This window comes from Aegilops tauschii, chromosome 6 (genome assembly GCF_002575655.3).
Source record: "Aegilops tauschii subsp. strangulata cultivar AL8/78 chromosome 6, Aet v6.0, whole genome shotgun sequence".
NCBI lineage: Eukaryota > Viridiplantae > Streptophyta > Magnoliopsida > Poales > Poaceae > Aegilops > Aegilops tauschii.
In genome coordinates this window covers 206501833-206646011 of record NC_053040.3, presented here as the reverse complement: position 1 = coordinate 206646011, position 144179 = coordinate 206501833, and the positions used below count along the sequence as shown (strand labels likewise).

The window sequence follows — 144179 nt, the reverse complement described above, 5'->3', positions numbered from 1 at the left end:
GCTCATATTGGGCTCTGGCTTCTGAAATATGCTCTGCTGTTCATTTTGATGAAGCTGCCAGCCTGGTTCAAACAACTCACCAGGAGTGGGCAGGTAAGTAAGCTCGATGATGTCTTTAGCTTTGGCTTCGTGATGTACATCGCCTGTCATCCACTCAAGGATCCAGGTCTTCGGATCCCTGTTGTAGCCTCGAATATGAAGTGTAGCATAGAACTGTAGCAGAAGCTCTTCATTCCAATGCTCCTTATCAGTCACAAATTGGAGCAGCCCAACATCTTTGAAGCAGTCAAGAGCCTCTCAAGGCAAGGCAGCCCAGCAATGGCATCACAATCCAGACGCTTATGAGGAAGAATCTTGTCTTCATTGTATAGAATGCAAGAGTAATAGCTTCGTTGATGATGGCTCCAGAACCTGTCTGAGGTGATCTTTGGCTTCTTGTAGGGGTTCTTGGCGCTGTCGAAGAATGTGTTGTGCTTTTGAAGCTTAGAACACTGAAGGAGCCCTGGGTAGGTGCAGCACTTGGAAGCCTTGGCAATCTTGGCTTCGGCTTCTGGGTTTGAGGCCTCTGCTCAACTGGTGGAGGAATGGCTACGTCAGAAGTGGTTGGCTGCACATTGTCTTCAGGGGCAGCATTGACTTCAGGCTCCACATTGTCTTTAGCCATGACATCGTTATTGGCTTCAGTGGTGATGGTGGTGGCAGCCTCATTAGCTTCAACATCCATGGCTTCAAGGACAGGGGGTCAGGCACAATCACATCTCCCTCTGCTTGCACAACAGTTTCACTGGCAGGGGGAATGACTTCTCTTTCTTCTTCTTTCTCTTCATCGGCTGATGCAGCCGGAATGCCTTCAGCCAGCTTGGCTTCAGATTCATGCGCAGACGCAGAAGGGATGGCGTCAGAGAACACTTGACGTGCTACTGAGTTGGTGCGTTGCACATCCTCTTCTGGAATGCTCGACATGGAGACCTTCGGCCTGAGGCCTTTGCGAAGCCTTCGAAATGAGGGCGACGTCGTTGGTGAAGAGGTGGTCTTCTCCATGTCTTCAAGAGTTACTTCTGGGGACTCAAGCACCGGAGTGGTGACATGAGCTGGTGGAGTGCGGGGAATCACTTCATGCAGGGGGTGTTCGGGTGTTGCTCTTCCCAAAACTCATCTTGAGTAAATGGCGTCGTGGGACCGCCAATACTGATAAGTTCACTGCTCGTCAGAGCAGGCGATGATACATGTTTGGGCTCGAGCTGAGGAAGGACTTCATCATCTTCAACACAATCCTCATGACCAATGTCTTCAGCTGTGTTGGAGTCAGCAGCTGGAATCTCTTTAGTTTCTGGAGCCTCTGAGGAAGCAGGCTCATGGACAACGAGACGGCACCGCGATTGGTGGAAGCAGGTAGAACAACAGAAATTGGTTCAACATTCAGCGGCTCTTGGGCAGCAGCATGCTCTTTTCTTGAAGACTTTGGACCTTTGTCTTCAACCTCTTCTTGGATGGAGCAACATCAGTGGTGTCTTGATCCTTCCTGTTCCTGGCTTCAGCCTCAGCTTTCCGTGTCTTCTTTTGCTTCGAAGCTGCTGAAGGGACCTTTGGCTTCGAGCAGTCATGCTGGTAGGGAAGACTATGCTTGGTCGGTCCTGCCATGGAGCCTCCGGTTCAGCTTCCGCAGACTTCTTTTTCTTCTTGGCAGCAAGCTTGGGGTCAATGCCAGGACGCCCAAGTGCCTTTCTCTTTTCAGCCTCATTGTGTGCTTGAACACACTTCTGCGCATAATACTTCATGCGCTCATGGGAGCCTTTGGCTTCTTCACGCTTCTGGTTGAACTGGGCCTTAAGGTCAATCATCATTTTCTTGAAGTTTTGCACATCAGCAACATTGAGCTTGGCCATGTGCTTCTTGAACTGAGCCTTCTCATAGTCGATCTTGTTCTTCAGCTCAACAATTTTCTAAGCAATGGCGAGCTCGTTGGCTATGGCTCCTTGAAATGTGACGCTGATGTCCACGGGCAGCTGCAGATCATCAATGTTGATGCTTTGGTCTTCAAACCATTCATTAATGAAGTTATTGAGTATATCTTCATCAAACAGAGGCAGATCTTGGAAGATCTCGACCTCTTGTTTGCTCTTGATGAACATCTCCAGAGCATCATCTGCGAGATCTTCATCACTTGACAGATCAATAGTGTTTTCCTCATTGCATAGAATGGCGGCAGGAGTAAGGTCATGCCCAGAAACTTTCTTGGGCTTCTTGGTCTTCTTGGAGACGCATGATAGATCTTTAGACTGCATACTGGATTCAGGAGGTGCAGTTTTCAATGGCTTCACAGTAGAAGCTTTTGGAGCAATAGAGGGCTTGGAAGCTTTTGGCTTCTTTTTCTGCTTCGGGGGATCAGGAGCATCCTCAGAGTCTACATCATCAGCAGACTGATCAACTGTGGCCCGCTATGCTACAATATGGGAGAGAAGCCCGAAGGCATTGAAGGGGCCAATGACATTGGGATTGGTGTCACGAGTGCCATCAGGTCTTGGGGCAGACGGACCTGGGTTGAAGTTGAGTCTGAATGCTTTCTTGTTCTTAGTAGCAAACTCTTTGGCAAACAGATAGTTGCGCTTGAACAGATCATCGGCACGACACCATCGAAGAGATGATGGGTCGGCATCTTCAGGCTGAGGACCGCGAACCATGCAAGGATAGAAGCCTTTAGCAATGGCTTCAGGCTTCGACTAAGCTTGCAGCTTCTTGTAAAGAATATCGCCCCATGGGCGCTTGATAGCATTCTTCTCAGCATACTCAGGAGTTATGAAGTTATACTTGAACCATTGCTCTGCCCAATATCTTCGGATCCACTGGATTCTGGACTTGCGTTGATTGTAAGTTTCTTCCGGATCACATTTGTATACTTCATATAGATCTGGGGGCCGATCCAAGGCAGTATTGCCACGGCGTTGCCTGCCACCTTTCCTTGCAGATTTGTCAGTGGCCATTGTATTCTGACTGAAAGGCTTCAATACAGTGAATGGCTTCAGACGACTGGTCAGGCAAGAACTAGCTTCAGGAGATTCAATATGATGTTGTAAGAATTTTGCAAATGAATGGAGACTATGAGAACCAAGGGATTCTCCCACGGACATGTACCTGTGACAACATTAGAGATGCGAGGGAAGGGGAAGAGGTCATATGCATTCTCAGAAAATTTTGAAGATAAATCAGTTCGAAGACATTGACCTCATAGTGCGAAGACATTCACTTATTTGAAGTGAGTTGGTTCCAGATTTGTGCGAATCCATGAATAAGTACAAGTGAGGAATCTAACTAGTTGTGATGCATAAGTGAATATACTTGCAAGTTATGAGATGCAGAAATAGAAAGATCCAGATTTGGACGTTTAGAAACCACTTTTGGTAGATGTTGACAGATTCAATGGATCAAACAGACGGTAAAAGGTGGGTTTTATTTACCGCTCGAAGAACTGCTGGCAAAGAGGATGCTGATACGTCTCCAATGTATCTATAATTTTTTATTGTTCCATGCCATTATATTATATGTTTTGGATGTTTTATATGCATTAATATGCTATTTTATATGATTTTTGGGACTAACCTATTAACCTAGAGCCCAGTGCTAGTTCCTGTTTTTTCCTTGTTTTAGAGTTCCGCAGAAAAGGAATACCAAACGGAGTCCAAACGGAATAAAACTTTCGCGATGATTTTTCTTGGACCAGAAGACACCCAGGAGACTTGGAGTGCAAGTCAGAAGAGCCACGAGGTGGCCACAAGGGTGGAGCGCGCGCCCAGGGGGTAGGGCGCGCCCCCCGACCTTGTGGGCCCCTCAGTGACCACTGACCTAGATCTTCCTCCTATATATACTCTTATACCCCCAAAAACTTCCAGGGGAGCCACAAAACCACTTTTCCACCACCGTAACCTTCTGTACCCGTGAGATCCCATCTAGGGGCCATTTCTGGCGTCCTGCCAGAGGGGGATTCGATCACGGAGGGCTTCTACATCAACACCATTGCCTCTCTGATGAAGCGTGAGTAGTTTAACACATACCTTCGGGTCCATAGCTAGTAGCTAGATGGCTTCTTCTCTCTCTTTGATTCTCAATACAAAGTTCTCCTCGATGTTCTTGAAGATCTATTCGATGCCATACTCTTTTGCGGTGTGTTTGCCGAGATCCGATGAATTATGGATTTGTGATCAGCTTATCTATGAATATTATTTGAATCTTCTCTAAATTCTTATATGCATGATTTGATATCTTTGCAAGTCTCTCTGAACTATCGATTTGGTTTGGCCAACTAGACTGGTTTTTTCTTGCAATGGGAGAAGTGCTTAGCTTCGGGTTCAATCTTGCGGTGTCCTTTCCCGGGGACAGTAGGGGCAGCAAGGCACGTATTGTATTATTGCCATCGAGGATAAAAAGATGGGTTTTTCATCATAATGCTTGAGTTAATTCCTCTACATCATGTCATCTTGCTTAATGTGTTACTCCGTTCTTTATGAACTTAATACTCTAGATGCATGCTGGATAGCGGTCGATGTGTGGAGTAATAGTAGTAGATGCAGAATCATTTCGGTCTACTTGACACGGACGTGATGCCTATATTCATGATCATTGCCTTAGATATCGTCATAACTTTGCGCTTTTCTATCAATTGCTCGGCATTAATTTGTTCACCCACCGTAATAAATTCTATCTTGAGAGAAGCGTCTAGTGAAACCTATGGCCCCGAGTCTATTTTCCATCATATAAGATTCCGATCTACACTTTTAGTTTCCTATTTACTTTCTTTGCAGTCTTTTACTTTCCGTTCGATAAACCAAAAATACCAAAAATATTACTTTACCGTTTATCCATCTCTATCAGATCTCACTTTGCAAATAACCGTGAAGGGATTGACAATGCTGGTAGAGTCACAGAGCAGTTGTTTGATATTGTGTTTAGTCTTTGGGGCAATTGTGGTCCTAATTGGCGTAGAGAAGAGTTAAATTTTTACAAGGAAGAAGATGCCCAATGGACCTTAGTGGGCAGACATGGTAGGCCTGTCAGAAACGACGGCGATCGCCGGATTATTCCGGCTCCGGCGAGTAATGGACGGTCGGCTTTTCAGCGTCTCTCTATGGCCATTAATGCGGAGAGTGATCAGGGGTCTCCCGACAATTATTTGGGTCATCAAGTGTTAGTTACTGTGCCGGAAGCAGTCAACCCAATCGTTACTCCGCATAATGACGTGGGCGCTACGAGGCGGCATTTGGTCTGTTTCTTGTGTGGATAACAAGGCCATTTTGCGCGTTTTTGTCCCAAACCTAGACTCACTGGGCTTTGGCCTTTCTTTCGTTTTGCCACTTTCCAAAGCCCACCTGCCGAGGCTTGGGCCCTTGGAGAGGTGGAAAGCTGGTTTCAGCCCACAGACGTGCCATTACATTTCAGGAAGGCCACATCATTTAAGGAGCTGGTGTCCGGATATTTTACTAATTTTCAGCCAAGACCGCAGGCGGACTCCTCGCATTCTGCCTCTTCCCATAACTCTACTCCTTCCTCGTCTTGCTCGCCAGCTCCTCACCAAACCCCAGCGACGGTCGCCGTTGTGGCAATGGTGAACATCTCGATCGATCCGGAACCGTTCGTCCCAAATGGCTTCCAAATACAGCACATTGAAGGGAGAAACGAGGTGGCTCGTGTGATTCTTCCTCGCCGTCAAAGGAGGCACGAGGACTGGGCCATCGCCACAATCCAGCCGCTCCCCGATGAGGTACATTTTTAGAACGTTCAAGCAGTCCTACAGGAGTACTTTGAGCTAGATCCACAAGTAGGTGTTCTGGACATCCAGCCTTGCCCGTTCGGCGAACCGTATGTGTATTTAGACCATGTTAGAGACAGAGATAGATTGGTTTCACAGAGTCCGCATGTGTTTGGTGATGTGTTCATTACTTTTGTGAAACATGATGAGGGTAGAAATTGGAGAAGACTTCACTTTAACCGGGTGGTTTGGCTTCTTTTTGTTGGGGTGCCTTTTGATCACTGTAATTCAGAAGATGTTGCTACTGCTATTGCTAAGTGGGGTAAGATTATCAGTTGGGAGAAAGAGGAGGCTAGAAAAGGAAAGATCCTAGTTAAATCAAGAGTGACAAATCTTGTTCACATTCCCAAGAGCATCAGGTGGTCTGAGGGTGAGCAGTTTGAAGGAGAATCATGGACATCTTCTGTGGAGGTTCTTCTGGAGGATGTGTTGGGGGGAGGTCCAGCATATGAAGATCCTTTTCCTCCACCACATGTGGACCCACATCCAATCCCGCAGAATGCTAATGACTTCCCTGGCTTCAATCCTCCTGTCAATCAGATGGCACAGGACGATGATGAGGATGAGGAATGGGATTAGTGGGAGGAAAATCATTGGGCTTTCCCTCAGCCAGCAATCTCCAACCAGTGGCTGCATTTCAAGAAGAGTTACAGATGGGGGGAGGATGGTGTCCCCAACAGTAGCATTACAACCACTGTTTCTCTTTCTGAGGAGGATTTTTCAAACAATTTAGTGCTGCCTGCTGCTCATAATATAGAGGAGGTCAATCAGATTGCTCTGGTGCCAATGCCACAACCCTTGGGTTTAGGTGTTGGTCTTATAAATATTCTCCAGGCCTATCCCCCTGATTCTGAAGATTTGGGTGCTCTAAACCCTCCTTCTGAACCTGAAGTTAACCAGGGTGTGGGTCCCTTAGAGAATGATGCTGGTCAAGATGTGGGGCTTGCTCAACCAAATCAAGTGAATGATAGTATTTCAGTTCCAGTTGTTAGTGCTTCTACTGCTACTGAGAAGGAGCTTGCAGAAACTGAGAACCTTGTGGGCCAGTCCACATAGATGAACCTGGATGGGGAGAGCTCAAAGCAGAGCACTGATGCTACCAAACCTATCCATTCAGAACACCAAGTGGGAAAAGGTATGGCACAGAATGAGGCAGATGTTTCCTTTTTTAATCTTCATGAAATTGCTAAAAATCATGCTCTGCCTATAATTGATGGCTCTCATTTGATTTGTGAAGAGGGTTTGGACTTATGGGTGAAACATTTTGCTGAAGCTGATCAGACCACTGGAAACAACTTTGAAGCTGCTATTCCTATGAGTTGGTTTAATTTTATTATAAACTTAATCCTCACTCCAGATAAATTTGAATGGACACTTAAATTATTGAAGTCCTAATTCTGGCAAATTATCACAGCAAATTGTGAATCAGAGGAATGCTTTATCTTTCACATACCTGTTTGCTGCAACACCTCTCAAGCACCTGTATGTAAAATTGTGCAGGGAGGCAATGACAAAGAAAATGACGGTATTAGTCCAGCTGCACATTCCTCCCGTCTGTGGGCAGCCCTTTGAAGCTGGCCTCTCCAAATGTCATTCTACTGCCTTTGGGAGAAGCTACATCTAGAAAGAGGAGAGATAAGGGGCCACTCGTGGAAACTAAGGTAAGAAGGAGTGACAGAATTAGGGAAGAAAATAAAGGTTTCAGAAGGAATTCATGTAATAATACTACATGTCTTCCATGCAATGCTATGCCCCCAATTATTAACCCCAAAGTGGTTCAGAATCTTACTAGTAAATTTTGCAAGGTCTCTGAGGAAGAACTGCATGGAAAGCTGAGCAAAAAGCCAAAGAAGAAGGACCAAGGGGAGATGGCTGAGGTTTCCAAGGCCATGGAATGCAATAAACCAGATGATAGTTCATAATGATGCAGTGTCTGAATCAATATCCAAGTACTATGGGTGTGTCAGTGTTCCTTAGCAGTGTTGTGTGTCTGTTCTGTGTGTTGGGCTCTTGGACCTGCTTGCTTTTGTTACATCTGGGGTTACTAAGTTATTGTAAGTTGTACTGGTGGCAAAGACCTCTTCATACTGCTTCTGGCAGAACTTTTGCAGTTGCTTTGATGCTTATATATATGCCTGTGTGGATCTATCTGTGGTTTGTTGTGGTGATTTTAATCCTTGGGGATCAAGAGCTGGAGCTTGGTCATATGTCTATTAGTTGGTTTATTAATGAATAACAACAGAACATGGAATATTCTGAACTGGAACATTAGAGGGGTTAATGGAAAAGAGAAATGGCTACCACTTCAACAGAAAATTGAGGAAAGTGATGCTAGCATAATTTGCTTGCAAGAAACAAAGAGGGAATCTTTTGATTTAAATTTCATAAAGAATTTTTGCCCCCAGAGAATAAATTATTTCAGATTCCTGCCCTCAGTGGGGGCATCAGGAGGTTTGCTCACAGCATGGAATGGTAATCTCTTCTTTGGAGAACTTTTGTTCCAAAACAGATTCTCCCTCTCCATCAAATTCACTTGTAAAACCACCACACAGTCTTGGATCTTAACTAATATTTATGGGCCTTGCAACCAGGAAGACAAAGATGAATTCATTTCTTGGTTTTCTAATATTGTTATGCCTGATGATGTGGATTGGATTGTGATGGGTGATTTCAATTTCATAAGAAAACTAGATGATAGAAATAAACCTGGAGGAGATGTTAACCAAATGCTTCTCTTTAATGAAGCAATTAGCAATCTGGGTCTTTTAGAAATACCTCTCAAAGGTAGGCAATACAGCTGGAGTAAGATGCAGCACAATCCCCTTTTGGAAAAGCTTGACTAGTTCTTCACTTTTGCTTCTTGGATGACATCATATCATGATACCACTGCTCTACCTCTTGCTAGACCAATTTCAGATCACTTGCCTTGCATGATCAAGATTGGTACAACCATCCCCAAATCAAAGACCTTCAGATTTGAAAATTATTGGTTGAAACATGACGATTTCAAAGATGTGGTGAGGAAAGCTTGGGGCTCTACTGTCAGAGGTTCGGACATAGCCAAAACAATCACTGCTAAATTCAAGGTACTAAGAAGAGACATTAAAATCTGGGCAAAAAATTTATCCTGCTTGAAACAGCAAATTGCAGAGTTCAATGAATGCATTTTTCTCCTAGATTTTATTGAAGAATTCAGATTCTTAAGTTCTTTTGAGTGGAATTGCAGACAGCTGCTTAAAGAAACACTTCTGAATCTTCTGCAGAACCAACAAATTTATTGGAAGCAGAGTTAAAGGAGTGAAATTTGGGGATGAGAATACAAAGTTTTTCCACACTAAAGCAACAATCAATCATAGGCATAACAATATTGCTATTCTGCTCAATGAGGACACTATGGAGATTTCAGATCATGCAGATAAAGCTGCAATTCTATGGGATTCTTTCAAGAAGAGATTGGGCCATTCTGAGGGTCATAAAATGTTTTTTGACCTTCCTCACCTATATGACAACAATGTTAATCCTCAAATTTTCCAAGATTTAGAGATTCCTTTCAGTGATGAGGAAATAAATGATGTGGTCAAGAACTTGCCATCAGATAAATCACCAGGGCCAGATGGTTTTAACAATGAGTTTCTGAAATCTTGTTGGGATATTATAGGACATGATGTCAGGCAGCTCATCCATGCTTTTCATGCAGGATCAGTGGATATTGAAAGTATTAACTCTTCTTTCATTACTCTCATTCCAAAGAAAGAAGTCCCAAGATGCCCAAATGATTTCAGACCAATTTCCCTACTAAATGGAGTTTTAAAAATAATCACAAAATTGCTGGCCAATAGACTACAAAAGATTATCTTACAATTGATTCACATCAACCAATATGGGTTTCTTAAAGGCAGAGTTATTCAGGATTGCTTAGCTTGGTCTTTTGAATACTTGCATCAGTGCTACAAATCAAAGAAGGAAATATTGATTTTAAAGCTAGATTTTGAGAAAGCATTTGACACAATTGAACATCAAGCTATCATTGACATTCTAAGAGCAAAAGGTTTTGGGGAGAAGTGGATCTCATGGATCCAAATGCTTTTCAAATCTGCTTCCTCATCTGTGCTTCTTAATGGTGTGCCTGGAAAAAAGTTTTACTGTAGGAGAGGGGTGAGACAAGGTGATCCATTATCACCCCTCTTGTTTGTGCTAGCTGCTGATCTTCTACAGTCTATTCTAAACAAGGCCATGTCACAAGGACTCATTACATCACCTCTGCAAGTCCAAAGCAATCCTGATTTCCCTATGGTGCAGTATGCTGATGACACCCTGGTTTTAATTCAAGCAGACACTAGACAACTGCTTTGTCTTAAGGCACTTCTCAACACCTTTGCTTCTGCTACTGGGCTGAAAGTTAACTACCAAAAGTCTGCATTGATTCCTCTGAATATTTCAGAAGGCAGAGTTCACTTATTTTCTGGCCTCCTCAACTGTTCTAGAGGTAGTCTACCTTTCACATATCTTGGTATGCCTCTAGGATTATATAAACCATCCGTGGAGCAATGCTTGCCTTTGATTGACAGAATTGCAAAAAAGATAGCAGGGCTAGCTATTTTCATGACAACTGCAGGAAGAATCCTCTTGGTTAAATCAGTGATGGCTTCCATGACCATTTTCTTCATGACATGTATAGATGTTCCTATTACAATCAAGCAACAAGTCATTAAATACTTAAGGCATTGTTTGTGGAGAGGATCTGATTTGGAAGACAAAAGACCTGCATCTGTTGCTTGCACCTCTATGTGCAGACCTAAAGATCAAGGGGGTCTTGGAGTCAAGGATATCTTTCTACACAATAAAACTCTCCTACTCAAGAATTTACACAAATTCTACAATAGACATGACATTCCTTGGGTGAACCTTGTTTGGGAGACACATTATTCTGATGGTCAATTACCAGGAATGCAGCAAATAGGATCCTTCTGGTGAAAAGGAATTACATAGCTCCTCAATGACTATAAATCAATAGCAAGATGCAATGTGGGAGATGGAAAATCTGCATTCTTTTGGACTGATCTTTGGGCTGACTCAACCATGGAGAGAAAATTCCCACACTTATATTCTTTTGCTATGGATCAGCATATGACAATACACAAGGTGATTTCAACTGAGTTTTTGGAGGACCTCTTTCATTTACCTCTCTCCACTCAAGCGTACACTGAGTTCCTGCAAATTGAGGATATTTGTATCTCTCTCAGACATTCTGAGTTCCTCACCTATATAGATACATGGAGTTACATTTGGGGCACTGTCGTGGAATTGTCACGGCAGATGTCCTTGGGCTAGGACTTAGTCGTGGAGCCATCGCAACTAGGAAGCTTGAAGGGGTTATGCGGGACAAGGAACACGAGGGTTTATACTGGTTCGGCCCCTTACGGTGAAGGTAAAAGCCTACGTCCAGTTCGAGGTGTTATTGATTAGGGTTACGATTGCCAGGGAGCTAAACCGGTATCCCGGCTCTCGGAGAGATTGCTGTCGTCCTTGAACCGCTGCCGGGTCCTCCCTTTATATTGGGAGGCTGACGCCCAGCAGCCCTTAGAGTCCCGGCCGGCTCATAAGAGTGTCCGGCTCGGACTCTAAAACAATACTTGCCTTACACTACAAGTCTACTATAACAATGATTGTAACTACGGGCTTTAAGTCATATCCGGGTCTCAGCCCATCTCTGGCCCATTATCCTGAAACTTAGCTCCGGGCTTCTGGTAATGATCCTTGGAGTAACCCGGCCCTCCTGGCGGGTGACCCCCAGGTCTATATCCTCAACATTAGGCCCCAGATTGACTTGAGCCGGCTCGTGTCAATCTTCAGCTCCGCAGTCAGAAAAAATCTCCGGCTTATCATTCATGTGAAGGTCATAACCCGGAGTGACGTCATCCTCTGGACTCCGGGTAATCCGCCGTGACGTCATCCTCCATTAAGTCTGTTTTTTACTCCGCCAGATCCGCAACGGATCTTTGCCTTTACTGTCCTTCCGAGAATCGAGGCGCCGTGAGGGGGAGATAACCACGCCGTGGCCTCCTCAAATCCCGCGCCCACTTATGACTCGGCCTTATAAATAGGCCGGCCCGGCACTCTCTTCTTCACACTCTCCTTCTTCTTCCTCGCACTGCCGTTCCTCTGCCCGAGCTTCTGCCGCCGCCACCACCGTCGCACCCCTGGTCTTCCTCAACCCGGCCGCTGCATCAACCTGACTCGGACCAGATAACGTCGGCGACCTCCGCTCTTCTCCAGCTCCGGTGAGTCCCCTCTGCCTTACTAGCATAGATCTAGGACAGAGTTCATCTGTGTTCTTCATGTTCATCACCGTTACCGCAAGTTTCGGTAACCCCTGTAGCCACTGCCCCCGTTGATCCTTAGGCTTGTGTAGAACCACCGCGGTAGATATCTGAGGTTCATTTCTTCTGCAAGAACACCTCTTTTTACTGCATAAGGACTGGGTTCCATCTCAAGAACCTCCCCTGCTTCTGTTTTTTAGGTCTAGAAAACTTTCTCTGCTCCGACTACTTTGATCCAAAAAAGTTACTGTAATATGTGAAATCTGTTTACCACACTTAGTAAAAACTGCAGTCCTTGAATCTTGGCGGCTTATATTTCCGACTTAGAGAAAACACGCGCCGTAGAACTTTCCGGTTTAAAGAGAATCATGCTCTGTAGTATCTTCCGACTTAACCGCAGTAAGCCGTAGACGACCAACTTATCCTGAAAGCCCCGACGGCTTAGATAACCCACCGTATCAATACATACCATTAGTCCCCTTCATAAGCCGTCATTGTAACTTGAATGATAAACTCCGGCTTATAATTAACCCGGACACTTTTCTCTTCCTCGTAGACCACCAACCGTCACCATGCCTCCCAAGGCTCCCATCACTTGCAACTGGATGAAATCCAGCGTCACCGAAGAGACCCTGGCCAACTTCGTTAAGTCCGGATATCTGCCTAAGAAGGAAGTGATGTCCTACCGTGCCCCTGACCCGTCCGAAGAAAGGCCACAGCCGAGAGACGGGGAGGTAGTGATCTTTGCCGACCATATGAGCCGGGGCTTCGCACCGCCCGGCTCAAAATTCTTCCGGGACGTGCTCAACTCCTTTGATCTTCGGCCTCAGGATATAGGACCCAATTCCATATCCAACATCTGCAACTTCCAAGCTTTTTGTGAAGTATATCTTGGAGAAGAGCCGAGTCTGCTGCTCTTCAGAGAGCTGTTCTATTTGAACCGCCAAACCGAGTGCGCAAACGGTCCAAGTCTAGAGTTAGGCGGCATCTCCATCCAACGGCGCAGGGATTGTCTGTTCCCTTACGCAGAACCGCCAAGTCACCCCAAGGACTGGAACATGACTTGGTTCTACTGCCAAGACACGTCCCCGGCTGATGAGAGCCCGCTGCCCGGCTTTCACCCAACGCGCCTGGAGCCAACTCATCCATTATCCGACAAGCTGACTGCCGCAGAACGCCAGCCTCTGCTTCCAACGATCAACAAGATCAAAGCCCTGCTAGGCAATGGTCTGAACGGAATTGACCTGGTCCGGGTCTGGATCTCATGGCGGGTGATCCCCTTGAGCCGCCGCCCCGGCTTAATGTGTGAGTACACCGGGCGAAAGGATGACCCGCAGAGGCACAGTCGCAATGATCTTCCAGAAGACGTTGCTGAAGAAGAGACCAAGGCTCTTTTAAACGAGAGCCTGGCAGACTGTGGAAGAACCGGGCTAGCCCCGTTCTGCAAGACCAATCCAGCCCCAGCGGTAAGCCGCTGACTTTAACCTTTCCATTTTGTTTTACCTGTCATCTTACTAAGAACTCATTACTGTATTTCTCAGGCTGATGATAAATTCTGGCGGGTCAAGTATGACCACGAGGCGGCCAAGAAGGCCAGGAAGGCGAAGAAAGCCGCCAAGAGAGCCGCCCCTCGCAAAAAGGGAAACAGACCCACTACTTCGGAGCTGCTGCAATTAAGCGATAGCTCCGAGTCAGAGGTAACCCTTAAATCTTTTAAATTCTTGCAGTATATGTTGTCTGATGCTGTCCGCCTTATCAACACTTGCTTATTGACAGGATGACACCGGCGCCAGTAACCCGGTGGTCGAAGAGGTAACATCACTTTCCTCCGGCTCGGAGCCTTTACCACAGCTGAAAGTCCGAAGGGTAACCCGGAAAGTAAGCTTTTCCCATCGATTAGCTCACCAAGACCCTCAATTTCTTTTGAAGCAGCAGGTTCACGAGAGCCGGCGTCACACCCGGGCCCGCAAGGACACTGACCTCTCCACTGGGTTACCCGACGCAACGAGGAAACGCCGCACTGAGGTTTTTTCTCACCTGTACCCTTTTCATCCGTTGGCGGGTGTCATCCGTCAGCCACTCAACTCTTCTGACTCCAATTACCAGGAGACCTCCCCCTCCTCGGGTGACTCCATGCAGTCAAGTCTGCCAGCCTTCAAGACTGCCCCCGGGTAATAACAATCTCCTTACATTATCTGTCTGTACTTACCCTTTGTATGCCTAACACTTCTGCCTTTTCAGTGCCCAGGCAAAGCTCACCAAAAGAGTAAAGAAGACCAGGTCAGCCGGAGTGCCCGACTTGCCTGAGCCGACTCCGGCTTATAATTAACCCGGACACTTGCCAGTCGCCTCCGCCCCTGAAGCCACCATTCCCATGGATACGGCGCCTGAAGCCCCTGCCCCGACCACCAAGACAACGACCGAAGCGTTAGCTAACCCGGAGGCCTCCGGCTCAGCCCCACCAGCTAACGACCCGGACGTGGTAATTACCCGGACTTGAGCCGGGGAGGCCAACCGCGCTGGCCAAATGCTCCGCGAGGGGGGAGTTGCTGCAACCCCACCGGGTGAATCTGGATCTCTCCAGCTACACCGACTTAAGTATTGGAGAACTCGTCTCAGGCTACATCAGCCAGGTTCACAAGAGCCGGGACGCCGAGATCGCCATGGTCAATCAGATCCAACAAAAATCTGAGGTAACCTTCTGCTGTTCTCTTACTTTCCGCATAGTGATCCTTGCCATTCTAGCCCCCAAGTCTAGGACTTATACTTGAATATGTTGTAGACTTTAGATTCCGGCTTACTGAACTGAGCCGGCCGTACATAGATAGATACGTTCAATATGCATTAGCCCCCAAGTGCCAAGTGTCTTTGCTTGGAAAGCGCTTGGGACTTTATAGAATGACTGTTAATAACCCGGAAATATATGCAGGCTGTTGGCAAGAAATTAGAGTCGGACCTGGCGGATCTCAAGAGCCGGCTGAAGGCACAAGAGATGGAGACCCGGAAGGCAAATGCCAAGTTTGTCTCCAGCATCGCCGCTCAGGAGAAATTGAAGACTGAATTCGACGCTGGGCGGAAGGCCTGGGCTGAGGAGAAAGCTGCACTGGTGACCCGGGCAGAACAGGCGGAGAAGGCCCTCACTGAAAAGACCGCTGAGCTCTCCGGTCTAAAGCGCCAAGTGTCCCAAATGGTAGCTGCCATCTTCGGTAAGTTGCCTCACCGGCTTTCATTCAAGTTGGAATGTTTACATCTCTTAACTCATCCTTATCACCGGGTCATCTGATGTTGTTAAACAGGTTCCAGAAGCGCCAACTTGAACCAGAGCGTGGTCACCAAGTTAAAGGCCGTGTACACCCTAGTGGAACAGCTCTACACCGGGTCACAGCGGGCTTTAGCTGTGGTGGCCCTGTCAAATGAAGTGCCGACTCATCTGGCTGAAGTCCTGCGCCGGCTCGCAGTTCTGCCGCAGCGGATCCAGGAGCTACGACGAGCATCCACGAGATCCGGAGCAATCGCCGCACTGAGCCGGGCCAAAGCCTTCTTGCCGGAGCTAGACCCGGCAGATATCGCCCTGGGTTACCCCAGCCTGAAAGAAGACGGCTCAGCGTTCGACCAGAAGGACTTCGCGGCTTGTGTGAAGGCTGTGCGCCCGGTGGCCACCATCATCGGGAACGACACCGATTTAACCAAGTATCAGCCGGGATACAACGCGGAGAATCAGAGGATTCCAACCCCTCGCTATGAAGCTATCAATCTGATTCCCCCGGCTCGCCAGCACACCTTCGCCCCGGAGATTAACCCGGACGGGTTAATTGACGAAGAAGCTCAGTTCGAAGCTCTCAGCGGCATCATCTGGAAGTCGTCGACCTTCGAAGCCTTGGGATCAGCCGAAGCAGAAGATGAGCCGGGGACTTCAACTCAGCAGGCGTCATAAACCGGCTAGCGGCTCACCAAACAACGCCCCATCCTTGAAACTTTGAAAGATTTTTGTAATAGAGTAGGTGCAACAATTGATCTCTGCCGTGCCATTGTGCACGTAATGAATGCTGAAATCCTTTGAAGTCATTCTTTTGATGCTCCTCCGGGTCGTAATTATCCCTTTGTCCTTCTCAACCTTAAAAAGTGCCTTTAAATATCTGCATAGAAAGGCAAATTACAAGTCGCAAAGCGGCTTACCGCCCTGAGAATCAGGTGTTTGAGATGGATAACCCGGGAGACGAACCAAAAAAGATTGGTCCTTCACTATATTCGAACATAGCTGTGATGACACACTTAACAGCCTGTAAGCATACTTCCGGGTTAAATAACCCGGGTAGCACGGTTGGTACCTTAACTCGAATTTATTTGTCTTGATGACATCCATGATGCTCAACTAACAAGATAAACCAAAATTAAGCCCGCAAGTGAAACCCGGCAGTACATACTTTGACATGATCAAAGCAAGTTTGTGGTAAAATATAAAAACTTAAGGGCTTCCGGTTCGAATACGACCAGAAACTCGGTCCAAAGGGGTTAAGCTAAGATTCGGATACGATCAGATAGCCCCCAGTGGGTTTGGCGATGCCAATCAAGAGGGTATCGACAGCTATGTTCTCTTTGGTTCGAATACGACCCATGTTTGAACAGGAAGCCCCCAAGTGATTCTGAAAATTTGTTTAACGACGCTGATTCGAATACGATCCACGACGGTTCTCAGAGGGGTTACACTATGATTCAAATATGACCAGAGGCAACTTCCCAATGACTCGGCACTTTGCCAATCAAATGGGTATCGACAGCTATGTTCTCTTTGGTTCGAATACGACCCATGTGTGAACAGGAAGCCCCCAAGCGACTTTACTGCTTACAGCTAGATTCGAAGATGATCATAAGCCGGATCTGCTGTAAGTCAGCATGTAACAACACACATTTTTGGAAGAGAGCAAAGGACAGAGGTCCTGCTTTATTGCTTTATCATAATATATACATGGCTGAGATAAATATGTACATCACAAGAGTCGGAAGCTCAAGTGTAGTAAGGCCGAAGCTGAGCTATGTTCCACGGCCGACGGGTCTCCTCCTCAGATTTACGCGAGTCCTTATGCTCCCGGATATCAATGAGGTAATATGACCCGTTGTGCAAGTTCTTACTGACCACAAAAGGCCCTTCCCAAGGTGGGGATAACTTGTGTGCATCTGTTTGATCCTGGATGAGCCGGAGCACCAGGTCGCCCTCCTGGAAGACCCGGGACTTGACCCGGCGGCTATGATAACGGCGCAGGTCTTGTTGGTAAATCGCTGAACGGGCGGCTGCCACATCACGCTGTTCGTCCAGCAAGTCCAGAGCATCTTGGCGCGCCTGTTCATTATCCGTCTCAACATAAGCCGCCACACGAGGTGAATCATGACGGATGTCGCTGGGGAGAACTGCTTCTGCTCCATAAACCATGAAGAAAGGCGTGAAGCCTGTAGACCTGTTGGGAGTAGTGTTGATGCTCCATAAAACGGAGGGCAACTCCTCCACCCAACAACCTGGCGTCCGTTGCAAAGGGACCAAGAGCCGGGGTTTAATGCCCTTCAGAATCTCCTGGTTAGCTCTCTCAGCTTGACCATTGGATTGGGGGTGTGCCACTGAAGAGACATCAAGCCGGATATGCTCTCTTTGACAAAACTCCTCCATAGCGCCTTTGGACAGATTAGTGCCATTGTCTGTTATGATGCTGTGTGGAAAGCCGAAGCGGAAGATCACCTTTTTCATAAATTGAACCACCGTGGCTGCATCACACTTGCTAACTGGCTCAGCTTCCACCCACTTCGTGAATTTGTCCACGGCCACCAAGAGGTGGGTCTTCTTATCCTTGGACCGTTTAAAAGGCCCAACCATATCAAGCCCCCAGACCGCAAAGGGCCAAGTGATCGGGATCATCCTCAATTCCTGAGCCGGCACATGAGCCCGTCGGGAGAACCTTTGGCAGCCATCACATTTACTGACCAAGTCCTCTGCATCAGCGTGAGCCGTCAGCAAATAAAAACCATGACGGAAAGCCTTGGCCACAAGAGATTTTGAACCGGCATGATGGCCACAATCCCCTTCATGGATCTCACGCAAGATCTCTTGACCTTCCTCAGGGGAGATACAACGCTGGAACGCCCCTGAAACACTGCGATGATGCAACTCGCCATCGATAACAATCATTGACTTAGCCCGCCGGGTTATTTGCCTGGCCAGATTTTCATCCTCAGGCAACTCTCCCCGGGTTATATAAGCCAGATATGGCATTGTCCAGTCTGGTATGATATGAAGAGCCGCCACCAGTCGTGCCTCCGGGTCAGGGATAGCCAAGTCCTCCTCTGTAGGCAACTTAACCGAAGGGTTATATAGGACATCCAGGAAAGTGTTAGGCGGCACCGGCTTTCGCTGAGAGCCGAGCCGGCTTAAAGCATCAGCCGCCTCATTCTTCCTGCGGTCAATGTGCTCCACTTGATATCCCTGAAAGTGCCCGGCAATGGCATCAACCTTGCGGCGATAAGCCGCCATTAGAGGATCCTTAGAATCCCAGGTGCCTGATACTTGTTGAGCCACCAAGTCTGAGTCACCAAAACACCTCAGCCGGCTTAAGCTCATCTCCTTAGCCACCCGAAGACCGTGGAGCAAAGCCTCGTACTCAGCCGCATTATTAGTGCAAGGAAACATCAACCGTAGCACATAATGGAACTTGTCACCTTTAGGGGAAGCCAAGACCACACCAGCCCCCGAGCCCTCCAGCTGCCTGGACCCATCAAAGTGAATAGTCCAATAAGTGTTATCCGGCTTTTGCTCGGGTACTTGTGACTCTGTCCAATCATTGATGAAATCTATCAAGGCCTGAGACTTAACAGCAGTGCGTGGCACATATTTGAGGTCATGAGGTCCAAGTTCTATAGCCCACTTAGCAATTCTCCCTGTAGCCTCTCTGTTCTGGATAATATCACCGAGAGGGGCGGAACTGACCACAGTGATGGGATGACCTTGAAAGTAATGCTTAAGCTTTCGGCTCGCCATAAACACCCCATATACGAGCTTCTGCCAATGCGGATACCGCTGCTTAGACTCATTGAGCACCTCACTGACATAATAAACCGGCCGCTGAACCGGATGCTCCTTACCCGCCTCCTTGCGCTCCACCACAATAGCCACGCTGACGGCTCATGCGTTTGCCGCTACATACAGTAGCAAGGGCTCCTTATCAACCGGAGCAGCAAGGACGGGGGGCTCTGCCAGTTGCTTTTTCAAATCCTCGAAGGCGGTATTAGCTGCATCATTCCAGACAAAGTTATCAGTTTTCTTCATCAATTGATATAAGGGCATAGCCTTCTCACCCAAACGGCTTATAAACCGGCTTAACGCAGCGATGCGACCCGCCAAACGCTGAACGTCATTTATACATGCCGGCTTAGCTAGAGAAGTGATAGCTTTGATCTTCTCTGGGTTAGCCTCAATGCCCCTGTCAGAAACCAAGAAGCCCAGTAGTTTGCCTGCAGGAACACCAAAAACACATTTGGCCGGGTTAAGCATCATCTTATAGACCCGGAGATTGTCGAAGGTTTCCCTTAAGTCATCTATCAGGGTTTCCTCCTTGATGGATTTAACCACAATGTCGTCCACGTAAGCGTGAACATTGCGCCCGATCTGCTTATGAAGGCAATTCTGCACACAACGCTGGTAAGTCGCCTGTGCACACTTGAGTCCAAAGGGCATAGACACATAGCAGAAGGCTCCAAAGGGAGTGATGAACGCCGTCTTCTCCTGGTCCTTAACTGCCATCTTAATCTGATGATACCCGGAATAAGCATCCAAGAAACTTAAGCGTGCACAACCTGCCGTGGCGTCAATGATTTGATCGATACGGGGGAGAGCAAAAGGATCAGCCGGACACGCCTTGTTCAAGTCCGTGTAGTCCACACACATCCGCCAGGTGCCGTTCTTTTTAAGTACAAGCACCGGGTTAGCCAACCACTCTGGGTGAAAAACCTCAACGATGAACCCGGCCGCCAAAAGCCGAGCCACTTCTTCACCAATAGCCTTCCGCCTCTCTTCGTTAAACCGTCGAAGGAACTGTCTGACCGGCTTAAATTTTGGATCCACGTTGAGAGTGTGCTCAGCGAGTTCTCTAGGTACACCTGGCATGTCAGAAGGTTTCCATGCAAAGATGTCCCTATTCCCACGGATGAACTCGATGAGCACGCCTTCCTATTTCGGGTCCAGATTTGCACTGATGCTGAACTGCTGAGACGAGTCACCTGGAACAAAATCAACAAGTTTAGTCTCATCGGCTGATTTAAACTTCATTGCTGGTTCATTCTCCGTGGTTGGCTTTTTCAGAGAGGTCATATCTGTTGGGTCAACATTGTCTTTATAAAATTTCAACTCTTCTGTGGCACAAACAGACTCTGCATAAGCCGCGTCACCTTCCTCACACTCCAGAGCCACTTTCCGGTTGCCGTGAACTGTAATGGTCCCATTGTGACCCGGCATCTTGAGCTGTAAGTACACATAACACGGCCGTGCCATGAACTTGGCGTAAGCCGGCCGGCCGAATATAGCATGGTATGGACTTCTTATCTTGACCACCTCAAAGGTCAACTTCTCCACCCTGTAGTTGTTTTCATCACCAAAAGCCACTTCCAATTCGATCTTGCCGACTGGATAAGCCGACTTACCGGGTACCACCCCATGGAAGATAGTATTTGACTGGCTGAGGTTCTTATCAACTAGCCCCATACGACGGAAAGTCTCATAATAGAGGATGTTGATGCTGCTGCCTCCATCCATGAGTACCTTTGTGAACTTATAGCCTCCCACCTGAGGAGCCACTACTAAGGCCAGGTGGCCCGGGTTATCCACCCGGGGAGGGTGATCCTCCCTACTCCACACTATGGGCTGCTCCGACCACCATAAGTAGCGTGGAACCGCCGGCTCAACAGCATTAACAGCCCTCTTGTGAAGCTTCTCGTCTCGTTTGCACAAACTAGTGGTGAACACGTGATACTGTCCGCCGCTAAGTTGCTTCGGGTTGGTCTGATAGCCCCCCTGTTGCTGTTGATGACCCTGACCAGACTGTTGATTGAAGCCCCCTTGACCGTTCTGAGGACCGGAATTTAACCCGCCACCCGGGCCATGAAAGCCGCCAGTGCCGGAGCCGCCTGCGCCTGGGCCGCCGCCCGGGCCATTGTAGTTTTTAAAGGCCTTCATGATAGCACAATCCTTCCACAGATGAGTCGCTGGCTTCTCTCTAGAGCCGTGTCTCGGACAAGGTTCATTCAACAGCTGCTCCAGAGAAGGTCCTGACCCGCCGCCTCGGGGAGGGGGCCTCCCCTTGCGTCGCTGGTTGTTGCTTTGGGTGTTGGCTACGAACTCCAGGCTGCCATCGGCCTTGCGCTTGCCTCCTCCTTGATTCCCCGGGTTAAACTGAGGGCCCTTGCCATTGCCGTTCTTCTTTCCCTTCCCTGTCCTTTCATCATCTGAAGGGGGATCCTTGGTACCATCGGAATCAGCGTATTTGACAAGAGCCGCCATTAGTGTACCCATATCCGTGCAGTCACGTTTAAGCCGCCCAAGCTTCATCTTTAGGGGCACAAAACGACAGTTCTGTTCTAACATCAAGACTGCAGAGCCGGCGTCCATCTTATCTGACGAATGTATGATCTCCTTGACCCGGCGAACCCAATGGGTCGTGGACTCACCCTCCTGCTGCTTACAGTTAGTCAAATCCACAATTGACATAGACTGCCTACAGGTATCCTTGAAGTTTTGAATGAACCGGGCCTTCAGCTCAGTCCAAGACCCAATGGAGTTCGGTGGCAGCCCTTTTAACCACGTGCGGGCAGTTCCATCTAACATCATGGTGAAATATTTGGCCATGGCCGCCTCGCTGACCTCCAGCAGTTCCATAGCCATCTCATAACTCTCAATCCAGGCCGCAGGCTGTAAGTCAGCTGTATAGTTAGGCACCATCCTAGGGCCCTTGAAATCCTTAGGTAAACGTTCATTACGGATGGCCGGCACCAAACAAGGGACACCCCCGGTCCTGGTAGAAATACCCACATCAACGGACGCCGTTGGATAAGCCGGGGGGGTCTGATAAGCCGTCAATTGCGGCACCTGCTCCGCCTCTTGCCGTGCTTGGTCTGCGGCGTAGAAGGTTCCAACATGAGCCGGGCCATGGCGTCGGACATTACTTGAGCCGGTCGCCGAGACCATGTGCCGGCTGTAGCTCGGGCTCTGGCCTGGGCGAGGAGTTGAGTGGATCCTGTCCCGGCTGTAGGAGTACGCCTCTTGCTGCGCTAGGGCCGTCTGCAGGAGTTCCTTGACCCAGCGGGTTTCCACGGCTGCCGGAGAATTGCCGTCAACGGGAAGAGCCGCCAGTCGTGCTGCCGCAGCTACCATGTTCTCCAGCGGGTTATCGTAATGACCCGGGGGTATTGGCACATACTGAGGCGGGGCAGGGGGCGCCTGGGGAGGCCCCATTACTAATGGCTGAATAAGGGGTCCCGACCCGGGCGCAATGACCCCTGGTGGGTTACTGGATCCCGCACCCGGCGTGTTGAATAGATTGCGCGGATCGTAAACCGGCGGGAGTCGAGACTGGGCCTTCTGATGCCTCCTTCTCATGACCTCGTTGGCCGCGTTCTGATCCATCGTGAGTTGGAAGGACTGCGCCTGAATCAACTGAGTCCGGGCGTCGAGAGTCGCCTGCTCCGCCGCCAGCCTGATCCCTTCTGCTGCAAGATCCTCTTTTGCTTTCATCAGATCCAATTTTAACTGTGCCACCTCCGCGTCATGCTGGGCTTGATCTGCCGGGTCAACCGTGGCAGTTAACAGGGCCGTCATCTTATCTGTGAGATCCATCAGCATCTGAGCCGGGGAAGGCTCCGGGTTTTCTGATCCGGTAGCGGGGTTCTGAACAGGCTGCGCACCAACCATAAAAACTCCGACCTGACTTGGCGGCTCAAAAAGGTCCGAAATACTGTTGCCATCGGAATAACTCATGAGCCTGCCATCTTGAAGTTGGTACAACGAGTTTGACTCATCAGCGGCCGACTCGCCGTCAGAGCCGGCGGCCGCCTCATCCCCAGACCCAGACGGATCGGAGGGCCTTACATGGATGCATCCCACAAAAGCGCGTTTTAAGGCAGGCCGGGCCCGGGCGGGTCGTGCGCGCTGAGCCGTTTCGATGAGATCGGCGCAGAGACCCGGCTCGGGGCCCGGCTCACCAACCTTGCCAATGAAAACATGAATTCCGCCAAAGGGGACCCGGTACCCGTACTCCACTGAGCCGGCGTCGGGGCCCCAATCCGCGTCGTCGATGTAGAGCCTGCCGCGACGACTCTTGGTCATCCGGCCCACAGCGTATCCCTTGAGCCCTTCGAAGCTGCCCTTCAAGAACTCAAATCCACCGTGCGCTGGCCCCACGGTGGGCGCCAACTGTCGTGGAATTGTCACGGCAGATGTCCTTGGGCTAGGACTTAGTCGTGGAGCCATCGCAACTAGGAAGCTTGAAGGGGTTATGCGGGACAAGGAACACGAGGGTTTATACTGGTTCGGCCCCTTACGGTGAAGGTAAAAGCCTACATCCAGTTCGAGGTGTTATTGATTAGGGTTACGATTGCCAGGGAGCTAAACCGCTATCCCGGCTCTCGGAGAGATTGCTGTCGTCCTTGAACCGCTGCCGGGTCCTCCCTTTATATTGGGAGGCTGACGCCCAGCAGCCCTTAGAGTCCCGGCCGGCTCATAAGAGTGTCCGGCTCGGACTCTAAAACAATACTTGCCTTACACTACAAGTCTACTATAACAATGATTGTAACTACGGGCTTTAAGTCATATCCGGGTCTCAGCCCATCTCTGGCCCATTATCCTGAAACTTAGCTCCGGGCTTCTGGTAATGATCCTTGGAGTAACCTGGCCCTCCTGGCGGGTGACCCCCAGGTCTATATCCTCAACAGGCACTGATAATTACAATTCAGCAAACGCACACAAAGCAATGGCTGGGCACAGAGCAACTCCACCTCATTTCAAATGGATTTGGAAATCTTCTTGTCAACCTAAACATAAGATGTTCTTTGGATGCTCCTACATGATAGGCTAAACACAAGAAATCTTCTTAAGAGGAAGACCATGGTCTTAGAAAACTATAACTGTGCAGTGGCTACTTGTGCTTCAGAGGAAACACTTCATCACTTATTCTGGGGTTGCCCATTTGCCAAAATGTGCTGGAACTACATTTGTCCAACTAGAACTCAAAATCTGTCTGTACTTGAGGCCTTTCAAGATCTGAAGGACAAGCTGCAACTCCCTTTCTTTATGGAAATCATAATCCTGGGGTCCTAGGCCATCTGGATAACCAGAAACAACAAAATATTTGAGAACATTACACCTTCATTCCAAGGTTGGAAGAATATCTATCTTGAAGAATTAAAATGGCTAAGTTACAGGATGAAACAGAAGCATGTTGATGTTTTCAGAGCTTGGTTGGAGGCTCTGGTGTAATTTTTTCTTTTCTTTTATTCTTTTCTTTTTTCTTCTTTTTCTTTTTCTTCTTTTTGTTTTTTCTGTCCTTTTAGAGCTTCCCCCAAGCTCTAGTTGGATTTTTCTGTATTGAGACTATTTTATTAATAAAATTAAGCAGTCGGGTGTTTTGCCCTACAATACATAGTCAAAAAAAGGGATTGACAACCCCTTTGTCGCGTTGGGTGCAAGTTGGTCTTTGTTTGTGCAGGTATTCGGTGACTTGCGTGTTGTCTCCTACTGGATTGATACCTTGGTTCTCAAAATTGAGGGAAATACTTACTCTACCTTGTTGCATCACCCTTTCCTCTTCATGGGAAAAACCAACGCAAGCTCAAGAGGTAGCAGGAAGAATTTCTGGTGCCGTTGCCGGGGAGATCTACGCCAAGTCAAGACATTCCAAGTACCCATCATAAACTCTCATCCCTCGCATTACATTATTTGCCATTCGTCTCTCATTTTCCTCTCCCCCGCTTCTAAAACAATTTTCGAAAAGATTAGCCTTTTCTTCGCCCCTCTTCCGTTCGTCTTCTTTCGACCATGTCTGAAACTGGGGAGGTTATTGTTGAAAAGGATAGTAGTAAAGATGGGGGAAACCTTGATGCTTTTGCGAATTCTAATCCGCATGAAGAATCTACTATCTTGCATGCAAAAAAATCTGCATTGGTAGCGGAAATATTATTGGGAAAGGGGTTATTCAAGATTTCTTTACTTGTGCTGGTGCACTCCCCACCTTGGATGGATCTATTCTTCATAAGACCAGTAGCCTTGCGGATGCCATATATCTTCTTATAGTTGAGCTTGAAATACAATTCGTTCATATGCATCCTTCCATACAAAGGATCTTTTTAGAGTTTTCAAATATTGAGCATTCTTCCGTTAAGCGTGCCGCCACTATATTTCTAGCTCATGAGTTTAGATTTATTACGAAAGAAGCTAGTGAAATTTTTGTGCATTATAAAGTAGATGGTGGTCGTCCTCCCATAGAGGGAATTCTTTTTAACCAAGAGGACATAATGCGTTTACGATCCCTAGATCATGTTGCTTATAATGAAAATTTAAGAAAGAGAGTCCCTACCGATGTTTTAGTTGATAAGATTTCTGAGCTTAATGACAATTTTGCTATACAAAGCAATGGATTGGGTTTCTCTCTTGGACACAAACTCATGACTTTATGCCAAAAGAATGCTTATAATGATGAGTTGGTCATACAATATGAAGGGCCGAAGGAGGAACCAATTCCTCCTGAAATCGATCTTGGGGATTCTTATCCTATTAAATTTAGCCATTTTGATTACTTTTGCTTACCACAAAGAAAACTTGCTGCTGAACGCAAGGAGTACGAGATGAGTTTTCGGTATCTAACTTATCATTATTACGATTAAACTTAAATCTATTCATGTTTTATGCCTAGCTAAGGGCGTTAAACAATAGCGCTTGTTGGGAGGCAACTCAATTTTATTTTATGTTTTTGCCTTTTGGCTCCTGTTTTGCTTTGAATAATTCATCTAGCCTCTGGTTAGATGTGGTTTTGTGTTTTAACTAGTGTTTGTGCCAAGTAAGACTTTTGGGATAGCTTACGGTAATAGTTGATTTGATCTTGCTGAAAAACAGAAACTTTGCGCTCAGTCCCAGAATTGTTTAAAATCACAGAAGCGTGATAAAATCCTGAATTTTTACCAATAGATTGATATACAAATTGCCCCTGCTTTACTGCTTTTCAGAATTTGTTGAGTTACAGAAGTATGTGAACTATCCAGATTGCTACAAACTGTTCTATTTTTGACACATTCTGTTTTTCGCGTGTTGTTTGCTTATTTTGATGCATCTATGGCTAGTATCGGGGGGGTATGAACCATGGAAAAGTTGGAATACAGTAGATATTACACCAATATAAATAAAGAATGAGTTCATAACAGTATCAAAGGTGGTGATTTATTTTCTTATACTAACGGAGCTTATTAGATTTTCTGTTGAGTTTTGTGTTGTGAAGTTTTCAAGTTTTGGGTAAGGATTTGATGGACTATGGAATAAGGAGTGGCAAGAGCCTAAGCTTGGGGACGCCCAAGGCACCCCAAGGTAATATTCAAGGATGTCAAAGAGCCTAAGATTGGGGATGCCTCGGTAAGGCATCCCCTCTTTCGTCTTCGTCTATCGGTAACTTTACTTGAGGCTATATTTTTATTCACCACATCATATGTGTTTTGCTTGGAGCGTCTTTTATGATTTGAGTCTTTGCTTTTTAGTTTGCCACAATCATCCTTGCTGTGCACACCGTTTGAGAGAGACACGCATGAATCGTGATTTATTAGAATACTCTATGTGCTTCACTTATATCTTTTGAGCTAGGCAAAATTGCTCTAGTGCTTCACTTATATCTTTTTAGAGCACGGCGGTGGCTTTATTTTATAGAAATTGATGAACTCTCGCACTGCACTTATATTTTTTTTGAGAGTCTCTATACAGCATGGTAATTTGCTTTGGTTATAAAATTAGTCCTAATATGATAGGCATCCAAGAGGGATATAATAAAAACTTTCATATAAAGTGCATTGAATACTATGAGAAGTTTGATGCCTTATGATTGTTTTGAGATATGAAGATGGTGATATTAGAGTCATGCTAGTGAGTAATTGTGAATTTGAGAAATATTTGTGTTAAAGTTTGTTAGTCCTGTAGCATGCACGTATGCTGAACCGTTATGTGATGAAGTGAGAGCATGATTTATTTATTGATTGTCTTCTTTATGAGTGGCAGTCGGGGACGAGCGATGGTCTTTTCCTACCAATCTATCCCCCTAGGAGCATGCGCGTAGTACTTTATTTTGATAACTAATATATTTTTGCAATAAGTATGTGAGTTCCTTATGACTAATGTTGAGTCCATGGATTATGCGCACTCTCACCTCTCCACCATTGCTAGCCTCTCTTGTACCGCGCAATTTTCGCCGGTACCATAAACCCACCACATATCCTTCCTCAAAACAGCCACCATACCTACCTATTATGGCATTTCCATAGCCATTCCGAGATATATTGCCATGCAACTTTTCCACCGTTCCATTTATTATGACACACATCATCATTGTCATATTGCTTTGCATGATCATGTAGTTGACATCGTATTTGTGGCAAAGCCACCGTTCATCATTTTTTATACATGTCACTCTTGATTCATTGCACATCCCGGTATACCGCCAGTGGATATCTTGTTCTAGCATCGAGTTGTAATTTTTGAGTTGTAAGTAAATAAAAGTGTGATGATCTTCATTATTAGAGCATTGTCCCATGTGAGGAAAGGATGATGGTGTTGGGGAAACGTAGTAATTTCAAAAAAAATTCTACGCACACGCAATATCATGGTGATGCATAGCAACGAGAGGGCAGAGTGTCATCCACGTACCCTCATAGACCGTAAGCGGAAGCGTTATGACAACGCGGTTGATGTAGTTGTACGTCTTCACGATCGACCGATCCTAGTACCGAACGTACGACACCTCCGCGATCTACACACGTTCAGCTCGGTGACGTCCCACGAACTCACAATCCAGTAGAGCTTCGAGGGCTACCGACGCAGGGCTTCGCCTAAGCACCGCTACGATATGACCGAGGTGGATTATGGTGGAGGGGGGCACCGCACACGGCTAAGAGATCAATGATCAACTTGTGTGTCTATGGGGTGCCCCCTCCCCCGTATATAAACGAGTGGAGGAGGGGGAGGAGTCCGGCCTCCTAGGCGCGCCCCATGGGGAGTCCTACTCCCACCGGGAGTAGGACTCCACCCCTTCCAAGAGTAGGAGAAGGAGGGAAGGAAGGAGGAGAGAGGGGGGAGGAAAAAGGGGGGCGCCGCCCCCCCTTCCTTGTCCAATTCGGACTAGAGGGGGAGGGTGTGCGCGGCCTGCCTAGGCCACCCCTTCCTCTCTCCACCAAGGCCCATGAGGCCCATTACACTCCCCGGGGGGTTCCGATAACCCCCCGGTACTCCGGTATTCGTCCAAACTCACTCAGAACCCTTCCGAAGTCCAAACATAGTCATCCAATATATCGATCTTTATGTCTCGACCATTTCGAGACTCCTCGTCATGTCCATGATCATATCCGGGACTCTAAACTACCTTCGGTTCATCAAAACACATAAACTCATATTACCGATCGTCACCGAACGTTAAGCGTGCGGACCCTACGGGTTCAAGAACTATGTAGACATGACCAAGACATGTCTCCGTTCAATAACCAATAGCGGAACCTGGATGCTCATATTGGTTCCTACATATTCTACGAAGATCTTTATCGGTCAAACCTCATAACAACATATGTTGTTCCCTTTGTCATCGGTATGTTACTTGCCCGAGATTCGATCGTCGGTATCTCAATACCTAGTTCAATCTCGTTACCGGCAAGTCTCTTTATTCATTATGTAATGCATCATCCCGCAACTAACTCATTAGTTACATTGCTTGCAAGGATTATAGTGGTGTGAATTACCAAGAGGGCCCAGAGATACCTCTCCGACAATCGGAGTGACAAATCCTAATCTTGATCTATGCCAACTCAACAAGTACCATCGGAGACACCTGTAGAGCACCTTTATAATCACCCAGTTACGTTGTGATGTTTGGTAGCACACAAAGTGTTCCTCTGGTATTCGGGAGTTGCATAATCTCATAGTCATAGAAACATGTATAAGTCATGAAGAAAGCAATAGCAATATACTAAACAATCAAATGCTAAGCTCACGGAATGGGTCAAGTCAATCACATCATTCTCTAATGATGTGATCCCGTTAATCAAATGACAACTCATGTCTATGGCTAGGAAACTTAACCATCCTTGATTCAACAAGCTAGTCAAGTAGAGGCATACTAGTGACACTTTGTTTGTCTATGTATTCACACATGTACTAAGTTTCCGGTTAATACAATTCTAGCATGAATAATAAACATTTACCATGATATAAGGAAATATAAATAACAACTTTATTATTGCCTCTAGGGCATATTTCCTTCAGATGGAGACTATGATTCCCCCACAAGTCGGGATGAGACTCCGGACGAAAAAAAGGAGGCCAAAAAAATGAAAGAAGGCCCAACCAAAAAAGAGAAAAGAGAGAAGGGAAAATGTTACTATCCTTTTACCACACTTGTGCTTCAAAGTAGCACCATGATCTTCATGATAGAGAGTCTCCTGTGATATCACTTTCATATACTAGTGGGAATTTTTTGTTATAGAACTTGGCTTGTATATTCCAATGATGGGCTTCCTCAAATTGCCCTAGGTCTTCATGAGCAAGCGAGTTGCATGCACACCCACTTAGTTTTCTCTTTGAGCTTTGATAAACTTATAGCTCTAGTGCATCTGTTGCATGGCAATCCCTACTCACTCACATTGATATCTATTAATGGGCATCTCCATAGCCTGTTGATACGCCTAGTTGATGTGATACTATCTCCCTCTTTTTGTCTTCTCCACAACCACCTTCTATTCCACCTATAGTGTTATGTCCATGGCTCACGCTCATGTAGTGCATGAAAATTGAAAAAAAAATAGAACATCAAAAGTATGAAACAATTGCTTGGCTTGTCATCGGGGTTGTGCTTCCTACATCTCCAACGTATCTATAATTTTTGATTGTCCCATGCTATTATATTATCTGTTTTGGATGTTTTATATGCATTAATATGATATTTTATATGATTTTTGGGACTAACCTATTAACCTAGAGCCCAGTGCCAGTTCTTGTTTTTTTTCTTCCTTTAAAGTTTCGCAGAAAAGGAATACCAAATGGAGTCCAAATGGAATAAAACTTTTGTGATGATTTTTCTTGGACCAGAAGACACACAGGAGACTCGGAGTGCAAGTCAGAAGAGCCACGAGACGGCCACAAGGGTGGAGGATGCGCCCAGGAGGGTAGGGCGTGCCCCCGACCTTGAGGGCCCCTTGGTGACCCCTTGACCTAGATCTTCCTCCTATATATAATCTTATACCCCAAAAACTTCCAGGGGAGCCACGAAACCACTTTTCCACCGCCGCAACCTTGTTTACCCGTGAGCTCCCATCTAGGGGCCTTTTTCGGCGTCCTGCCGGGGGGGATTCGATCACGGAGGGCTTCTACATCAACACCATTGCCTCTCCTATGAAGCGTGAGAGTTTACCATAGACCTTCGGGTCCATAGCTAGTAGCTAGATGGCTTCTTCTCTCTTTGATTCTCAATAGAAAGTTCTCCTCGATGTTCTTGGAGATCTATTCGATGTAATACTCTTTTGCGGTGTGTTTGCCGAGATTCGATGAATTGTGGATTTATGATCAGCTTATCTATGAATATTATTTGAATCTTCTCTGAATTCTTATATGCATGATTTGATATCTTTGCAAGTCTCTTCGAACTATCGATTTGGTTTGGCCAACTAGATTGGTTTTTCTTGCAATGGGAGAAGTGCTTAGCTTTGGGTTCAATCTTGCGGTGTCCTTTCCCAGTGATAGTAGGGGCAGCAAGGCACGTATTGTATTGTTGCCATCGAGGATAAAAAGATGGGGTTTTCATCATAATGCTTGAGTTAATTCCTCTACATCATGTCATCTTGCTTAATGCGTTACTCCATTCTTTATGAACTTAATACTCTAGATGCATGCTGGATAGCGGTCGATGTGTGGAGTAATAGTTGTAGATGCAGAATCGTTTCATTCTACTTGACACAGACATGATGCCTATATTCATGATCATTGCCTTCGATATCGTCATAACTTTGCGCTTTTCTATTAATTGCTCGGCAGTAATTTGTTCACCCACCGTAATAATTTCTATCTTGAGAGAAGCCTCTAGTGAAACCTATGGCCACCGGGTCTATTTTCCATCATATAAGTTTCCGATCTACACTTTTAGTTTCCTATTTAATTTCTTTGCAATCTTTTACTTTCCGTTCCATAAACCAAAAATACCAAAAATATTACTTTACCGTTTATCCATATTTTTCAGATCTCACTTTGCAAATAACCATGAAGGGATTGACAACCCCTTTGTCGCGTTGGGTGCAAGTTGGTGTTTGTTTGTGCAGGTATTCGGTGACTTGTGCATTGTCTCCTACTGGATTGATACCATGGTTCTCAAAACTGAGGGAAATACTTACTCTACTTTGCTGCATCACCCTTTTCTCTTCAAGGGAAAAACCAACGCAAGCTCAAGAGGTAGCAGATGCCGAGCACTTCAATCTATGGCACCCTAACTTGGCGGCGGAAGACACCTACGGCGGCGGCGGAGAAAACGAGGTCCGCGGCAGGTATGAAGATAGCGTCAAAGAAGTTGTGGCAGCTAAGCGCTTCGTCTCCGGCGTCGACTGGAGCTAGCAGTGGCGCTAGGGTTTGAGCGAGTTGGTGAGGTGGGAGAGGAGATAAGGACCGTGCGGGTTGAGTATTTGTAAGGTGAGGGGCGGCACAGCGCAATTACACAGGTGCCCCTGGCGGTTCACATCTGGTGGACACGTGGCATGCATGCAACTTATTGAGAGTTGAGCCATGTTCCCACGCACGCCTGGTTTGTCAGGTGGTCGTTCCGGCTTCTCCGGTTTTTAGGAAAAAGAGATAAGGCATTAGAACCAGTTTTAAATGTGTGTCTTTGTATCTTCAACTGACAAGGACACAGTGAAGATATTTGACACGTGTCAACAGGATGCATATGAAGAGACAAAGAATTTGAGGAAGAAGCACAGAGGGGGTTAGGGTCCGATCACATTCACTTAGTTCAGAAAGAGGCAAGTTTGAAAACATAGCTATAAGTGAATGTTGTAGGGGAAGGACACACACACACACACACCACCACCACCAAACCAACATTGTGAAGATAAACTTTGAAGTCAAACCAGTGTTGAAGACAAACCAAATATGAAGATAATGCAATCATGACGCCAAATCAAAATCTTCAAGAAAGTTTGGTGGTGGCGTTACCCACCATATAGGAAGTATTAGACCCAGACACGGCGCACAATTATCGTTGCACTCCGAAGTCAAATTCCACGTTAATGTGTTCACACTTAGGGGGTAAGTCTTCATGAATTGAAGATATATGTTACTTCGTGTGTTGCACATCTAAGTCATCCATATGCATAAGCGTTAGGATGTATGTCCATTCACCAGACATTTGAGGATTCTAAGATATTTAGCTCACACCGCAGCTTGCAAAACTTTTTCTCATCCAATGGCTTTGTGAAGATATCTGCCAATTGCTCTTCAGTTTTGATGTGAATGATATAATTGTCTTCCTTCAGCACATGATCCCTGAGAAAATGATGACGGATTTGAATGTGCTTTATCTTCGAGTGCTAAGATGGATTGTGAGCAATCTTGATGGTGCTTTCATTGTCGCAGTAAAGTGGCACATGCTTCATGTTGATGTCATAGTCCTTGAGAGTTTGCTTCATCCAGAGAAGTTGAGCGCAGCAAGATCCAGCAGCAATGTATTCAGATTCAGTAGTGGAGAGTGATACACAATTCCGCTTCTTTGAAGACCAACAGACAAGAGATCGTCCAAGAAAGTGACATGTACCTGATGTGGACTTGCGATCAACATTTTCACCAGCATAATCAACATCTGAGAATCCAACTAGATCAAACTCTGAGCCCTTTGGATACAATAATCCTAGTGTTGGGGTGTGCGCCAAATATCGAAGAATTCGCTTCACTACTAGGTGATGCGATTCCTTGGGTGTCGCTTGGAATCGGGCACACGCTAAGCATTATATCAGTCCTAGATGCACATAAGTACAGCAAAGAACCAATCATGGAGCAGTATACCTTTCGATCGAACTCTTTACCATTGTCACTGGGGCCCAGTTGGCCTTTGGTTGGCATTGGCGTCGTGTACCCTTTGCAGTCTTGCATTCCAAACTTCTTCAGGCAATCTTTGAGGTACTTCTCTTGTGAAATGAAGATGTCATTTCTTTGCTGATGGATTTGAAGACCAAGGAAGAACTTCTGCTCACCCATCATGGACATCTGATATTGCTCTTGCATCATATGCCCAAACTCATCACTGTATCCCTTATCAGTGCAGCCAAAGATAATGTCATCCACATAGATTTGGCATACAAACAGTTCATCGTCATATGTCTTCATGAAGAGAGTGGAATCTAGAGAACCAGGTTTGAAGCCTTTGCTCTTCAGGAAGTCTTTGAGCGTGTCATACCAAGCGCAAGGTGCTTGTTTGAAGCCATACAGTGCCTTGTTGAGCTTGTATACCATGTCAGCACGCTTTGGATCTTCAAAACCAGGTGGTTGTGCAACATACACTTCTTTGACTTTGTCGTTGAGGAAGGCAATCTTTACATCCATTTGGTACAGAAGAATGTTGTTGTGTGGTTGGCATAAGCTAGCAATATGCGAATGGCTTCAAGCCTAGCCAGAGGAGCAAAGGTTTCGTCGAAGTCAATTCCTTCCACTTGCGCGTAACCTTGGGCAATGAGACAAGCCTTGTCTCTAACAACTTGACCATGCTCATCTTGTTTGTTGCGATAGATCCATTTGGTGCCGATGATGTTGTGCTTGCGAGGATCAGGACGCTTTACTAGCTCCCATACATTGTTCAGCTCAAACTGTTGAAGCTCTTCTTGCATGGCTTGAATCCATTTAGGTTCCATGAAGTCTTCATCCACTTTCTTGGGTTCAGATATAGAGACAAATGCAAAGTGCCCACAGAAATTTGCTAGTTGTGTTGCTCTTGAACGAGTGAGTGGACCAGGTGCATTGATACTATCAATTATCTTCTCAATCTGGACTTCATTTGCAACCCGAGGATGTACTGGACGAAGATTTTTCCCTTGCTGTTCATTGTCTTCATCCTCGGCATTGGCTTCAGGTTGATCATTGTCTTCATGTTGATTAGGTGCAGAAATGATGATTTCCTCTTCAGCATGTTCCTCTGTAGGTATGATTTCTCTAGTACCCATTAGCTTGATAGATTCACTTGGTGTAGCTTCATCTAGCACATTTGGCGGGTGCTCTGTTTGCGAGCCATTAGTCTCATCGAACAGCACATCCACAGCTTCAACCACTTTATAGTGAAAGAGGTTGAAGACTCTGTAGATGTGCGAATCCTTTCCTTAGCCAAGCATAAAACCCTCATGTGCTTTTGGTGCAAATTTTGAAGTGTGATGTGGATCCTTGATCCAGCACCTAGCACCAAAGACCTTGAAATAGCTGACATTTGGCTTCTTACCAGTCAGGAGCTCATAGGATGTCTTCTTGAGGAATTTATGAAGATAAACACGGTTGATGATGTGGCAAGCAGTATCAATGGCTTTAGGCCAGAACTTCCTTGGAGTCTTGTACTCATTGAGCATCGTACGTGCCATCTCAATGAGGGTTCTGTTCTTGCGCTCCATGATGCCATTCTGCTGAGGTGTGTATGGAGCAGAGAACTCATGTGTGATGCCCAATGTATCTAGATAAGTGTCGAGGCCGGTGTTCTTGAATTCTGTGTCGTTGTCACTCTGATGTGCTTGATCTTGATGCCATAGTTGGTCATGGCAAGATTGGCGAATCGTCTGAAGACATCCTGCACTTCAGTCTTGTAGAGAATTATGTGCACCCATGTGTATCTTGAGTAATCATCAACAATAATGAAACCATAGAGACATGCAGTGGTAGTAAGGGTAGAGCAATGAGTAGGGCCAAATAAGTCCATGTGAAGCAGCTCGAAGGGTCGTGCTGTAGTCATGATTGTCTTCGAGGGATGCTTGGCCCTTGTCATCTTCCCAGCTTCACAAGCACCACATAGATGATCCTTCTTGAACTTGACGCCCTCGATGCCAATGATATGCTTCTTCTTGACTAGAGTGTGCAAGTTCCTCATGCCCGCATGTCGATGCCAAAGCCAACACTTTGAAGCTTTTGCTAGAAGACATACGACAAGCTGTGGTCCTGTAGAGAAATCTACCATATACATATTGTCTCTTATACCCTTCGAAGACTAGAGATTTGTCAGATTCCATAAGCACAAGGCAACAATATTTTCCAAATATCACAATCATGTTCAGATCACAAAGCATTGAGACAGACATTAAGTTGAAACCAGGGGATTCAACAAGCATCACTTTATCCATGTGCTGATCCTTTGAGATTGCAACTCTACCTAGGCCCAATACCTTGCTTTTACCAGTGTCAGCGAATGTGATGTGACTCTTGTCAGACGGACGTAGGGTTGAATCCATAAGAAGATTTTGATCACCAGTCATGTGGCTAGTGCATCCACTGTCCATAATCCATTCAGTAGTCTTCGAAGCCGTACCCTACAGTGCAGTTAGGGGGGTAGGCTTCACGAAGAGAAGTGTGAAGCGCAAACATTTGACGAACAAGCATACTATCAAAGCTCAGATCCTTGTTAGGGAATATAGGATGTTTGTCAAGAAACCCTAGGATGAAATACATAGTAAGACCATTCTGGCACTTTATCTCGCGTCCAACAAGATGTTTTAGGTCCCCAGCATTAGAGCCAGAAGCCTTTGATTTCCGGCTGGAGACCTTTCCCAGCAAAAGAAAGTTAATTCTTCTTAACCACCCACATCTTCAGGGGTGGCTTAGAAGCAATGAGTCTAAGTGCGGCATCTGAGAACTTTGGCTTTGGAGCCCTAGCAAATAGCCTTGCGGGTGGTGAATAATACTCATAAGAATATGCAGAAACGTTCTTTGTTTTATGAACATAGCGGTTTGAAGAAACACGCTCATATTCATAAGTCTGAGTATGGTTTCCCTGCAAAACATTGGCGTTAGGGTGACCTTGTCAGTTCCTCTGTCTGTATGAAGCCTTTGGACCATATGAAGCCTTTGGTCTAGGGTTTGTCTTCTTCCCAGGAGGTGTCTGATACGTCCATTTTGCATCATGCTTTTATATCGATATTTATCGCATTATGGGCCGTTATTACACGTTATGTCACAATACTCATGCCTATTCTCTCTTATTTTACAAGGTTTACATAAGGAGGGAGAATGCCGGCAGCTGGAATTCTGGGCTAGAAAAGGAGCAAATATTAGAGACCTATTCTGCACAACTCCGAAAATCCTGAAACTCCACGAAAGTTATTTTGGAAATAATAAAAAATACTGAGCGGAAGAAATACGTCAGGGGGCCACCACCTGTCCACGAGGGTGGGGCGCGCCCTACCCCCCCAGGGCGCGCCCCCTGCCTCATGGGCCCCCTGTTGGCTCTCCGGTGGCCATCTTCTGTTATATGAAGTCTTTCGTCGAGGAAAAAATCATAAGCAACCTTTCGGGACGAGACTCCGCCGCCACGAGGCGGAACCTTGGCGGAACCAATCTAGGGCTCCGGCAAAGCTATTCTGCCGGGGACACTTCCCTCCGGGAGGGGGAAATCATCGCCATCGTCATCACCAACGCTCCTCTCATCGGGAGAGGGCAATCTCCATCAACATCTTCACCAGCACCATCTCCTCTCAAAACCCTAGTTCATCTCTTGTATCCAATTCTTGTCTCCAAGTCCGGGATTGGTACTAGTAGGTTGCTAGTAGTGTTGATTACTCCTTGTAGTTGATACTAGTTGTTTTATTTGGTGGAATATCATATGTTTAGATCCTATATGCATATTAATACCCCTCTGATTATGAACATGAATATGCTTTGTGAGTAGTTACGTTTGTTCTTGAGGACATGGGAGAAGTCTTGCTATTATTAGTCATGTGAATTTGGTATTCGTTCGATATTTTGATGAGATGTATGTTGTCTATCCTCTAGTGGTGTTATGTGAACGTCAACTACATAACACTTCACCATTATTTGGGCCTAGAGGAAGGCATTGGGAAGTAATAAGTAGATGATGGGTTGCTAGAGGGACAGAAGCTTAAACCCTAGTTTATGCATTGCTTCGTAAGGGGCTGATTTGGATCCATATGTTTCATGCTATGGTTAGGTTTACCTTAATACTTTTGTTGTAGTTGCGGATGCTTGCAATAGAGGTTAATCATAAGTGGGATGCTTTTCCAAGTAAGGGCAGTACCCAAGCACCGGTCCACCCACATATCAAATTATCAAAGTACCGAACGCGAATCATATGAACGTGATGAAAACTAGCTTGACGATAATTCCCATGTGTCCTCGGGAGCGCTTTTCTCTATATAAGAGTTTGTCCAGGCTTGTCCTTTGCTACAAAAAGGATTGGGCCACCTTGCTGCACTTTATTTACTTTTGTTACTTGTTGTTCGTTACAAATTATCTTATCACAAAACTATCTGTTACCACTTATTTCAGTACTTGCAGAGAATACCTTGCTGAAAACCGCTTATCATTTCCTTCTGCTCCTCGTTGGGTTCGACACTCTTACTTATCGAAAGGACTAAGATAGATCCCCTATACTTGTGGGTCATCAAGACTCTTTTCTGGCGCCGTTGCCGGGGAGTGAAGCGCCTTTGGTAGGTGGAATTTGGTAAGGAAAATTTATATAGTGTGCTGAAATTTACTGTCACTTGTTACTATGGAAAGTAATCCTCTGAGGGGCTTGTTCGGGGTATCTTCACCCCGACCAGTAGAGCAAAGAGTTGCTCCTCAACCTACTGAACCTACTGAAAATGTAAATGTTCCCTTTGAAGTTCCTTCGGGTATGTTACAAAAACTGCTAGCTAATCCTTTTGCAGGAGATGGAACAAAGCATCCTGATGAGCACCTAATATATGTGGATGAAGTTTGTGGATTATTTAAGCTTGCAGGTATACCTGGTGATGTTATTAAGAAGAAGGTCTTCCATTTATCTTTGAAGGGAGATGCATCGACATGGTATAGGCTATGTGATGATACGGGATCATGGAACTACAAACGATTGAAATTGGAATTTCATCAGAAGTTTTATCCTATGCATCTTGTTCATCGTGATCGCAATTATATATATAATTTTTGGCCTCGCGAAGGAGAAATCATCGCTCAAGCTTGGGGGAGGCTTAAATCAATGTTATATTCATGCCCCAATCATGAGCTCCCAAGAGAAATAATTATTCAAAGTTTTTATGCTCGGCTTTCTGATAACAATCGCACCATGCTCGATACTTCTTGTGCTGGCTCTTTTATGATGGAGACTATTGAATTCAAATGGAATTTATTGGATAGAATTAAATGCAACTCTGAAGATTGGGATCTCGACGAAGGTAAGGAGTCAGGTATGACACCTAAGTTTGATTGTGTTAAATCTTTTATGGATACCGATGTTTTCGGTAAATTTAGCACTAAATATGGACTTGACTCTGAGATAGTAGCTTCTTTCTGTGAATCTTTTGCTACTTATGTTGATCTCCCCAAGGAGAAGTGGTTTAAATATCATCCTCCCATAGAAGTAAAAGTAGCTACACCTACTAAAGTTGAAGAAAAGACTATCACTTATAATGATCCTGTTGTTCCTACTTCTTATGTTGAGAAGCCACCTTTCCCTGTTAGGATAAAGGATCATGCTAAAGCTTCAACTGTGGTTCGTAAAAGCAATATTAGAACTTATACACCTCCTGAGCAAATTAAAGTTGAACCTAATATTGCTATTGTTAAGGATCTCTTGGCTGATAATATTGATGGGCATGTTATTTATTTCTGCGGTGAAACTGCTAGAATTGTCAAACCTTGTGCTAAAGATAAACATAGATCTGTAGTAGGCATGCCTGTTATTTCTGTTAAAATAGGAGACCATTGTTATCATGGCTTATGCGATATGGGTGCCAGTACTAGTGCTATACCTTTTGACTTATACAAAGAAATTATGCATGATATTGCACCTGTTGAGTTAGAAGATATTGATGTCATAATTGAACTTGCCAATAGAGATACTATTTCACCAATGGGAATTGTTAGAGATGTTGAAGTCTTGTGTGGGAAAACTAAATATCCTGCTGATTTTGTTGTTCTTGGTTCCCCACAAGATAGCTTTTGTCCCATTATATTTGGTAGACCCTTCTTGAACACCGTTAATGCTAGGATAGACTGCGAAAAGGATGTTGTTACTATTGGTTTGGGTGATATGTCTCATGAGTTTAATTTCTCTAAATTTAGTAGACAACACCGTGAAGAGGAATTACCTAGTAAGGATGAAATTATTGGTCTTGCTTCTATTGCCGTACCTCCTAGTGATCCTTTAGAACAATATTTGCTAGACCATGAAAATGATATGTTTATGAATGAAAGAAGGGAAATAGATGAAGTGTTCTTTAAACAGGAACCTATCCTGAAACACAATTTGCCTGTTGAAATCCTAGGGGATCCTCCTCCACCCAAGGGTGATCCCGTGTTTGAGCTCAAACCGTTACCTGATACTCTTAAATATGCTTATCTTGATGAAAAGAAGATATATCCTGTTATTATTAGTGCTAACCTTTCAGAGCATGAAGAACAAAGATTATTGAAAACTCTGAAGAAGCACCGTGCTGCTATTGGATATACTCTTGATGATCTTAAGGGCATTAGTCCCACTCTATGTCAACATAAAATAAATTTGGAAGAAGATGCCAAACCAATTCGTGATCATCAACGGAGGCTGAATCCTAAGATGAAACAAGTGGTAAGAAAGGAAATACTAAAGCTCCTTGAGGCAGGTATAATTTATCCCGTTGCTGATAGTCAGTGGGTAAGTCCTGTCCATTGTGTCCCTAAGAAGGGAGGTATTACTGTCGTTCCTAATGATAAAGATGAATTGATCCCGCAAAGAATTATTATAGGTTATAGGATGGTAATTGATTTCCGCAAATTAAATAAGGCTACTAAGAAAGATCATTACCCCTTACCTTTTATCGATCAAATGCTAGAAAGATTATCTAAACATACACATTTTTTCTTTCTAGATGGTTATTCTGGTATCTCTCAAATACCTGTGTCAGCCAATGATCAATCAAAAACTACTTTTACCTGCCCTTTTGGTACTTTTGCTTATAGACGTATGCCTTTTGGTTTATGTAATCCACCCGCTACCTTTCAAAGATGCATGATGGCTATATTCTCTGACTTTTGTGAAAAGATTTGTGAGGTTTTCATGGACGATTTTTCCGTCTATGGATCCTCTTTTGATGATTGCTTGAGCAACCTTGATCGAGTTTTGCAGAGATGTGAAGAAACTAATCTTGTCTTGAATTGGGAAAAGTGTCACTTATGGTTAATGAAGGTATTGTCTTGGGGCATAAAGTTTCTGAAAGAGGTATTGAGGTTGATAAAGCCAAGGTTGATGTTATTGAAAAGATGCCATGTCCCAAGGACATCAAAGGTATAAGAAGTTTCCTTGGTCACGCCAGGTTTTATAGGAGGTTCATTAAGGACTTCTCAAAAATTTCTCGGCCTCTGACTTATTTATTACAAAAAGATATACCATTTGTCTTTGATGATGATTGTGTAGAAGCATTTGAAATACTTAAGAAAGCATTGATCTCTGCACCTATCGTTCAGCCACCTGATTGGAATTTGCCTTTTGAAATTATGTGTGATGCTAGTGATTATGCTGTAGGTGCTGTTCTAGGGCAGAGAGTTGATAAGAAATTAAATGTTATCCAATATACTAGCAAAACTCTAGACAATGCTCAGAGAAATTATGCTACTACTGAAAAAGAATTCCTAGCAGTTGTATTTGCTTGTGATAAGTTCAGACCTTACATTGTTGATTCTAAAGTAACTATTCACACTGATCATGCTGCTATTAAATATCTTATGGAAAAGAAAGATGCTAAACCTAGACTTTTTAGATGGGTTCTCTTGCTACAAGAATTTGATTTGCATATTGTTGATAGAAAGGGAGCTGAGAACCCCGTTGCAGACAACTTGTCTAGGTTAGAAAATGTTCTTGTGACCCACTACCTATCGATGATAGCTTTTCTGATGAGCAATTAAATGTCATAAATGCTTCTTGTACTGCTCCATGGTATGCTGATTATGCTAATTACATCATTGCTAAATTTATACCACCTAGTTTCACATACCAGCAAAAGACAAAGTTTTTCTATGACTTGAGACATTACTTTTGGGATGACCCACATCTTTATAAAGAAGGAGTAGATGGTGTTATTAGACGTTGTGTACCTGAGCATGAACAGGAACAGATCCTACGCAAGTGTCACTCTGAAGCTTATGGAGGGCACCACGCTGGAGATAGAACTGCACATAAGGTATTGCAATCCGGTTTTTATTGGCCTACTCTCTTCAAGGATGCCCGTAAGTTTGTCTTATCTTGTGATGAATGTCAAAGAATTGATAATATTAGTAGACGTCAAGAAATGCCTATGAATTATTCACTCGTTATTGAACCATTTGATGTTTGGGGCTTTGATTATATGGGACCTTTTCCTGCCTCTAATGGATATACACATATTTTAGTTGTTGTTGATTACGTTACTAAGTGGCTAGAAGCTTTTCCAACTAGTAGTGCTGATCATAACACTTCTATTAAGATGCTTAAAGAAGTTATTTTTCTGAGGTTTGGAGTTCCTAGATATTTAATGACTGATGGTGGTTCACATTTTATTCATGGTGCTTTCCGTAAAATGCTTGCTAAATATGATGTTAACCATAGAATTGCATCTCCTTATCACCCGCGGTCTAGTGGTCAAGTAGAATTGAGTAATAGAGATCTCAAATTAATTTTGCAAAAGACTGTTAATAGATCTAGAAAGAATTGGTCCAAGAAACTTGATGATGCATTATGGGCATACAGAACTGCATATAAAAATCCTATGGGTATGTCTCCGTATAAAATGGTTTATGGAAAAGCATGTCACTTACCTCTCGAACTAGAACATAAGGCATATTGGGCTATTAAAGAGCTCAATTATGATTTCAAACTTGCCGGTGAGAAGAGGTTATTTGATATTAGCTCACTTGATGAATGGAGAACCCAAGCTTATGAAAATGCCAAATTGTTTAAAGAAAAAGTTAAAAGATGGCACGACAAAAGGATACAAAAGCGTGAGTTTAATGTAGGTGATTATGTATTGCTATACAACTCTCATTTCAGATTTTTTGCAGGACAACTTCTCTCTAAATGGGAAGGCCCTTACGTTATCGAGGAGGTCTATCGTTCCGGTGCCATAAAAATCAACAACTTCGAAGGCACAAATCCGAAGGTGGTGAATGGTCAAAGAATTAAACACTATATCTCAGGTAATCCCATAAATGTTGAAACCAATGTTGTTGAAACCGTAACCCCGGAGGAATACATAAGGGACACTTTTCGGATCATTTCAGACTCCGAAAAGGAATAGGTATGTGGTATGGTAAGTAAACCGACTCCAAAACAATTTTTATGGCAATATTTCTCCGTTTTGGAATATTTAGAAAAATAGAAAAATAAGAAGCAGTCCGGGAAGGACACGAGGGCTCCACGAGGGTGGAGGGCGCGGCCTACCCTACTAGGCGCCCCCCCCCCCACCTCGTGGGCACCTCGTGTGCTCTCCGGACTCCGTTTTCTTGCACGATACGTATTTTGGTCCGTACAAATTCATTATATAATCTCCCGAAGGTTTTGACTCCTGTATCACGCAATTATCCTCTGTTCTTGTTTCGAGCTGTCCTGCTGCAGATTAGAGCAACATGTCGTCCCAGGATTCGGAAGGACAAAGCTATGTGGATGATTACCTTGCAGATCCTAAGGTCTATGGAGGAGCATTGTGGTTGGACTACGGAGGAAGAAGAGGACTATGAACCCAAGAGGAAGGAGGAGACGAGCTCAGATGAAGATGAAGCCCCATTACCTCAACCTGGGGACATGCATGTGGAGTTCAAAAAGTCAAGCCTCCCTGATAGAGCAAAGAAACCTAAGATCGAGTTTATCCGTTTTCGTCTCTTGCAGTAAAACAAGCAGGAACTATGCAAAAAGATATTAATCCTGGAGCAGGAGATTGACGACTTGAGGGATCAAAATTCTGTCCTCAAGCGCAAATTAAGGAAGAAGCCTACGCCATCAACTAAATCATCATCTTCTTCACCAACAAAGAAGGAGACATAATCACATGGGTATGGGCACTCCCCTTGGCAACTGCCAAGCTTGGGGGAGGTGCCCCGGTATCGTATCACCAACACACTCCTATCTTTACCGTTTTTCTTAGTTTGATCCTATTAGTAGTATCTTGATCTAGTAGAATAAAGTTTTGGCATGATCTAGTTTTGAGTTTTGCTTTAGGATCTCTCTATGTAATCGAGTCCGTGAGCTATACAATAAATATTAGTGTTGAGTCAAGGGCTTGATTATCTTGCTATGATCTTGAGTGAATAAAAGAAAATAGAAAAGAATAAAAAGGAAACAAAGAGTTCGTATTGATCTTATTGAGAGTAATGACTTCACATAGAAAGAGTATGATGATTAAAAGTTGTTGGAGTTGGCAAACATAGCTTTGGTCATCGTTGCAAGTAATAGGAAGTAATAAAGAAAGAGAGGTTTCACATATAAATATACTATCATGGACATCTTTTATGATTGGGAGCCCTCATTAAAATATGACATGCTAAAGAGTTGATGTTGGACAAGGAAGACAACGTAATGGGTTATGTTTTAATATATCTGAGATAAAGTATATTGTCATGGATCATCCAACATGTTGAGCTTGCCTTTCCCCCTCATGCTAGCCAAATTCTTAGCACCAAGTAGTGATACTACTTGTGCTTCCAAAAACCCTTAAACCAGTTTTGCCATGAGAGTCCACCATATCTACCTATGGATTGAGTAAGATCCTTCAAGTAAGTTGTCATCGGTGCAAGCAGTAAAAATTGCTCTCTAAATATGTATGATTGATTGGTGTGGAGGAAATAAGCTTTATACGATCTTGTGATGTGGAAGAAATAAAAGCGACAGACTGCATAATAAAGGTTCATATCACAAGTGGCAATATAAAGTGACGTTCTTTCGCATTAAGATTTTGTGCATCCAACCCTGAAAGCGCATGGCAACCTCTGCTTCCCTCTGCGAAGGGCCTATCTGTTACTATTATCCTCTACCTTATGCAAGAGTCATGGTGATCTTCACCTTTCCTTTTTATTTTATCATTTGGCAAGCACAGGGTGTTGGAAAGATCCTGATAGATATATCTAATTGGATGTAAGTCAGCATGAGTTATTATTGTTGACATTACCCTTGAGGTAAAAGGTTGGGAGGCGAAACTATAAGCCCCTATCTTTCTCTGTGTCCGACTAAAACTCCATAACCACAAGTATTGCGTGAGTGTTAGCAACTATGAAAAACTAAATGATAGTTGAGTATGTGGACTTGCTAGAAAGCTCTGACATAGACTCTTTCTGATGTTATGATAAATTGCAATTGCTTCAATGATTGAGATTATAGTTTGTTAGTTCTCAATAAAGTTTCTGATTCATACTTTGCATTGTGAATAGATTATTACTTGAGCATAAGAAATCATATGACAATATCTATATATGTTGCTGTTATGAAAATAATCATGATGCCCTCATGTCCGTATTTTATTTTATCGATACCTCTACCTCTAAACATGTGGACATATTTATCGTTATCGGCTTTCGCTTGAGGACAAGCGAGGTCTAAGCTTGGGGGAGTTGATACGTCCATTTTGCATCATGCTTTTATATCGATATTTATCGCATTATGGGCTGTTATTACACGTTATGTCACAATACTCATGCCTATTCTCTCTTATTTTACAAGGTTTACATAAGGAGGCAGAATGCCGGCAGCTGGAATTCTAGGCTGGAAAAGGAGAAAATATTAGAGACCTATTCTGCACAACTCCAAAAGTCCTGAAACTCCACGAAAGTTATTTTTGGAAATAATAAAAAATACTGAGCGGAAGAAATACGTCAGGGGGGCCACCACCTGTCCACGAGGGTGGGGGCGCGCCCTACCCCCCAGGGCGCGCCCCCTGCCTCGTGGGCCCCCTGTTGGCTCTCCGGTGGCCATCTTCTGCTATATGAAGTCTTTCATCGAGGAAAAAAATCATAAGCAACCTTTCAGGACGAGACTCCGCCGCCACGAGGCGGAACCTTGGCGGAACCAATCTAGGGCTCCGGCAGAGCTGTTCTGCCGGGGACACTTGCCTCCGGGAGGGGGAAATCATCGCCATCGTCATCACCAACGCTCCTCTCATCGGGAGAGGGCAATCTCCATCAACATCTTCACCAGCACCATCTCCTCTCAAAACCCTAGTTCATCTCTTGTATCCAATTCTTGTCTCCAAGTCTGGGATTGGTACTAGTAGGTTGCTAGTAGTGTTGATTACTCCTTGTAGTTGATACTAGTTGGTTTATTTGGTGGAAGATCATATGTTCAGATCCTATATGCATATTAATACCCCTCTGATTATGAACATGAATATGCTTTGTGAGTAGTTACGTTTGCTCCTGAGGACATGGGAGAAGTCTTGCTATTAGGAGTCATGTGAATTTGGTATTCGTTCGATATTTTGATGAGATGTATGTTGTCTATCCTCTAGTGGTGTTATGTGAACATCGACTACATAACACTTCACCATTGTTTGGGCCTAGAGGAAGGCATTGGGAAGTAATAAGTAGATGATGGGTTGCTAGAGTGACAGAAGCTTAAACCCTAGTTTATGTGTTGCTTCGTAAGGGGCTGATTTGGATCCATATGTTTCATGCTATGGTTAGGTTTACCTTAATACTTTTGTTGTAGTTGCGGATGCTTGCAGTAGAGGTTAATCATAAGTGGGATGCTTGTCCACGTAAGGGCAGCACCCAAGCACCAGTCCACCCACATATCAAATTATCAAAGTACCGAACGCGAATCATATGAACGTGATGAAAACTAGCTTGACGATAATTCCCATGTGTCCTCGGGAGCGCTTTTCTCTATATAAGAGTTTGTCCAGGCTTGTCCTTTGCTACAAAAAGGATTGGGCCACCTTGGTGCACTTTATTTACTTTTGTTACTTGTTGTTCGTTACAAATTATCTTATCACAAAACTATCTGTTACCACTTATTTCAGTACTTGCAGAGAATACCTTGCTGAAAACCGCTTATCATTTCCTTCTGCTCCTCGTTGGGTTCGACACTCTTACTTATCGAAAGGACTACGTTAGACCCCCTATACTTGTGGGTCATCAGTGTCATGATGACATTCACGGGAAGCTTCTCAAGATAGCTTTTGGGCACCCAGATCTTCTTCAAAGGTGGTCCATTCCTGCAGTTAGTACCAATAAACCTGGCAAACACTTCACCATTCTGATTCTTAAACAGCTTATAATTGGCGTCAAGGGATTTATCAATGATAATGGGGTTAGCACAAGTGAAGCCTGATAAGGTGGATGGGTCCACTGAAGCGCCCTTTGCAGCAACCCATGTAGTTTTGGGGTACTGCTCGGGCTTCTAGTAAGAACCATCAACATTCATTTTCCTCTCGAACCCAACTCCCTCTTTCCTAGGGTTTTGGTTCAGAATCTGTTTCTTGAGGACATCACATAGAGTTTGATGTCCTTTGAGGCTTTTGTACATGCATGTTTCAAGCAGTGTCTTCAACCTAGCATTCTCATCAGCAATAGTAGTGGTATCCTCAGAAGAGGGGTTAGTCACCACATCAGCAGTTGAAGATATTGCAATATCAGCAGCAGTAGAACATTCAGCAACAGAGACAGCATTATCCCGCTCAAGACATTTTAGACATGGTGGCACAAAGTCTTCCTGAGCGGAACTGATCTGTTGAGCGCGAAGTGAATCGTTCTCCTTTTGAAGATCTTCATGAGACGCTCTCAGATTCTCTAGATCTTGCTTCCTTTGAATATAATCATAGGAAAGCTTCTCATGAGTAGCTGAGAGTGCCTCATGACGACTTTCAAGTTCCTCGTACTTAACATGAAGATTTTTAATGTCTTCGATTAAGGACTGAGTTCGATTCATTTTCGCGTCCAATAGGTCATCGCTTTTGTCTAGCAACTTTTGAATATGTTCCATAGCAGTTTGTTGTTCAGTTGCAGTTTTAGCAAGAGTTTTATAGCTAGGTTTGGATTCACACTCAAAGTCATCTTCACTGGATGTTTGAAAATAAGCATTGTGTGAGTTTACCTTGGCACCTCGTGCCATGAAGCGGTAGGACGGAGCAGAGTCGTCCTCATCATCGGCTTCAGCTTCAGTGATGTGACCATTGTCTTCAGTGTTGAAGATGGACTTGGCGACGAAAGCCGAAGCTAGAGCCAGGCTTGCCACGCCTGAATCAGACCCCTCCTCAGAGTCCACCTCCGCCTCCTCAGAAGCAGACTCCTCCTCTGAATCCATCTCCTTGCCAACGAATGCACGAGCCTTGCCGGATGAGCTCTTCTTGTGAGACGAAGACTTCGATGAAGACTTGGAAGAAGACTTTGAGGATTTCTTAATCTTCTTGTCGTTAGAATCATATTCCTTGCTCTTCTTCTTCTTCTTAGATTCATTGTCCCATTGAGGACACTCAGAGATGTAGTGGCCTAGCTTCTTGCATTTGTGGCATGTTCTCTTCTTGTGGTCACGAGAGGAAGCCTCATCATTCCTTGAGCTGGAGCTTGAAGACTTTCCAAAGCGGTTCTTTTTGGAGAATTTCTGGAATTTCTTCACGAGCATTGCTAGCTCCTTTCCAATGTCTTGAGGATCCTCAGAACTGCAGTCAAATTCTTCTTCAGATGAGGAAACAACCTTTGCCTTCAAAGCACGGGTTCAGCCATAGTTGGGGCCATAGATGTCTCTCTTCTCAGACAGCTGGAACTCATGTGTGTTGAGCCTCTCAAGTATATCAGACGGATCGAGTTCTCTGAAGTCAGGACGTTCTTGTATCATCAGGGACAGGGTGTCAAATCAGCTGTCAAGTGATCTCAGAAGCTTCTTCACGATTTCATGCTTGGTGATCTCAGTGGCGCCAAGAGCGCGAAGCTCATTTGTGATATCAGTGAGGCGATCAAACGTGAGCTGGACATTCTCATTGTCGTTCCTCTTGAAGCGGTTGAAGAGATTGCGAAGAACATCAATCCTTGAGTCTCTCTGCATAGAGACGCCTTCGTTGACCTTGGATAGCCAGTCCCAGACTAGCTTCGCAGTTTCCAGTGCACTCACATGGCCATACTGTCCTTTGGTCAGATGACCACAGATGATGTTCTTGGCGGTCGAGTCCAGTTGCGCGAATCTATTGACATCAGCAGCGGTGACACCTTCACTGACCTTAGGAACGCCTGTCTTGACGACATACCAGAGGTCAATGTCAATGGCTTGAAGATGCATGCGCATCTTATTCTTCTAGTAGGGGTAATCAGTGCCATTGAAGACTGGGCACGTAGCGGAGACCTTGATTATCCCTGCAGTTGCTAAAACTCCAGGTGGTTAAACCGAATCACACAGAACAAGGGAGCACCTTGCTCTGATACCAATTGAAAGTGCTAGTTACCAACTAGAGGGGGGTGAATAGGCGAATTTTATGAATGTCTTCAAAACACAAGGTCTTTGAAGACAAACCGATGAAATGAACCTATTGATATGCAACGGAAGATAGACTACACTAGACAAGCCATAGTCAAGTAAGCAGTATTGTGAAAGTACGAAGACTATTAGTAGCTAGCTAGTATGGATCAGAATGGAAGATAGTATGAAGCCAAACAGGTAATAGTCTTCACACAGTGAAGTCAATCAGATCAGGAAGTAAGCAATGACTTCACGAAGACAAACTGAAATGCAAAGGAAGTGGGGATAGAACCAGTTGTGAAGACAAGGATTTGGTACACCAGTTCCAGTTGTTGTGACAACTGTACGTATGGTTAGCGAGGCTGAGATTAAACTCAGAAGACCGTGTCTTCACCTTATTCCCCTTGAGCTACGGACACCCGGTCCTCGCCCAATCACTCTGGTAAGCCTTCAAGGTAGACTTCCAAACCTTCACAGACTTCGTTCATCGGCGATCCACAATGGCTCTTGGATGCTCAGAGCGCGACCCCTAACCGGCTGGAGGATTCGCAGTCCTCAAGTGTAACAAGTCTTCAGGTCACGTGGACAGAAAGACTTCAGTGATGCCTAACACTCTTTGGCTCTGGGTGTTTTAGGCTTTGTCCTCGCAAGGATCTCTCTCTCAAAGCCTTCGGAGGTGGGTTGCTCTCAAACGACAAAAGTCGTGCACTACCTCTGAGCAGACACCAATTTATGGTGTAGGGGGTGGGCTATTTATAGCCTGGAGGCAACCCGACATGATATGTCCGAAATGACCCTGGGTCACTAAGGAACCGACACGTGTCCAACTGTTGGATTTCAAACACACGCGGCAGCTTAGCTTGGGCTGCAAGCAAAGCTGACTCATCCAACTCTAGAAAAGATTTGCTCTCATTGTCTTTGCTCGAAGACATCGGATTTTGGTTGAGCATCACATCAGTCATATGACTTTGTTCACTTGAACCCCACTTAATAATACGGTGGTTCCTATGACTCAATAAAGAAAAAAAGGAAACTACGAAACAACTATGTCTTCGCCCTCCATAGTCTTCAAGTGAATGTCTTCACAAGCCATTATCTTCATCGTGAATGTCTTCACAAACCACCATTGTCTTCAATGTCTTCATACATTTTTAGAGGTCATCGCGGGTAGGTAAACCGAATCAATGAAGGACTACTACCTGTGTTATCCTGCAACTCTCACAAACACATTAGTCCCTCAACCAAGTTTGTCGTCAGTACTCCAAAACCAACTAGGGGTGGCACTAGATGCACTTACATACCGATTTGCCACTATCGTTTTGGGGTTATGCATTAGAGACGGCCGCATTCACTTTAAACAAGACACTGTGTAAACCCGTTGAGACGACACCGTATGAACTCTGGTTTGGCAAGAAAATTAAGTTGTCATTTTTTGAAGTTTGGGAATGCAACACTTATGTCAAGAGGCTTTAGCCGATAAGCTCGAATCCAAAGCAGAGAAGTGCATCTTCATAGGATACCCTAAAGAGACCATTGGGTATACCTTATATCACATATTCGAGTGATGGAGTCTTGGACTAGGGGTGATCATCACGTCGTCTCCCGACTAGATGGGTCAGTTCAAGGACCCCCATGGCGCTTCTAATGGGCCACTACGGGCAGCCCATAAAGTTACAAGGAATATTCCACAAGACGAGGACTCCTCCAAATCCTAGGCCTCCGGTACATTATATAAGCCAAGTCCAGGATAGTTGATAGATGATATTCCGGTTCATTAGAATCATAGACAACAATCTCGTGGTAGATACCTATACTAGGTACTATCCCTCATATCAATACAATCAAAAGCAGGGCGTAGGGTATTATCTCTCCGAGAGAGCCTAAACCTAGGTAAAATCATGCGTTCATGTTACCATCGCTCCTAGATGCCTAGCTTAGGACCCCTATCTCAGGATATGCCGGATTTACCACTGACATTGGTGGCCCATGCAGGTACTGCTAGGTGATCCTCAGGGTTCAGTGGGATCTTCAATCAACATCAAATAAGGTGTTATACTTTCAGTTTCTTTCGTTTTGCATAGATCAATTTGTTTGCAAACTATCTTCGTCGCCTTGTGCAACTCTTTTCATAGATTGGTTTTTGCTCTCGCAGGAATTCGGGATCAGAAGATAGTATTTTTTTTCTTGCATCACCGCACAACCTTATGTCCATGGCGCTATCAGTATGTGCGCGTCGAGCTGGGTCCTGCGTTCGTCGTGCGTCTTTTTTGCCCGCTTTTGTACTTAGGTTCAAGTGGAGGTGTCGCACCTGGAGATCAAGATAAACAGTATCACGTGTTGTTGATTTTCACAGAAATCAATTATGTTCGTCAGGCGACAAGGAAGTCAAATCTGCCGCACCTACTTCGGTCAGATGGCTGCAACTTCGTGGATAGATTATCCAAAGCCCTATTTTCTCTCCAAAATTACTATGTGCACTAGGAGAATCAGGGAGATTCAACTTTTTCTCTCTTTCTTCCTTATTTAATTATAACCATTGAGGAAATAGACTACTTCAATAAGCAGTTTGTCCTTGCATACGTACTTATCAAAGCATGCATGATACTAATTGTTTCCTAATTTTTGAGGTCTGACCGTTGTGCAAGCTTGCTTTGAGAAGTGCCGCTCATCGTTAAGAAAGCTCCTCCACGCCGCTCCAACATGGCTATCTTCTCAACATCCCAGTTTGTTGTGCGCCGACTAACGGACACCTCATGCGCGACATGGCCTGCATTATAAACTTGGGCTTCGTCACGCCGTGAGCACATCGCCTCGACACCATCGTTCCCCACTCTTCGACCCACACCAACGTCTCCATGTTGCCTATTCGACTTTAGTGCCCAAGCCATATTTCTTAAATCATTTATTTTTCATAAATAAATTATACGAAGGATTTTTTTCTCTAGCTTTGATTTATGTATGCAGGAAAATTAATGGTGGTCGTGCTATGCCACCACCTTGGCAATCTGCGTAGTTGTCCCAACCGGCGTCAATTAGGTCGCGTCATCATCTTGTTGGTCCAACCGCCATGCCGACCTGATTGTCGCATCGGTCGACTCGAGGGCTTCGGCATCGCCAGATCGACCTGCCCAGAGAGCTCTACCTCGTCAGATCTTCAGCGCACTGGCCATATTACTTTTATTATTCGCTTTGCATAAATTGATTATGTAGTAAATTTTTAATTATTATTATTATTTGCTGGCACTATTTTCTCTGTGTAGGTAATCGACTTCGACTGTATCCGGCAGTCACCTTGGTATGCCGACGTCGTCGTCCCGCCTCCAACGACCAAATTGTGTCATCATCGTCATGTGCTGCCCTGTGTCGGCAACCCCGCCTTGTCCCTCCTTAAAGCCGATGTCGGCCATGCCTACCCGCTGTCGGTGTCAAAACCGGCGGATCACGGGTAGGGGGTCCCGAACTGTGCGTCTAGGGTCGATGGTAATAGGAGACGGGGGACACGATGTTTACCCAGGTTCGGGCCCTCTCTATGGAGGTAATACCCTACTTCCTGCTTGATTGATCTTGATGAATATGAGTATTACAAGAGTTGATCTACCACGAGATCGTAGTGGCTAAACCCTAGAAGTCTAGCCTGTATGACTAAGGTAATGAATCCCCTATCCGGACTACACCCTCTGGTTTATATAGACACCAGAGGAATCTAGGGTTACACAGAGTCGGTTACATAGGAAAGAATCTTCATAGATGATTGCCATGCTTGCCTTCCACGCCAAGGAGAGTCCAATCCGGACACGGGTACAGTCTTCGGCCTTCATGTCTTCATAGCCCATCAGTCCGGCCCATGGATAACAGGTCGGTCGCCCGAGGACCCCTTAGTCAAGGACTCCCTCAGTAGCCCCTGAACCTGGCTTCAATGATGAGGAGTCCGGCACGCAAATTGTCTTCGGCATTGCAAGGCGGGTTCCCTTCTACCCGAACTCCAAGATAGTCTTCGGACGCGATGATAGTATCCGGACCTGTCACACACACACCATACACAACCACAGAGAGAATATAATTTCGCACGAGTTCAATCCGCTGACAACTTTCTGTTGCATGACATCACGTCCGACCGGTCATAATTCCGGACCGTTTTGTGCCCAACGCTCCACGTCCCGAGACGCAGTTGCCATTGGCACGTCCTGTCGAAGTACAGATCATGCCCCCTTATAGTGGGATTCTCATCAATGCGGGTATGGGTAACCCAACCGTGCCGTTTATACAGCCCTTGGGAATAGGCGAATCTTAAGGCGAGTGAGGAGGCGTTCAATATTCGCTGCCTTTATAAGGGGACAAGAATTCCCCCTTCCCCTCTCACGCCCTCTCTCTGTCTCCGCCCTTCCAATCTCGAGCTTCAGCGCCCAAGTTCTCATCTCCTTTCCACTCAAGCAAGCACTCAACCATGTCCAGATCCGGAGGTCAGGGCAAGTGGATGGTCTCCTCCGTCAAGGAGGAGGACATTACCGAGCTTCGGGCGGCTGGATATTTGGCGAAGGAAATCGCCCATCGTCTGCTGGCCGAGGGACAAGTCGTCCCCACGCCGAAGCCCACCGAGAGGGTAGTATTCATCCCCCATTTCTTCCGCGGGCTAGGGTTCCCACTCCACCCTTTCATCCGCGGGCTGATGTATTATTACGGGATAGATTTCCATGATCTGTCCCCAAATTCCTTCCTCAACATCTCGGCGTTTATCGTCGTATGTGAGGCCTTCCTCCGCATCCAACCCCACTTCGGGTTGTGGCTCAAAGTCTTCAACGTGAAGCCGAAGGTGGTGGATAGCCAGCACGTGGAGTGCGGAGGAGCCATGGTGAGTGAGCTGTCCAACGTCTCCTGGCCGAAAGGCACTTTCGTGGAGATAGTAAAGGAGTGGCAGAAACAGTGGTTCTACATCACAGAACCCCGCGGCACCACCTGGGCCGCAGCTGCCGAATTCCGCTCCGGCGCTCCCATGCGACTCACCTCCTGGGTCGAGAAGAGTCTTGACTGGTGTTCGCCTGACGAGCTGATAGCGCTGCAGACGCGCGTTCAAAGCATGGTAACCAAAAACGTCAAGCTTGTTGATGTAATCCAGGTGATGCTAGTTCGCCGAATTCTCCCGTGCCAGCACAGAAGTCGCCCTCTGCGGGAGTTTAATCCGAAGAAGCACCAAACCCTGGAGAGGCTCTTCGAAACTACTCATGAAGCTGCCTGGAAGTTTCTCTTTAAGGGCAACGAGAAACCGCCGGTCATGGATTCAGACCGTGGTCACGATTGTAAACACCCCGCCAGCGAGGTATGTTATTTTCGGCGTATCCCCTACTTGTTTGTTTCGAGGATGACGTCTGAGCTTTTAGCAATTGCTTTTTCAGGACTGGATGGAGAGGGCGAAGCGGATCCAATGTCCGGCTCCGCTGCCTGAAGAACAGGTCATACCGCGTCTGGCGAAGATGCTGGTGCCGGCACCATATAAGGCGTCGGAGAAGAAAGCCAAGAAGAAGGCCAAGGGGGCCAAAAAGGCCCCCGCCGCAACGGTACTTCGGACGTGACGTCCGGAGACGAAGAGACCCATTCCTCCGTTCCTGAGGAGGACGACGAGGAAGAGGAGGAGGAGGAGGAGAACAACCCTCCCCCCGAGGAGGGAAAGAAGAAGAGGATAGCTTCCGTGCATCTAGAGGCGGAATGGCCCAAGAAGGGGAAGGGCGTCCCAGCGGTCAACACCGCGTGGGACGTTGATAGCAGTCCGGAACGACGCCCTCGCACTAAGCCCCAGGCCGCATCGTAAGTGTCATGACTCATAAATGCGCATATCCGGCCCTTTCTCTTCATCATCTTGATATGGTTAACTGTACTATTGTAGTCTGGCCCGCGACCACATCCAGCGATCCTCATCCGGAGGTTCGTTGGATCCGGCGGAAATGGCCAGCATGTCGCCGCCGCCCGCTTATTCCCCCGGGGCCAAGGAAGACACCGAAGTGTTGTCCCGGAGGACCTCTCCGAGCCGGGAAGGAGCCCAGGACGCTGTCCGGGAGGCGCCACAAGGCGAGACCTCCACTGCCGGACGCATGGGGGAGCAGATCCCCATGGAGACTGGCGAAGAGGGTTGTATTCAGTTCGGCCCTCAGCCGAATACGATTCCAGAGACCCATATGGCTCCGGAGTCGGGCGAGCCGCCCCCTTCGAAGGAGGGGGGTGTGCCAATTCCACCGGTGGCCCCTGTCCAACCAGGGGCGCCAGATAACCTGATGGAGGCGCTACGAGGCGCCTCCGTTGTGGACAAGCACCGTGTCCTTATGGGTGCGGTGATCGAGAACATTCAGTCCACCAAGAGTGGACTGAACGAAGCCTGCAGCAACCTGTTGACAGGTTTCGAGGTAAATGACGTAGAAAGAGAAAAACCTCGTGTAGACCGTAGCCCCTGAGACACTGTCCGGTGTTCGGCGAGAAGAACGGGACAGAGGATCAATCCTTTGTTGTAGGAGACTAACTTAATATGTATGGATAAGCAGGCGTCGCTGTTGGCTGCAACCTCGCATGCTGCCGAAGTCTCTGAACTAAAGCAGATGCTAGAGCGGACCGAGAACGAGCTCGGCTAGGTGAAGATTCGGCTCCAGGAGAAGCAAGGTGAGTGACAACTTGCTATGTGTTCGGAGAGAATACGTGTTGTATATTGACCGTAGCATCGTAATATGTGCAGGAGCCGCGACCGAGGTCGAGGCCCTAAAAAAGGCCCTGGGTGAAGCCGAGGGGAAGGCTGTCCAGCAGCAAGCCGCCCGTAAAAAGCTCAAGGCCCGGGTCAAGGAGGTCCAGAAGGAGCTCCAGGACGCGGCAAAGAAGTGCGGAGCCTTGGAGCGCGAGGCGTCGGTTCGAGAGACCGAACTTACCAAAGCTCGCCAGAGCGCGGAGGCCGCACAAAATGAAGCCCGGGGCGCTCTCCAGGAGATCCAGGAGGCCAAGAAGATCGCAGTGGGTAAGGCATTTAACATGCAAAGCAAGTATGCGGAGAGGAAGTACCTTTTACTAACCCGGATTTAGAGTTGCCCAGGGGCTTTTGCGGATCTACCACGCAGCGTGTCCGATGCTGCGGAGTTCTTCCGAGCCAGAGAAGGGAGCTCCACGGAGAAACTGTTCTGGTCGCAGTACACTGTGCCAGAGCATCTGGTGCCCTTTACCGACCATCTGAAATAGTTGGTGGAGCTGCATAGAGTGGCTGAACTAGCCATGAAGGATTTGATGATTCGGCTATGGCCAGCCGAAGCTATGCCCGGCAGCTACTTCGAACTCGTGAGGAGGCTGGTGGAAGCCTGTCCGTGGTTGGACACCGTCAAGCGATCAGTCTGCATCAAAGGTGCCAGCATGGCCTTTGCCCGTTGCAAGATGTGGTGGGCGAAGATGGACGCCGTTGAAGTGGCCATAGGGTCGCCAGAGGGCAAGGAGCACCGCACACCCGAGCGATATTTTGCGGATGTCCTAGAAGGGTCTCGACTTGTAGCAGCGCAGTGCGGGCAGGACATCATTTTTGAGTGAATACATTCGTGTTGTCTTTGCTTTGTATGATTGAAACAAAGTCGGTTTGTAATATAATGTTTGCTATGTTTTGATTGTTTCCTCTTGTACGGCCGTGGTGTATGGAATTTTGAGGGTTGGCCAGTCGTCGGCTTCTGCCCTCACGTAGGTAGTACGGAGGTGTTCGGGATGGGATCTAAACAATCTTGATCCAATTATATGGTCCTTGAAGGAGTTGTTTAGCGCAACGAACCAGGCAATCAGACTATGTGGCTTGAACGCCCTCACTTAGCCATAGGATTTTTATAATAAAACATGGGCGCAGCCCCTGGTATATGAACCAGGGTGCTGTCAGCGTCTGATCGGGAATTACCGATCCTTCGCATAATGCGGAAAAAAATCTCCAGCGATTTGTGACCCTCGAACAGCTGACCGGCTCTCGCCGCATCATGAGAGTCAGTTTTCGGCTTTCTCTACTGAGGTGCTCATCCGGTTTAGACCAGGGCACAATCGCGGTAGTTCTCCCTTTACTACCCTAGCCGATGTAGTGGAACGTAGGGTAGCAAGCACAGGAGCCGGGCAACCCAACTATTGACCAAAGACATGATTCGGAGCCAATGCATATAATGCTAAATTCGGGGTGCCGAATTTTTCTATAAGAAGTGTTCGGACTTTGTTGCCGTGTTATGGGGCGATGAGGAGCCCCTGGCGAATATGAAACGTACCAGAAGTGTACGGATGCTAGAAAATAAGTAATTAAAGGAAAACAGAAGGAGAACAGAGAGAGTATCTGGGGCCTTTGAACTTGGACCATGAACTATTTCCATTATAGTTCGATTAATGCGTCAAAGCACATTGATACAAAATAGTGTAATTGGCGACCGGCTATTTGACATGCCACAACCAAAGGAGAGCTGCAGTTGGGTACTGAAAGAAAGAGGTAGAGTGATCGCTGGATTGTCCTCTAGGGCTTCCTCGGTATACCTGTGCTCTGTGCCCATCTGGTGTACTTATCCTTTGACAGGACCAGTAATCAGGCCGTCGAAGGGGGCCTGTATAAAAGAAACCTGAAAAAAAGGGAAAAGGAAATAATGAAATTTATATGTGAGCCTGGGATCGGTCTAGCCGAACCGTGGATCACGAGCTAGCTGTGCCTCCGTCGATGCCCCTGGAATTTTGAGTGCGTAATTATGTACGCGTGGTACGAATGCCACTACCTCATTGGGACTGTAACGGAGGCCGAATTGCTAATCAAGCTCTTGACGAGCCGAGCTATCCTGTTGTAGTGTGGTCCGGACTCTCTTAGCGATGTCCAGGGGCTCGGCAGCCGGATTTCGGTTCTGCTTGAGAAGGCCGCTCTGTACCTCTGCAGTTAGGGCGGCTGTCTGCTCGTCCGTTCGGAGGGAGCGTTCAGTGTGGCCATTGACTGTTATGACACCGCGTGGACCGGGCATCTTGAGCTTGAGATCAGCATAGTGTGGCACTGCGTTGAATCTAGCAAATGCGGTTTGTCCGAGCAGTGCGTGGTAGCCGCTGCGGAAAGGGACGATATCGAAGATTAACTCTTTGCTTCGGCAGTTATCCTGAGAACCAAAAACCACCTCCAGCGTGATTGAGCCCGTACAATGGGCCTCTACGCCTGGTATGACTCCTTTAAAGGTAGTCTTTGTGGGTTTGATTCGTGAGGGATTAATGCCCATCTTCTGCACTGTATCCTGATAGAGCAGGTTGAGGCTGCTACCACCGTCCATTAGGACTCGTGTTAGGTGAAATCCGTCGATGATTGGGTCGAGGACCAGTGCGGCCGAACCGCCATGGCGGATACTAGTTGGGTGATCTCGACGATCGAAGGTGATCGGGAATGACGACCACGGATTGAATTTTGGGGCGAATGGCTCTACCGCATAGACGTCCCTGAGTGCTCGTTTGCGCTCCCTTTTGGGGATGTGTGTAGCGTATATCATGTTCACCGTTTTGACTTGAGGGGGAAATTTCTTCTGCCCCCCAATGTTCGGCTGCCGGGGCTCTTCGTCCCCGTCCTCACTTGGTGATCCCTTTTCTTTGTTCTCGGCATTTAACTTGCCAGCCTGTTTGAAAACCCAACAGTCTCTGTTGGTATGATTGGCTTGTTTGTCTGGGGTGCCATGTATCTGGCACGGACGATCGAGTATGCGGTCCAAGCTGGATGGTCCCTCATTGTTCCTTTTGTAGGGCTTCTTCCGCTGGCCGGACTTGGAGCCGCTGAATCCGGCGTGAACTGTCGTGTCATCGGTGTTATCGCCATTACTTCGGCGTTTGTGTTTATTGCGCCGGAGCTTGCCGGTGCTGTTTTTGGCCTCAGAGGGGCCTGCCTCATTGGCTGTGTTTGTACTACGAGCCAGCCAACTATCCTCACCCGCGCAAAAGCGGGTCATGAGTGCCGTGAGGGCTGCCATAGACTTCGGCTTTTCTTGGCCGAGGTGGCGGGCAAGCCATTCGTCGCGGATGCTGTGTTTGAAGGCCGCTAGGGCTTCGGCATCCGGACAGTCAACGATCTGGTTCTTTTTGGTTAGGAACCTAGTCCAGAATTTTCTGGTTGATTCTCCAAGTTGTTGAACTACATGACTTAAGTCATCGGCATCTGGTGGCCAGACATAAGTGCCTTGGAAGTTGTCGAGGAAAGCTTCTTCCAAGTCCTCCCAGCTACCGATAGAATTTTCAGGCAGGCTATTCAGCCACTGTCTAGTTGGCCCTTTTAATTTTAGTGTGAGGTATTTGATGGCGTGGAGGTCGTCTCCTCGGGCCATATGGATGTGGAGAATAAAATCTTCGATCCACACTGCGGGATCGATTGTGCCGTCGTATGATTCAATATTGACGGGCTTGAACCCCTCAGGGAATTCGTGATCCAGTACTTCATCTGTGAAGCAGAGAGGGTGTGCGGCGCCTCTATATCGGGCCGCGTCACGACGCACCTCCGATGAAGTCCGTCTGCGGTTATCGGCCTGGGCTTGACTGGGTTTGTCACGTCCGAATAGGTAGCCGTCATCCCGAGTTGGGAAGCGTCCTCGCGATCCGTAGATTGATCTGGTGTGTCCTGCTCTACTGTCCAGGTCCTGTCGAAGGTCGTATGTATGGTCTCGAGGTGTTATGTCCCTGTTTTTACGAGGCGGTGGGGCGGGCTGTTGTTCAGCCTAAGTTGCCATTTTATCTCGACCGCGGGGTGGTCGGTCCGCCGCACTATCCCGACCGCGTGGTGGTCATTCCGCATTACGCGAGGGAGGTACGGGATCTGGTGCCTCCTCATCGAACTGAGGTAGCAGTCTGCGCTTTGGGTAACTCTTGGCTGGGCGCTTGGGGCCGTATTCTTCGGCTGCCAGGACATCAGTCCATCTGTCAATGAGTAGGTCTTGATCGGCTTGGAGCTGCTGCTGCTTTTTCTTCAGGCTTCTTGCAGTAGCTATTAGCTAGCGCTTGAAGCGCTCCTGCTCGAGGGCTGCCTCAGGCACGATGAAATCCTCGCTGCTGAGGCTCTCCTCATCCTCGGAGACTGGACGGTAACTATCATCATCCGGGTCATTGGGCATGGCCTGTTTATCAGGGTTAACTTGCCCGTTGTCTTGTTCCTCCTGTTTGGATGCAGCTCCAACAGGGTCTTCATTGTTTTCGGCGTCGCCCGGAGTACTGTTTTCTCATGTGCCAGTGTTGCCATCTTTTGAGCGACGAGGCTTAGAACGGCGTTTAGGACGCCGGCGCTTGGACTGTGTCTCAGAAGGTTTATTCGCAACTGGATCTTCTTTGTCATCGTCGCTAGTTTTTTTAGGTGTGTCGACCATGTACACATCGTATGAAGAGGTGGCCGTCCAACGTCCAGTGAATGGCGGGTCTTGGCCTTGCTCCTTGTCGGCATCGTCGTCCATACCGTCGATGTCTTCGGAGCCATAATCAAGCACGTCGGTTAGGTCATCGACAGTGGCTATAAAGTGGGTGGCGGGTGGGAAGCAAAATTCCCCATCATCAGCCTCTAGCTCGAACCGAACATAGTTCGGCTGTGAGTCCTTCTCCAAGGACAATTTTTTTAAAAGAGTTTAGCACATCACCCAAAGGTGAGTGCTGGAATATGTTTGCGGCGCTGAATTCGAAAATCGACAACCGATCAAGCTCGGTGTCCGCAGGCGTACATGGTCCGGAACTTATAGCCGGAGACGAGTCCGGAGTTCCGTTGACGCAAATGTTGCAGGGTGTCGAGTCCGTGTGCGGCTCCAACGCCGCGGACTCTGTGGCCTCAGATGGCTCGACCTGCTCCGGTTCTAAGGCCGTCACAGCAACAGGAACCATCTCCTGGATGTGATCCGATGACCGATTTAAGTCATGTTCATCGGGACGAGGGGGAGCGATCGTTGCGGTCTCGCATCCGTCGAAAATCAAGTCTCCACGGACGTCCGCGACGTAGTTCAAGCTTCCGAATCTGACCTGATGGCCAGGGGCGTAGCTATCGATCTGCTCCAGATGGCCAAGCAAGTTGGCCCGCAGTACGAAGCCGCCAAACACAAAGATCTGTCCGGGGAGGAAGGTTTCTCCTTGGACGGCATCACTATCGACGATTGAAGGGGCCATCGAATCTTTTGTCCACGACACAGTGGAACTCTCAATGAAAGCACCAATGTTGGTGGCAAAACCGGCAGATCTGGGGTAGGGGGTCCCGAACTGTGCGTCTAGGGTCGATGGTAACAGGAGACGGGGGACACGATGTTTACCCAGGTTCGGGCCCTCTCTATGGAGGTAATACCCTACTTCCTGCTTGATTGACCTTGATGAATATGAGTATTACAAGAGTTGATCTACCACGAGATCGTTGTGGCTAAACCCTAGAAGTCTAGCCTGTATGACTAAGATAATGAATCCCCTATCCGGACTACGCCCTCCGGTTTATATAGACACTGGAGGGATCTAGGGTTACATAGAGTCGGTTACATAGGAAAGAATCTTCATAGATGATCGCCATGCTTGCCTTCCATGCCAAGGAGAGTCCAATCCGGACACGGGTATAGTCTTCGGCCTTCGTGTCTTCATAGCCCATCAGTCCGGCCCATGGATAATAGGCCGGACGCCCGAGGACCCCTTAGTCCAGGACTCCCTCACCTGCTTCGACACGTCAGATGGCAAGGGGGCTCCAACGTCACCTTACTGACCAGTTTCGTCATGACAACTAGATTGGGGGCTTCTCCTCGCCACATCGACTATGTTGCATCGCCATTTCGTGAAAGAGCTCGGCCACCTCGAAACCGGCTTGGGAGTTGGAACCTCGGCCAGGCCGAGGACTACGCACCATGATGAATCTGTCAGAGATCTATGGGCGTCTCCGTCCCGCCACGAGCCTGGACCGCGTCATCAACACCGAGCACATTAACCAGCTAAGTCGCTTTCATGCTTAGTTTTTTAAATTTTTGTTTGGTTCAACCAAGCGTTTTATTTGTCTTAAACAAAAACGTTGTTCGTCACAAACTTAGTTTGTTAAAAACGCTTCTTTTTCCCATGTCAACTGGGGGCTTTTAAATTCATATGAGTCGTTTTATAATAAATATTTCCTTCTTAGTCGTTGCAAAGTCTTTTTCTACTACTCCTTTTTCCGATGCGAGTGTGTGGTCAATAGCCGGATGGCTTGGCTTCTCTCTAGAGCTACTCCTTTTTCACTAAACTGGCCTGAGAAGCACTCCGCCTCTGGGAAGGGAGGTTGAAGCCGAAAGGCTAGGCCACTTAAAGTCTGAAGATTGGATGTGTCATGTTAAAAGCATGACAGAAGCTCAAATCGATTTTAAGACCAATTTCGGAGGCACAAAAAAACTTGACCAGTTAATTTAGACATAATGTTTTTATGTAAGTTTTTTGATTTTTCGAGCATAACTCTCGCAATACAATGCCAGACGCCCTTAAAGCATCGACAATATTGACGGGGGGCTGCTACTAGAGTCGAACCCACCAAAAGCCAAGGTACTCCATGGAGTCATCGGCAAAACATTCTCAGATATTGTTTTATATGCGTCGCTTTCGAATTGTCTCTTTGGTCGATAGTTGGGTTGCCCAACTCTTGTGCTCAAGGGTAAAGGGAGAACCACTATGATTGTACTTCCGGTTTAACTAGTCAAGTACCTCAGTGGAGAAAGTCGAAAAATGATTGTCACAATGAGCGTAAACTGGTCAGCAATCCGATGATTGTGTCAAACTATAGATCGATAGAGGTTACCCTGTGTTAAACGATGGGCCTTTCATAAAATTGACCTTGGCTGACGCCAAACACTAACAGGGGGCTAGTAACTGGCGTCACAACTTTAAACTCCTATGACTAAGTGAAAGTTATAAATCCTGCATATCTGATTGTCTCGTTTCCGCTAACACAACTGCCTCCGGCACCGAGATGTCAGCTAAGGGTTGTCTTGTTACTGCAGAAACACCCTGTGTAGCATCTAAAAAGGGGTGGAAGCCGACAATGGGCCACTTTCAAATGATAAACGGTCGTAACGGAGTCAAAATAAACATATTGCATAAAGCTACAAAGTACATCTTAAAAGATGACTATCACAACATATCCTCAACATTTGTATTCAATATACGAGCGCTCCCTTCCATAATCATCATTATAAAGCCATAAATATGCATCAATTTAACTTAAAGATTTTTACCAAGCTGGGTTGCCTGGCTCCTGTGCTTACCCCTTAGGTTCCTAGTTGTTCAGCTAGGGGGTAAAGGGAGAACCTCTGTGATTGTTACTACCGGGTCATCCAGGTTCATACCTCAGACTGGTGAAGCCGAAAGCTAGCTGTCTTAAGAATATAATTGGTCGGCAACGACGGAAGTGAAAATTTAGGTTCATTAAGACCATAGAGTTCGGGAACTTTCCCCAAACTAAAACCTCAATATTTTCCTCCCACATTGATCAGAGGTGAGGTTTCATTATCATGGTCAACATGACAGCATGGGAAAAGGAACTTATAAAGGAACTATTTTTTCCAGAAGATGTTTCTTATGTTAAATAATAATATAACATATCTCTTCGCGTACCTTTGTTTACAAAATCGTATGGCTAAATTGCTTTGTTTGATGTAAATATTTTCCCTCGTAAAGACTTTATAAAGTAGGACAAACACTCCCCGACTACTGGCCGAGGAGGTTGAAACCGATGGTCGATCAACAAAGTTTTGTACAATGCGGATTCGAGCGTTAATGATGTAAAGTACTTGGATACATAGAATAATTAAAACTAAATTGCGATTAAAGTCAATTTACTCAAGCCCATCTATTAAAGACTCAAGGGCACAATCTCGCTGAGACAACTGAGCAGGTGACATAACGCTCTCATAATTCCCGTTGGCTTTGATTTCCTTTCCATCAAACCCCTTGAGGTCAATCTTGGCAAGCTCGGCTTTCACTATCTCCGACTCCTTTAAGAGATCTTTATTCTCTTGCCGAGAAGCCTGTATTAAACAAAACAAAATTGTCTATCAAATGGGTATAAATCCTTATTTTAGCCACTCGTGCCCAAATTAAGTCTCGGGGGCTACTAGGCTTTGCGCTCTTAATTAAAAGCCATTAAAGGGGTACGTCGATTCCCTAATCTGGTGTTCCCACCTGACCAGTGGCTCGGGGCTACTGCATTGACGAGTCAATGTAGGGAAATTAGGAGTGCAAAATACTTTCCAAGAAGATTACGATCCTCGGGTTTGTTGGCCGGACCCAATCTGAGTCTCGGGAGCTATAGTGCACCGCGTTTTCATTCCTAAAGTATTCTGCCAAGCAAGAACTTGATCCTCAGGCCAATTTTGTGAATTGACCTGAGTCTCAGGGGCTACTGTGATCAGCGGTTTATGTTATCCTTCAGGTACATACCATACTTTTGAGCCTACAAGCACCTTGAAGGCTACTGGCTATACATCTCGGTAGAATAAATTGTAACAATCAAAAATAAAGTTGGCAAAAATCATCCCAAGGCCGAGGTGGTGCACCACCTCGGACGTAGTCCGTCATAAAGCTCAGATGTGAGTGGCTAGCTCCCTATAGGACGTTTTCAGTATTAAGCTCAGTTGAAATCCTTCAACTTTTTCAAAAGACCGAGGTAATCTATGACACCTCAGAGGCCGGTTAGCGTTGGATCTCCGCTGCAAAAAGACACCTCAATGCGGTTTGACGATTGGAGCTCGGTTTCAAGGAGATATCGTTGCATGGGAAAAACTTCGAACCCGATGTGTGGCGTACAAATAACAAGGCATTGATAAAGGAGGAGAACTTAAAAAGGGCCCTCGAACACCCGACGTGTGAACTTCTTGGATAACCCGATGTGTGAACTCTTAGGCTACACCTCGATGATCCTCAAGATCAGAGATGGGAAGAATTGTTGAACCAGCTTTCAAGACCGGCGACGAAGAACCGAGGAGTGTCCCCAACTTGAAGATCGATTCAAGGGGCTACTGATGGAGTCCTGGAGTAGGGGGTGCTCACCACGTCATCTCCCGACCAGGTGGGTTGGGCCGATGGCCCCCATGGCAGTGCACTAATGGGCCACTTCGGGCAGCCCATGAAGTATACAAGGAATATTCCACAAGACTTGGCGCGCAAGACGAGGACTCCTCCAAATCCTAGGCCTCCGGTACATTATATAAGCCAAGGCTACGCTAGTTCATAGATGATATTCCACGTCATTAGAATCATACACAACAATCTCATGGTAGATACATGTACTATGTACTATCCCTCGTATCAATACAATCAAAATCAGGACGTAGGGTATTATCTCTTCTTCGAGAGCCCGAACCTGGGTAAAATATGGTGTCCATGTTACCATCACTCCAAGATGCCTAGCTTAGGACCCCCTACCTCGAGATATGCCAGTTTTAGCACCGACATCGAGGGAAAGATCTTTGTTTCCAAGAATGGATCCTTTCTAGAGAAGGAGTTTCTCTCAAAAGAAGTGAGTGGGAGGAAAGTAGAGCTTTATGAGGTAATCGTGCCTTCTCTCGAATTGGAAAGTAGCGCATCACAGAAAGAAGTTCTCGTGATGCCTACACCAGCCATAGAGAAAGCTAATGATGATGATCATGAAACTTTGAATCAAGCTGCTACTGGACTTCATAGGTCAACCAGGACACGTACCGCCCCTGAATGGTATGGTAATCCTATCTTGGAGGTCATGTTGTTGGACAACGGTGAGCCTATGAACTACGAAGAAGCAATGATGAGCCCGGATTACGACTAATGGCTTGAGCCATGAAATTTGAGATAGGATCCATGTATGGGAACCAAGTATGGACTTTGGTAGACTTACCTAATGACCGAGAGGCCATTGAGAACAAATGGATCTTTAAGAAGAAGATGGACGCTGATGGTAATGTCACCTTCTATAAAGCTTGACTTGTCGCAAAGGATTTTTGACAAGTTCAGGGGTTGACTACGATGAGACTTTCCCACCCGTAGCGATGTTGAAGTCTGTCAGGATTATGTTAGCAATTGCTGCATTTTCCGATTGTGGAATATGGCAGATGGACGTCAAAATAGTGTTCCTTAATGGTTTCTTAAGGAAGAGATGTATATGATGCAACCGGAAGGTTTTGTCGATCCTAAGGATGCTAATAAGGTATGCAAGCTCCAGAGATCCATCTATGGACTGGTGCAAGCATCTCGGAGTTAGAATGTTTGCCTTGATGAGGTGATCAAAGCTTTTGGTTTTATACAAACTTATGGAGAAAGTTGTATTTACAAGAAAGTGAGTGGGAGCTCTGTAGCATTTCTAATACTGTATGTGGATTACAAGTTGAAAATGATATAGAATGTCTAGAAAGCATAAAGGGTTATTTGAACAAGAGTTTTTCAATGAGAGACCGGGTGAAGCTGCTTACATATTGGGCATCAAGATCTATAGAGATGGATCAAGATGCTTGATAGGACTTTCATAGAGCACATACCTTGACAAGATCTTGAAGAAGTCCAAAATTGATCAGTCGAAGAACGGGTTCTTGCCTATGTTGCAAGGTGTGAAGTTGAGTAAGACTCAAAGCCTGACCACGACAAAAGAAAGAGAAAGGATGAAAGTCGACCCCTATGCCTCGGCCATAGGCTCTATAATGTATGCCATGTTGTGTACCAGACCTAATGTGTGCCTTGCCATAAGTCCGGCAGGTAGGTACCAGAGTGATCCAGCAGTGGATCACTGGAAAGCGGTAAAAAATATCCCTAAGTACCTGAAGAAGAGGATTGAGGGAATGTTTCTCGTTTATGGAGGTGATAGATAGCTCGTCGTAAAGGGTTACGTCGATGCTAGCTTTGAAACTGATATGGATGATTCAAAGTCTCAAACTGGATACGTATTTATTTTGAATGGTAGAGTAGTCAGTTGGAGTAGTTCCAAGCAGAGCGTCGTAGCGGAATTTACATGTGAAGCAAAATATATAGCTGCTTTGGAAGCAGCGCGGGAAGGATTCTGAAAGAAGGAGTTCATATTCGATCTAGGAGTGGTACCTAGTGCACGGATCCAATGAATATCTTTTGTGACAACACTGGTGCCATTGCCATTGACAAGGAACCAAGGTTTCACAAGAAAACAAAGCACATTAAACATCGTGTCAACTCCATCCGTGATTACATCAAGGAGGTAGACATGGAACCTTGCAAAGTACATATGAATCTGAATGTTGCAGACCCATTGACTAAATCTCTTCCACGAGCAGAACATGATCAGCACCAGAACTCTATGGGTGTTAGATTCATTATGATGTAAACTAGATTATTGACTCTAGTGCAAGTGCGGGACTCTTGGAAATATGTCCTAGAGGCAATAATAAAGTAGTTATTATCATATTTCCTTGTTCATGATAAATGTTTATTATACATTCTAGAATTGTATTGACCGGAAACTTAAATACATGTGTGTATAAATAAACAACACTATGCCCCTAGTGAGCCTCTTACAGACTAGCTCGTTGATCAAAGATGGTTAAGGTTTCCAAACCATAGACATGAGTTGTCATTTGATAACGGGATCACATCATTAGGAGAATGATGTGATGGACAAACCCAACCATAAGCTTAGCATCAGATCATATCACCTAGTTTATTTGTTACAGCTTTCTTCATGTCAAGTATCTGTTCCTTAGACCATGAGATCACGCCACTCCCGAATACCGGAAGAATACTTTGTGGGTTATCGAACGTCACTTCTTAACTGGGTGATCATAAATATGCTCTACATGTATCTTGGAAAGTGTTTGTTGGGTTGCATGGATCGAGACTGGGATTTTTCGCTCCTGTGACGGAGAGATATCTCTGGGCCCTCACAGTGATAAAACATCACAAGAAGCTGCCAAGCATGTGACTAATGTGTTTAGTCATGGGGATCTTATATTATGGAACGAGCAAAGAGACTTGCTGGTAATGAGATTGAACTAGGTATGAAGATACCGACGATCGAATCTCGAGCAAGTAACATATCTCTGGACAAAGGGAATTGTATGTGGGATTAACTGAATCCTTGACATTGTGGTTCCACCGATAAAGATCTTCATTGAATATGTGGGAGTCAATATGGGCATCCAGGTCCCTCCATTAATTATTAATCAGAGAGGACTATCGGTCATGTCTACATGTTCTCGAACTCGTAGGGTCACACACTTAACGTTTGGTAATGCTAGCGTGGTATTGGGAAATTAATAGTGGTGAGACCAAATGTTGTTCAGAGCCTTGGATGAGATCCATGATATCACGAGGAGCTCCAGAATGGTCCAAAGGTACAGATTTATATATGGGAAGTCATATTCAGGGTTCCGGAAAAGTTCGGGAATTTTTAGTAGAGTGTCGCGTAGGTTCTAGAAGGTTCCGGGGGTTCCACCATGGGGCCCAACGACCCGGGAAGGTCCCACATGGATGGAGGGGTGGGGCTACAACCCACATGGTTGGCCGGACCAATCCCCAAGTCCCATGTCGTTTAAATCTAGAGGTAAGGTCTTATCTCTAAATTTAAAGGCTTGAATCTAGAGATAAGATGTTATCTCCAAATTTAAAGGCATTTCTCCCTTGTGGTCGGCCCTAGGAGGGTTTTGGATGCCCTCCCCTGCCCCGTAGACTATATAAAGAGAGGGGAGGCACATGGGGGCAGCCACCTTCTACCCTTGGCCGTCGTCTCTCCCAACTCCTCCCATCTCCTCGCGTAGACAACTTGTCCTACATGGTGTGGACTCGAGGATGAATTTGAGCTACTAGATCAAGATATGAATTCCGGAATTGGGATCTGGCCAGGGTTTCGGGATGGTGGAGGGATATGGAGCTAGAGGGGTGATTTTGGAGGGGTGTGGCTACAAAATGGAGAGGGGGGAACCCTAGAAGAGTGGGAGGAGGCTCCTCAAGGTGAGGGGTCTTATATAGGAGAGGTGGGATGCTCTGATCCATCGGATGGTGATATGATGGCTCAAACAGGAGAGGGAAGAAGGTGGAGATAGGTGGGATATGGGCTATGCACTAGGTGGGCTCGACCAACAAAAAGTTTTATTCGCAAATGTTTATCATTTAGAACGACTAATGCCGCTTGCATATTTGAAGTTTTGGGTAGCATACGGACTCCATTTCGATGAAACTTGAAACGTAGCCTCACTAAACAGTTCTGAGACCGCATAAATCATACCAACTATATGGAGGCCATTTGGCATATACTTAAAAAATATCTCCATTCATTTAATAAACGGAGGGTTTGCGTGACGGTGACAGCTAGGCTTATGCAAAAGATGCGAAACAATTTGCGTACCCCCAAAATATTACAACAAGGTCGTGTTTCATTGTTTAGAGCATAGTCTCGATCCAGAAGATCGCAAGAGAGAAGGTGGCTTATTTATTCACCATTTAACTAAATGGTGAAATAAAATATTCAAGATAATTACTTAATTAGGGAAACCAATTTTAATTAGGGAAAAACTTTGGGATGTTACATTGGCGAGCTAGTCATTGAGTGTGGATTCCCTGGTCGAGTGGGAGGCCTTGTAGGTCCCATGGTTATGATATTTGCATGGGTCGCTCATGATCTCCTTGTAGGTGCGTCCTGGTCACCTTGCCTTGTTCTCCTACTTCTGCTTCTTGGTTCCAGGCTGGATGGCCTCGTTGGTTGTTGCAACAAGGTCTGAATCTTGTTCTTCCTTCCTAGTGGTCCTGGTTGTGGTTTTTGTTCCGTCCTCTTGAGCCCTCACCATCAACGGGCTCCTGGGTGTCTGGTACTGGCATCGGGCGCGGGCCAGTGCGGGCAGTTTCTTTTGCTTGTGATGTAGTCATTGGAGACCTTCATGAGTTGTGCCATCATGGTGAGCCTTCCATCAGCCTGCTTCTTGTAGAACTTGTGACGGAGGAAGGGGTCCTGGTCACAACTGATGGAGGCGTCTATCACCTGCTAGCCGATGACCATCGTGAGAGTGTTCCTTTTCTTCATCTAGCGTGAGATGAAGTTGCAGAAGATTTCGTTGTCGCCTTGGATGTAGTTGTGGAGGTCGTACGCGCTCCCAGGGTGTTGGTATGTGCCCCCAAAAGTATTGAGGAAAGCCATCTCGAAGTCCAACCAAGTGCGGATGGAGCTGGGTGGAAGCCCATTGAGCCAAGTACGTGTTGAGCCCATGAGGCATAGGGGTGCGTAGCGTAGGGTGTTCCCTAAGGCATAGTTCTCCATGTCGACTACTTTGAGGTAGTCGTTGAGCCAGTGGTCTGACTTTGATTTGCCAGAATATTTTTGGACACCTCATAGTTGTTGTCGTAGCGTTCCATCTCACGGGATCAGAGGTGATCACAGAGGTCGGGTGGTGACCCAGGCGATCATGCACCAGTGGAGCCCGTAGTGGGAGGGGTGCCAGGCTCCGACCTATGGTGGAGATTGCTTGTTGAGGTTTCCGGCCTCCCCTATTGGTGTGGTGTCCAACAGGGACCGAGGCATGCTGATTATCCTAGGGTAGGCGCTCCACAGCTGAAAGGACGTTGTTGGTGCTGGCCAGATGCTACATGTACTCGCTGATACTCTCCTAGAGCTCCATTTTGTTGTGGAGCACCCTTTTGAGATTTGTGATGATATTCGGGTTCCTGGTGTTTCGTGGAGCATGTAGGCTGGTACCGTGGCAGCTTGGAGGCCGTGGGCTGGTGTTTGGAGCAGGGCGACGTCTGTGGGCTTGTTGAAGACCATGTCGGCCTCATAACCTAAGGCCACGAGGGCGCTGGTGGTTGCTGGCTAGCGTCGTGATTGGCATCGCCTCTCTTTCGTAACCGTCTCAAGCCATCACGCCTCCTGCGTGGCAACATCCACCATCCCTTGTTCGAGCTGTTGTTGGGCGACTAATGTCGCTTGCCGAAAGGTCTCAGTTGCCTTTGTGGTGGGGTCGCCCACTAGTATGGGGGTGCTGAGGAATCGCAACGCGTCTTAAGCGATGATGGGTTGCGTCATTGTTACACCGATGTGGCCAGGAATTTTGGCCTAGGAGTAGCGAAGCCCAGGGGCGGCGCCGAGGGATGTTGGATGTGCCTAGATGGTGTCTGAGCAGAGGTGGGGCTAGAGTTGTTGATGGAGCAATGACTGATGGCTATGAAGCCAGAGGAGCGGCGGGAGGCCCCTTGTGTGCTGTAGCAACCCTCATTGCTTCTGAAGAGGTCTCGGTTGGTGTTGTCATCATGACTAGTTGGAGAGTGATGGCTTGTGGGGCCTCCTTGTCATTAATGTTGGTGCGGGAGTTGAGGCCGACTGGCTGTCTCCGGCCTCCATGGCTGGGGTCCGGAGTGATCTCGGCTTCGAACCCTCCACATCGGAGAATTGGACGACGTTGACAGTGTTGATGTTGCAGTTGGAGATGTGTCCGTCAATGACGCAGTCCTCTCGTATATGGTCTATGAAGCAGCTGTCGCACATCATGGCAACTACGTGTGACATTGGGGCGAACTGGTGGTATTCCGTGAGATTGGCACAGCAGGCCGACCACGAGGCCAGGGCCCAAGCCCCGATCGTCGAACTCATTGGGGGAAGGGTCATCGCCTTCCGAGTCGGAAGTTGGTGGTGAGGACGTCGTGGAGCTTGACAAGTCTGGCCAGGCTCTAACGTCACCGTCGATATAGTTGTGCGAGCAGGGGCTAATGGGTTGATGTCGACCCGGCCCATCCCATCTGCAGTGAAGGTGAAGGAGCCAAAAGTTAGGCTTTCTCTCGGCGTGAGGCTGCCGGAAACTGGAGGAGATCCGATCTGGGATCGGCCTCCGGCCAATGCAGCCCGTGCCTAGCGTGCCAACTAATGGTGCATAATTCCGTTAGTACCCATGGTAAGGTAGCGAACGTAGCCGAGCGTACCAGATCAGAGTCCGCACAGAGAGTTTACCCAGGTTCGGGCCTCCGGGAAGGACTAATACACTACGTCCTGCTTTTTGTTTGTATTCATGGTGGGATAACTCATGTGGGGGAATACAATGGAGATGGAGAGTGAGTCTACCAAGAGCATGGTTCTACGGATGTACATGACAATGAGAGCCCCTAGCCTCCACCTTATATAGATGGTGAGGCTAGGGTTTTATAGAGGGAGTAGATCCAATATGCCCGCCGCCATATTGACTTGGGGACCAAGATGGTCTTTGGATGCATATTCAATCCTTCGGGCTCTTTCCTGTCGCCAGATCCTTGGTGGCCCCTGGGCCCCGTGGTAGGCCTGTTGCTCGGCTCCCCGTCAAGAAGCCACCCCCGATGTATTCCGTCGTTGATTGCACTCTTCTTTGGGTTGTTAATCATCTGGTTGGTTCGCTTGATTTCCTTCTGCTCATGTGGTTACAGGTGGAGGGGTCCGATTCCGATGGTTTGGGTCATTTGCCGCGGGGGCGCGGTCGGGTTTTCTCTCTACTCAAGCAAATGACGTATGTATCACCAAAGAAATACATGGACAATGATCAACGTTGTTGTCTGTCATTAGTAAATACAACGTAAATACAAACGCAATACAAAGATAATCACTTGCAGACAGTTCAAGAAAAACATCTTTCAAATAGTTCGCCTAAGTTCTCATTGTATTTGTTTTTTGCATTCATAAAATATGTAGTTCATAAATTGTTTGACTTTAATTGGTCTTTCGGCAAGGACGCAACCGGTCATATAATATGATGAATAAATTCTTACTATTCTAGAAAAATGTCAAATAAACTTGGAGCAAGATTTATTTTTCCTTAAAAAAATACATGAGCGGGATTTTGTTCCTCTAAATAGCAAAAAACTTGTAGAGAGAATATCTCGTGGAACTATTTGAATGAATGCCATTACATAAAACTCAACATCTTTACTGCATGCTCCACTATTTGAATGAATGCGATTACATACGTCGCTCCACTATTTGAATGAATGCGATTACATACATAAGAATCAACGTCTTAACTAATCTCTTCGTTTCACAAATATGCTCCCTCATCACACAACATAAGAGCATTTTTGACACTACACAAATATACGTAGGATTTTCTAACTTTTTTCTGAATTAGATGTAGATGTTTGTTCTAGGGATCTATGAGATCGATATGGAATTCTATTTACTCAACTTAAGTTGAGTATTCGTTTCCCTCCTTTCCCAGCCAAGATCGAAAATCCTATATTTTCAATGTCCATACAATCGAGTCCTTAGGTTTCCGAAATAATGTAATAGAAAAAGAAGTGTTTTGAATTATTGCTATTTTACTCGGACCTGTTCTGAAAAGGTCATTTCGATATTGGGAAAGTCCATAAAATTTAGGAACATTAGAGTTCTCGTTAAAACAAACTTCGTTTGGTAGTATCGTTTCCATTTATTTTTTATAATAAACTCTCTGCATAAATTTCAAGTCATGTGTAATGAAGACTATATTCATACACTTCAATTATACAGGTAAAAGAGAAACATCTTTAACAAAAAATGCTACTACTATACCAATATAACATTCAATCGGATTCCATGTGCTTGTTGTCTCGATGTTTTGGTACATGTTAGATGTGGAGCTGAAGTTAGGTAATAACTTGGAAGCAGGCTTCATCCCTGCACACAAATTTGATCAGGCGGCGGCGGTGGAGGTGGAGGTGTTGGTGCACTCTCCGCATGTCTATCTGTGCTGCTGGTGTTAGTCTTGTGAAGTAGAAAAGTCCCTGCAACAATAGTCACGAACCCACATAGTTGAGTAGCTATCTGTGTTGCACTCTGTGAAACCCAATCCTGAAATGGGGAAATAATCATGGCCTTAAGTCAGATAAAAATTATGTATACATATTACTTAAGAAAGGATCAATTTATTAATACACATAATTATGCCAGGATATTGTTTATAGTACACGACTCATCAAGGAAAGAAGCAACCACTTCAATATTACTCCCTCTGTAAAGAAATTAAGAACGTTTAGATCACTACTCTAGTGATCTAAATGCCCTTATAATTCTTTACAGAGGGAGTACAAGATTAATCTTACAGGAACACATAAAATGTCGCATATTTCCACTATCTACATGTTGTGGAGATGGGCTAAAGGCGTACATATGCAAGGCAGTGACTACATTATCGGATTATTCCATGTATTGGTTATGAAAGCCTTAGGCACGGATTTTTATGGTTATTTCTACTTGCCGGCTATCAAGACGAGGGGTGGCATCTTGGTTGCTTGGATTAGTCGCGCAGTTTGGATGAGCAACGTCCACTTATCGGACAATTGTGTGACGTTTCTGGTCTCCCCCTCCGTTGAAGACTATTGGTTGTTGGACAAGGTCGCTTTCCTCGATGAGATGCGAGATGTCCTACTAGGCCACTAGGTCGTCATTTAGGGACTTAAAAATGCTCTACCGCGACGAGGACAAGAGCAATGACAACCTCCACCGCTTCATGGTGAGGAGATTATGCCGTTTCCTCAATGATTGCAAACTTAAATAACTTTACTGAATCAGCACAAGGTTATAGAGGAACAACTCCACCTTAACGCTACAAAGTGTACATCACTAGTGTTGAAGAACTACTTCAACCTATTGCGCCACATATCGCTCTAGAAGCAACTATAGGCCGATATGGCAGCATGAGTGCAGTCCAAAACTCCTTAAACACAAGATCATAGCCCAAGATCTTAGATTAAAACACCAAGTTCTGTTATAGGCAGTGAGTACATAGGTTGGTTAGAAACTAGAGATCAGGACCTCTATTTAGGCCTTGTACAATGCAAGGTGCTTAGGAGAGGTGCTTGGAGAAATAAACTAGGCTTTTCTTAAGCACCGGTGCTTATTTGTACAGGGTAGACGCTTAATTAGGCGTCTCTCCTGTAGAAATAGGCACTGGTGCTTGAGAAAATCTGGTTTATTTTTCTAAGCACCTCCCTAAGCATCTAGCATTGTACAAGGCCTTATAGGGCTTTAACAAGCCTTCACATCTTAACTTCTACTTATAGCTAGAAGACTCTGGGAAACATTACTTAAGGTTCAGCCTCTACTCATAGCTAGAAGACTCTAGAAACATTACTTAAGGTTCAGCCTCTACTCATAGCTAGAAGACTCTAGAAACATTATCTATCAGATAAGAAAACAAATACAACAACTTGTGTTCTACCCGATTTTGCGAATACTTTTGAGATTGAATGTGATGCAAGTGGAACTGACATAGGCAGCGTGCTTATGCAAGAGCGCAGATCAAAGCAAACAAGCAAACCATAGGGGTGACCCGATCTTCACGAACTGAAGATGGATGCGGGGAAGAACATAAGCAGAGGAAAAGGCTCAACAAGGACAAGATTCACAACCAAACACACTTCTCATAACCAAAAGTTAACATAGGCGGTACATCTTGATCCAAACACCACAAAGGAAGATGGAAACCAAAAGATAGTTCATCTCCATGGGGTCTTGAATTCGTAGAGGAATCTTCTCCACAAGGGAGGTCTTGAACTTCAATAGAGTTTCTCCACAAGTGGGAGGCCTTGAACTCACTTGAGGATATCCCATTGGGTAGATAAAGGAGCAAAGCTCTCTAAGTTTGTGTTCTAAACTTTGTTAAGCCTAGAGAGGAGGTGAGCAGAGCCCTTTCGTCCCGCATTCCAGGATACTATGGTGAAGACCTCTATTTATAGGGCTTTGAGAAGCTTTCACATCTCAACTTCTACTTCTAGACAGAAGACTCTAGAATACATTACTTACTTAAGGTTCAGCCTCTACTCATAGCTAGAAGACTCCAGAAAGATTATCTATAGGATAAGAAAACTAATACAACAAGCAATGACTTATGGACCACCTTGTCTAGATTGGAGTAGAAGTATGTAAAAGTCAAACGGTTTTGACTTCTGTTTTTCTCTCTTTAATTTTCTCTAATGTTTCTCATCATTCTTCCGTGGTTGTTGGGAAACTGACCTCGAGTTGTCTTCATAAAGGGCTTGCTCTGGGTGGTAGAGAGTCAAGTCTACAACATTGAATGTGTTAGATATACCCATCTTGCTTGGAAGATCGATCACATAAGCATTATTGTTTATCTTCCTCGGAATAGAAAAGGGCCCATAATTTCATGCCTATGCCTCCCTTTAACACCTAAAGGCGGTCTTTCTTTCCGGAGGTATACCATCACCAACTTAGAATGATTTCGACCTCTTCTGCAGTCAGCTAACTGTTTATACTTCTGATTATGTGCTTCCAAAACCCTACGATCTTCAAATAGTTCAGTGTAGTTATCAGCAGAAGACAATGCTAATTTTTGGTTTCCCCTTGATGGTAGCTTTATCAGGTCCACCACATGTCTTGGAACTTTAGTGCAGATAATGGAGAAAGGACTCCTTCATGTCGATCTATGCCTTGTGTTGTTGCAGGAGAACTCGAAAAGAGATAAAACCAAATCCCATTGTCCCTTTCTTTCTCCACATGCAACGGATCAGATTACCCAAACATCTGTTCACCTCTTTAGTTTAACCATATGTTTCTGGGTAGGCAGTGCTAGAAAATTTTAATTCAGTGTTGAATTGCTTCTACAAAGTGAGCCAAAATGCCGCAAGAAACTTGCTTTCACGGGCTAAGATGGTCATCGGAACACCTGAAGTCTGACCACTTCCCAAAAGAAAAGATTTGCCACATCATGAGCATCTAGTGTCTTGTGTCATGGAATGAAATGAGCCATTTTAGAGAATCGGTCCACCACCACAAACACAACATTACTCCCTCGTCTTGTTCTTGGCAAACCCAAGACGAAGTCCATAAAGATATCCTCCCATGGAATGACAGGAATAGGTGAAGGCATGTATAACCTTGTTTTTGGACTTGACCTTCGAAGGTTTGACATATGGGTCACTTCTGAACAAAATTCCTAGCATCTCTTTTTCAGAAAGGGCATCCTGGTGCATGTAGCTCCCACTTACGCAAGGTTCGGGGAAGGGTCCGATCACTTTGGGTCTTTCGTAAGCAACCTTTCCCTACATTTCTGCAAGAGGTTGTTTCCAGTACTCGAACCGGTGACCTCATGGTTACGAGGCAGCAACTTTACTGTTGCGCCAAGGCTCCCCTTCTCAGCATCTCTTCTTAGTTGTGGCCAAAAGTAACAAGCCTCAAGGTTAGCGATAGTCAACATGGCCACTAAAATCACTTGAATGGAGCTCTCTAATCAGCTTGAAACGTAGAAACTTCTTTGGATGCATAGACGACCATTCTTGTAGAGATAGCCATCATGCACAAGATAGTCTTCACCTAATGGCTGGTCTCCACGCCCCTGCCGATGTCTCTAGCAGAGGTTCCCGGGTACTCCACCCCCACGCCCGTGGTGCCGGACCCTGTCCTGGTCACGCTCCACCCCCCGCCACGGACTGGGACGGACCCGCTCCTGTGCGCGGACCCCGTCACTCTGCAGCTCCTCCGGCCTCTCCACGCTCCTCTCCATCGTCCGCCCCGCCCACCTCCTCTCCGTCGGCCGTGTCTGCGGTGGCGGCCTCAGTGGTTACCACTCCGGTGGCTGCCCACCTGCTGCTGCCGCGGACGACAGCATAAACCAGGCGGGGCAGGTTGACCTCGACGCCGGTGACGTCCTCGGGCCGCAGTGCTCGGATCGACGCTGCCAGGCCGGCGAGCAGCCCGGCACTGCCCATTCCTGAGCAGGCAGAGCTCCAGGGCGCGGTACGGAACCTCGAGCCAGGTACCACGGACATTCCTGCTACTACTTCTACTTGCTCGTTCTCCGCACTTGAGTCGGCTCCGCTCGGCCACCTTGCGAAGGTCGCGGCGGACTCGGCGATTGTATTCAGGGGAGAGGTTGCTCCCCATTTAGTCCAAATCGAGGCAATCCGCGCACGGGAAATCTTGGATGGGCAGTTGGCCGAGGCTCGGGAGCGCATGGCCAATCCTTCAGCCATCGGGTCTCCTGGCCTGCCTCCCCACACGCGGCAGCACGGCCGCGGTTGTTGAGATCCGCGGCCGCACCCGCTCCCGCACCGCCGCCCTTCGCGCCCAAAGCGCCTCTCGTGTCATGTGGTCAAGCAGCCCCCCGATGGCTCCTTGATGTGGACCCTTATTTGGAACATCCGCAGCTTCGGCCAAGATGGCCGCCACCGCCAACTCGCCGAGTATATGCGTGACGAACACATTGACATCGTGTCCATCCAAGAAACCATGCTCACAGAGTTCTCCCTTTTAGAGCTCAAGCGCTTGAGCTCTCACTTGTTTGCCTGGCATTGGCTCACATCTAGTGGGATTGCCGGGCACTCGGGTGGCTTCCTTTTATGCGTGAAGGATGCCACATTCGAGGTAGGTAGCATGGACCGAGGATCGAGCTCTTGAGCTCTCACTTGTTTGCCTGGCATTGGCTCCCATCTAGTGGGATCGCCGGTCACTCGGGTGGCATCCTTTTAGGCGTGAAAGATGCCACCTTCGAGGTAGGTAGCATGGATCGGGGTGAGTTCTACGTCATCATGGAGCTCTTTGAACGGGCGGTTCACTTCAAGTGGGAGGTCATAATCGTCTATGGTCCTGCCGACCACAGCCGGTCGGCCTCCTTCCTCGACGAGCTTATGAGGAAGGTGTCGGCTACCCAACTCCCGGTAGTGGTGGGCGGCGACTTCAACCTCCTCGGCTACGCAGAGGATAAGAGTAATGACCTAGTCAACTACCCTCGGATGCAAATGTTCAATGGCTGCATTGCTGAGCTCGGCCTCCGAGAGTTAGATAGGGTTGGTGCCAGATTCACCTGGACCAACCAGCAGGTAGACCCGACCCGCTCCGTCCTCGACCGGGTCTTGGTCTCGCCAGAATGGGAGCATCGCTTCCCCCTTGCCTCCCTCCGCGCCATCACCCGTATCGGCTCGGACCATGTCCCCCTTCTCCTATCCTCGGAGGATGAGCGCCCTGCCACCCCCACCTCCTAGATTCCGCTTTGAGACGTTCTGGCTAAACCAGAATGGCTTCACCGAAGCCGTTCGGGATAGATGGGTGGAGGCACGTCTCTCCTCACCGTGCCCTCTCGGTTGTCGACGATTGGCATTTTTGTGCCAAACGCGCGAGGCAGTTTATGAAGGGATAGGAACGAATCTCGACTGCGACTTGCGGGAGCGCAAGAAAGCCATTCTCGAGTCCATCCAGGCCCTTGACCTTCGGGCTGGCTCCGTTGGACTAGCCCCCAACAAGTGGTTGCTGCGGTATGACCTTGAGGATCAACTCACGGTCATTTACACTGACGAGGAGGCATATTGGCGTCTTCGTGGGGCACAAAAGTGGGTCCTTCAGGGTGACGCCAATACGGCTTACTTCCAAGCCATCGCCAATGGCCGTAGGCGGCGGAACACTACCCTTTGCTCTGGGATGGGGTGACCCTCCTGCAGCACCCGGCGGACATCCGGGCCCATGTGGACGGCTTCTATAAAGCCCTCTTCTCCACCTCCCCTCAGGGAGGCCTAGCTTTAGCGGCAAATTTCTGGAGTGGCCACCAGTGCGTCTCTGCCGCGGAGAACCCTGCCCTCACGGCACCGTTCTTTGAGGAGGAGGTCTGGACTACTATTAAAGGCATGAACCCAGCATCCGGCCCTGGGCCCCGATGGACTCCCGATTAAATTCTTCCAGACATTCTGGACTATGATCAAACGCGAGGTGATGGTGGTAGGACTAGGGTTCCTACCGGGCCTCCGGCGTAGATTGTATGGACAAGGGGGAGGAGGACGAGGGCTAGAGCGGGCGCGCCGGCGATGAGGCGCCGTCGCGGCTGGGGTTAGGTGCGGCGGCTAGGGTTCCGGCTCCTTGGGGAGCCGGGCAACAGAAGATTATAATATCTTTATTGCTTGCCTCAAACGGTGTCTTACAACTAGTATTTATAACTTTAGCCTAAGATAACTTGCCTAATATAACTTGCCTAAGATAACTTGTGGGTCAAGCCCCTAATACTAATGCCCGGTGGGCCTCTTTCTGGTATAGACCAAACCGGTCATAACATCTCTCCCCGCCTGCGCAAACAGCTCGTCCTCGAGCTGAAAGTCTGGATAGTGTTGGCGGAATTCGTCACGCTGCTCCCAAGTAGCCTCCTCCTCCGGAAGGCCCGCCCACTGAACGAGGACGAACCAGACGCCACGACGGAGCTGGGCCTGCAACACCTTTGCCGGCTCGGGAAGAATGCGACCATCAGCGAGTGGAGGAAGCGCCGGAGGAGCCGCCGGTGGCTCGCCACGGAAAGGCTTGAGCAGCCCAACATGGAAGACGTCGTGGATGCGAGCGCGGGCTGGAAGCTGAAGACGATAGGCCACCTTCCCAATGCGCTCCAAGATAGGGAAGGGCCCGGCGTAGCGAGGGCCGAGCTTGCGCTTTCCGCGCGGGTCGAGTGACTGCGTAGAGCGGTGGAGGAGACGCAGCCACACCCAATCACCCACCGCGAACTCCGCCTCGCGATGATGATCGTCGTAGTAGTGCTTGGCCAGCTGATGTGCCTGAAGGAGACGCTGACGAACCTCAGCAAGCATCTCGTCACGAGTGCGGATAAGGTCACCCGCAACCTCCGTCCGAGCCGTCTCCGGGTCCACCGGAAGTATAGGCGGGGGTGGTCGACCATAGACCACCTCAAACGGCGTCGCGCGCAGGGCGTAGTGATAAGAGGTATTGTAGCAGTACTCCGCCCAAGAGAGCCAATCCACCCAAGCGCGAGGCCGATCACCTGTCCCACAACGCAAATACATGGCAATGACCTTGTTAACCACCTCGGACTGACCATCTGTTTGAGGATGGAACGCCGTACTCAGGCGGAGTTGGACACCCGCCATCCTGAAGAGATCGCGCCAGACATGGCCCGTGAACACTGGGTCCCGATCACTGACGATCGAAGCAGGGAACCCGTGGAGACGGACGATGCCGTCAAAGAAGGCCCGGGCCACTGACGCCGCCGTGTACGGATGGCCGAGCGCGATGAAGTGGGCGTACTTGGAAAAGCGGTCGACCACCGTGAGAATGACCGACTTGCCGCCCACCTTGGGAAGGCCCTCGATGAAGTCCATGGAGATATCCGCCCAAACCTGAGACGGCACCTCCAAAGGCTGAAGTAAGCCAGCCGGCCTCAGGGTCTCCGTCTTGTTGCGCTGGCATGTCTGACAAGACCGAACCCAGTCGCGAACCAGGGCGCGATCGCCAGGGATGTAGAAGTCGGCGCGAAGACGATGGAGGGTTTTCTGCACACCCTCATGACCCGCCGAGTGGGCGAGCTGTAACACCTGGTGACGGAGATCATCATGCGCCGGAACAAAGATCCGGCGCCCATGGAGAAGCAGTCCGTCAGAGAAGCGCCAAGGCTCCTCCAGGTCGCCGGCCGTGAGCTGCTGCTGAAGAAGGACGGCGTCGTCGGCCGTCGCAGTGGCGCGGCGAATGTCGGCGAAGAGACCGAACGTCGGCCCGGAGCGGATGCACAGGGCCGCCCCGGCGGACTCGCGACGGGACAGCGCGTCGGCCACGATGTTAAGACGGCCCGGCCGATACTCGACGGAGAAGTCGAAGCCGAAGAGCTTGCTGATCCACTGGTGCTGCGGCACGGTCGACAACCGTTGGTCCAACAAGAACTTCAGGCTGTAGTGGTCCGTGCGAATGTGGAAGGACCGTCCCCACAAGTACGGCCGCCAATGACGAATGGCCTGTACAAGGCCAATGAGCTCCCGCTCGTATGCCGCCAGCTTAAGATGGCGTGGAGCGAAAGGCCGGCTGAAGAAAGCAAGGGGCCCATCGCCCTGATGAAGCACGGCGCCGAACCCGGCACCCGAGGCGTCACAGTCCACCACGAACGGGCGGTCGAAGTCGGGCATCTGGAGGACGGGGCCCGTCGTGAGGGCCCCCTTGAGGGCCTCGAACGCCGTCGTCGCCTCGTCGTCCCAGGCGAAAGCGTCGCGGCGAAGCAACCGCGTGAGGGGCGCCGCGATGAGCCCGAACTCCCGGATAAATTTCCGGTAGTAGCCGGCGAGGCCGAGGAACCCGCGGAGAGCCCGCGGCGAGTGAGGCGTCAGCCATGCAGAGACGGCCGCCACCTTGTCGGCGTCCATAGCCACCCCGTCGGCCGAGATGACATGGCCGAGGTAGGCGACGGTAGGTGTCCCGAACGAGCACTTCGAGCGCTTAAGGTGGAGGTGGTGCGCCCGAAGCGCGTTGAAGACGATGGCGACGTGTTGGAGGTGCTCGGCCCAGGTGGCGCTATAGATAAGAATGTCATCAAAGAAAACAAGCACAAACCGCCGTAAGTAGGGTCGAAGGACGTCGTTCATCAGGGCCTGGAAAGTCGCCAGGGCGTTGGCGAGGCCGAAGGGCATCACCAAGAACTCGAAGTGGCCATGGTGGGTGCGAAACGCCGTCTTGGCGATGTCGTCTGGATGCATGCGCACCTGATGATAGCCCGACCGGAGATCGAGCTTGGTGAAGAAGCGCGCCCCATGGAGCTCATCCAAGAGCTTGTCGACCACCGGTATAGGGAACTTGTCCTTGAGCGTGAGCGCGTTGAGGGCGCGATAGTCGATGCAGAAACGCCACGTGCCGTCCGACTTACGGACGAGAAGCACCGGCGCGGAGAAGGGCGACGTGGAGATCCGGATGATGCCTGCCGCGAGCATAAGGGCACACTGTCGCTCCAACTCATCCTTCTGCAGCTGAGGGTAGCGGTAGGGCCGAACCGCCACGGGGGTGGAGCCCGGTACGAGGTGAATATGATGGTCGTACACCCGGGCGGGTGGAAGACCCCGTGGCTTGTCGAAGAGGTCGCGGTGCTGCTGTAGAAGGGGATCCAGCAGGGGGTGCTCGGCCTCCTGGGACGCGGCGGCCAGCTGGAGGTGTGGCACGGCTGGCGCGGCGCCCCCAAGGCCGTCCCACCGGATGCGGCGGCCCAGCCGCCAGAACGTCATCGAGAGTGCGTCGAAGTCCCACAGGATGGGCCCGAGGGTCCGGAGAAAATCCACCCCGAGGATGAAGTCGAAGCAGCCGAGGTCGATGCCTGCACATGTAATGGAGAAGTGCTCGCCACCGATGGAGATGGGAACGTCGCAGGCGAGCCCATGGCACCGGAGGCGATCGCCGTTTGCCACCGTGATCCGCAGGCGCTCCCCGCCAGTGGTCGGCAGTGCTAGCCGACGCATGGTCGCCGCGGGCAGGAAGTTATGGGTGGAGCCAGTATCCAGCAGGGCCACCAGCCGCTCGCCATGGACTGTCACCGGTAACAACATGGTCCATTCGCCACGGATGCCGACGAGAGCGTGGAGGGAGACGACGCATGCCGTCGCCGTGGAATCCGCGGGCGTGTCCGCGGCCGCCGCGGTTGGTGGCTCGTCGGTCGAGTCGTCCGCCTCGGTGTAGTCGACCGTCTCCAAGTAAAATAGGCGGGGGCAGACATGGGTCGGCGTGTAGGGCTCATCACAGTTGAAGCAGAGGCCCTGACGGCGACGCTCCTGCTGCTCGGCCGGTGACAACTGACGGAAGGTCCGGGTGGTGGCCGGAGGTGCGGTCGTCGCGGCTGGAGGAAGCCGGCCCGGTGATGGAGTCGGCGCTGGTCGACTGGGATGGCGGCCGCCCCGGCCGGCCGGTTGCTGCAGCGCCTGAGCTCGCTGTTCGAAGGCCCGGGCGTAGTACATGGCCGTCTGGAGGTCGGGGGGATCCCGGAGCTCGACGTCCACGCGAATATGGTCCGGTAATCCGCCCACAAATAACTCGGCGCGCTGAGTCGCGGAGACGCCCGGCGCATGGCATGCCAGGGCCTGGAAGCGGTCGGCGTAGTCCTGGACCGTGGATGTGAAAGGCAAGCGGCCGAGGGCCGCCAGTCGGCTCCCGCGGATAGGAGGCCCGAACCGGAGGAGACAAAGCTCCCGGAAGCGCTCCCATGGTGGCATGCCGCCCTCGTCCTGCTCGAGGGCGTAGTACCAAGTCTGCGCCGCGCCTCGAAGATGATAGGACGCGAGCCAGGTACGATCCGAAGCGAGCGTCCGCTGCCCTCGAAAGAACTGCTCGCACTGGTTGAGCCAGTTAAGGGGGTCCTCCGTGCCGTCGTAAGTGGCGAAGTCCAGTTTGGCGAAGCGAGGGGGTGTCGGGCCACCGTGCCCGGGAGCTGCAGTCAACGGTAGTGCGTGTGCCGGGTCGGGGATCTCTGGGGCGTAGTTCGCCGAGCTGGAGGGACGGTCAGACCGGAGGGAGGGCATTGGGTGTTCCGGCGCCGTAGTATACACCGGGTCCGGAGACGAGCCGGCCGCCCACGCGGGAATCGGCGATGACGAGGGCGGAAATTGCACCTGGTGAAGGGGCCGGCCAGTAGGGCGGGACGCGGGTGGTGGTGCTGTCGATGGCGGCGCCGCCTGGTGGTGCTGCTGCACCGTCGCCTGCATCGTGGGGGCCGGCGGTGGCGCTGGGAGGAACTGCTGAGGCGGGCCCCCCAGCGATGTGGTGGCGGTCGGCCACGCTGGCCAAGGCGTTCCCGCGGCCGGGTAGGGCAGCAGGAGCGGCGGCGGAGGCGCCCCTCCGTAGGGCGCCTGGAAGGCCGGGGCGGGCCACTGTAGCGGCGGCGGCCCATAGGCGGTGGTGGCGGCGCTCGGCGGCGGGGGCTGGTTCCCGGCGAGGTAGAGGGTGATGCCCCGGACGGCTTGGACGAGCTCTCGCAGGGTGCCCGACACCTCCTCGGGCGTAAGGGGCGGAGGCGGATCCGCCGTGGTGGTGGTCGTCGTTGGCGCGGTGGTGGTGATGGTCCCGGACGTGATCGCCGTCATCGGCGAGGAGGTGGCCGGCGACAGCGGTGGTGGGGCGAAGGTGGATGGCAGCGGCGGCGGTGATGGAGGAAGCGACATGATCGGCCTGGTGTCTCTGGATACCAAATTGGTAGGACTAGGGTTCCTACCGGGCCTCCGGCGTAGATTGTATGGACAAGGGGGAGGAGGACGAGGGCTGGAGCGGGCGCGCCGGCGATGAGGCGCCGTCGTGGCTAGGGTTAGGTGCGGCGGCTAGGGTTCCGGCTCCTTGGGGAGCCGGGCAACAGAAGATTATAATATCTTTATTGCTTGCCTCAAACGGTGTCTTACAACTAGTATTTATAACTTTAGCCTAAGATAACTTGCCTAATATAACTTGCCTAAGATAACTTGTGGGTCAAGCCCCTAATACTAATGCCCGGTGGGCCTCTTTCTGGTATAGACCAAACCGGTCATAACAGATGGCCCTCTTTGAGGAGTTCTATGTAGGCGCCATCGACCTTCGCCGCCTCAACTACTGGATCATCACCTTGATCCCCAAGGTCCCCGAAGCCTTCGACATCCGACAGTTCCGCCCGATCACAGTGATCAATGTGATATTCCGCACCCTGGCAAAAGGGTTCACCAATGGGGTGTCTCCTCTGGCCAACCGAATCACCCACCCTGACAAGTCGGCTTTCATCCAAGGGCGGTACATCTTGGACAGGGTCCTTGTCTTTCACGAAGTCCTCCACGAAGTCCGCATCAAACACCAGAAGGCCGTCTTCCTGAAAATCGACTTCCACAAAGCATATGACACGGTCAGCTGGAACTTCCTTCGGGAAGTGTTGCTCCGGAAGGGGTTTGACGATCGATGGGTCACCCGGGTCATGCAGTTGCTCTCCTCCGGACAAACCGCGGTCAACATCAACGACGAGATCGGTCCCTACTTCCCCACCCTCTGTGGGGTTAGGCAGGGGGACCCTTTCTTCCCGTTCCTCTTCAACATGGTGGTCGATGCATTGGCTACCATCCTAGACAAGACGAAGGCCGCGGGACACATCCGCGATATAGTTCCGCACCTGGTGGGGGGACATGGTGTGTCCCTACTCCAGTACGCAGACGACACCATCATTATGATGGAGGGGTCCGTGGCGGATATCACGACGTCAAATTCCTCCTACTCTGCTTCCAGCAGATGTCGGGCCTTACAATCAACTTCGCTAAGAGCGAAGTGATGGTGATGGGCTATTCCCCCGCGGAGAGCCAGACAATAGCCAACCGACTCAACTGTCAGTTAAGCTCCTTCCCCACCACCTACCTGGGGATTCCCATTAGTGACTCTCGGCTCTCCGTCGCAGACTTGAGACCTTCAATGCTCAAGCTCCATCACCGTATCAAGCCCTGGCAGGGTAGATGGCTGTCTAAGGCAGCGCGGACGATTCTCATTAACTCATCCTTGTCCAGCCTACTCCTGTTCATCATGAGCTTCTACAGCTTGCCCGAGACGCTCCACCATGAGATCAGCACGGTCCAAGCACGTTTTTTCTGGGCCGGCGAGGGTGATAAGCAGAAATATCATATGGTGCGTTGGACCGACATCTGCAAACCTCGGGACCAGGGCGGACTCGGGATCATGTCCTCCAAACGAATGAACATTGCTCTCCTGACACGTTGGCTATGGCGGATCGCCAATGGGGAGGGTGGGCTGCGGCTGCATATCATCCGGAACAAATACCTGCGCGGTCAGCCGCTCGCCATCTGCCAGCGGTCTGGGGGCTCCCAGTTCTCGCAATCTATCATCCAGTTGGTCCCGGTCCTCCTCATCGAGACCTCCATTATAGTGGGCACAGGGACCGCCACCCTTTTCTGGTTTGACAGGTGGGCTAGGGATGCCCCCTTCGCGGCTCGTTTCCCAGACCTGTTCTCCATCGCGGTGGACCCTCGGGTCTCACTTGAGGCGGCCCTTATTGACTTAGGGCGCCTCACGTTCCGGCGGCCACTTGGGCCCCCGGAAATAGCCGCTTGGCACGAGCTCCTAGACATTGTGGCGCTCCACGAGCCGGACCTGGAGCTGGCGCACGACCGCCTATCCTGGTACCTAGAGCCCTCGGCCAAATTCTCCACGAAGTCCCTATACTGGGCCACCGCTGCCACTCCAGGACCCGCGCCCCTAGAGACGATCTGGCCGATGAGACTCCCTCTGAAGATCAGGATCTTCCTATGGCAATGGATCCGAGGGCGGGTGCCTTCTGGTGTGGAGGTGCTGAAGCGGAATGTCCCGGGAGATGGGACATGTCCCTTGTGTGGGACGGAAGAAGACTCAAACCACATCTTCTTCTCGTGTGTCTCCGCCCAGTTCCTCTGGAGTTGCCTACGTGAGGTAGTCGGTGGTCGTTGGTGTAACACCTCTTCGCCGAGCTCCAGGCCTCGCCCCCAGAGGGTCGCCACATTAGGTGGCTGGCCATTGGGGTCCTTGCGTGAATGCTATGGACGGTTCAAAATAAGCTTGTGATCCAGCGTGTTCCTCTTCGGCGTGCTACTGACGCGGTGTTCAAAATGTGTGGCTACTTGCAGCTTTGGCGGCCGCTTAGCCGCCACCAGGACCGGGACGCCATCAACACCATCATTGTTGATCTTCGTACGATGGATCTTCGCTTGGCGCCGCCGCTCCCTCCGCCACCACCTGAGCCGGATTAGCATCTTCGTTAATGTGCCTCCTCCTTGTCTTTTATTTTTAGGGCTTGTTGAGTTGTGCCCTCGGCAGAACCCTTCTGTACTATTTGTCGTGCTACCTTTGTGTGTGTGTGTGGACCTATGTGGTACTTTGTGGTTGTGGTGGTTTGCTTTATATATAAAGCGGGGTGAAAGCCTTTCGGTAATGGTTGGTCCCTGATGTGCTTTACCCAAACATGGACAAAGTCTTTGTCGTCCTCATACAACTCCTTTGCTTAATATAAACCCTAGCTAGTTTCCCCTCTAAAATTAGAGATCTAGTTTGGGACACACCGCGTCTTCACCGACGACGGTGAGCCGATCTCGCTCCCGGCAGTTTCCTGGTGCCAGGACGCGTTAGGAAACGACAGACGATAAGGGAGGGCCTTGATCAACCGCCGCTAGATCTCGAACATCAGGGGTCCTGAGCCCTCTGACCCTTAAGCGGTACATCTAGGTCTAGCATATGGTGCACGGGGTATTGCTTTCCACCTCGCTAAAAGTCCTCCAATGGTGATGGACACCGAGGGGTCATTACACGCGCAAGAGCTACTATGAAGCCCTCTTTTAGGGAGCGGTCGGTTGGAGCTCTTGGAAGTAGACAAAGTCCCAGGCTCCCTCCGGGGTCAGGTTATTCATGTGGCTCACCTATCAAGACCATTGCTAGATCGCTGAGAGACTAGCGAGACGATGCCTGCAAAAAGCACCTAGCTGCATGCTTTGCGACTAGTTAGAGGAGACGATGGCCCACCTCCTCACAGGTTGCTCTTTTTCATGCACGGTATGGCACGAGGTGCTTTCCTAGATCCGATTGACGCCCCCCCCCCCCATGGGCAACGCTGCTGCTAGGAAGAGCACGTCCTCAATCATATGATGTTGGCACAATGGTGTATCCGTAAGCATCATAATGCAATTATCTCCGACAACCCTCAGCTCAGCCAAGTCATCCTCCTTGACACTATCAAGGTGGAAGCCAAGCAATGGGCAACAGAGGGCGCATGGTGTCTGGCGGCGTTGTTGCCAGCAAGGGGGACGCATACCATTTAGTGTGACGCAAGGCTTTTGTGTTTTCTTGAAAAAAAGATTACAATAAAAGAAATAGAGATTTAATATAATAATATTCGGTTAAGACAGTATTATGGATGCAACTTATCTCTATTACATAGCCCAAAGAGCATATATATATATATATATTATATATATATATATATACCCACGGTGCAGAATAAGTAATTCTTCACCCAAGGTAATTTTACGATCATTTCATAAATAAATTACATTTGTAATACAAGTAGTTACATTCATATTGATTCACTACGTAAAATTTGGCATAAGGAAACAAAAATTTAGGCCATAAAACCAAAAAAATGTATTTTATGTACATTTTACACTATGTTTTTACATTAGTAATTTTACGTAACATAAAATATTTTTACGGCGATTATATATATATATATATATATATATTGCGTTCCCTTTTTATGTATGAAATAAGACAAAATTTACTAAACGTAAAATTACGATGCATTAATATCAGAATAAAGGGGGGGGGGTGAAGAATAACTATTCCTCACTCAGGGTTGCGAATAGTCAATCCCTATATATATATATTACACAAGACTTGGGTACAAGGAAAGAGGCATAGGCTAATAAGGACTCCTAGACCAATAATACCCCTTAACACCCCCCCCCCCCCCCCCACACACACACACACCCCGCCCCTCAAATGCAAAGCGTATGCAATAGCATTGCATTTGAAGAAGTGTAACACTAGAGGAAATAAAATGATAATCCAAAATCCGCGTCTTGAGAATGTCGTCGTAGCATTAAGAGTCTTCAAAAACATGTCAAGCTAAGCCAAAGGGAATAATGAGAAGATAGTGCATCAATAGAAGATACAAGAGAAGTATCAAGAGAAGATGGATTGTCAAAAGAAGATGGGACATCAAGAGAATGAAGCATTGAGCACAAAATGGTTAGCCCAAGAAAATCGATGGTGGAAGAATCTCGATGGCTCTAATACCATGTTATGGATGCAACTTATCTCTATCCTAAAGGGCATATATATTACACAAGACTTAAAGGAAAGAGACATAGCCTAATAAGGAATCCTGGACCAATACTAATACTCCTTAACAGAGAGAATGTATCTGGTGTATTGGACATCCATCTACAATGTCAGAAGCTTCAAAAATATATAAAAATAATTGAGTGCGTAGACACAATGACGTATAACAATCTTAAAAAAATTCAAATCCAAATTCAAAAGACAGTTTGTAAAACAAAAAGACAAACTCAGTGTCAATAGAGATAATTGGACGAATTCACAACCCAAATTAGATTAGCTACTATTCACTGAGATTTGTCTTTTTTTTGCTTCTCGAGTTGTGTATTATTATGTGCTGATTTGTTTTTCCATTTTTTTACGACTTTTAGATGAGTGCACTGAGGTTGGGTGCACCGTGGGCACCACAAGCCCTGGTGCACTGGATACTCTCCTAATCCTCCTGGTAAAGCTCTAGCTCAGATTAGGTCCTGCAGTAGCCAGACAGGGACAGTGCGCTATCCTAGGTCTTCGGAACATTATTCTACCCAAACCATCTCGTTAAAGCTTATATAATGTGGAAATAATTTCTTCTGCAACATGCAAACACAGTTTAAAATTGTCTAATCAATTAATACATTAAAGACAAAAGGAGATACAAAAGAAAGTAGAACAATTTAGTTCCATATATCCCTGGCGATGAAAGTTTCGACCCTTATCACTTATAAATGGTTTCATCGAATCAGTGACAATCTGCTAGTTCATCGTTACTATGCAGTACAATTCCTATCTAGGAGTAAATAAGCTATGAATGTTATCATGCAAAGATATTTGCAAGTTGACACGCAGATATATCACCTTGTACATAATCATGTTAGCGAGAATCGTAAGAATGGTGAACATCACGTAGTATACCGGAGAGACCACAGCCGTATTGAAAGAGTCCAGAGCCTAGAACAATTCAACAAAGGTGAAATAATCACAAGAGACTAGTTAGAACAGATTTCAGATTAACCTCTTTCTGCAGCATTTAAGATATCGGTAAAACATTGTAGAACAAGAACTCACCATTTGTATGAATAATTTAGAATTCTACCTGCTTTTTTCTTTTAAAGCAATATTTTGTGTTAGTTATCTTTGGATGACTAACTAGTCAGGATTGAGAGAAGGATAAATTTATTACCAGGCTCTTGCAAGTGTCCTTACATTTGCAAAATCTAAACTAAACAAAGGATCTGCAAGTTTCCCATCTAAACCAATAGCATGCTTACAAAGATATTCTATACTAAGAAAACTCTGCTTGCTAAGATTATCAGTTAAAAACAAATAGAAATATGCTTGGAAAATCAAGAGATAAACCATCAGATGCTTTAGAGTGGTTAGGGCATCTCCAATGTGGCTAAGCAAACAGACCCCATCAAATGTCTGTGGACACGTCCGGGCATGTCCATGGACATCTGGCCAGGTGTTACATCCCATAATTTCTAAATTTGGAATGTTAATAGAATCTTTAATTTGCACCATTATTTCTGAGCATTTTTTTTTTGGAATATTCAAAGTATTTTTCAACTCAAGGCAAATTATTGGAGGAGATAATATGAGTTCTCTGTTGTTATATATAGTTGGAAAATGTTAAGAACATTTTTATGGACTTTTAGAACCAATTCTGGGAATAGATTAAACCCTAAATATTTTTTAGGAAATTATATTAATACTCAAGTTCGCTCTATTTGGAGAAAACGAATTTACAAAATTGCATTGAGGCTGGAAATGTTTTTCCTATGCTCTATACTAGTAGTGGTATATTTGTGATTTGTCTGGTATTTTTAGGAAGTAAATTGGCATTTTATTTAGACACGTTTACATAATGTATTTAATAATTAGGAATAAAACCAGGCAAACCATAGCCTACTCGGGCTGCATTGTGTGAGCCCAAGGCTATGTTCCGCCATGTGCGCAATGCAGCTTCCCCTCTCCCTCGTTCGGCCCAGCGCATGGCCCACTTCACATTTTTCTCCCCAAACGGTATGTGGAGCTCCCAAGACCGTCAGATCCACTTAAAATTGAGCACGCGCCACGCCGCCCTCTCACCGATGACGGCGCTAGCCCACCCGCTCATCTTCAACCTCTGCACACTATCTTGTTTCCTTACGACAATCATGTCGTGCCCGATCCAAATTTGATGGATTTGGTTCAATCATTTGACCCTCGGCCACGCCTCGATCCTTATTAAATAATCTCCACCTCATCTTCCAAATTTTCGAATAATCTTGATTTGTCATGCCCTAGAGTGGCCGCACGATCTCTAGCAAACGTACCTCGACCTGAAGCCAGTTTCCACCATCGCCACTCCAGCCAGTCACTATCGCAGAGGAGAAAGTTCGCCGCCAAGGACGGATTCAACATCACCAAGAACACCGTAGACGTTGCTGTCGCTGATTCCCGAGTTGCCGCGCCGTTCTTCTCCAACTCCGACAGCTAGATCCCATCTCTTTGGTGAGCCACTCCGCCACATTCCGATATGTTTCTTAATGCCGAGATAATATCGCGAAGGGGTACGCGCCCTGAGCCCTCAGATCTCAATCAAACGTCCCACGCCCATCCAGTTAACCAAAGAGGTTTCGAGGAATCAGAGCCTGCCACGTGGCACATCCTCAGTAAATGCGGCAACATTGACGGATTCATACTATTTTTTTGTCATGGACCCGTTTAGGGGCTACCGACGGTGTTACGGCCCAGGGGTGCCTCAAGCCATCGGAAGTCGGCCCATCAGGGTAACCAAAAACCCCTTAGGTCACTACACGGCCCCAGCGATCAACCCGGCATGTGGGCCCTCTAGAAGGAAGGAACCGACATCTTGGCGTCCAAGGCAAGAAGACCGAATCTCTAGGAGGAGTCTCCACACCTCCCTAGCCGACTAGGATTCGTGTAAACCTAGGCCTCGACACCCTTTATAAGTCGAGGCCGGGCAAACCATTAGGGCACCTTATCATCGTCCCTCAGTATACCTATGATCCTAGGGATCACCATTGTACACCCGATTACATCAATACAATAAGACAGGAGTAAGGTTTTACCTCCAGAAAGAGGGCCCGGACCTGGGTAACTGCCTCCTGCTTCCCCTCTAGGCTTTCAGGCTAGTTGTGACACTCTACCGAGGGGTCTGTCAGATTCTACACTTGCAGAATGCCATCCTGCAAAGCAGAGGGCGGCTGAATGTTGTTGAGATAGGTGAAAGTGGAGACAGCGTCAGGCGAAAGAGAGGCGGCAACCATCAACGCAGGAGCCATCGCAAGAGGGTGATGATGCTTGTGCTCAGCCACGTCATTCTAAGAATGAGCACCAGGACAAGAAAACTGAGCAAGAGTACCCTGCTCAGCAAGGACTCCACACAACATCTTGAAGATATAATCTCCAGCAGAGTCAGCACGAAACAAACGAATATGCATAGAACTAAGTGTGAACCATGGTAGCAAAACACTTATATATAGGTAAGACCTTGCTACGAGAAGACATAAAATATATCCAGATGTGTCTAGAGAAATCATTTATAACGATAATATAGTAGCGATGACCTCCTTTCGAGGCAAAGGGAGCTGGACCCCAAACATCAGAGTGAACAAGGTCGAAAGGACACCAAGACAATCTCGCTAAGGTAACTGGACCTGTTTACCAAGCAGACAACCCTGAAAGTCTGAGGACACACCGTCAGAGACGGATTCAAGAAGACTAGGTCAAACTAAGGATGTGAGACGAGAGCCACACAAGTGACCAAGGAGATGATGCCTGCTGAAAAGAGCTGGTAAACAAGGCAACATTGGCAGACAGACAGGCGGTGGTAGCGGAGGGAAGGTGGAGCCAGTCAAGTTCCCAAAGGCCCTAGGAGTCACAGTGTCGAAGGCCAGCACCAAAGAGAGCACCAGTGTGACGATCCTAAACAAAACATGAGTCAAAGCCGAGAATGACCCTACAACCATAGTCAACAATCTGACCACCAGAAATGAGTTGCATGGTAAGTCAAGGAAAATGAGCAACATCAGGAACGATAAAAGATGAAGTGTCAAGAATGCCTCAACCATTAGGAGAATTCAGAGGGTGAATAGAGGACAGAGTGGATGAATGATGAGTCATATGAAAAGATGCTCCTGTATCAAGAATCCACAGAGATGTACCTGCCTGTGTAGAAGGTGGTCTCACAATGCCAGAAGAGTCGGTAGGTAGTCGGTAGCAGAACCTACCGGTTAAGAACCAGAGGACGCAGCTAGCAGGCATCGAAGTCGCGTAATCTCCTGCTTGGTCAGGGGCTCGACGGGGTCAACGTAGATGCACCCGACAAGGAAGAACTAGAGGCAATAAGTAGGTCATGGAGTTGCACAGTCTCCTACTGAGTTAAGGATACAGCTGGAGTAGTCGACATAGCAGCACCAAACGAGGAGCAGCGACCACCACCTGTGGAAGCCGCTAGAGGAGGCGGTGTAGGATGACCAGGAGTGGAGACGAGGTCGCATGCAGACAAGCACCAAGCGCCAAGGGTAGGCGCGTGTGCGAGGCTTAGTCGATGGGGCCATATGCACCAATACTGCCAGTGAAAGTCGCTAGAGAAGTCTGTGTAGACCGACAATCACCGGTGAAAGTCACGAGAGTCAGTGTAGAGCGATAATCACCATGTGCGGAGGACGCGAGAGTAGTCGCAGAAAAACGGCCAGTACAGCCTGAGAAAGGTGCCAACGTAACAAGCGGACGAGCACCAAACAATGAAGGCAAGCGCATGTGCGAAATGGGGTAAGCAAAACCTCCTTGTCCATTCTGACACATCATATTGCTTTCTCCCTCCTTGCTTGCACTAGAATCACAATGTTGTAGTGGTATTGCGATAACTATTCTTTTGCATAGCTTGATTATTGTCACCTTGATATTGCCTTTACTTCTATTCCTAACCTGTTGCCTGATGTTGCTTTTGGGGTATCACACATTTTAACCTGGCTCAGATACATTTTTTGTTATGTGATAAGAGTTAATTATGTTAATATGCAATTAAAGGCAACGGTGGGAGGCCATGTTTAGAGCATCGGATCTCTTCATTTAGGCCGCACTAGGACCCGAGTTCTTGTTAACTTGATCCAAGACCGAGCGCGCTAACCACTTGTGGGGCCACTTTAGTTCGGGCTTTCCATTTGGCATACGCAAAGTTGCATGAAACATCTTCGTTGGTAAGTATGAGATGTCATTTAATCATTGGGTGAGGTTATCACCTAATATTTGCATACATATAGGAATGTGGTGCAGCAAGCGGTTATCCTATATGGCTCTAGCCGATCCTTGTTCCCACTCACAATGGTTGAGACTGACACATAGCAACCGCATAATATCATTCCCAGGACGCCCACCAAACACAATTATGTGCATGTCACAACATACACGTTATGTGGGTGGAACAATGATACTATGAGGTTAACACTTGTTCTGTATAGTGCCGGTCCCGGGGCGTTACATGGGTAAAGTGTACAGAACTCTGCAGAGTATAAAAACTAATCATGATTTGCCACTCCCCAATTATGGACAATTTTGAGCAACTGGACTTGAAACCTCTGGAAGATCTTATCATCTCAAATGACTAATATGAAGTGGGTTTAATTAAAACCTATGATCCTCGGAGGCTCTCATAGGCGGGTTAAATTGGAGGCAATCCAATTTAACAATAGGTTAACTAGAGATGAACAAGACTTGACTAGTAAGTAGAAGTGGGTCGAAACCAGCTTTCTGCAAAACAAAACCAAAAGCCTTTTCTTTTGTGCTCAGCCAGTTAAGGCTTAGACAATGTAAGATATTTTAAGATGATTATATGCCTAACTAGCTGTGGTTCTGTTCATATATTGCTATCGATCAGGAATAAAATGTTAATGTAAAATAGACCGAAAATTCAATGGTGGCTCATCATGGTCAAACATCTATACTTTAAAAAGTATGTGAATTCACGCATAGTTATACACAATGACACTCATAAGAACCATGCAAGTTCATATATCAGATGCCTCTAAATCCAGTATTATGCCATTTGATTGAAACTGAAGTGCTATACCCAATTTCTCAAAAATGAAAACTTATACGAGGGGGGGGGGGGGGGGGGGGGGCTGAGAGATTTATAATGGTTACCTTGTTTAAATAGTTCAACTGCACCAAGCAGCAAATAATGACAACAAATATGAAGAACCACGTCTGGACGTAGATGAATTGGTTTGATTCACTAAATGACAGCTTCAAGGCAATGGCAACTGCTTTTACGCTGATAACCTGTCCAGTCAAAAAAATATGTCACTGAACAATCACTAACTTGATCCATTTAATGATTTGATCAGATGGTATTGCACTTCTAATGTACCGTGAGTGATCCCATTAGTGAACAGATTGCAATATAGACGAGCATCTTCCTATGACCAGAGCGTTTGACAGCCCAGAAAATCAAAAAAAGAGCACCAACCACAGCCACACATGAATAAACAATGAAACCTGCAGAAATTACCCTTGCATGTCAATGTTGAGAGTGCCAACAAAGATACAGCCAGATCAAAAGGGAGCAAGGCAAAACAAAATAGTGTAAGTATATCTTTCCCCTGAAGAAAAGTTTATTAAGTTCAAGTTCTCTTTTCATATACTGAATCGTTGTGATCAGCGATCCTTAAGAAATGTCATGACCAGAACAAGGGGAAACTTAACTAAAATACTCGAGTGAATTATAATCTAAAAGGTAAGTTAATTCTTAGATATTCATACGTTTGACCAACAGTTGCCAAATTCTACACTATCTGCGATTGGACAATTTTCCATGAAATCCAAACCGATGGTCAAGTCATGAAATATCAAACATTGAATGCATGATCATGCAATTAGCAGCATTGCATCAATAAAGCATGAAATACTACAGGTTTCTATTGACAGGAGCAGGTCTTCAAGTTGCTACCTGGCTGAGTTGCAAAATGCCATATTTCCCCCACTGAATTAATCTCCCTCTCCTTTGGGGCATGCAAAACTATACCAACAGACCCAACAACACACAAGATGCAACCAACAACACCAAACATATGCAATCTCTCTTTCAGGATGAAGTGTGCGAGCACTGCACTGCATCAGCAAAAGATTAAACAGAAACATATACTATGACAAATAAGTAAATTCAAGAAAATGGTATGACTGCTACCTAAATATGATGCTCAGAGCTCCTAGAGGAGTAACAAGTATGGCAGGGGCAAATGCGTATGCTGCAAAGTTTGCTATCTCGCCCAGAATCACTGCAAATAAATAAATAAATAAATAAATAAATAAAAATATATATATATATATATATATATATACGCATCAAGAGTGTTTCAGCAACCATTCCATGCTACAAATGCTGTTACAGATGAAATGGCTGTAATTATAACTATTAAAAAATGTCAATTTGAACTTCGCTAGAGGTTGTCCTTATGCACTTATAAAGTAGAAACTGAAACTAATGAAAGCTAAACGGCGAACCCGGCCCACCAATCTGGCTCCGATGCGGTCTGCGCCAGGGAGACCCCGTGTCCCCGCAGCTCTTTGTGCTCGCGGTCAACACCCTCAGCCGCCTCATGCGACGCGCCCACGACTGCAGCATACTACGGCCGCTACACCCCAGACGAACTATTTCGGCTATCTCACTCTACGCCGACGATGTGATGATATTCTGCCATGCCACCCAGGACGACGTGGCAGCCATCAAAGGGCATCTTAGCCCTGTTTGGCCGAGCTAGTGGGCTCCGGGTGAATTATGCAAAGAGCTCAGCTACCATCCTCCATGGCGAACCCGCGACGGCCGAGATGATCACCCAACTTGGATGCTCGGTGGTTGAGCTGCCCATCACCTGCCTTGGCATCCCGTTAACACTCCGTCGACCCTCTGCTGCACAGCTACAGCCCCTCGTCGACTCGGTGGCCGCCCGGCTCCCGACATGGAAAGCTTGGCTCATGAACAAAGCCGGGAGGCTCGCACTGGTCAAGTCGGTGCTGAGCGCTATCACAGTTCACCAACTGCTCGCCTTTGCCCCACCCAAGAAGACACTGAAGCAGCTAGAGAAAATCCAGCGTCGCTTTCTGTGGGCCGGCCGTGCCGTCGCCAACGGAGGGCACTGTCATGTCAATTGGCGCCATGCCTGCCGCCCCGTGGAATATGGTGGCCTTGGGATCCGCGATCTGGAGCGCGCAGGCCTAGCACTACGGCTGTGATGGATGTGGTTTGCCCGCACAGACACTGACCGCGCATGGCAGGGCCTTGATCTCCAGTTCTCCAAGGAGGAGCGCGCACTGTTCTTCGCATCTACCACTATGATGCTCGGCGATGGCCGGACAGCACTCTTCTGGGACGACCGATGGATAAACGACCAATCCGTCCGTGAAATAGCCCCCATGCTATACCAATGCATCCCCAAGCAGCGACGCAAGACGAGAATAGTGGCAGAATGCCTGGATGGGAACACTTGGGCCCGCGATATCCAGGGGACCATCGGGATACACAAGATTGGCCAGTACCTGATGCGCTAACCAGGACCGATGTTGGACGGCGTCGAGGCTGGCCAGCCGCGGCCTGCAGCACCACCCTAGGTGCCTCCTTACCGAAAAAGGCTTTCGCCCCGCTTTATAGATAAAGCAAGCCACCAGAGCCACACAGTACAACAAGGTTCACTCACACACACACAGTACCACAACACAAAGTACAAGCGGTTCTGCTGAGGGCACAGCTCAACAAGCCCTGGAAATAAACAAAGGAGGCGGGTCAACCGCAGCGTCGGAAGCAGCAACAAAGGATCTAATCCGGCTCTGGAGGTGGCGAAGGGAGCGGCGGTGCCAAGCGGAGAGCCATCGAGCGAAGGTCGGCGATGATGGAGGTGATGGCGTCGCGATCCTGGTGACGGCTAAGCGGCCGCCAAAGCTGCAAGAAGCCACACATTTTGAACACAGCGTCAGTAGCACGTCGAAGGGGGACCCGTTGAATGACAAGCTTATTTCGTACAGTCCACAGCGTCCAGGCGAGCACCCCAATGAGCAACCACCTAATGTGGCGGCCTGTCAAGGGGGAGGACTGAACCTCAGAGAGGAGATCAGGGAAGTTAGTGTGACACCAGTTGCCACCGATGACCTCTCGGAGGCAGCCCCAAAGAAACTGGGCGGACACGCACGAGAAGATGTGATTCGAGGTTTCCACCGTCCCACATAGGGGGCAGATACCATCACCGGGACCTTGGCGCTTCAGGACCTCCACGCCCGAGGGGAGCCGGCCACGGATCCATTGCCACATGAAGATTCTAATTTTGAGGGGCACGCGGATAGACCATATAGAATCGAGGACACCCGGTCCGGGAGAGGGAGCGATGGCGCGGTACAGAGACTTCGTGGAGAAGCAGCCAGAGGGCTCGAGATGCCAGGACAGGCAGTCGTCGTGGTGCTGCGACAAGTCCGGCTCATGGAGAGCCACAGAATCAAGGAGCTCTTGCCAAGCGGCAACCTCCGGTGGCCCAAATGGCCTCCGGAACGCGAGACGCCCTAAGTCAATAAGGGCCGACTCGACGGAGATCCTAGGTTCGACCGCTATGGAAAAGAGGTCAGGGAACCGGGCCGCGAAAGGGAGATCACCGGCCCAGCGGTCGAACCAAAACAGCGTGGCCGATCCAGTGCCAACCGCGATGGAGGTCCCAATGCGAAGGACCGGGAGGAGCTGAACGACAGACTGCCAAAACTGGGAACCGCCCATCCTAATGCAGAAGGCGAGGGGCTGGTCGCGCAAGTATTTGCGGCAGATGATCTGCAGCCACAAGCCACCATCGCCGTTTGCAATGCGCCACAGCCATCTAGTGAGGAGGGCCAGGTTCATGCGTTTGGAGGACATGATGCCGAGACCACCCTGGTCCCGGGGCTTGCAGATGTCAGTCCAGCAGACCATGTGGTATTTCTGCTTATCGCCCTCGCCAGCCCAGAAGAACCTAGCTTGGACCGAGCCAATCTCATGGTGGAGCGTTTCGGGGAGGCTGTAGAAGCTCAGGATGAATAGGAGAAGACTGGAGAGGGACGAGTTGATGAGGATCGTGCGGGCCGCCTTAGAGAGCCACCTGCCCTGCCACGGCTCGATGCGGTGCTGCAGCTTGTGGACCGAGGGTCGCAGGTCGGCCACAGTTAGGCGCGAGTCACTAATGGGAATCCCCAGATAAGTAGTGGGGAAGGACCCCAGCCGTCAGTTCAAGCGGTTAGCGATACTCTGGCTCTCAGAAGGGGAATAGCCCAAGACCATCACCTCGCTTTTAGCGAAGTTAATTTTGAGGCCCGACAGATGTTGAAAGCAGAGCAGGAGGAATTTGAGGTTCGCGATCTCAGCCTCTGAACCCTGCATCATAATGATGGTGTCATCGGCATATTGGAGGAGGGAGACACCCCCTCCCTCCACTACGTGCGGGGTGATGCCGAGGATGTGGCCGGCGGCCTTGGCCTTATCTAGGATAGATGCCAAGGCATCGACCACCATGTTGAACAGGAACGGAGAGAAGGGGTCACCCTGCCTAACCCCACAAAAGGTGGCGAAGTATGGGCCGATCTCCCCGTTGATGTTCACCGCGGTGTGGCCCGACGACACCAACTGCATGACTCGGGAGACCCAACGTTCGTCAAAGCCTTTCCGAAGCAATACTTCCCGAAGGAAGGGCCAGCTAACCGTGTCGTATGCCTTATGCAAGTCAATCTTCAGGAACACCGCTTTGAGGTTTTTGGATTTGACCTCGTGAAGGACTTCGTGGAAGACCAAGGCTCCATCAAGGATATAGCGACCCTGAATGAAGGCGGATTGGTCCGGATGGGTGATGCGGTCGGCCAAAGGGGCCACCCTATTGGCGTACCCCTTTGCAAGGATGCGTAAGATCACATTGATCACCGTAATGGGGCGGAACTGGCGAATGTCGGAGGCGCCCGGGACCTTGGGATCAAGGTAATGATCCTGTAGTTAAGGCGGTGGAGGTCAATGGTGCCCACATAGAACTCCTCAAAGAGAGCCATGACCTCCGGCTTGATAGCGTGCCAGAAGGTCTGAAAGAACTTAACTGGCAAGCCATCAGGCCCCGGGGCGGACGACGGGTTCATGCCCTTAATCGCAAGCCAAACTTCCTCCTCCGTGAACGGAGCTGTGAGGGCCGCATTCTCCGCGTCCGACACACATTGGGCGCCCACCCAGAAGGTGGGAGCAAGAGCCAGGCCCCCACGCGGGGGAGCCGTAAAAAGGGCTTTATAGAAGCCGTCCACGTGAGCGCGAAGCTCGGCCGAGCGCTGCAGGAGGGTCTCGCCATCCCACAGGAGTGGGATGGTATTGCGACGACGACGACCATTGGCGATGGCCTGGAAGTATGCGGTGTTAGCATCCCCCTTGAGAACCCACTTTTGGGTCCCCCTGAGCCGCCAGTAAGCCTCCTCGTCCGTATAGATGACCGTGAGCTGGTCCTCCAGGTCGTACCGCTGCATCCACTCATCAGCGGATAGGCCGATCGAGTCAGGCCAAAGGCCAAGCGCCTGGATCGAGGCGAGGAGGGCCTGCTTGCGGTCCCGGAGATCCCGCCCCAGGTTGGCACCCCAGCCCTTCATGTATTGGCGGGAGCGCTTGGCGTAGAAGTGCCAATCATCCACCGCAGAAATGGACCTGTGAGGAGAGCTGCGGGCCTCCAGCCAACGGCCACGGACGGCCTCCGAGAAGCCGTTCTGGTTAAGCCAGAACGTCTCGAAGCGGAACCTAGGGGCGACGGGAGGGCGTTCGTCCTGAGAAGAGAGCAGCAGGGGAACGTGGTCCGAGCCAATACGAGTAATGGCACGGAGGGAGGCAAGGGGACACCGCATCTCCCACTCAGGCGAGACCAAGACGCGGTCCAAGACGGAGCGGGTCGGGTCGGCCTGGCGATTGGTCCAGGTGAATCTGGCACCAATCCTATCTAATTCCCGCAAACTGAGGTCAGCAATGCAGTCATTGAACATCTGCATCCGCGGGAAGTTCACTAGGTCGTTGTTTTTGTCCTCCACAGATCGGAGGAGGTTGAAGTCGCCGCCCACGACGACCGGGAAGCGGGCGGCTGACACCTTATTCTTGAGCTCCTCAAGAAAAGTCGCTGAACGACGGTGGTCGGCAGGGCCATAGACTATGATGATCTCCCATTTGAAGTTCAGCGCCCTCTCGAAAAGCTCCATGCTAACAAAGAACTCACCCCGGTCCATGCTACCCACCTCAAAGGTGGCAACCTTGACACCTAACAGGATGCCACCAGAGTGCCCGGCGATCCCACTAGAAGGGAGCCAATGCCAGGCAAACAGATGAGGACTATGGCGGTCAAGCTCGGACAGGGTGAACTCAGTTCGCATGGTCTCTTGGATTGCTACAATGTCAATCCGCTCATCGCGCATGTACTCGATGAGCTGGCGGCGTCGGCCATCCTGGCCAAAACCGCGGATGTTCCAGAAAAGGGTCCGCATTAAACCACCATAGAGGGGTTGCTTGACCCCAGGACACGGGAGGCGCTTTGGGCGCGGAGAGCGGCGATGCGAGACCGGGTGCGGCCGCGGATCTCCAGGGGAGCGGGCGCGGCCTGGCCGGACGGCTGGGAGGTGGGGCCGCCCGCCACCGATGCGGGAGTAGCTAAGCGGGCACGGGTTTCGGCCAACCGCCCATCGAGGACCTCCCGCGCCTGGATTGCCGCGATTTGGACTAAGGGGGGATCGACCTCCCCCCTAAACACTATATCGAAATCTGCCGCGACTTTGGCGAGATGACCGAGAGGAATAGACTCCAAGGCTGAGAACGAACATGTAGCGGAACTGGCGGGGATGGCTGGAGTACCTGGCTCGAGGTTGCGCGCCGCGGCGCGGAGCTCAGCCCGCTCGGAGATGGGCAGATCCGAGGAGCCCGCGGGTCGCGAGGCGTCGATGCGGGCGCTGCGCCGAGACGACGTCACTGGGGTCGACGTCGAGCGGCCCCGCCTGGCGTAGGTCGAGGAGCGAGGCGGGAGAGGCGGAGCGGCCAGCGGGGTCGCCAGGGCAGCGGCCAGCGGGGTCGCCAGGGCAGCGTCCAGCACGCACCCACCCATCGACTGGGGGGTGGGAGTGGAGGCACGCCGAGGCGAGGCCGGCGGGGAGGCCGCCCCCCAGCGGTGCGTCCGTGGAGGCCGGCGGCAGCGGCTCGGAGGGGAGCAGGGGAGCCACTAGCAGACCGGACAGCGGCAAAGGCAGGACCACGGTAGGAGGAGCCGGAGGCGTCACGGGAGGTGGAGATGAGGCCCGCGTGTCAGGGCGCGCGAGAGGCAGGATTGACCCCGAGGCGCAGAGGGAGACAGGAGGGTCCCTGGACGGCGATGTCGGCAGCTGGGCAGAGGGGGAGGACACGGGCTGGGCGACCGGCGAGCGTGGAGAAGAGGCCGGGATTACCACGACTCCACGAGCCCCACACTGGACGTGTCGCTGGGCTCAGTCTCCCCGGCGGGGGGCGACGGAGGCAGCGGAAGGACCTCCCGGCCTGCCGCCCACCCAGGGTCGAGGAAGAGGGTGGAGGCAGAGGCGAGGGAGAGCGGGAGGGGCTGTCCTCCGATCCGTCTTCATCATCAGAGTGGTCGGGGCGGGGGTGACGGCGTCCGTTGTAGTCGTCCTGCGGGCCCGGGTGGCCACTAGGGGGACCGTCGTCGGAGAAGCGGGGACGCCCCACATGGTTGGGCGGCTCGGGGGCGATGCGAAGGTCGAACCCTTGATCATTGAAGAATACTTGGACCGTGGCACGAAGCTTGGTTGAGTCGAGGCACTTGACCTTGACCCGAACCTCCTCCTCCTTGCGGAGGGAAAGCTCATCGACCACTACCACCTTACCCAAGATCCGGGACATGCGACGGATGGTACGCTCAGACCTAGCAATGTCCGGGAGCCCAGAGATGAGGATCCATGCCGTGTCAAGGACGGCCACAGCCTTCGGGTCGAGGGTCGGCTCGGAGATGTCGACGACGAGCTTGTTGAGGGCGAGGGTGATCTGGTCGCTACGGGTGGCGTATCCGTGGCTGAGAGCGTCGGGGAAGACCACAGAGAACTCGGTGCCGGAGATAGGGTGACCGCCCACTCCCACTGCCGGCGGTACAGATGGTTGAGCTCCGCCTCGATCATCTCGAGGGAGGCCACACCATCAATCACCGTGACCACGGCCTGGAGGGAAGGGGGCGGGGGCGAGTCGTCGGGGACCTCGATGTGGAAGAACCCCAACCCCTCAATCCCATGCCCGTACATCTGCAGCTTGTCGAGGACCGGCTTGTCTGGGCAGAGCAGGGCGGGGTGGCCGGGATCCTTGCAAATGAAGCAGCAGGCAGAGTTGGAGCAGTCAACCTGAGAGTGGCCAACAGTGCCACAGTTGAAGCAGGTGGGCCGGGAGGTGTCGGACACAGGAGCTGGAGGCGGGGGGGTTCACGCGGCCGGCCTGATTCTGCGCGGCGCGCCCCTGACCTCGTCTCTTCTTCTTCTTATTAGGGCCCTGGCGGCCGCGCTGCTGCCCCCCACCCACAGCCCCCGAAGCCGGCGGAGCAGCCGAAGTGGCGTGGGGGGGGGGGAACGTACTTGCGTGGAGTAGCAGCGACCACCGGAGCCACGGGACGAGGAGAGGGGGGGCGCTGGTGCCGGGGGGAAGGAGAGCGCGCCCGACGACGCGGAGGGGAGGGGGAGTGGCGGCGGGGAGGAGAAGAGCGCGACTGGCCGCGCCAATCGGAGCGACCAGGCGAGCGACGCGTCTCGCGGCGATCATCCCGGCCCCTCAGCTCACGACGGAGGTCCTCCTCGCGCCGGAGGGCGTCCGGAGAGGGGCGGGGGGCGTCGCGGAGATCGTCGTACCGGCGCTTACGTCGGGCCTCCCCGTCCTCCCAATTGCGACCAAGACCCGAAGACCATCCAACACCTGCTACTGGCGTGTCCATTTGCTAAGCAGACTTGGGACATCATCCTGGACTGGGCGCATATACACGCCCAACCGCCAGCCAACGAAATCACCTTGATGGACCGGTGGCTGCGTACGAAGGCACAAACCCCTCCTACACTACGCAAAGCTCTGCAATCGATCACACTTCTCGTCCCTTGGATGATCTGGAAACAGAGGAACGAATGCGTCTTCGAGGAATTCCACTATTGATGCATCTTCGTTCTATTTTACTTCAGAGTTGAGAGAAGATGCAGAAGACTGGTGATCGGAGAGCCTAGGGAGCTCAGGATTTGAAATGAGCTCCTGCGACGCCCCTGGCGACCCGGCCCCCGCGGCCGCCCTCCCCGTCGCCGACGGCCGCCCCCGCTCCCCCTGCTGCTCTGGCCTTCCCGTCCGCTGTCCCCTCCACTCCTCCGCCCTCCTCGCCGTCTCCGGCGCTCCGATGGGCTGATATGGCGGAGTTGGACGATGTAGCGGCCGGTCGCCCGGTGGTTCGCCGGGACCCCCCGCCTCGGCCGGTCGGGCCCCGGCTGATCCCCTCGCCCCCGCCCCGGTCCGGCCGCTCCGACGCTCCTGCTCGCTCGCGCCGCTCCGCCATGTCCTCGCCGAGGACGCCCGGGAAAGCCGCCGCCTTGGGTCCCCGGACTGCTCGCCACCGCCGCGCCTCGGCGTGGGGTGTCGCGGGGCGGTCCGACCTGGGGCTGGCTGGCACGTCCTGGCGCCTCGCGGCGGCCGCTCCCCTGGCCATCGTGCCTCGGGCGTCTCCGCGTCTGGCGGCGTTCCCTCCAGCGTCCTCTCCGATCTTCCGCCGCTCGTCCCCGTTCAGGCCCTTCATTGCGTCCTTTGGGAGCTCCGCGTTGTATCTCCCTCGCGTGCGCCCAGTCGAGCTTGGCCTGCTACCCCGGTGACGCCGGCGCCGGCCGCGGCAGGGACGGCGGCGGCAGGGGAAACCCTCGCCCCGGCCGCCCTGCCTCGAGGGCTGGGCCGTGCTGCCCTGGGCCGGATGCATCCTGGGCCTCCCCTGGGCGGGCCTCCCCCTCGATCTTGGGCCCCCCTCCCGGATCCATGTTTGGGCCGGCCCAGTCGGGTCGCCCGGCCATTTGGCTCCCCGCGGGCCTGCCTCGCCCTCCATCCCCGCACTCCTCTCCCCCGACTGGAACCCTAGCGAGCGCCCCTCTCCCGCCCCCCGCCGCCACGTCTCATCCCGTCCCCCGCCCTCCGCCGCCACGTCTCATCCCGTCCCCCGCCCTCCCTGCCGGCTCCCATGCCGCGCTCTTGGGAGGACGACGCCCCGCGCCCCAAGCGGCGGGCCGACGACCACCGCGCTGCTCCCCGCCCTTCTCCCGACGCCTCCCGCCATGAGGACCTCCGCCGGCAGCTTTCTGCTCGCGACTCCCGGCGGTCTCCTCCCCGCTCCGACCGCCGCTCGCCCCCGCGCGCCGACCACCGCTCCCCGCCGCGCCGTTCTCCGGCCAGGGCTGATCGCCGGGACAGCTCCCCGTCCCGCTCGCCCGCGCCCGCACCTGAGTGGAGGTCGCAGCGCCGCCGCTCCCCGTCTCCTCCACGTCGCCGGGACGGTGGCCGCTCGCCTGCCCGCGGCGGTCGCTCCCGCTCCCCGTTCCTCGATCGTCCTCTTGCTGCCTCCTCCGAGACCCGCCGTTACCAGCCCCCTCGCTCCGCCCCGAGCTTCCCCCCGGGCGCCGCCGGGGCCGGCCGGGGCAAGGCCGGGCCTAAGCGTAAGAAGAAGCGGGGTCTCGGCCGTGGCAATGGCCAGGCTATGGCCCCGGCTCCTTCACGCGCGCCGGCCGCGTCCGCCCCAACCGCCCTCCGCTCGGATGATCCCACCGCCGACCTCGTCAAGTGCTTCAATTGCGGCCGTGCGGGTCACTCCCAGGTGGCCTGCCCCCACCCCCAGTGCTGCTTTGTGTGCTCGGACCCTGACCACCCCCCTGCTCTCTGTCCCGACCGCCCGGTCTCTGAGGAGCTGATGATGTATGGGCATGGGATTGAGGGCCTCGACTACTTCCACATCAAGGTCCCGGACCTCCCGCCGCCCACCCCCTCGCTCCTGGCTATTGTTTCTGTGAAGGATGGGGTGGCTTCTCCGGAGATGATTGAGGCGGAACTCAATCATCTCTACCTCTGCTCCTGGGACTGGCAGGTCACCTTGCTGTCGGGAAACCAGTTCTCTGTGGTGTTCCCCGATGCGGTCAGTCACGGCTACGGCACCCGCAGTGGCGACATCACCCTCGCGCTCAACAAGCTCGTGGTGGACATCTCAGTGCCGGTCCGGGACCCTCTTGCTGTGGCTGTCCTGGACACGGCTTGGATCCTCATCGGCGGCCTCCCCGACATTGCGCGCTCCGAGAGGGTCATTCGGAACATGTCCCGCATCCTAGGCAAGGTGGTCGTGGTGGACGAGCTCTCTCTCCGCAAGGAGGAGGTGCGGGTCAAGGTCAAATCCCTTGACTCATCCAAGCTTCGTGCCACGATCCGTGTGTTCTTCAACGACCAGGGCTTTGACCTCCGGATCTCGCCTGAGCCGCCCAACCACATCGGCCGCCCCCGCATCCCCGACGACAGCCTCCTGGGCGGCCCCGACGGTGGGGGGCGGGGGAACCTCGCAGTAGCCGGGGCCCTCGCCACGGTCACCACTCCGGCTCCGAGGACGACGATGAGGAGTACGAGGATAGCCCCCAGCACGACCCACCCCCCTCTTCCTCCAGGGGTGGCGCGGGGGCCGGCCTCTCCCTGGTGGTTCCCTCGCTCCCATCCGACGGCAGCAACGTGTCGAGCGTGAGCCTTCAGGTCTTCCCCGCCTCGTCTCCGCGCTCCCCGGATGCCCCCATCTCCACGCCACTCCTCTCTGCGTCCGGCTCACCATCTCGTACTGTGCTGGCTCTCCTCGAGGGGGAGGGGTTCGGCCTTGACCCTCCTCCCTCGTCCCCTCGCGCCGCTCCAGACTTGGCGGACCGGGAGGGCTCTGATCCCCCTCCTGGGACGTCCGACCTTCCGCCTCCGGATCTGCGCCTGCCGTCGGCCCCTACTCGCGGCGTGGAGGATGGGTGCACCCGGGACTCCCCCTTCGCACCTCCTCTCGTCACTTCGGCCCCGACAAGCCCTGTGGTGGCGGTCCCTCCTGGGGCCGCTGGGTCTCCGTCTGCGGTCATCGTCAGGCCCGCGTCTCCACCGTCTCCGCCTCCGAGCTCATGCTGCCTCGCCCTCGGTGGGGCGTCGGCCGTGGTGACCACCCCGGCGGCCGCCCCCCCCCACCTCCGCCTCGGACCACGGCCTACTCCAGGAGGGGTTCCACTCCCTCCTCTCGACGTGGCCGGTCCACCTCTTCCCCGGTTACTTCCTCCCGCCGGAGTGCTCGGCTTGACGCGGCTCGTCCCGAGGGCACCCCGACTCTGCACATCCACGAGCGGGCAGAGCTCCGGGCTGCGGCCCGGAACCTGGAGCCAGGTACACCTACGGTTCCCCCGTCTGTTACTTCCTGCTCGTTCTCTGCTCTTGAGTCGATCCCGCTTGGCCAGCTAGTTAAGGTCGCGACAGATTCGGCGATCATCTTCAGGGGGGAGGTGGCTCCCCCCTTAGTGCAGATCGAGGCCATTAGGGCTCATGAGATCCTTGATGGTAGACTAGCGGAAGCCCGTGCGACGCTCTCCTCCTCCGGCTCATCTTCGGCGACGGTGGAGATCACCCAGGCGCCCCCCCGGCGGCCGGGTGGCTTGCTACCATTGGCTAAGGCTGACCTCCGTGGACGCACTTGCTCCCGGACCGCAGCTCTTCGCGCTCAAAGTGCATCCCGTGTCTTGGGGTCAAGCAGCCCCCCGATGGACGCCTAATGCGCGCTCTCTTCTAGAACATCCGCGGTTTCGGCCATGATGGCCGCCGCCGCCAACTCATTGAGTACATGAGAGAGAAGCACATTGACATTGTCGCCATCCAAGAAACCATGCGCACGGAATTCTCCCTCCCTGAACTCGATCGGCTTAGCTCCCACCTCTTTGCGTGGCATTGGCTCCCTTCTAGTGGGAGCACTGGCCATTCCGGTGGCATCCTATTAGGCGTCAAGGATGCCACCTTTGAGGTTGGGGGCATGGACCGGGGCCAGTTCTTTGTTAATATGGAACTCTTCGAACGGGCCCTCAACTTCAAGTGGGAGGTCATTATCGTCTACGGCCCCGCGGACCATAGTAGGTCTGCCTCCTTCCTCGAGGAGATCCACCGGAAGGTTACGGCCGCCACTCTTCCGGTGGTGGTCGGGGGCGATTTTAACCTCCTCAGATTCGCGGAGGACAAGAGCAACTCGCACGTCAACTTTGCTCGCATGCAAATGTTTAATGACTGCATTGCCGACCTTGGTCTCCGCGAGTTAGATAGGGTGGGTGCCAGGTTTACCTAGACCAACCGCCAGGCTTCTCCGACACAGTCCGTTCTGGACCGGGTCCTAGTTTCCCCGGAATGGGACCTACACTGCTCCCTCGCCTCCCTCCGAGCTATCACTAGGATTGGCTCCGACCACGTCCCCCTCCTTTCCTCCGCCAACGAGCGCAAGAAGACCCTGTTGTCCGCCATCCAGGCCCTCGACCTGCGCGCTGACGCGATTGGCCTCTCGCCTGAGTGGCTCTCTAGGTACGACTTGGAGGACCAGCTCTCGGTCATATACACCGACGAGGAGGCCAACTGGCGCTTGCGCGGCGCCCAGAAATGGGTTCTGAAAGGTGACGCGAACACGGCCTACTTCCAGGCCATAGCGAATGGTCGGCGTAGACGCAATACCATTCCCCTCCTTTGGGATGGGGATTCTCTGCTGCAGTCCCCTCGGGACATCAGGGCTCATGTCGATGGATTCTATAGGGCCCTTTTCTCTGCCCCCCCCCCCCTCGGGGAGGCTTATCTTTGGCCCAGAACTGCTGGTCCGGCCGCCAGCTTGTCTCCGCTGAGGAGAACGCGGCCCTTACGGCCTCCTTCTCCGAGGACGAGGTCTGGGATGCCATTCGCGGCATGAATCCCACCTCGGCCCCGGGCCCGGATGGCCTCCCGGTGAAATTCTTCCAGACTTTCTGGAATGTGATCAAACTGGAGATCATGGCCATTTTCGACGAGTTCTATGTTGGGTCCATCGACCTCGGGCGCCTCAACTACGGGATCATCTCGCTCATCCCGAAGGTCCCGGGCGCCTCCGACATCCGTCAGTTTCGTCCAATCACGGTCATCAACGTGATTTTTCGGATTTTGGCAAAAGGGTACGCCAATAGGGTGACCCTCCTCGCGGACCAGATTACCCACCCCAACCAGTCCGCCTTCATTCAAGGGCAGTAAATCCGGGATGGGGTGCTAGTCCTTCATGAAGTCCTCCATGAGGTGCGATCTAAACACCTCAAGGCGGTCTTCTTGAAGATTGATTTCCATAAGGCCTACGACACTGTTAGTTGGCCCTTCCTTCGGGAAGTATTGCTCCGGAAGGGCTTCGACGACCGTTGGATCTCCAGGGTAATGCAGATGGTTTCTTGCGGTCGCACTGCCGTGAACATCAATGGGGAGATCGGTCCTTACTTCCCCACCTTCTGTGGGGTAAGGCAAGGCGACCCCTTCTCCCCTTTCCTGTTCAATATGGTGGTGGACGCGCTTGCCGCCATCCTGGATAAGGCTAAGGCTGCTGGCCATATTCAGGGGATCACTCCTCACCTGGCTGGCGGCTCCGGGATCTCCCTCCTCCAGTATGCCGACGACACCATAATCATGGTCGAAGGCTCGGAGTCGGATATCTCCAACCTTAAGTTCCTTCTCCTCTGCTTCCAACAAATGTCTGGCCTTAAGATAAACTTCGACAAGAGTGATGTGATGGTGATGGGCTACTCTCCGGCCGAGTCGCTTGCCATTGCCAACCCGCTTAACTGCCGCCTCGGCTCCTTTCCCACGACCTACCTGGGAACGCCTATAAGTGACTCTCTGCTCACCGTCGCGGACTTGCGCCCGACCGTGACCAAGCTTCAAACGCATCGAGCCTTGGTAGGGTAGATGGTTGTCAAAGGCGGCTCGGACCATTCTCATTAACTCATCCCTCTCCAGTCTCCTCTTGTTCCTCATGAGCTTTTACAGCCTCCACGAGACCCTGCACCATGAGATCGCCAAAGTTCATCCCGCTTTTATTGGGCTGGCGACAACAATAAGCAAAAATACCATATGGTTAGCTGGCCTGACATCTGCAAGCCTAGGGACCAAGGAGGCCTCGGGATCATGTGCTCCAAGCGCATGAATATCGCCCTCCTATCCCGCTGGCTCTGGCGCATCTCGCAAGGCCAGGAGGGCCTCTGGCTTGACATCATCCGAAACAAGTACCTGCGCGGTCAACCCCTTGCCTTTTGTCAGAGATCTGGTGGTTCGCAGTTCTGGCAGTCGGTCGTCCAGCTGCTCCCTGTCCTTCGCATCGGGACATCCATCTCAGTGGGGTCCGGATCGGCGACGTTGTTCTGGTTTGACAGATGGGCTGGAGACTCCCCCTTCGCCGCGCGCTTCCCCAACCTCTTCTTCATCGCAGTAGAACCCTTGATCTCTGTCGAGAGGGCCCTTATTGACCTAGGGCGCCTTGCTTTTCGGAGGCCCTTTGGCCCCCCGGAATCCGCCGCTTGGCGTGAGTTACTGGACTGCGTTGCTCTTCACGAGCCTGTGGTGGACAGTGGCCCAGACCAGGTGAGATGGCGTCTCGAACCATCGGGCCAATTCTCCACCAAGTCTCTGTACCAGGCCATCGCTCCCTCCTCCGCCCCTCCCCCCCTTTCGACTGTGTGGTCCATCCGCCTGCCCCTGAAAATCCGGATCTTCATGTGGCAGTGGATTCGCGGTCAACTCCCGTCTGGCGTCGAGGTTCGCAAGCGCAATGGTCCGGGCTTCGGCCTCTGCCCGCTTTGCGGCGTCCCCGAAGACTCGAATCACATCTTCTCCTGCGTATCCGCGCAATTCGTGTGGAGCTGCTTCCGTGACGTGGTGGGTGGAAATTGGTGTCACACCAACTTCCCCGACCTATATGACGAGCTCCAGTCCTCCCCCTTGACTTCTCGCCACATTAGGTGGCTTGAGATTGGTGTCATCGCTTGGACCCTCTGGACGATCCGCAATAAGTTTGTGATCCAGCGCGCTCCTCTTCGACGGGCTACTGACGCTATCTTCAAACTGTCTGGTTTCTTGCAGCTTTGGCGGCCGCTTAGCCGCCCCCAGGACCGCGACGTCATCTCAGCCTTCATCGCCGACCTCCGCTTGTCTCTGCCACCGCCGCCGGAACCCGACTAGCTGTTGTGGCTCTCCGGCGTTTTTTCTTTTTGTGTTTTGGGCTTGTTGAGCCGTGCCCTCAGCAAAACCTTCGTACTTGTCTGTGAGACCTGCGTGTGTGCGTGTGAACTAGTCCCTGTATGTGTGCTCTGTGGCGGTTTGCTTTATTTATAAAGCGGGGCGAAAGCCTTTTTCGGTAATGCGTCTTCGACAATGCAAGACCCTCGATAGATGCGCTAGTTGATAGGATTAAAGACGAGGCCAACTGTTGGGCAAAAGCTAGGGCACAGGGGCTGTGGGTAGTCTTGCCTGCCTCCTGGGATGTCCACTGATCGGAGGCGCTAGGACTCTGTAAATATAACCTCCTAGGAGGCATGTACACTCTCTCACCTTTTCAATGCAATGAAACGCAAAAAATCACTTTGCATTTTCTCGAAAAAAACTAATGAAGGCAAACAGAGAATAATAAATACTGCAACAATCTAGTCATTTAGACTTGCAAGTCATATGTATTAACGATCACTTCGCTCCCTTCCTGAAGGTGTTGCTGTTGAAGAACATCATTGTCCTTGTGGTGTCATGATAGTTGGTGCGGATATGGTCATTGCTATAGATTGTCGATCGTGGATTTGATCCCTTTGGGGTTTTTTTTCTTTTTTCTCGCTTAGGCATAGCTTTGGTCTTATATGACTTTGCTATTGGCCGGCGTGTTTTAGTGTGTGTTGTGGTGTTGGCTGTGTGCATCCTAGTTATGCAGAGGCCGGGTGTGTACTCATTGTGTTTGTATCCTCTTGATGCTTCATTTTTGAGTTAATAAAATCCACCCTTTGTTGAAAAAAAATGTATTAACGGTCACTTTAGTCAAAGATTCACTAAACGATGAAAAACCACAGATAAACCGATGAGATGAAACCAATCCGATAAATCTTCTTTGAGATAAGCTAGGAGAGGCTCTCTAAAAAGACCCACGCATAATGAAACCAAAATAACTTTACTGTTGTGTTCTCCAACAGAACAGAATAGATGTCCTAATTATTGAGCAAGTTCTACTAGTATTTGTAAGTCTGGTATTTCACAGAGGATTTCTAAATGTAAGAAGAAACTCCTAAATCTTTTTATATTTTAACTGAAGTCATATACTGTAAGAGAAGGCATGTAACACTAATGATATGAAGTTCAAGTCTTCCTATCTGGGGAGAGGCTACAAAACTTTGATGCTACTCGTAGCATTTATACGATGAAATATTATTTAACCCAGCATCCAAATAGTTCTTGTTTAAAAAAAGTTATGGTCAAGGTAAACAAACAAATACAACAAATATCATGTATTCAACTTACTGAAGTTGTGTAGCCTAACTTAGTTATGAACAATGAGTTACAAAATGTTAAACCAGTATGGGCCTTGCCCATCTTCACTTAAAGCCCATGTGGCCCAGGCCCATGGCTTTGACCTAGAAGAGGTTGCGCCAGCCAGTGTCTGAAGAGGTGCAAGAGCTTCACACATCACACCATCCGACCCCAGAGAAGAAAGAGACGCAGAAGTGAGACCCTCCCTGACTCAACATGGTATCAGATGCCGGTGACGGCAGGGCCTGATGGGAATGCGGCGGCAGACCTTGCTGAAGAGGGGGTGGTCTGCGAGGCGGCGCGGCAGGGCTGCATGGCTGTGGAGGCAAGGGAAAGACGTCGGAAAAGGTGCCCTCTGCTGCTGCTGCTGTATTGGCTGCTGTTCCTCCTGGCGTTGATCCTGTGCTGCTGCTGCATGAAGGGAGGCAGGTGACGAGAGCGCTGGCTGTGTAGCTGCTGCCGTGCAGCTGCTTGACGCGGGGGGGGGGGGGGGGGGGGGGGGGGGGGGGGGGGCAGGAGACCTTGCTGCTGCATGCAGATGATCCGGGCCCAGTGAAGGAAAAGGAGGAGGTGCGCCTGCATGGGGTTCCTGGAGGCTGCACGTTGCTGCTGCTCTTTGCAGAGGAGAAGAAGGCAGTGACTGCTGCATGCTGCTGCTGTTGCTGAAGTTTTTTACTGCTCGTGCTCGGCTGCTTGCACGTGAGGGTGCTCTTTGCACTGCTGCTGCTTGCTGTTGGTGGTGAATGTTAGGAAAGCAACTTGTATTACTAGGAGGCAAAAGCCAACATATATACATGTACAAGAGAATGTCAAAAGACAAGAATATAGAAGGTCAAAAGACATGATCAATATAACTCATCAAGGACATGTACGATAATGTTGTGACAAGCGTTCAAACAAGTGATGTCGACACTGATGACTTCCCGATTAAGACAGGACTGCATCAGGGGTCAGCTTTGAGCCCTTATCTTTTTGCCTTGGTGATGGATGAGATCACAAGGGATATACAAGGAGATATCCCATGGTGTATGCTCTTTGCGGACGATGTGGTGCTAGTTGACGATAGTCGGATGGGGGTAAATAGGAAGTTAGAGTTATGGAGACAAACCTTGGAATCGGAAGGGTTTAGGCTTAGTAGAACTAAAACCGAGTACATGATGTGCGGTTTCGGTATTACTAGGTGTGAGGAGGAGGTTAGCCTTGATGGGCAGGTGGTGCCTGCCTTAGAAGGACACCTTTCGATACTTGGGGTCAATGCTGCAGGAGGATGGGGGTATTGATGAAGATGTGAACCATCGAATTAAAGCCGGATTGATGAAGTGGCGCCAAGCTTCTGGCATTCTTTGTGACAAGAGAGTGCCACAAAAGCTAAAAGGCAAGTTCTACAGGACGGCGGTTCGACCCGCAATGTTGTATGGCGCTGAGTGTTGGCCGAGTAAAATGCGACATGTTCAACAGTTAGGTGTGGCGGAGATGCGTATGTTGAGATGGATGTGTGGCCACACGAGGAAGGATCGAGTCCGGAATGATGATATACGAGAAGATAGAGTTGGGGTAGCACCAATTGAAGAGAAGCTTGTCCAACATAGTCTGAGATGGTTTGGGCATATTCAGCGCAGGCCTCCAGAAGCTCCAGTGCATAGCGGACGGCTAAAGCGTGCGGAGAATGTCAAGAGAGGTTGGGGTAGACCGAATTTGACATGGGAGGAGTCTGTTAAGAGAGACCTGAAGGATTGGAGTATCACCAAAGAACTGGCTATGGACAGGGGTGCGTGGAACCTTGCTATCCATGTGCCAGAGCCATGAGTTGGTTGCGAGATCTTATGGGTTTCACCTCTAGCCTACCCCAACTTGTTTGGGACTAAAGGCTTTGTTGTTGTTGTTGTTGAAAATACGTTCATATTGGTACGTATAAAACAATATACTAAAAAAATAGTACATACTACCTAAAAAGTAGGATATATGCTACCCAGATGTTCTTATATACTACATACTACACATACATACTCTCGGTTTTGACAGATACTACATACAACATACAAAACTCACATGAGGGTAACTACCCCTAGGTGGTATGAAACATACAACATATATGTATGTTTCATACCACCTAGGGGATGCAATAGGGATAAGTTGCATCCATAACACGAATCTAAGAAACGCAGGTTTGTAAGTATGGATGTCACCTTCAGGGGGTCTAAGCCATTTTGCGGTGAGCCAAAAGATCTCTTTGTTGTTTGAAAAGCTTGCCCACTTACACTCTGATAGATCGTCAAGAGGGGGAAGGGTTGTGTCCCATACTGATGGTGATCCAATGGGCACTAACACGGATGATGATGTGAGGTCCAACCAAGATGCCAAGAACGACTCTGCCACCGTCCTCAAGCAATTGCAGGCGCTGCTTTGCTGGAAGCCAGACCTAGAAGCCCGCTTCACCAAGCTTGAGACCACGGTCGCCTCGCTGCAAGCGGTTGCACCGCACTCATCGAGTGGAGCGGCGCCCCTGCTTCCATCTCCGCCGCCTCTTCTTGCCGCACGAGGAAGCCTCCACGGGCCAACTGGCCATGGCGACGTCGATCTCACCGGGGGGGCACCACCGGTGACCACAGAGTCACCGGTGGCACTCCCGGTCACGGGTGCATCTTCCCTTCCGCTCGTTCGTCCCCCACCACCTCCCTTGTCGTCCTCCGTGCTTGCCACCATGGGACAGTCGCCACCGCCCGTGAATCTTCCCTTGTTCACCGGCGAGAACCCTCAACTCTAGAAAACTCTCTGTGAACAGTATTTCAAAATGTTTTCGATCCATAACTCGTATCGAGTACCAATGGCGACTCTGAATTTCTCCGGTCCACCAGGCATTTGGCTACAATATGTACAGAAAAAAACTAGTCGGATTGGACTGGGAGTCCTTTGCCTCTCTACTCTGCACTCGTTTCGGGCGCGATAAGCATGAGATGCTTATCCGCCAGTTCTATGCTATCAAACAAACCACCTCTGTCGAATCTCTGATGAATCACCTGATTTCATATTCTGAATCTACTCACCCGTATTTTTTCCTGACGCGCTTTGTCAAGGGATTGCGACCGGACATCCGAGCTGTGGTGCTCGTGCAGCGACCACCGGACTTGGACACGACGTGCTCGCTGGCCCTACTTCAGGAGGAAGTGGCCGACGGCGAGTTACCGTACGGGCGCTTCTCCCACGCCAATCGAGGCCAAGGCCAAGCTTCCAGGACGGCATCAATATCATTCTTTGTGCGACCTGCGACGCCTACGGCAACTCTGAAGATAGGCGCGGCACTGACGCCGCCCGCGCTACGCCTGAAGCCAGTAAGGTGGCCACCCTCCGCGCCTTCCAGCACGCGAAGGGACTCTGCTTTAAGTGCGGCGAACGATGGGGCAAGGACCACGTGTGCCCACCTACAGTGCAGATGCATATTGTGGATGAACTATTCGCCATGTTCAGCCTGGACGATGCAGCGTCAGAATAGCCGCCAGATTCGCCGATTTCTGACGAAGAAAATTTGTGCACCATTTCCCGTCAGGCTGAAGATGGTTCGTCTGCCCCTGGTGTTCTACAACTACAGGCCTGGCTGCAAGGGCATGAAGTGCTGCTCCTGGTCGATTCCGGTAGTTGCACCTCCTTCGTGGACAGTTCATTCGCCTCCAAGCTCTCGGGTGTTGCTCAGTTGCCGCGCCCTTGCCGTGTGCGCGTTGCAGACGGCACCACCATTCCATGCACTCACTATATTCCTGACTGTCCTTGGATTGCGCAAGAGCATGAGTTCAAAACTGATTTCAAAGTTCTCAAGTTGGGTGTGTATGACGCTATATTGGGAATGGATTAGTTACCCAAACACAGCCCTATGAACATTGATTGGATCGAGCAACATCTGACAGCCACAACACCAAGCGGGCAACTGAAAATGTCAACGGTGTCGTCCGACCAGACACATCGCTCTCTGATCTCAGCGCCGGAATTGCTCAAGGCTTGCAAGCAAGGCTCAGTCGCCCATGTCATCCACCTTAACTCTCTGGATGCGAATGGCACAGCAGACACACCAATTCCAATGGAGATCCTGCGCCAGTTAGAATAGTTCACTAATGTCTTCGAAGACCCGCGCGGCCTTCCGCCCCGGCACGAGTGCGACCACAGAATTCCTTTGATGGCAGGCGCCCAACCGGTCAATTCACGCCCGTACAGATACAAACCTGAGCTCAAGACGGAAATCGAGCGACAAGTTCAGGAACTGCTCGACACCGGTGTGGTTCAAAAAAGCTCAAGCCCGTTTTCCTCACCAGCCCTGCTTGACAAAGGGACTAAGATCAAAGGACTGTAACTTGGCATGTGACAAGATGGGGTTGATAGATATCTACCACCCATCTTGAGGGGGGGTGTTCAACCGGTATGGGTCTTGCCCGTCTTCAATTAAGCACATGTGGCTCAGGCATGGCTTTGACCTAGAAGAGGTTGAGCCAGCCAGTGTCTGAATAGGTGCGAGAGCCACACACATCACACCATCCAGCCACCAAAGAAGGAAGAGACACAGAGGTGAGACCCTCCCTGATTCAACACAAAGCATACAAGCTAAATATAAAATCTACACAAGCACAAACGAAAAGAAAAAAGAGAGCAGAATTGTAGTCGGCTGCAATAAGCAGTATAGCTAACTTCATTATTTTATAGTACAGTGCTAATTGCTTCAAAAGCATTATCTTAATCCACACTTACTAGTGACCATTCCCAGCCACCATAATGGTTCATACAAGTATGAATGACCTCCAGAACCTACAATGCATAAGAAATCGAAATTATTAAGTTATACTATATAAAATCTCAATAGATATCGTACATATCATTCATATTGCATAAGGCTCAAAAGCATTTAAGGATTCACTTAACGATGCTATGCAATTAAGTCTTTGATCTGATTACGTAGGTGTCAGAAGAGGCATAACCTGCTCTTGCTCTTGCCCCAGAATCCCCAGCCTTCTTCAGCCCAATTTTCTTGATTACAAAGCTTGAACCGATGAATGCACTGGATGACATGGCCAAAGTCAAGCCTCTAACATTATCTAGAGAGGCCACCATATTTGAGGAAATACTTTTTTACAAACTAAAATAACCCAGGAACCAATTCCTGCAATCCAAAGAATAAGAAAGGGTAAGGAAAGATAAAAGGAGAAACTGCATATAGTGAACTGCTAAAGAATAGCTCAATCTTCCTTGCTCAATAGAAACTTACAACCTCGGGTTGCTTTTGCTTGAACTGCCAAGAACAAATTTTTGCACTAATAAAGACATGCAATGTTATGTTTCATTTGAAGATGTCATAACGAAAGAAACCAACCTTTAATTGCTGAAGTTTCTACAGTCAGTGTCAGTCCACCATGAGAAGGAACTGACGCGGAAACACAATGTCCCTCAGGAGCAGGACTTATCTTTATTCCGTGCTAAAACCAATATGGACAGAAAAGAATATTTCAGACACTCCAACTCAAGCCCATGTCTCAAGAAAAACTGAAGAAAAAATACCAAACAGTTGCATAAAAAAAACCTAGTCATAATAATGAAAAAGTAGGGTTGCGAGACCGACGAGTGTGGGTGGTTGCGCTAGAACACGCACCATGTGTGAATTCCTAAGCACAGCTAAGACACACACAGATGTCCTGCTCCTAGAGTTGGATTTCCAGCTGAGGCGTAGCCGGCGCATCACCAGCCAAGGAGGCAGTCTCAACATTGGGCTACGTGCCCTTCGGAACATGCTCCATAAGTGGGGCTTGTAGAGGGGAGTGAGAAGATCTAAGAGGAGGTGATTACCGTTTACCACCGACTATTTGTGCTCCCATTGGGTGACAACATGATCAAGGTGATCACGAAGCTTTACGGGTGGTCCATTGGTCCCTTTGACGTGGCTCCATGGGTGATCGACAGGGGGTGGGTAGCCTTGTTGATGTTTGACCCTGCCGGTTCGCTAGGGTGTACCATGTCGAACTGTTAATGATAGAATTCGTCTAGGCGTACATATTAGTTCGGATTTTCATTTTTGTGCTCCAAGTCTTTTGTACTATATATTTTCCCCATGGGCTTTACAATACAATCAAGTTGCATCCATAACATGGTATTGGAGCTAGTTTTTTCCGCACACGCAACTCATGCTTCTTTCTCCACGCAAATTTTTTTTTTGGTTCATCTTGATCGATCGATCGATCTCTCTCCATAGATCGGTCTCCTGACCGAGTCCCGATTTTCTTGTTCGACCTACTTGATTCCCTAACTTTTCAAAGCCCATATCAAAACCCACGGTGTCCTACTCAATTGGATCAGTCACCTCCAAGCAAGCCAACCAACGGCTTCTGCTCGTCCCCACCTCCCCACCTGATCCTGCTCGACGTCTGCTCTCCAGTTCGCCTAGCCGATACCACCACATTTTGGTTGCCTCATCTTCCTCCTCAAGCCGACATCGCCTCCTCCTCCTCAAGGTCGCCGCCGCCACCACATTTCGGTCGCCTCATCTTCCTCCAAAAGCCGACGTCGTCTCCTCCTCAAGGTCGCCACCTCAAGATCGACGTCCAGCGTTGCCTCTGTGGTTGTCGGCGCCACCTCTAGATCGACATCCCACCGCCACCGGCACCGACGCCTTCTAACCGGAGCTCTGCATCCCATATGTATCTGGGGCACAATCCTCTGTTTCATTAGGCCCTGACCTTAAGATGCAGAGTCATATGGCCCGCGTCGCCTAGGGTAGGCGACACGGGCGGCGGCCCCCAACTGCGCCGCCGCCGGGCCCCCCTTCTCCAGCTAATCCCCTCGCCGCCGCCGGAGGCCACCACCGGGCAAAGCCCGCGTCGTGGCGGCGGCGGCGGGGCCTTCCCCCCGTGGCGCGGCTCTCCTCTCCCGCGGGGCCCCGCGGTTGGCGGCCCGCCTGCGGCTCGGATCCATGGCGGCGGCCATGGCTGGTGGCACGCGGCGCAACTTGGCGGCGGGTGGCGCCGGCGTGGACAGGTGGGCCACTTCCCTGGCCATGTGGATGGCGGGGAGGTGGTGGGCTTCGGCTGCGGCGGCGGTTCCTCGCTCGATGATGGTGGCCATGGTGATGTTCGTCCTCGACCCCGATCTACTCCGATCTGCAGCGGATCCGGCCCTTGGTGGCTTCGGTCACCGTTCTTGGGTGCTGGCCTTGCAGATCCGGTGGCTGGAAGGGTTCCGAGGGAATCTCTTGGCCGGCGTGGCGGCCACTCTGATGGCAATGCCTTTGGGTGTTGCTTCCCTCGTTGGAGGCTTCGGAGAGGACCTCCTTCCTTCCACCCCTCCCAGGAGCTCAGGTGAAAACCTCAGACCCCCCTGTTCGAAGCGACGACGACACCACGGTGGCGTGCTCCTTCCTGAAGGCGTTGCTCGGGGGCTGCTCAAGCGGCGGTGGAAGTGGCGGCGGTTCGGTGTCGACACATGCATTCTGGTCAGCTTCATCTTGGAGGTTGCGGCGACGTAGACGACGCTCGTCTGGTGGAGCTACTGCCGATGGTCGAGGCATCGTCGGCGGTCTGCGCCATCAGGTTTGGGATGCTCCGGGGGAAACCCCAGATCTGGGTCTTCCGGATCGGATGATGATGGCGTTCTATCGCTTTCCCTTCTAGGGGCATCGTCTTGGAGCAAGTGCTGGCTGGAGGGATGGTGAAGCGGTGTTTCATCTCACACATTGATGGCGGCGGAGATCGATGGCATGGCGTTGTGGAGACTCGGCGTCCGATGCGCGGAGATGGGATCGCGCAGGAGGAGGTTGCTGTCTGGCGTCATGGTGACGTCGATGGCCGAGTGGCCAGACAAGGTAGAAGCCTCAATATGATCTGAAGACCTGTGGAAGATGGCAGCGACGACACACGAGTGCGTCTGACCGGATTGTGCCCCGGACCCGATATGTGGCTCGGCTGGGGCTTCCGAATGAGTTTCGGCTTCCGGCTTTTGATGTTAGGCTTAGGTGAGTGGTTTGGGTAGTGGCCCAGCTAGCACCCCTTCATCATTTTGGATAGGAGTAGCGGCATATGTTGCCAAGATGGTGGATTCAGGCACATTGTTGTAATACTTTGTAAGGTCCTCGAGAATAATCAATAAAGTGGCCGTATGCATCTCCCAGATGCAGAGGCCGGGGGTCATCCTCCTTTTCTAAAAAAAAAAATTAGGCTCTGATCTCAATCGCTGAGAACTTTTCTGAAGAAAAAAAGGAACATGTTAGGCTATGTTTCCGTCCCTCGTTTCTCAGTGATTTTTTATGATGTTAATTGCACCAACTTCATTGCCTACATGTGTCATCTCTGGGGCGCTCTCTCAGCGAGGTCCCCTGTTCACAGTGTCATATTGACATGGTGGTGCCTATGCCGCCGGCACCACCTGCTCTTTCCCCCAATGCTGCATTGTTGACGATGTTGTTGTTGTCGTCATGAGGGTTTCGAGCAGGGTCCCCAAAAACATGGGCCAACCATCAGAGAGAAAAACAACTGAGCCTCCCGGTTCATGATTTCGTCCGCTTCATCCTAATCTGCATGGGTCGCTTGATCGGAAGGACACCACCTCGCCTGTAGCATCCCTAGGTGGCGTGATCGGTGTTGGTGGCCATATATGCGAATCGCGCAATGCCATGATCTACGCAGCTGAAAAGAAGCAGAAATCCCTACCATTGAATTTCCCGGTCAGCCGCCCCTGCTGCTTGTCAACACCCCGTCTTGTATGACTGTATGTTCCACAGTTCGCGCGAGCCTGCTACACTGACCCTAGACCGCCTAGTGGGTCGTTACTTGATGCAATACACTAAGTTGACAACTATTTCATTACTAGATGCTTCAGTTATAGATAAAAGTTTTAAATTTTAAGGCCACCTTTTTGATTTCACTACAAGGCCCCAAATTCCTAGAGTCAGTCCTGGATAATCACAAGCTTGTTGATAATGATGTAAGCCAATAGAGTATAATACTTTTTTCAGCAAAGGGTGGATTTTATTGACTCGAAATGAAGCATCAAGTGGATACAAACACCATGATCACACACCCAGCCTCTGCATGGCTAGGATGCATACAGCCAACACCAACGCGCGCACACAAATAAACACGCTAATAGCAAAGTCATACAAGACCAAAGCTATGCCTAAAGAGGGAAAAAAGAAGATAAAAAGACAAAGCGATCAAAAAACTACATTAACGACTATATCCGCATCAACCATCTTGACACCACAAGGACAACGAGGTTCTTCAATAGCAACGCCTTCAAAAAGGGAACAATGCTCAAGCGCCGCCGTCATAGGATGCTACCACCAAAGCCAAATTCTAGGTTTTCTTCCAGAAGAACAAGTACGAGCATATCTAAGCCATGCCTTCAACAAGGACGCAAAAAAATCGCCATTGCCAGGTATAACCAACTCGGCCAGACATAGGGTTTATAGGGTTTTCATCCCAAAACTCGAGATCAAGTGCTCGAGAAGCACCATCATATCGAAGTCAATCATGTGTTGTCACCACCCCTTTTACTCAATCCTAACAGCCACATGCGATGGGCTAGAAATCCCACTGCTGCTGCACAACCATATTCTCTACGCCAAGCCGTCGTCCATAGATTGCATCGACTGGACTGAGATCCGTCAAAACAAACAAACGACACCCCCTCTCACGTGTGACACGGGAAGTCAACACGTGGATAGATTCGGAGGTATGGCTCAAGACGCCTATACGCGAACACAAAGGGGGGAACGACAATTTTTGGATAAACTGCGAAAGCCAGGACTTGAACTCAAGACCTTAGCCCTGATACCATGTTAAGCTTCATGCACTAGCCAATGCAACCAAAAGTCCGAACTGATGAAAACAGTTAGGCAATCCACGTATATACTTCAACACCTCTCTCACGTGTGATGCGGGAAGTCAACACGTGAACAGACTCAGAGGTATGGCTCAAGAGGAATATACGTGGACACAGAGGGGGCAGCAACAATTTTTAAATAAATTGCAGAAGCCAGGACTTGAACTCAAGACCTTAGGCCCTGATGCCATGTTAAGCTTAATGCACTAGCCCACGCAACCAAAAGTCTAAACTAATGGAAAGGGCTAGGCAACCCACATATACACTTCAACACCCCCTCTTACGTGTGATGCGGGAAGTCAAACACGTGGATAGACTCAGAGGTATGGCTCAAGAGGCCTATACATGGACACAAAGGGGGGAACAACACTTTTTAGATAAACTGCAAAAGCCAGGGCTTGAACTCAAAACCTTACCTTTGATACCACGTTAAGCTTCATGCACTAGCCACGCAACCAAAAGTCTGAACTAATGGAAAGTGCTAGGCAATCCACATATACACTTCAATAACCAGTACGAGTCGCCGGCAGCAACCATTGGTTCTGGAGAAAAACGCTCAAGACCTTTGGTGGCCACGCAAACCACACTAAGGGCGTCGCCACAAGCCGGATTGGTCACCACACAGGCCAGCACCGACGACGGAGCACACCTGCTGACTACCACCTCACTGGAGAGAGCCTTGCACCATGCTCACGAAAACGATCGAAGCCATGCTTGCTGACACGAACTATCGCGCAACATAAAGAGCCGAAGCTTGCCAGCAAAATCAACCTCTCACATGTACGTGCACAAAAAAGTCGTTTCGGACACGATGATGCGGAGCATCCTACGGACATCACCATGTCAAGAGTCCGTTCGGCAAGTGACACGTGCGACATCTACTTCACATACATAAAGGTTAATCATCTCCATTACACGTGTTCACTTGACCCCTTCGAGGATGGTATACTACTTGACATCCCTCTCGTGTACATGCATAGGTATTACCGGAGCTTCGTCGACGACGAGGAGTTCAAGCGCAAGAGAACATCTACACCATCCAAAAAGAGAGAAGGAGGAGGAAGAGGGACCCCAAGACGCGAAGCACCGGAGGCCTCTGACCACCACGGGTGCCCGGGCCCGCGGCCCCAAAGGGCGCGGCCCGTCTGTCCACCCCGGGTGCCCGGGCTTTCACCACCGCGTGCCCGCACCCCCGAGTGCCCGGCCCCCTTCCCAGGCGCCACCCCGGGTGCCCGGAACCCTCCGGTTGTGCCTGCGTGCACTTAGGGTCCAATGACACATGTACCCCCATTTTACCCCCAAACTTCCCCTAGTCTATAAATAGTCATCTCCTAGCTCGAAATTAGGGTTAGCAAAGTACATGATATGATCTTGAGAGCTTTGCTCCTATCTACCCTCTCCCATGGAGATCATGACCTCCATTGGAGAAGATCCTTAGGGATTCAAGACCCCCATGAGGGAAGGATCTATCTAGATCATCAAGACCTCATCTCCTGTGGATTTGAGATGAACTTTACCATGTATCTTGTTTCCCTTTGATTGTTCTTGTACCTTGTGAATCTTGTGTGTTTGCTGATCTAGTGGATGTGTGATTGGACTTGTTCTTGAGTGTTCCTCTTGTGATTTCCCCTCTTATTCTTCATGTTCTTCGCGTTCTTCGTGGATCCCCCTCCAATTCGTGAAAGATCTCCACTTAGGGTCTCCACCCTACAACATCTTGGTATCTAGAGCCACGTTGATCACGAATTTGGAGTCTCCCCCCCACCGCTTTCTAGCCTAATTTTGTGTGTTTTTGTCCCAATTCAAAAATTCCCTACAAAAAGAGCCCCAAAAAATTTCTTGCATTTTGTTGGTACTTGAGAGTTTTTGTTGATTTTGATCTGTGGATCTAGTGTTTGGCAAGTGGATCTACCTCCCTTGGCGTTCCCTGGCCCCAATTTTTCTTTTTCCCCATCCAATTTGTAGCTTGAAACCAAGTTCTTCCGCACCTAGTTCGAGATCTAAAAATTTCGCTCAAAATCGAGTCTTCTCGGCCTACCCCGGGTACCCGGACCCCTTTACCCCAGGCACCCGGACCCCCGGGACATTTCCGTGCAACTTCCCCAACCACCCCGGGCACCCGGACAACTTTCGCCCAGACCCCCTGACCACCCCGGGCGTCCGCACCCCTTACCCCCAGGCCACTTTTCCGCCCAACTCCCTGACCACCCCGGGCACCCGCACCCCCTAGTTTCAACCCACTTGTGAAAACCATTTTGGCCATAACTAATTCATCCGGAGTCCAATTTCCGCGTTCTTTAGCTCGTTTTGTAGCTATTGACATCCTCCATCCCACAAAAAATATTAACACCATCATTTGCCATCATCAAATGTTTCGAATTTTGACATCTTTGCATAGGCCCTCCGCCATAACTTCCACACCACCACATAAAACTTCCACAACCTAACCCATTTTGGTTATTATTGCATTTGTGGTTGTGTGAGTTGTGATTTGAGTCTCCTAAGGTGTTTCGGCTACTTAGGGGCGGTTACATCTTCATCCACCACCAGACACTTGTATCATTCCATCGACTACATCCAGTACGAGCTTTCGCATCGATGAGGAACATCCATCCTTTGAGACCATCTTCAACCGGAAGGCCGGTAACCCCCGACTTCGTGAAAGGTTAAGTGTGACGAAGGTATCCATTCCGTCATATACTTTTCCTTCCTTGCCATTACACTTTGATAGCCCCACCATCTTTGTGAATACCTTCATACCTATTGAGACTAGCTGTCCGAGTATTGCCGGGCTTCGCGAAAACTTGAGCACCTTAGTGATACGATATCATGTTGTTGCATCATTTGATATATCATATAGTACAATTGCTTGCTCCTGTGCATATCTTGTGATACTTGTCTCATGTGTTTGGTTGAGGCTCAATAAGCATAGTGGAAAGGAAGAGAATATCAAAAGAAAGCTTTTAAGCAAGAAAGAAAGATCAAAGCTTATAAGCAAAAGAGAGTGGAGCATGAAAAGAGGTAGTTGTGCATGAGGATACATGGAAGGAAACATTTAGCTTGCATACATATAGGTTGGTGCCAAGTGGTGAATCGTGCCCAAGCGTGCAATCAAGCTAGCGTCTCTCCTAGTGTTTGTGCAAGACGAGCTTAGTCTTCATTAGGCAATTTTGTATTGCTCATCCCTATAGTTGCACAAGCCCCATTATCCCACCATGTATGTTTCTTTATTGCCCTCCTCTATATTTGTGATCACTTGCTTTGCATCTTGAGTCCTTTGGATTTAGTTCAACATTTACAATATCTTGGACTTCAATTTGCATGAATTTGTGCCACTTGTCCTAACCAAGCCACTCGATAAGCTTTACTTTGTAGGGGTGAGTGAACAAGTCCGGTACCAATTCCACTATTCTTTCATTTCACATTGAGTGAAACGGGATACATCCTCAACTTTGGGAAAAGGTATTTTGGTATTGTTTATCTCATTTTCTACTCACCTTTGCTTGAGTCTTGCGATGGATAGGCAAAGCACATCTACTTCGGTCTACAACCACGACGACGAGTTCGATGCCACGAAAACTTCATCGACGCCAAGATGGATGCTCAAATGAAGGAGCTCAAAGCCCTCATCAACATCCGCAAGAGGTCTTCATCCTCTTCGAGAAGGCACTCAAGTGCACATGCTTCCGAGCTACCATCTTCGGCAAGGTCACATCGGCATCGACACCATCACCGACAAGAACGTGAATGTCAAGAGCTCAACACCAACCACCGCTCTACGACTTCGCCATCTACATTGACATCTTCGCCAAGTGACTTCAAGGCATCTTCGCCTTTGGATATGCGGCATCTTCGCCAACAAGCACCTCAAGATTACGCTCAAGAGAAGCTCCCCAAGCTCAAGTCCGCGTCTTACACCAGCTACTACGACCTCGACACCGACCACGAGATTCCTTTCTATGGGACTCAAGACCCCGAGGAGTATCTCAAGTGGGAGCGCAAGATGGACGACTACCTCAAGCGACATCAAGTACCCTCCGAAGATCAAGTGAGGTGCGCCACAAGTAACTTCCACGACTACGCGTTGACATGGTGGCTTCACACACATTCGAGGAGCTTCAACATGAGTTGGCCCAAGACGAAGAGAGCTATGCGGCGAGAATTTGTGCCTTCCACCTACACGGAACATCTTCAATGCCAAGTGGAGAACACCATACAAGGATCCAAGTCCCTCGACATGTACTTCAAGAACATGAAGAAAGCCTTGCGACGAGCCGGTGTGGACGACCCCATTTGGATGAAGTTCTACTTCATGATGGGATTGAACAACATCGCCAAGACTATCTTCACCAACAACTACGAGTCCCTCGACGACATGTACATTGGTGCTCTCAAGGCGGAGCAAGAACTCAAGAAGGCCAAGTTTACTCGACCCCAAGCACACTTCATGATGACCACGCTCCAAGACGGCGAGCATGAGGCTAGTACCACCGAGATGTCCAAGCCCGACGAGCTACAAGATGACGTTCCCAAGGTTGACTTCACCGTCATCCCTCTGTGGCATTGATGATGCCGAGTCTACTACGACTCTTTTTCAAGACGGTGCGGCGACGAGTACGACTACGGAGCAACTCAAGGACCAAGATTTGGAGGCGAGCGACATGGTGGAGAGCAAGGATGATGCTTCCATCTTTGGAGGCGAGAGTGATGATGTGCCATCTTCGGCCTTCATCCACGACGACGACTACGAGATGGTTGAGCATGGGATTTTCTCTTCGACCGAGGAGGCGTATGGTGACGAGTTGAATGACTTGTGCAACCATATTGAGAGTGAGAGTGACTTCACCACTTGCCCCATATATGATGAGCTGCCCCAATTCCCATGTGAGGAGAGCCACCACCACCACCACTTGAGTGATTTGAGTGACTCCACCATATGTGACATTGAGTGCACCTATTTTGAGGGAGTGAGTGATCCACCACCACATAGAGAGAGTGAGGTAGTTGATAGGGCATGTGAGGCCATTTCGATTCTAACAACTTAACCTCTACCTCTATTGTGTCTTCTCATTTGGTGCTAGGTCCCATATATGATGACGTGTCGATCCTCGACGACTTTGTCCTTCCTTTGGACAAGACGATGGCCATGGTGGACTATGATGCACCCCCCACATGGTTCCATCACGATAATGATATTGACCACAACTTGGTCTTTGCCACCTCACCTACACCACATGAGTGGAATGACAAAGGTAACGTAGGTGATGGTGATGCTCTAGTCCCACTAGTGGACATTTATGACATTGATTGCTTGCATGATGTTGATCCTCCTATTGACACGCTTCATGCTAGTGCGACTTCCTCATGCGATGATTTACCCATTTATGATAAGTTTGATGATTGTCATGTGGAGTCTATTAGTTGTGATGCCATGTTGCATAGGATTTCTTGTAATAATTCTCTCGGTCACATCATGTTTGCCAATCCGCTTGACTTGTCATATGCTATGAATGAGATCAACCGTATGTCATATTTGCAATCTCATTGTAGTGACTATGCATATGCCATTAAAATAAACCCAATTTACACATATGGCATAGATGACAAACCCATGGTTATTGGTATTTGTTTTTCTTGTGATGATATTGATATGCTCCCTTTGCATCATTTATCTCATATGCCATGCCATGACCACCTAGCTTCGGACATACATTGTTTGCCATGTTTTCAATTTTCTCCATATTATACTTCCGCTATTGCACTTGAGGAGACCCACATAGTTTCCTCATACATTTTAGGAGATTTTGATCCATGCCATCCATTGCATGATCCTAATACTTGTGTGCACAAAATGCTTACCATGAATTATGTGCATGCTCAATTTGTGTCCCCGTCATGTTATACATAACAACTATTCTTTCATGATGTTGTTCCCATTCCGACGTGAGAGAAACTCTCAGTTCACACCTAAGAGAGGGCTCGAATGGAATGCATGTGGTGGATGAATAATTGCTGACTTGGCACATTGCTTCGCGCTAGTCGACTCTATCAGGTGGATCCACTATTATATAAGGAGATGATTGGAAGAAGAGAAGTCATGCTTGCGATGGAAGGGGGAAAAGCTCCACTAAACACACATAACGATAGGCAATAAAATCATTGCAATGATAGTGGGCCTAATGGCCGGCCAAGCATGGATGCATGAGAAATGGTTGTTCCCATTCCGACGTGAGAGAAACTCTCAGTTCACACCTAAGAGAGGGCTCGAATGGAATGCATGTGGTGGATGTATAATTGCTGACTTGGCACATTGCTTAGGTGGATAGGCTGCATGTTTAGATAAATAGGTTAGTGGGGATGGATCTCTTGGGTATATAGGATACCATGCATCAAATTTCTTTGAGCGATGCCTATCTTGTGCTAACTCTCGCACGCACATGCACATCATGATGGATGATGTGTACATTTACCACGCACACACTTTGTTTCGTTTGTCTACTTGTTGTGTAAGTACACATGCTTCCTCGTCAACCTCACAATCCAATGAGTTGACGAAACGAGCTCTAGAGAGCAATGATGATTTGGGATCCCGTGGATTATCCTTACCATCGCTCCCTTTGCGCAAAGACTTTGCGCATTTCTTCTACATGGCCCTCACATGGTTATGGGTTATTGTCCATTACATATTCTATGACCATCTTGCCATGTTCACTTTGCATGATATGCTCATTACTATGCCTTTACCATGCATTTGTGACCCATGCTTTGCATTACACATGATGATTGACTCTAGTACTTGTATGTGTATTTGCAAGCTTGGTGGAGATATTGCTTGTTATCGCCATGTTTGTTTGTGCCCAATGCCTATGATGATCCTTTGATCATATCTTGTTTTCATGTTTGTCCTATGTCATGCGCATTACATATGCCTATTATTTGCCCACATGACATGCTTGCCATGATTTCCTCTAGTATGTTGCATCTTCGCACTACTAGTTTGCATGACATGATTGATATGCTTGTCTATGTTGCATCACCCATGATTCATACTTGCTCGTTTCATGTGGTTGATGGCATCTATTTCCATGCTTGTCACATGATTGACTTGATTGCCTCATACATGATGAACAATTGTTCTTTCTATTATGTTGAGTGCCACACTATCTTCACTACACCCTATGCAAGTTATGCTTGGATTGTCTTGTACTTGATCCATGTGTTTAGACTCTTTATTTTATTTGGTATTGTGAATGATTCATATGCATACCATAGACCATTCGTTGAGCGCTTAATGCATGCTTGCTATGACCATGAGGGAGATGCTCATTCTCTTGTCACACATTTAGCATCTCTACCTCCCAGTTATATGCTTGTTTCAATGATGCCCTTGATTGTGCTCAATCCATATGCTTACCTGACATGACACAATCTTTTGTCACACCATATGATATGCATGATGACAACACTTGTTCGGTGAATCACCACTTGAATGCTTGGTTTTGCACTAACGCTAACCACATTTGTTTTTCCAAGTGTTTGTTGTTCTTGCTCCTTTTGAAGGAATCACGAGCCGGTGCGACATTGGAGAGTGCCAACTTTGAGCTTCAAGACTATGAGTACTTGGTGAACATTCACTTCTACAAGGCGACGCCATCTCTTACCGATGGTGATTTGGTTTTCGATCCGAGGTCGGCTCTTTCCCAAGGGGGAGGGGATAATGCGGAGCATCCTACGGACATCACCATGTCAAAAGTCCGTTCGACAAGTGACACGTGCGACATCTACTTCACATACATAAAGGTTAATCATCTCCTTTACACGTGTTCACTTGACCCCTTCGAGGATAGTATACTACTTGACATCCCTCTCGTGTACATGCATAGGTATTACCGGAGCTTCGTCGACGACGAGGAGAAGTTCAAGCGCAAGAGAACATCTACACCATCCAAGAAGGGAGAAGGAGGAAGAGGGACCCCAAGACGCGAAGCACCGGAGGACTCTGACCACCCCGGGTGCCCGGGCCCACAACCCCCGGGTGCCCGGTCCGGCGGCCCCAAAGGGCGCGGCCCGTCTGTCCACCCCGGGTGCCCGGCCCCCTTCCCACGCGCCACCCCAGGTGCCCGGTCCCTTTACCCCGGGTGCCCGGACCCCTCCAGTTGTGCCTGCGTGCACTTAGGGTCCAATGACCCATGTACCCCCATTTTACCCCCAAACTTCCTCTAGTTTATAAATAGTCATCTCCTAGCTCGAAATTAGGGCTAGCAAAGTACATGATATGATCTTAAGAGCTTTGCTCCTATCTACCCTCTCCCATGGAGATCATGACCTCCATTGGAGAAGATCCTTAGGGATTCAAGACCCCCATGAGGGAAGGATCTATCTAGATCATCAAGACCTCATCTCCTGTGGATTTGAGATGAACTTTACCATGTATCTTGTTTCCCTTTGATTGTTCTTGTACCTTGTGAATCTTGTGTGTTTGTTGGTCTAGTGGATGTGTGATTGGACTTGTTCTTGAGTGTCCCTCTTGTGATTTCCCCTCTTGTTCTTCGCGTTCTTCATGGATCCCCCTCCAATTCGTGAAAGATCTCCACTTAGGGTCTCCACCCTACAACACACGAGCAGCCGCCAACAAAACAGCCACCTACGCGCTCCAAGCGTCAAAGCCACCTCGCGCCTTTGGCAACCATCGCCATAGCTATGAAGCCGATGTCCACTGCCGAGCCGATTAGGCCAGCGGCGAGCATAGTGAGCACCAATGGTGGACTTGCTCTCTAATGTGCGCCAACCAGTGATGTAGAGGAGGCATCATCAGCACCAGAGGCCCACGATCGAGCCCCCGTAGATGGCAAGATGTGGAGGGTCTGTCGTGCACTACAGTCCAATCACACGCGTGAACGAGGAGGCGATGCAGTCCACCTCAAGATCCGTCTTCTGCTGCGATCAAATCACATGCGCGGAAGTTGAGACAATGCAGTCCATCTCGCCATGCATGTGATGATGCAGCTAACCACCATGGACGCTGCTCGAATCAACCAGTCACCGCCATCAAGTAGCACCTTGGGCAGGTAGCCGTCGTCCGCGCGGGCTTTGCCTAACGGTGTCGTCCGGCAGCAGCCAAGGAAGAAGCACGAAGGAGGAGGCTGCCAGAGGAGATTGGGGGCGCCGCCCGTGCCGTGTTTGGGGGCGCCGCCAGCGGGGGCGTCAGGGTCATAGAGTTTAATACTAATTCCTTGTGTGCGTGTTTGCGAGAGAAAAACAATGAGAGGATCCTGGTGAGAAAAACAGTGAGGAGATCCTGGTGAGAGAACCAATGGCGACTCTGAATTTCTCCGGTCCAGCAGACATCTGGCTGCAATATGTGCAAAAAAAAACTAGTCGGATTGGACTGGGAGTCCTTTGCCTCTCTACTCTGCACTCGTTTCGGGGCCAGTTCTATGCTATCAAACAAACCACCTCTGTCGCCGATTTCATCAAACGATTTGAATCTCTAATGAATCACCTGATTTCATATTATGAATCTACGCACCCGTATTTTTTTCCTGACGCGCTTTGTCGAGGGATTGCGATCGAACATTCGAGCGGTGGTGCTCATGCAGCGACCACCGGACCTGGACACGGCGTGCTCGCTGGCCCTACTTCAAGAGGAAGTGGCCGACGGCGAGTTGCCGGACGGGCGCTTCTCCCACGCCAAATCGAGGCCAAGGCCAAGCTTCCAGGACGGCATCACCATCATTCTTCGTGCGACCTGCGACGCCTACGGCAAACTCTGAAGATAGGCGTGGCACTGACGCCGCCCGCGGTACGCCTGAAGCCAGGTGGCCGCCCTCCGCGCCAGAAGGCGCGCGAAGGGACTCTGCTTCAAGTGCGGCGAACGATGGATCAAGGAGCACGTGTGCCCACCTACAGTGCAGATGCATATTGTGGATGAACTACTCGCCATATTCAGCCTGGACGATGAGGCGTCAGAATCGCCGCCAGATTCGCCGATTTCTGACGAAGAAAATTTCTGCACCATTTCCCGTCAGGCTGAAGATGGTTCGTCTGCCCCTGGTGTTCTACAACTACAGGCCTGGCTGCAAGGGCATGAAGTGCTGCTCCTGGTCGATTCCGGCAGTTCCACCTCCTTAGTGGACAGTTCATTCGCCTCCAAGCTCTCGGGTGTTGCTCTGTTGCCGTGCCCTTGTCGTGTGTGCGTTGCAGACGGCGCCACCATTCCATGCACTCGCTATATTCCTGACTGTCCTTGGATTGCGCAAGAGCATGAGTTTAAGACTGATTTCAAAGTTCTCAAGCTGGGTGCGTATGACGCTATATTGGGAATCGATTAGTTACGCAAACACAGCCCTATGAACATTGATCGGATCGAGCAACATCTGACAGTCACAACACCAAGCGGGCAACTGAAAATGTCAACGGTGTCGTCCGACCAGACACAACGCTCTCTGATCTCAGCGCCGGAATTGCTCAAGGCTTGCAAGCAAGGCTCAGTCGCCCATGTCATCCACCTTAACTCTCTGGATGCGATTAGCACAGCGAACACACCAATTCCAATGGAGATCCTGCACCTGTCAGAATAGTTCATTGATGTCTTCCAAGACCCGCGCGGCCTTCCGCCCCGTCATGAGTGCGACCACAGAATTCCTTTGATGGCAGGCGCCCAACCGGTCAATTCGCGCCCATACAGATACAAGCCTGAGCTCAAGACGGAAATCGAGCAACAAGTTCAGGAACTGCTCGACGCCGGTGTGGTTCAAAAAAGCTCAAGCCCGTTTTCCTCACCAGCCCTGCTAGTCAAAAAAAAGATGACTCCTGGCGCCTCTGCGTGGATTACAGGCGCCTGAACTCCATGACTGTGGTCAGCAAGTATCCAGTGCCTATCATCGATGAACTTTGGACGAGCTCGCAGGCGCCAAATGGTTCTCTAAACTGGACTTGCGCGCAGGATTCCACCAGATACGTATGGCAGAGGGGGAAGAATACAAGACGGCCTTTCAAACTCACTCAGGGCATTGGGAATTTCGCGTCATGCCATTCGGCGTCGCCGGAGGTCCAGCAACATTCAATGGCACCATGAACACCACCCTCCGCCCCATGAATCGCGTCTGTGTCATATCATTCTTTGACGATATCCTCACCTTCAGTAAGACACTGACCGATCACATACAACACATCAAACAAGTGTTACAGCTGCTTCGAGAAGATCATTGGCAGGTGAAGCAGTCCAAGTGTTCCTTTGCACAGAAACAGATCGCCTACCTTTGCCACGTCATCAACGAGCACGGCGTCTCTACTGATCCAAAGTTCAGACAATTCAAAAATGGCCGACTCCCACTTGCGTCAAAGAGGTGCGCAGCTTCCTCGGCCTCGCTGGCTACTGCCGCAAGTTCGTCCAACATTTTGGAATCATTGCCCGGCCACTCTTCAATCTCCTCAAGAAACGCCAGCAGTTTATTTGGACAAGTGATACTCAGCAAGCCTTTGACACCCTGAAACTGAAGCTAGTCACAGCACCAGTCTTACAGTTGCCGGACTTCACCAAGAAATTCACCATTGATACGGATGCTTGCGCCTATGGAGTGGGAGCAGTACTCCAACAAGGACAGCGCATTGCATACATGAGCAAGCCCCTGGGCCCCAAGAACAGAGGGCTATCTACATATGAGAAAGAATGCATGGCGATTCTGATGGCAATCGAATAGTGGCGCCCATACCTGCTCAATGAAGAGTTCATTATCCGCACCGATCAACGCATCCTAGTGCACCTGGACGATCAGCACTTGTCCACCCCATGGCAACAAAAGGCTTTCACCAAATTGCTTGGTCTCAGGTACAAAATCTAGTACCGACCAAGCCCAACCAATTCAGCCGCTGATGCTCTGTCCCGCCGTGCACCGGATGCCTCCATCACAGCTATCTCAGTCTGCAAACCTGCCTGGCTGGATGATATCGTGGCAAGCTATGGAACCAACCCACAAGTGCGGAACATCATCTGTGATCTTGACAGGCGACCAGACCCCAAGAAACGTTTCACTATGCGCGATGGCTTGTTGTATTTCAGAGATAGAATCTGGTTAGGAGGCTCCCCTTCTCTGCAACAACGCGTGCTCCGCGCCTTCCCCGACAACATAATGGGCGGCCATTCGGGAGTACCAATGACCTACAAGCGCCTCTGCCATATGTTCGCATGGCCCAGAATGAAAGAGCATATCAAGCAGTATGTGCAGTCGTGCTCCGTGTGCCAGCAAGCCAAGCCAGAGCGCGTTCGATACCCCGGCCTGCTCGAACCTCTCCCAGTCCCAAATGACGCGTGGAAGGTGGTCACCATGGACTTCATTGACGGCCTTCCTTCTTCAGGCAAGTTCAATTGCATTCTCGTCGTGGTCGACAAGTTCACCCGCTACACCCACTTCCTTGCTCTAAGCCATCCATTCACGACGGCGAAGGTGGCCCACTCTTATCTGGAGAACATCTACAAACGGCATGGCCTCCCTGAAGCAATAGTCTCCGACAGAGACCCCGTGTTCACCAGCAGCTTTCGGCGCGAACTCTTCAAAACTATCGGCACCAAACTCAATATGAGCACGCCGTATCACCCGCAAACAGATGGGCAAACGGAGCGCGTCAATCAGTGCCTTGAGATATACCTCAGATGCTTCACCCACGCCAACCCAAACAAGTGGCACCAATACTTGGCTCTCGCGGAATTTTGGTACAACTACAGCTTTCACTCTGCTCTCAATACTTATCCTTTCGCAGCTCTCTATGGTCAAGAGCCACGCCATTGGGGAATTGAAACCGCTTCTACATGCAAGCAGCCGCAGCTCAAAGACTGGCTTGAAGAGCGCAAGCACATGCAGCAAGTACTTTCGGAGTACCTGCATCGAGCGCGCAACATTATGAAGAGCCAAGCTGACAAGAAACGCACTGATCGCTCCTTCGTCGTTGGGGACTCCCGTCTTCTTCAAGCTACAGCCGTACGTTCAAACAACGGTGGCCCGTCGCTCCAACCACAAGCTCTCTTTCCGCTACTTCGAGCCCTACAAGATCATTCGCGTCGTCAACCCCGTCGCCTACGAGCTCGAGCTTCCCGCCGGCGCCAAGGTGCACCCCGTCTTCCACGTGTCGCAGCTCCGCGAGCCTTGTCCGCTTCTACACCGGTCGAGACGACGCTGCCAACCCCCACGAACAAACCCCTGACACCGGTCGAGATCATCAATACAAGATGGCGCCACACCCCGCAAGGACGACGTGAACAAGTCCTCGTGCGCTGGTCCGATCCCTCCATCCTCGACGCCACCTGGGAAGATGCCAAGACGATGCGAGACCGCTACCCCACGCCCCTGGCTTGGGGACAAGCCATCTCTCAAGGAGGAGGGGATGTCAGCGCACGACCTGCCACGACAGCAAGTGACAAGAGTGCTGCCGCGGCAGCAAAACACACTGCCAATGACGGCCTGGTGGCAAGGCGGATCGACAGCAGGCCCAAGAGGATCGCGCAGCCCAACAGAAGATTCGTCGGGCCGGAGTGGGGCCACTGAGTCACGCGTCACCGCTGACTCCTCCTTATTCCCTCGAGCGACGATGGCAGCGGCATCCAGAAGGATCAGAACGAATGGTGGCTCTCTCCCCCTTTCCCCACCTACCTTCCTTCTTCTTCTTCCACAAGAACAGCGAGAGTGCTGGTTGTAATTGAATTCGAGACTTGTATCCGAGATAGAGTGAATAGATCGATTCGGTACCTAACATCTAACACTTACCACCACCCACGCATATCGCCTACTCCTATCATCCTGTTTACCTTTGGCCTTCCCACAATGATTATTAGAGACTAGGAATAGTGCAATCAAGTGCGTGTTTCATCTCACATTTCTTTTTTCCGGGGCGAACTGTTGCATGGCACACCAAATCCGAAACAGCCATCTAATTCAAGCACTACATATTTATCTACGGCCATTCAATACGTTGCTGAAGCGCTAATGCTAGCACACGGCAAGCATCTTTCGTGCGTTTTCGTTTACAAGCCAAGGGCATAAAAGATAGATCCGCGCGAACAAACCACAGAAAACCGCGCTGGAGCATACTCCTACTCTTTTGAGAGGTGCTTTCTTCGACAAATCGAATATTTCGGAAGAACCAGTCAGAACTCCAACACGAAAACTGCAGTGCTCCAAATGAACAGGCGATTGTTGCTACGTATTATTCAACGAATGAAAAGGGGAAAGGGGGAGGACGTTACCTTGAACAGACAAAAAAATCCCCGATTCTTCAGACCTCAATGGAAGAAGGGAAGACGGAGAGGGCAAGAAATCATGCGGAATAGGTTGCGCTAAAAAAAATGAGAAAATCAGAGGGGGGAAACTGCGGGCATTTTGAGCAAGAATTGAAGATATTTTTTACTGCCACGCTTCGCCGTTTAATTATTTTTTGAAGGTGACCATCCATCAATCAACCAACCGAGATGCAAATTTCAGATCGAGAAGGGCACCAGTTACCTGCCCGAGCCCCCGGGGCTGCGATGCGAGGCCGCTGCGACGGCGAGCAGGACAGGAGTCGTGGAGAACGTGGCGGGAGAACGTGGGGGAGGCGCAGACTTGTGGCTGGCAGAAGTTTGCTCCAGTAGGGTTTTTTTCTCGTGCGTTTCACCATGAGGCCCCTCGTACTGTCGGCTGGCTCGTGTGTGTTTGAGCGTGCTAGTGGTTGGCGTCGCGAGCCGCTTGAGAGGAGGTTGTGTCCACCTCACTTTCATCTTAAAATAAAAATAAAAATCATGTCACATGGACATCATATTCGTTTTTAAAAAAATGCTAGAAAAAATTTATAAAAAAATAAAAGAGTCTCACTTCCATTTTCAAAAAATAATTTTAAAATCTTTCTCACCGTGACCAACCAGCATGCATCACATGGCATAGCTGGTTGGCCATCTTTTATGACTACTAGTGGACCCGCTGCGCCAAATGACGTAGAGGCACACTAAATCCATGTGCACGATGAAAACGATATCCACTGTTTAGTCGCCTTTAATATGAGACATGGTGAATTGTTGTCGATAATAAGTCTCATTTTAAACCATGAGCGCTTTGAAAAAAAGCATTTGTTAGTAAGTTTAAGTCTGGTCAAGCACATGGATATTAATTGTAACCTTTTTGTTTGAAAAAAGAAAATGAAAGACTTATCTTTCCAAATATATGCAATATGTCAAGCAGGTTAAAACACATTTGAGTACATAGAAACATGGCCAATAGATTCAATAAAAGAGAAATTCAAATAGTCGTCATCACAGGTGATACATTGTAGTTAAGATAGTACATGAATAAGAGAGACTTCACTGGATTTGCAAAATTGCCTTTCCAAACATGGTTGTGGATTCACAATTCACTACTCATTACCGTGGTTGGTGCACAATGTGCCGAACAACCCCCTCTTTGTAGTTTTTTGTTGAAATATATCATATACACGGTGTTCTGCCAATCAGACCAAGAAGAAAAAACAGAATGGAAGAATAAGTTTTATCCTAATGCAATACATGTTGAGTAGGGAAGAAGGTTTGTCCCGCTCATCGATTTGCGTTGATCGCGGTCATTGGAGGCTAGATAGGAGCTTAGAACATGGTATCGTCTGTGCATCTGTAGAGTGGAGTATGTGGTTGGTGGCTCGGCTGGGGCGGCTGGGAACCCGAAAGCTTTCAGGTCATATCACGATTACAACAACAGTCCAATACAAAGAATTTCTTAAGGTTGCATGATAGCAGCAATTTATCTTTGAAAATATATACCTGAGCATAAATAATTTGTTATGTTATTCGAGTGGCAGAGGCATAATTGTTGATAAGGTACATTGTTACTGGGAAAGAAAACTAAGGCCGCTCCATGAGCATTCCACCTTTTTGTTGTTCTCAACACCACAGACCATTAACCATAGTCCAGTTGTTTCCTCATAAACAATGGAGACATACCAAATATGTTAGATCTATTCATTTCCTTTCTTTTTTGAGTGAGAATCTATTCATTTCCTAGAGGGGAACACAACTACATGAAAGGGTGCAAACAGTCACACCCAAAGCTTAGAGCATGACCGTTGGAGGGGCAAAACTAGAGCTATAAGATTTTCATTCTTCTCCTCAACCACAGCTTTCACCAGATGTCAGCAAGGAGAGGCTAATGTGCAAAAGATCCTGTAATACAATGAATCGGATTAGAACCACAAATTTTAATTGTTTTTCTAAATAAGAACTGGTACTGAGTGGCAGATAGCAGAGGTAGCATACCTATACACCTAATAGTTACAATATTCCGCCAGAAACAACATAGGTAAAGCCCTTCTTTTACCACCGATATCTAAATAATAACAAGATATTCAAATTTTCGACCTAGAGAGTGTGCATAGTACGACTGTCAATCCAAAAAGTTTGTAAAAGACAGTTTCTACCAAAACATGTATGCAAGGCATAGTGGTGATTTAATATCCTTTTTAGGACAAATTGTAATGTAAATTGGTAACCGTATGTGGTATAAACAGCATTGAAAGCTCTATCAATATAGTTTAGAAAAGTCATTATTAACAGAGTATGGTAAAGATTGCCATGAGACCAGGCTGGTCTTACCAAGGATTCTCAATATACAGATAAACAAAGATCAGTTGTCCAAATTAGTGGAAATTAGTGAAATGATCTATGGTCTGGTACAAATGACCCTAACCCTCAAGAAACGATCTAAAATACCATGAGGTCCATGAGTAATGAAAGCGAAAAAGATGTTGTCAAGCTTTTCCATCTTCTTCGCGCCACTTTGCGTCCTGGGCCCGGTCTCTCTTAAACATGAAGCACTACATGTAAATATAGCCAGCAAAGCATGAGTGCTTTACTCCAATCAAAGTCTAAGCTATATGCAGCTGACATAAGGTCAGTCCGGAATTAATGAAGGACACCACATAGTACTATTCACTGATGTCAAACATAATATTGCTTGCATTTTAAATCATAAAGATTGGAGACTTATTCGAAGAGTCATAATTATCCGTCGGTCGAAGTTCAAGATCAAAAGTGATTAACAATAATAACAAGACTTTGGAATCTTGGCAAATCTGTGATATGTTGCGGTATAAAATTGTTGTAGATGTTTGTCAGAATGAACAAACATATGGGGAGAGGGAAACTCAAGATTCTGCACATGATAACAGTGAAGGGTCCTAGTGTGCCACCATACGCTGCAACAGCATATCTAAATATCATTGGCACGAGTGTTTGACATGTACTACAACATGCTTAACTTACTATGCAATAATGCAAGTACCACTACATATTCATCTGTACTATTACTATTGTATATACCCAGGGTACTACAAAATACATGAATGGAAGTAAGACTAAACAATAGAAATAGTAGACCATATAGTTTATTTAGTATAGCAGTTTTTCCTTCCGAGGGATTTGGAATAGCAGTAAGGACCAATAGAACTCCATTATCCTGATTAGATGTTGGAGCTAATATACCAAGTTTTTTATGTTGAGCTAAAGTATCCATGTTTTGGTCATCACATAAGTCTACTAGTGAAAACTTATCTGTCTCATTCAGTAAGTAGAAATAAGCTTAGCTTTGTATCTAAGGATGAGTTTAATTGTATGAACATTGTATCAGCATCAGATTCAAGCAAGAAACAAGATCATCCTACTCTATAATCTCTCTCCTTCATTTGAGTATCAGGCAAAGAAATTGGATAGAACTCACCAAGTCCACACCGATGCAGGCTAGACTCTTTATAATGCATATGGCCATTGAAAGACAATAGAAAGACTCCCACCTTTGTCATAGGTTTCCCATAATCAAAACCATTAGTTTTCCAAAATTGAATTATCTATGGGGAGGCGAGGAGGATGGGAGCACACCTACCGCGTCCACCAACAACCACTGAATCCTCGTCAACATAATTATCGTTGTCAGCATGAGAAAATACTGCCACCCAATGTCCCAAACCAAATCATTCCAGGTCGCACCTGAACATCTGCAGAGCAGTCAAGTAGAAAATATTTTGTTCTCTAAAACGTGAAATATCCCTTCGCCTTTTATTCATCTTTCAATATTAAAGTGTTTCGAGCAATAAGGCAACATTCCATGAATCTTCAAAATCTCAAGTAGGACTTAGGAGGCAGCCCCCCCCCCCCCCCCCCCCCCCCCCCCGGCCATGAACATGTTGGCCGTTTGGACGTTCCACTTGAGAAAATAGTCATGGATGTGTACGCCCCTGCACGACCCACCACCATAACTTAACCGAAATAGAACAGCAAGAAAATGTAATAAAAAGCATCCCCAAAACACATGGAGATAGCTCACATTATGTCTGTAGTCCGCTTCCCAGTTGCTCTACGCCATTCTACAACTACAATGACAAACTTGGAAACTAATAAAAAAATGGAAGTAGCGCCATATTATCCATAATCAATAAGGGAAAGAAACATTTCACATAATTACATTCTAAAGGCTAAAGGCTGGAAACTCACCAATACAATGTAGAAAAATCAGAAACACAAGTGTCATATCGAGCCTTGGTACTTTCTATAGTAATCTTCAGAAGGTAACGCATCAAAACAATTCCAATAATGACCTGGCATCGAAAATGAGCTATAAGCATAAACTTATCACATATACAGAGGACATATTTATTAGCCTAACCTACGCTATGCAATCTACATATGTTATACCCTTTCTAGCTTTATTGTATTCTATTATTTCCTGAATATATGTTGAACTTGTGTTCAAAATGCAAGTACTAACTTTGAACTTGACTTAAATCAACACAATCATATCATCAAAATACAAGTGCAAACTTGATTGGGTTCATAAGAGGGATAAATTCCACCTTGGTCTTCTTCATCTCTTCAGCTAAAATTGTACTTCATATGTTCTTGCTCAGATCTGCACATATCATGTTTAGAAAATCCACAGAAAACTAAAACGTCTTTGTGTGTGTGTGTGTGTGTGTGTGTGTGTGAGAGAGAGAGAGAGAGAGAGAGAGGAGCACCTAGTTCATATTCGTCTTGGACTATCCATGTCTTCCCGCCACGCCATGTGCACCTCATTGGTGCTTGACCTTCTTGCTGCTACTACTGGTTTTGGCCATGAAGGTATAGGAGTGAGGGGAGGAAGAATGAGACAGTACCGACGAAAGTTGTTGGTGGGCGTTGACGGCCTGGCCGAGCCTCAACCAGCGCCAGCCGTACCGCCATCTCTCTCCCTCCATCCCCATCTGCATGTGATGGTGGCACTCGACTGGGAGGTGGAAGAGGAGGACGAGCCGTGTTGCCCCAGATCTTGGTTCTGCTTACCGCCGCGTCAGAGTCCAATTGGCGGACGGTCAAGTGCAACCGTTCTTCACCATGGAAAACCTCGACCAGCTCAGCGGCGTCCAGCCGCGGATGCTGCTCCCGTGCTCGCCACTGCCGTCGATGGCAAAGAGGAGGAGGCGGGTCGAGGAGCCCTTGCTTGTATCTGCGTTGGTATTTCCCCAAAAAGGAGAGAATGATGCAGCAACGGTAAGTATTTCCCTTAGTTATGAAACCAAGGTTATCAATCCAGTAGGAGAACCAAGCAACACTATGTAAGCAGTAACTGCATTTTTTTTTTCGAAAAGGGGATCTCCCCGGCCTCTGCATGAGTGATGCATACGGCCATCTTATTAACGAAATAAAAGGTTCCAACAAGGTTCCAAATTCTCCAACTGAAAAGTAATCAAAAAGCAGCTCACACAGAGCTAAATAGGCTGGACACACAGACTAGCCAAGATAAAACGCCACAACCGGCTGGCTAAAGATAGATAGATAAACTAATTGCCTATCCTATTACATGACCGCCATCCAAACCGGTTGAAGATATCCCGAGCTACCATCTCCCAGCGGATAGATCCAGTAACCAAATGCTTCCTGGCCTCCATCGGAGTGAGTAGCGACCATGAACGGATCACGGCCGTGGCTCGGAAAATAACCTGCAAAAAGTGAATACGTGATGTTCTGTTAAAAACCAAATCATTTCTGCAAGTCCAGATAGTCCACAATAAAGCGCAAACTCCAACACGAATATGTCTCGCTAATTCAGGCTCAATCCCAATGAGCCATGTCCCAAATAACGTAGTGACAGAATTCGGTGGAGTAATATTAAAAGCAATGTGAACCGTCCGCCAAAGTACTCTGGCAAACGGGCAATCAAAAAAGAGATGCTTGATCGTCTCGTCCCGATCACAGAAGCTACACCTCGTAGGTCCTGTCCAATTACGCTTAATCAAGTTATCCTTGGTTAAAATAACCTGTTTATGGACAAACCACATAAACACTTTTATTTTCAAAGGAATTTTGACAGCCCAAACATGCTTGGAGGTAGGAATGGAGCTCGAATTAATTACATCAATATACATTGATTTAACCGTGAATACTCCAGACCTAGTCAGTTTCCAGCGTAATTCATCGGGTTGTTGAGTAAGATGGACATCCATTAGTCTCCGAACAAGACAGAGCCAAGCTTCCCAACGATTGCCCACTAACGACCGTCTAAACTGAATATTAAGGGGGATGGATTGAAACACCGTAGCAACGAACACCTCACGTCGTTGAACAATGCGATACAAAGACGGATATTGAATGGCCAACGGTGTCTCGCCGAGCCAAGTATCCTCCCAGAAGCGTGTACTGGCGCTGTTGCCAATAACAACCTTTGTCCTATTAAGCAGAGATTGTTTGACTTTCATCAGGCCTTTCCAGAAAGGCGAGTCAGTCGGCCTGACTGTGACCTGGGACAAGGACTTTGTCTGAAGGTACTTGCTGCGAAGGATTTGGGCTCACATGGCCTCAGTCTCAAAAGAAAGCTTCCACAGCCACTTGCTAAGAAGGCATCTGTTCTTAACTTCGAGATTCTCAATACCAAGACCCCCTTGGTCTTTCGGTCTACAGATGATATCCCATTTTGCAAGTCTGTATTTTCTTTTTAGATCATCACCCTGCCAAAAGAAACGCGATCGATAAAAGTCCAGTCTTTTCCTAACACCAACTGGGACTTGAAAGAACGATAAGAGAAACATAGGCATACTCGTGAGCACCGAATTAATCAGAATTAATCGGCCTCCATATGACATGAGCTTGCCCTTCCAGCAACTCACTTTCTTCTCGAACCGGTCTTCGATGCACTTCCATTCTCTATTGGTCAGCTTTCTATGGTGGATTGGAATACCTAGGTAAGAGAAAGGTAACTCCCCCAAGTCGCACCCAAACAATTGCCTATAAGCCTCTTGTTCGTCTTTGGCTCTACCAAAGCAGAACAGCTCGCTCTTATGAAAGTTAATCTTTAACCCGGTCAATTGT

General features: G+C 49.0%; 1 protein-coding gene and 1 long non-coding RNA gene across 14 annotated transcripts; both read right to left on the bottom strand.

Moving 5' to 3' along the window:
* Nucleotides 1-73280: 73280 nt before the first annotated feature.
* Nucleotides 73281-137547, bottom strand: LOC109759320 (probable magnesium transporter NIPA2). 12 transcript variants are annotated; one of them, XM_020318139.4, is made up of 11 exons: nucleotides 137332-137547; nucleotides 137076-137165; nucleotides 118341-118443; nucleotides 117949-118130; nucleotides 117722-117778; nucleotides 96590-96680; nucleotides 96353-96513; nucleotides 95774-95901; nucleotides 95548-95685; nucleotides 90253-90345; nucleotides 73281-73701 (listed from the first exon to the last, which is right to left on the bottom strand). In XM_020318139.4, exons 4-11 carry the CDS (start codon nucleotides 118079-118081, stop codon nucleotides 73522-73524), a joined length of 981 nt encoding a protein of 326 aa, XP_020173728.1. In that variant the 5' UTR covers nucleotides 118082-118130; nucleotides 118341-118443; nucleotides 137076-137165; nucleotides 137332-137547; the 3' UTR covers nucleotides 73281-73521. The 12 variants fall into 12 exon arrangements, with proteins under 12 accessions (XP_020173728.1, XP_073357405.1, XP_020173733.1 ...); XM_073501304.1 differs by having other exon boundaries at nucleotides 118341-118431; XM_073501298.1 differs by lacking the exon at nucleotides 73281-73701 and adding an exon at nucleotides 88761-89202.
* A 1065-nt stretch (nucleotides 137548-138612) lies between these two features.
* LOC109759326 (uncharacterized) lies at nucleotides 138613-142355 on the bottom strand. 2 transcript variants are annotated; one of them, XR_012187607.1, is made up of 5 exons: nucleotides 141854-142355; nucleotides 141692-141747; nucleotides 141166-141436; nucleotides 139104-141076; nucleotides 138613-139010 (listed from the first exon to the last, which is right to left on the bottom strand). It is a non-coding gene; the product is annotated as an uncharacterized lncRNA (long non-coding RNA). The 2 variants fall into 2 exon arrangements; XR_012187606.1 differs by having other exon boundaries at nucleotides 139104-141436.
* Nucleotides 142356-144179: the final 1824 nt, after the last annotated feature.

Coding starts and splice junctions, on each gene's coding strand:
- LOC109759320 (XM_073501298.1), bottom strand. CDS start 118,081: ATGGTGGCCTCTCTAGATAATGTTAGAGGCTTGACTTTGGCCATGTCA. Junction 96,514..96,589: donor GCTCTGAGCATCATATTTAG/GTAGCAGTCATA, acceptor TTGCTGATGCAG/TGCAGTGCTCGCACACTTCA. Junction 89,203..90,252: donor CTAACATGATTATGTACAAG/GTGATATATCTG, acceptor CCTTTGGCTTAG/CTTGACATGTTTTTGAAGAC.